Source organism: Nomascus leucogenys, chromosome 5 (assembly GCF_006542625.1).
Source record: "Nomascus leucogenys isolate Asia chromosome 5, Asia_NLE_v1, whole genome shotgun sequence".
Classification (NCBI taxonomy): domain Eukaryota; kingdom Metazoa; phylum Chordata; class Mammalia; order Primates; family Hylobatidae; genus Nomascus; species Nomascus leucogenys.
This window is the reverse complement of record NC_044385.1, coordinates 115,231,653-115,375,831: the sequence shown is the minus strand read 5'-3', so window position 1 is coordinate 115,375,831 and position 144,179 is coordinate 115,231,653.

Here is a 144,179-nt window from a genome sequence, read left to right as displayed (position 1 = left end):
TCCTTAGTAAATACATAGAAATGAATAAAATTGGAAAAACTAGAGAGAAGCAGAGCCCAGGATAACAAAGCTTTAATTTTTCTATAGTTTATTTAATTGATAAAATGTATACATAGTTTTATACATATTAATGTATGGCTGGTCAATAAAACATAGAAAATCAATACTTTCCAGAAAGATACATATTATGGTGGAGAATGAGAAATATGTCAATCAATACAAACATGCACACACACGCATACATGTGCAGATCCATACCAAAATATATACCACATATTCCACATATTTTATGCAAATATATATGGCAAATATGTGGTATATACTTTTGACAAATATATCTTATCAGCCAAAAGTATACACCACATATTCTAGGCAAATATATCTGATAAGATTGGCTAATTTTAGGCAAATCTACTCAATAAAACTGTAGCTTTGATAGAATTTCCAAAATAAAAATAGAACAATTTTTGTTGTTAATTTAAAATTTTGCTGAAAACAAAATAAGAATATGCCTTACACCTAACACAACACACAATAATTCTTTCAAAATGTCATTAGTTCTTCTTGGCATTTGGGCCCACAATTGAGCATGTTCAACAATGCAAATAAATAAAGCCAATTATCCTTCATTACACATGTTCTTGAAAGTTCTAATCGAGTGGAATAAAAGCCTTGTACTTAAAATACATATCTGCATGCCTTCATTCATAATTACAGGGGGATACATGTTATTTCTGGTTTGAGTTCAATGTTTCACTGCACAAATAGAAACATCAATGCATATGAAAGCTATCATAATAGAAACTCATTTACATATAAGATGGTTCCAGAAAGTTACAAATGTCATGAGGAGAAAGATGAGTAAAAGACCAAGCTTAAATTCCTTTTCACTGAATTTAAGTAAGCTCATATTATTCCTCTGATTGTAATTATATATTATTGTCTGTAATGTATCACAATTTCCAGTAGGATTACTTTTTTTTCCATGTTACATTTGTGTGAATTATACTGTTTCTGAACTTTGATTTTTACCTTCCTTAAATTATAATCAGAAAGAGTGGACTTACATCATGAAATATTCATATTTACATTGGGCAGCATCATTGGATGAACAGATGAGCTCATATTTACTGGTCTCCTTCAAACCCAGTTTTGTTTTGTAAACAAAATCTAAAAGTAACTGGAAAGTAGCATATCATTCTGGTTAAAGGTCTGTTAATTGGAGTCAAACAAACTTACTTTCCAAAGTTTGCTGTGATCCTTAACGGCTATGTAGAATTTTTCAATGTAATTGAATTTGCCAAGATTTATCACTTCATAAACTGTTCCTTATATGAAAATATTGGGATAATGATAACTATTTCCATTTAATAATCTTGAGAAAAAAGACAAAGATGGAAGCATATCACATCCTGATCTCAAAATATATTACAAAGCTACAGTAATGAAACAGTATGGCACTGACACACACACACACACACACACACACACACACACACACACGAAGACAGACATAAAGACCAATGGGACAAAATGGAGGTCCAGAAATACATTCATGCACGTAATGTCAATTGCTCTTAGACAAAGGTGCCAGGAACACACAATGGGGAAGGGAAATGACACTCTCTTCATTAAATGATGTTTGGCAAACTAGATATCCATATGCAAAAGAGTAAGTCCAGACCCTTATCTCACCCCATACACAAAATTCAACACCAAATGGAATAAAGACTTAAACTTAAGACCTGCAACTGTAAAACTCCCACAAAGAAATATGGAGGAAGAGCTTTATGACATTGGTCTTGGCAACTGTTTCCTGGATACGACACCAAAAGCTCAGGCAACAAAAAGAAAATAGCAAGTGAGACTACATCAAACTAAAAATATTCTATACAGTAAAGTAAACCATCAACAGAATGAAAAGGCACCCTATGGAATAGGAGAAAATATTTCAAGCCAAATATCTGATAAGGAAGTTAGTTTTCAAACTATATAACGAACCTCTACAACTAAGGAAAACAAAAAACAACCTGATTAAAGATGGGAAAATGACATGAATGGGCATTTCTTAAAAGAAGGCATACCAATGGCCAAAAGATATATGAAAAAAATGCTCAACATCATTAATTATTGGGCAAAAGTAGTTGGAAACTACAATACAATGAAATATCACCTCACATATGCTAGGAAGGTTATTATGAAATAGAAAATATAATAATTGGTGAGAATGTGAAGAAACTGGGATCCTTATATGCTGTTAGTGGGAATGTAAAATGGTTTGGCAGCTATGGAACATAGTATAGATGTTCCCAGAAAAGTTAAAAATGAAACTATCGTATGATCCTGCCATCTTTCTCCTGGCTAAATATGCAAGGGAATAGGAATCAGGATCTCAAAGGGATATCTTCATGCCTATGTTTACTGCAGCATTATTAACAATAGCCAAGACATGAAAACAGTCCAAGTGTCCATGGGCCAATGAATAAAAATGGATAAAGAAACTGTGGTATCTACACTTCATGGAACATAATTCACCCTTAAAGAAGAAGGAAATCTATCCTTCCATTTGTAGCAACATAGTGGGTCCTGGATGATATTATGCTAAGTGAATTCAGTCAGTCACAGAAGAAAAATGCTGAATGATTCCACTTATAGAAAATATATAAAATAGTTAAAATTATAGAAGCCAAAAATACAATGTTGGTTTTCAGGGGCTAGGTGGTGGAAGAAATGGTGAGATGTTATTCAACCGGTATAAAGTTACAATTGTACAACTGAGTACGATCCCAATACCTGTTGTAAAAAATAGTGCCTACAGTTAACCAAGGTGGTATTGTGTATTTCAAAATTTGCTAAGAGCATAGATTTCATGTCGTGTTCTTACCATAGAAACAAAATAAAAAGACAGAAGGAAACAAAAAGAAACAAGAATACTTTGGGAGGTGTCAGATATGTCTACTTCCTTGACTGTGGTGATGTCATCACAGCTGTTTGCATATGTCCAAACTCATCAATTTGTACACAAAAAATAAGTACAGTTTTGGTATATCAATTTTATCTCAATAGAGCTACTAATTTTTAAAAAAAATGTGTGTATGAAAGTAATCACCTTTTTCCATCCTTAGAGAAATGAATATTCAAGATTTAATGATCAGGGAGATGAAATGGCTCAGATTGAGGTAAGTGAGACAAAACCATATATTAAATAAATAGAAATAATAATATATTAAATAAATAGAAAAGGCAAGCTGTGGGATGGAGGCTGGGCAGGACAATGAGAGTAAGAAGAAACACAAATTGAGAAAAGGACACAGTTGAAAACGGAGACTCAAACAATAGAAAAAATCCAACTATTCGTGTATATCAGATGTAGCAGGATTTAACAGAAATATAGCTCAAACTTTTGAGTTAGACAGATATGAGCTCTATTCAATTGACAATTCAATTATTCGATTCAATTCTTATTTGTGTAAATGTGGTTACCACTCAGTCCACTCAATTGTAAAATTGAAGAAATAATATTCTCTATGATTCTTAACATATGATAATTATTGGTATAGATATTTTATAGAGATACAGGCAAGGGAGGATCTAGAGTTTGTGGTTTCAGAAGCATATGCAATTTGTGGAGTCTTCTAAGAAAAAGAATTCAAAATTAATGTTACTAGCTTACATAAGAATAAAAGTTTAGCATGAGAAAGTAAATCACCCCCAATTACAAATACCACAAAATTCACATAGTTCAGAAAAATAACAAAACATTTTTATTAATAAACAGCTCAACACAACTGTAGAATATGTTTTTTTCTAAAATATTGGTGGCATATTTCATGACTCGTTCAAAGGATAATGATTTCATAATATAATTTTCTATATAAATTACAGAAAACTAGTTTTCTTCTAGCATGCTTGTTAAAATTTGTTACATTTATCACTATTATTGTTATTAAAGGGAAGCAAGTTTAGAAAGTGTTCAATTCAGGTACACAGCTTAATACTGAAATCATTATCAAATATTCAGGCTTATTGTTAAATTTGGGGAAACTATTACCAGGTTTCTTCTACTTAGACTACAAAACTACAAGTCATTGCAAATTTTCATTTGGGGTGACTTTTTATATACTGGCTGAATTGATACTACTAATTAGCCAGTTTGTCACTGATGCTCTGATAGTGTTATTTGTATTATGAATTGTCTATTATCTTTGTCAATGTCAGTATTTTGTGTCAAACAAACAAGAAACAAATCTTTGGCCAATGAGCTGACACAACACAATAATAAGTTGTAATATATAAAACGTGTGATCTCACACGCAGACGTACTCAATATTTGTTTTAATGATACCAACTTGTGCCCTATAAATACGAGGTTTCTGATAAATTCTACTTTATATAATGCCCCCACAAAGAAAAATATCTATTTTTTTTCTTATCTGGCATATGATGCATCATAGTGTATGTGCCTGACAGAACATTTCTTCCTTTTTGATTAGACATCAGTAAGAACCAATCTTTTGCATATTGTTTTATATTCCTGATGATTAGTATAATTTTTCACAGACTATCTTCTGGCTCCAAACATGTGGAATCTTGTTTCTTCTATTTAATCGACTCCTCATAACTGACGCTAGGCAGTTTGTTGTATCATGTTGATGTTGTGATATTTCTTCTAGCCCTACTTCTCTTGCACAATAGCGACGGACTAGGGATTGTGGGCAATAGAATTACTTCTGAAAGCACTCCTAGATTAAACAGAGAGCAAAAATTTGATTTTCTGTGGAAGTGTCTGTAATACGGAAAAATATTTATTCCACAAAATCCAGATTCTTCTTCTGAACCAGATCCTAAAATTATCTGGAAGCACTGTAGCACCATTGACAGTAGGAAAGGTGGGACGGAGAACAAATAAGAGGGGTAACAAACTTGGTTTAAGCAAATGCAAATAAAATATTTTAAAATAAAGAAATTGTTACACAAACATAGGACCCTATATATTAGTCATCTCAGTATTCCATAACAAAGTATCACAGACTGGGTGACTTCACAGAAATTAATTTTCTCAAAGTTCTGGAAGCTGGAATTCCACTGATAGAGGTGCTAACAAATTCTGTCTCTGGTGAAGGTGTCTTTCCTGGTTTGCAGATGGCCGCAATCTCACTATGTCCTCGTGTTGCCCTTTCCTCAGCGCGGGTGCACGGGGAGAGAGAGCTCTCTGCTGTCTCTTCTTATAATGACATTATTAGATCAGTGTCCAACCTTATGACCTCATTTAACCTTAGTCACTTTCTCATAGGCTCTGTCTCCAAATACATTCACATTGATGGTTAGGGCTTCAGTGAATTTATGGGAGGTGAAGGTAGGGCACAATTCGTTTTATGAAACCGTACTTAATACCTCTCCTAGGGTCTTGTAGGGAGTTTGTGTAAATGAAAGTCTTTAAATCTTAAACTTCTTCAGCTTGATCTAATGCCAGTGGTCACCCATGGGTTCTACCATTTCATGAGCATGCTGCTCATGTGCCTATCTTAATTAATTGTTATTAATAGTGCCATTTTAATTTTATTAAATTTATTATTTTAAAAATGAAAACTCTAAAATGCATAATATTTAACATAGAAAATCTATTAGTCACTTTGCCTATATTAAAATCTATGTTTACATCTTTTTCAATACATACATATATATGCATTTCAAAAGTTATATTTACAAATAAACCAGTAAATTAGGTAATAAATTATTCAACTGTAAACTTTCTTAGCTTAAAGTAATGGCCTCAGTCATGGTTTCATATATAAAGATGTAGTATTTTCTATATGTGCATAGATTACTTCAAAAATAATCAGACTGTATAAAGAAAATATAATTTTGTAAAAGTCCATAATAAAATCTAATAAAAATATTTGCTACAGCTTAATATTATTTTCAACTATCTGTAATGCTTTAAAAAAGTTATTTTGATAGTTATAAATACAGAAAATTATTGTTATATATGTCTTATTTTAAATAAGTTATGCTTGGAAGAGTCTATAAACATGAATAAAAATAAGTATTCTGTAGCAAAAATTTTTTCTATAAATAGGTACAAAAATGAATATTTTTTTTCCAGATCTAATTTTCAAATTATAAGTTCATTTATTGTTGCTATTAGTAATAATATTAGGGAACAATTTAAGCAAAGTCACTAGAAAAATTATCCAGGTGTCATAATCGAACTGTGAATAAATAAGAAATTAAGTGACAAAATAAATAGAAGTGAGAAATTGAGGAAGCTGAAGATAACAAAGCAAAACTTAACAGAAGAACAAGTGCTTTAGACTTCTGTGCAGAAATCTTACTAAGTATATAATTAGAATGCCAAATCTATTTGGCATCTAACTGTCAATTAAAGTAAATAAAAGGGTAAGATTTAAAATTGAATGTCTCCAATAAGTGTTTAATTTAGATTTAATGTGATAGTAAAAGCTGAAAATGAAAAACAAAACTGCTTTCAATTAAAGAACTGACAGTTCGTATTTAATTCAGATATTGTGACTAAATAGTAAAACAGCTGTTCTCTTAAATCTATTTTCTACAGATATCTGGAGAGGTTTATAATTAGAATGCTCAAAATTCTTTTAAAAGTGTAATTCATTTATAAAATTTTTCTGCCATAATTATTTAATGAATATATTAAAATATATTACTAGATTTTGTTGGAGACACATGTGTGTAGATATGTGCATACATGTATACATATATTTATATGTATAGATACACAATTGCCCATTTTTTTATACATAGAATTTCAGGTTCTTCAACGAATGAGTTAATTTTTCTCTTTTCATCCTCTAGAGACACTTATTCAGAAGTATGTTTTGTGTAAAGTGTATTCAGAAGATCTTACACACTTTAAATAATTTAGTTCCTTCATTTAAAAGTCTATGCTCTGCCAGGCGTGGTGGCTCACGCCTGTAATCCCAGCACTTTGTGAGGCTGCGGCGGGCAGATAACCTGAGGTTGGGAGTTCGAGACCAGCCTGACCAACATGGAGAAACCCTGTCTCTAATAAAAATACAAAATTAGCTAGGCGTAGTGGTGCATGTCTGTAATCCCAGCTATTCAGGAAGCTGAGGCAGGGGATCACTTGAACCCTGCAGGGGGAGGTTGCAGTGAGTCAAGGTCATGCCATTGCACTATAGCCTGGGCAACAAGAGCAAAACTCTGTCTAAAAAAAAAAAAAAGAAAAAAGAAAAGAAAAATATGCCAAAAAAATTCTTCATGTTTTCAAATTGTAACTTGTTATACAGCATACTACTATCTAGTTGCCTACCCATGTGTGAATATTTATAGAAAATAGTTTATATTTCTCACTCTATGTGTTTGTATATATCCAAATACATAGCTCCCCCATGTTAAATAACTATAGGGCTATTATAAGTAGCATCTGCCTATTTTAAAAATTACTATTTAAATAACAGTAAGAGAATCTGCTATTGGTATTGAGGAGTGAGTGCTTCAACAAAAAAAAGCCCAAGGAGAAATGCCTTCTCTGTTTTAATCAAGACTTTAAAGGAAATTAACATCATTACTTCTCATATTACTCTATAAAGATGAGAAAATACTTTCCAAATTATTTTATGAGGCCAGTATTACCCTGTCATCAAAGCCAGACAAAGACATCAAAAGAAATAAAAACTACAGACCAGCATACCATATAAATATAGATACAACTATCTTCAACAAAATATTAGCAAACAAAATCCAGCAGCATATTAAAAGATTATACACTACGATCAAATAGAATTCACCACAATAATGCAACATAGGCACAAAATATGAAATCAATCAAGGTAATATCTGATATTAGTAAAATAAAGACAAATAATTATCTCAATTGATTTTTAAAAATAAGACAAAATATACACTTTAACATGATAAAAGATTCATCAAAGCAGAAATGGAAGAAAACTTTCTTTATCTTGTTAAAGTGATCTCCAAAATCCCACAGCTAGCATTATATATAATATTGAAAAAAGCTTTCCCCACTAGATCAGGAATAAGACAAGAGTGTCCACCCTTGCCAATTCTATTCCACATTATACTAGAAGTTCTAGCCAGATAAATTGGACAAGAAAAAGACCTAAAAGGTATTCCTACTGGAATCAAAGAAGTAAAATTATCTCAATTCCCATTTCATTTATGACTTTATTGATAGAAAACCTTAATAATACACATACACACGAATCTATAAGCCTTAATAAAGAAGTTCAGCAAAGTAGCAAATACAAGCTCAATATGAAAATCAGTTTCATTTCTGTACAATGATCATGAACAATCTATAAAAGAACAATTTCATTTATAATAACATAGGCAAGTGTGTAAGTATATAGTTAACCAAGCAAGTGTAAGATATAAAACATTGTGAGAAATTAAATAAGACCAACAAATGAAAAGTCATCTCTTATTCATTGATTGGAAGATATAATGTTGTTAAGATAGCAAGCCACTAAATTGACCTACAGATTCAATGCTGTCTCTAATCAAAATTGCAACAGTCTTTTTGGCCTACAAGCTGCTCTTGAAATGCATATAAAAATATAAGGGACCTGAATAGCCAAAACAGTTTTTAAAATAAAAACAAAATTGTAGGACTCAGATGTCTGATTTCCAAACTCAATACAAAGCTGCAGTAATTAAAGCAGTGTGGCACTGGCATAAGGATAAGCATATAAATCAATGGATTATAATTGAAAGTTCAGAAGTAAACACATAAGGGAAGAATAGTCTTTTCAACAAGTGGTGCTGGGACAACTGGACATCTGTGTGGAAAATAAAAAAGTGGACCACTACCACATACTATATACAAATGTTAGCTCAAATGGATGAAAGATTTAAATGTAATATATAAAAATCTTAGAAGAAAACGTAGGTGTAAAATTTTGTGATCTTGGATTAGGTAATGGCTTCTTAAATATGTCACCAAAAGAACAAAGATAAAAAGAATTAAATAAATTGGATGTCATCACAATTAGAAAACAAAACAAAAACTTGTGTTACTCAGAGGACCCTATCAAAAAAGTAAAAACGGCCAACTTATAGAATGAGAGGCAATATTTATAAATCATGTATCTAATAAGTTCTTAGTATCTAAAATATATTTTTACATCATGTCTACTAAAATAATAAAATCATTAAAAAGAAAAAAATTTAACAGGTATTTCTGCAAGGAAAACACACATATGACCAGTAGACACAGGAAAAGGTACTCAACATCATTGGTCATTACAAAAATGCAAACAAAACTGCAATAAAAATACCACTTTATGCCTACCAACACAACTATAACAAACCAAATCTAACCATCCGAGCAACCAACAAAAAATATAAAAAATCTACTGTAAGCAAAGATGTGGAGAAACTGCAACCTTTATACCACTGCTAGTGGAAATGTACAATGCAAATGCCGCAGCTGCTGTGAAAAACTTTCTGTCAGTCCTTCAAAAATGTAGGCAGAACTTACAATGTATCCATGCATTTCACTGCTAGTCTGATATCCTAGGGCACTGAAACCATGTTAACACTCAAAAAGTGGCGTACACACTTTTAAGAGAATTTCACCAAGTTCTAATATTTACATGATTTGAGTCATAAAGGAAGAAGAGAAAACTAAAATTGTGGCCAACGTTTTCCAACTCTGGCAAAAGACATAAAGTTATAGATACAAGAAAATCCCCAAATGAGAGGAATTCAAAGAGAATCATCCTAGGCACATCATATTTAAACTTCCAAAAACCAAAAATAATAAGAAAAAATCTTGAAAATAGCCAGTAATTTTAATTACCACAAATGTAGAAACTATGGTGACCACAGAGAGAGGGACAACAGCTTTAAGAGACAGAAGAAAACAATAAAAATAAAGACTTTCAACTGGTAATTCTGTATTCCTTTAAATCTCCTTCAAAAGTGAATTTAAAATAAAAACATTTTCAGAGAAAGAAAAAAATAAGAAAATTTGCTGTCACTAGACATGCGATACAAGAAATGCTAAGGGAAGCTTTTCAAACTGAAGGGAAATATACAGAAGGGAAAATCTGTCCACCAAAATAAGAAAATGAAGAGCATCAGAAATAGTAAATATAGTTTTATATATACAATAATATTTTTAATATTTATTTAAAATTTACATGACTGTTCAAACATTTTAACACTTTTTTTGTGGGAGTAAGGTATATGTGGTAGCAATACATATGACACCTATAGTATAAAGGTTGATATGGTGGATAAATGAATTTACATCATTGAAGGTTATCAGCAAACATACTACATAAAAAGGTATGCAATAAATATTAATCCCTAAGTAAATCCCTAAAAGATACAATGCAAAGAGGCTGAGCTGAAAGGTCAATAGAAAAGTTCAAAAGTTAAATTTTAGGGCTGGGCACGGTGCCTCACGCCTGTAATCCCAGCACTTTGGGAGACCGAGGCGGGTGTTATTATGAGGTCAGGAGACCCAGACCATTCTGGCTAACACGGTGAAACCCTATCTCTATTAAAGAAATCCAAAAAGTAGCCGAGCATGATGGCATGCTCTTATAGTCCCAGCTACTTTGGAGGCTGAGGCAGGAGAATCGCTTGAACCTGGGAGCAGATGGTTGCAGTGAGCTGAGATCGCGCCACTGCACTCCAATCTGGGTGAGAAAGCGAGGCTCCATCTCAAAAAATAAATAAGTAAAAATAATAATTTTAGAAGTGTCCAAATAATTTTAAAAAGCCAGAAGTGGGACAGAGAGGAACATAAAATAAAAAGAGCAGTCAGAAAAAAAAAGCAGACCTAAATTCAACCATATAAATATTTTCATTACATGTTAGCAAACTAAGCACTTCAAATGAAAGGCAGGTATTATAAGAACTAATTTAAACATTTCATAATTCGCATTCATTTAAGCATTTCTTAGTCTTTGCACCACTTGAATATCCACCAGCTTCTTCATTGTGTCTTCTCATATTTGGTGGTCAGAACTGAGCCCTGAATTAAGAGGCACTGTAACTGAGCCAAAAACATTGAGTAAAAATTAACAGAGGACGTCAGCACTCGGGCTGGGGAGGGAGCATGTTAATTTACACGTGTTGACTCTCTCTGAAGAAATATATTAAAAGGTGTGCTTTTATTTGTTTTCATACTTAGGTTTGTTTTTCTTCAAAATGTTTTCAACCAAAACAAACAAGAAAACTTTGTTAAATAATAAGATTATTCAGCTAAATTTCTTGACATAAATTGCTATGACTATAACTTGAATAACAAAAATTCTTTACTTTGTCTAAGTAAAGCCTATTATTTATAGTATGTAGAGATTTTTTTTTTTTTCTTGCTCTGTCACTCAGGCTGGAGTGCAGTGGTGCAACCTCGGCTCACTGCAAGCTCTGCCTCCCGGGTTCAAGCAATTCTCCTGCCTCAGCCTCCTGAGTAGCTAGGACTACAGGGGTGTGCCACAGGCCCAGCTAATTTTTGTATTTTTAGTAGAGACGGGGTTTCACCATGTTGGCCAGGATGGTCTTGATCTCTTGACCTTGTCATCCACCCACCTCGGCCTCCCAAAGTGCTGGGATTACAGGCATGAGCCACCGCACCCCGCCAAGAGTATGTAGAGATTTTAAAAAATATTTTTCATTGAGGATTAAATAAAGCATACACTAAAATCACATCATGTTGGTAAATAAAGTATTTCTGGGGAAAAAATATCCTATGCCTCAGACATTGATACATTGTCAAGTGGAAGTGAATCTAGGAAGTGATTTACTACATCAATGATAATTTCATCACATCAGGAGATTCTAAGTATGTATTTTGGTAAATAAGAGGATTTGGCTCTTAAACTTGGAAGCCAATATTGTGATGACAAATAACAGACCTTGTATATCCAAGTTCCCACAGAGAATTCAATTGGTTTCCATTCATTTCTGAATAGTAATTTTATATTGAAAATATTTTACTTAAATGAACAACCAAGTTGTGAATTCTATCACATGGTGATTTTGTACAGGGTTAAAGATGCACAATTTACGTTGTAATAATTTCAAAAACTAGTCTATAAATATTCATTTTAAGTTAGCCACTATTCAGAGAATTATGCTAGTCACTCTAAGAATGTGTTTGAAAAACTAGTGCTGAATTTATCACTGAGTGATTAGTTATGTTATTATAGGAGTGCTGAGTTTCAGTCATTGAAATTTAACACACTTCTGTAACCCATTGCTGAGAGTACTTCATTTCATTCCCATAGAAACTGATGCTTCTTTGACAAATAGGCTGTAAGTAGCTTTTGACAAATGAGTGTTAGAGTTTTAAGCCTTTGCTGTTGGTGGAAATTTTAAGCATAACAATATAGTTCAGATGATATTTTTCCTATCCTAAATTTTGTTTCATTGTAACTACTAAAAACTAAGTTTTATATGACAAATATTTCCAATAAAACAAGCTTTTAGAAATAAACACTTGGTATTTTATACTGCACATGAAATGGTGTAATACAATTGACAGGAAGATTGTAATAAAAGCAAGATGCCTTTTGTAAACTCTAGGGCAATAAATAAAAGATATAAAAAGTTTTCAAATAATAAGCCAATAATGTAGGTAAAATGGAATCATAAAAATTTAAATAATACAATACAACCAGAAAATGAGGAAAAAGTAAGAATAAACAATGGACCAACCAGTAAAATCACAAGAAAAACAACCAGTAAGGCTATAGATATACTTTATCAATAATGACATTAAATTAAAATGTTGGAAACATCCTGATTAGAAGACATTATTGGAAGACATCCTGATTACTACCAGATTGGGTAAAAAAATCAACACCTACTTATAAAGGGGGTCAATTTGGCAAGAGGATCTACAAATCCAAAATATTTACACACTTAATAACATAGCTTCAAATATATGAAACAAACTGATAAAATCATATGAAGAAATAAAAGAATCCACAATCACAGTCAGATATGTCAGTAGCCTCTCCCTGTAATATATCCATGGCCCATTATAAAAATCTTAATATATTTAAATAGATAAAAGTCTACCTAATACATTCTCCGATCACAGTGGGATTTAATTAGAAAAAAAAACAACAGAAAGGTATCAGGAAAATTCCCTAATATATAGAAATTGAAAAAAAATGCTTCTAAACAGAACATATGTTAAAGAAGAAATCAAAATTAAAAAGTACATATTCTGAACAAATAAAAATGAAATACAACATACCAAAATCTACAAGATATCTGTAAAGCAGTACTTAGTGAGATATTTATAATAGTAAACATTAGAAAACAAAATTATGTACACTTAATGAACTCAGCTTCTCCTTTAAGAATTTAGAAAAATACAAGAAGAAATAAGAAAATGGCAGAGATCAAACTAGTAATTAATGAAATAGAAAAACAGAAAATTAACAGAGAAAAATCCTCAAAATAAAAAGTTGTTTGAGAACATCAGTAAAGTTGATCAACCTCTAGTCAGACTAATACAGAAAAAAAGACAAATGGAAATTTATTATACCAACACTAAAGGGTAATTAAGGAATATAAGAAACATAATATGCCAAAAAAAGACAACTTAAGTAAAATAAAAAATTCATTGAGATAAAACCTACGAAAATTGATAAATTGGATTACTTCAAAATAACTTTTGTGTATTACGGACTCAATTAATAGAGTGAAAGACCACCCACAAAATGAGAGGGAATTCTTGCAAATTATATATCTAATAAGAGGTTACTATCCAGAATATTTAAAAAAAAACTTCTGCAACAACAACAAAAACACACACAGCCTCCCAAGTAGCTGGGACTACAGGCGCCCACCACCACGCCCGGATAATTTTTTTTTGTATTTTTAGTAGAGATGAGGTTTCACCGTGTTAGCCAGGATGGTCTCCATCTCCTGACCTCGTGATCCACCTGCCTCGGCCTCCCAAAGTGCTGGGATTACAGGCGTGAGCCACTGCGCCTGGCCAGTTTCTCCCTTCTATGGAATGAAAATCACATGGTCTCTTTAAGAATCTTTCATCACTTAGTTTTCTTACCCAAGAATAAAAAACAACTTTAAATTATATTTAATCACAATATTTAATGCTATTAAACAATTTAGTAATATTTTCTAAAGTCCTATAAAGAACACACATTAATAATATAATTTCCTGAAAAACTTCTACCATTCATGCTTTGAGCACTATTATCTATGAATTTACCTTTTAGAAGTGCTCACAAAAATTGCTCACTGATACATTGTAAGAGAAAAGGAAAAATGAAGAGCAAATTTAAACAATATAAAAGGCCATCAATCAAGGATTTCTGAGAAGAGCTTATAATCTTATTCCAATCCTACTTCCTAAAGCTAACTATTATTAATACTAAATATATCCTTCTAAGAATTATCATTTATATCTATGTAAATACCATTATGCCATAAACATGTTTTAACAAAAGGAAATTATCTTATGAATAGTATGGCCTTGAAAGATGGGCTGTCTCATCTCTGGAGCATTTGTGAGACTGGCAGTTGTTGGAAGGTCTTATATATCAGGCACTAGACAAAAGATATGCAAGAATATAATAATTTACTGCTTTACTTAACAATGCAATGTAAACTACGTGTTTTTCCTATTCCAAAGCATAGAGCTCAACTATTTTAAAATACATAAAATAATGTTTAATAAATTATTCTACAAACTTTCCAATGAGTAATTTCTTTTACTATGATGTATTTAACTGATGTTTTATAATGCCTTTCTACTTCAAACATATGAAATATTGAATACAAAAGCAATTTTAATGTATATGAGCTTAAAAATAAAAAAGAGGGATGCCCAGGTGCCAATTAACAAAAAAACCCTCAAAACCACAGTGGTAGACTGAAATCAAAGTTGCATTATCCCCAGGGTATATTTTGATTGGAAATGTGCTTAGAGGCTTGGATTTTTAAACTAGTATGAAGATCAGAGTCAAGGCCTTAAGACTGATGCATGGCTATAGCTAAAACTGATAAATTCCATAAATCAAGCAGCTGAGCAAAGCCTGTCTTACCTATGAATGGAGAACATAAAGCCCTGGTGAATGAGCTCACATGCTGTAATCACAAAGCATACATAGAAACTTATTTCCAACTCTCAATTTAAAAACAAATCCAGACTTAAGGAAGGAGAGATTTTATTTGAAAAGACTACTACAATAGAGAAAGCACTCTGACCTCAGTGTCTGTAACAAGCTTCTCAAAATCACACAGAAAAAGAGCTTTCTTATTTAGGGAGGTTTAAACAGGGTATACAGGAACTTTGTGGGGAAATTCCTGCAAATCCTGCTCATGTAGGGGTGAAGTGCAGGTATGGGAGTGAATATGCAGCATCAATGGAACAGTCCAATAGAAAATGTTCTCTGTTGTCAGCTGACTCTGAGAATGAGTTGTTAAGGGAGGATGTTCTGCACATTAGCATTTGCTTAACTCTGGATTTAGTCAAATTTCAGGGGCCAGAGTGGGGAGATAGGAAGCGTGACTACAGTTTGGACAAGCCAAGACACTGGGTAAGTTACAGTATGTTGTGAGCACTTGGTCAGCCCCTCCTGTTGTTAGACAAAAAATGTGCCCTTTAGGCACTGACAGGAATAGAACAGGAGTCACTGTGAGGCCGAGATTAGTCAAAGCAGTTTTCAGAGATAGACTGGCCTTTATGAGTTTGTTGTCCTTGCAGGATGGGCTGTCTTATCTCTGGAACATTTGTGAGAATGGCAGTTGTTGGAAGGCCTTATATATTAGGCACTAGACAAAAGATATGCCAAGAATATAATAAAAATAATTATTAAAGACTAAATAAGTGAATAAGTCCAATATGTAAGTTTTGAAGGGAAGTTTGTGGGAAGATGAGAATATTTCAGGACTGAAGAATCCTTAGGTTGTGGAGTAAGGAGGACTGGCAATTCATCAAATTTTCGAAGTTGTGGTCTGAATATTTTTGGTGATGGCATAGACATCAGAGAGATTGTGAAAAAAAATACATACAGTAATTGCTCTGACCACTGTGCAAATGTCCTGCTAGAAAGCACAAATTATCTCCACTGCCATATATTTTGAAACAGCACTCCATTTTATAGTTCTCTGGCGATGATGTTAGCGGTTTTGGTAAGATTGCCACATAGTCCTGGTTATTCTCTTAGCAAATCATAGCAAAGATTCAATGAATTTCTCGAGTTGCCCACGTGGCAGTGGCACAAGCACAAAAAGTTGTGCATGATATAACTGCAACAATGATGAGTCCTTCAAAGTACACATCAAATCATTGGACTTTAGCTTGCAGTACTTTTTAGATCCAATAAGGTGTTGGACAGTCAAGTTTTAGTTCTTGGTGATACCAAGTCAGGAGAGAGAGAAAAAAAATGGACAAATTGGTTTGGAAGATTTTAAGAGATGATGAAAGAAAATGGAAGAATTGAACATTTGGTAATGGTTGACAATTTGTGTTACGTGACAGGACACAGTCCAGTTCATAGTAAGGGACAAAGCTGTTTGAGAGAGGAAATGTAAACCAAAAGTATGTCTTATAATTTTCTGATAAACAAAATGTTTATTTTACAGTCACTCTCCTTTTGATTATAGATAATTTCAAGGATCCATTATTCTTGATAACAAAGTAAAACTAGCCTTGTTAGGTTTGGCCTGATTCTTTATATAGGTGCTACAACAATGATAATTTACCTTAAAGCCTTGCTTAACTTGCTTTGCTAGAAGTTTATATAAAATGTATCAGACTAGACTTTTAAAAGCCTCTCGAAGCTATGAAGCCGAGCTAAGAGCTTACCATACAATTTTATGTGTAGTACTTACAGATTTGAGTGAATTTCACTTTTCTCTTTGTATCCAAAATATGCTAAGACTCCTAGGTCTGACAGGAAGTGAACTTACCCACTCATTTGAAAGACTGGAAACCTTATAACCCAGTCAACAAGCCAATTTTCTCAAGAGGGCTTTGTAGGCATTGGTTCCATTAAGTTAATCTTACCTTCTTAAAAGTGTCTTGTCATATTTGATTAAATGAGCAATATTCTTAAATATGACATTTCAGTCAAATCCTCGGTTGCATGACCAATGTATTTCTTTAATAAGTAGGGCAGACTCTTATGGAATCTCTGCAATAATTATATTGTCATGAAAGTAATAATAACAGATTTCAAAGAGGAGCCAGGCAGAGAGAAAAGATAAATATTTTAATCCTGTTTACAAAAGTATAGTCGACTAAGTTTTATGGGTTGTAAATAGCTTAAAGGAAAAGAAATGTTTCTTAAGTCCAGAAAATAGAACATCAAGGCAACCATTTTGTTTCAAACAAAACCATAATTATCCTTTTTTATCTCAAAATTATACATAAGTTTATTCAGTCTTATGTATAATAGTCCAACCTTGTCCACAGGGCATACATTTCAAGGCCCCCAGGAGATACATGAAACCATGGATAGCACTTAACACTATATTATATTTTTCCTATACATACCATGATAAAGTTTAATTTGAGAATTAGGCAGAGTAAGAGATCAACAACAACAACTAAAAACAGAACAAGTATAACAACTATAGCAATATGTTAGCAATACTACTCTTATGCTTTGGGGCCATTATTAAGTAAAATATGGATTACTTGAACACAAGCACTGGTCTACCAGGGCAATTGATATGATAAGGGATATGATAATCCAGACCAAAGATGCTATTTAGTGACTCATGAGTGTTTAACATATACAACATGGAGATTGTGGACAAAAGGACAATTCATGTCCTGGGAAGGACAGAGTGGGACAGTACAATATCTTACCACACTACTCAGAATGGTGTGCAATTTAAAACTTATGAATTGTTGATTTCTGGAATTTTTCATTAAATATTTTCAGACCACAGTTGACCTCAGGTAACTGAAATGGAGGAAAAGGAAAACACCACAGTTGACCTCAGGTAACTAAAATGGAGGAAAAGGAAACCACAGATGAATTGGGGACTGTTGTGATTAATTTTCTGTTCTGCTCAGTCTTGGGATAGCATCTCATTATCCCATCTGCTTTTTGGTTTACGGGAATTCTTCATATCCTGACTCAGTCCACTGAGATGGTCTAAATGGTATTTAAATTATTCTATCAGAGACCTTGCTCAAAAATACCTGGCTGACAGTAATTTTTATGAGTCTGTAAGAAAATCTTTTTTTTGACAAATCTGACCTGTAGTTGACTCAAAAGTGCTTTCAGGCAGGCATGAGAGTTAAAAACTACATGTAGATGACAAAAGGCTTAAAATGGTTCTGGCAATCTTGCTAATAATTTTTGAAACTAAAATGTCACATAAAAGTTATTATAAAAATAATGTAAGTGGCAAGGTTGCTTCTGTGGAATGCAAAACAAAACAAAGTAAATCCCAAATGGTTTAGAGAAATTGTCTAATAAATTTAATTATTAATTTTGTTCTCAACAAAGATAAAATGTATCTAATTTATGAAAAGAGATGAACATAATATTTACAGAAAAAACTTCAGATATATGACAATTCCAAAACATAACATACTATAAAAATAACAAGCCAATAATTAAAATATATGAAGATACATTAAGACTATTAAGTAAACACATTCAGTAAGTCTGAAGTAGCATCTGTATATCAATGAAATGAAACAGGAGCTATTACAACCAATATGACAAAAATACAAAAGATCATTCAAGGCTACTATGCACACCTTTACCTGCATAAACTAGAAAATCTAGAGGAGATGGATAAATTCCTGGAAATATACGACCCTCCTAGATTAAATCAGGATGAAATAGAAACTCTAAACAGAGCAATAACAAGCAGCAAGATTGAAATGGTAATTTAAAAGCTGCCAACACAAAAAAAAAGTCCAAGACCAGAAGGATTCACAGCTGAATTCTATCAGACATTCAAAAAAGAATTGGTACTGATCCTCTTGACACTATTCTGCAGGATAGAGAAAGAAGGAATCCTTCCTAAATCATTCTATGAAGCCAGCCTCACCCTAATACCAAAATCAGGAGATAACCCAAACAGAAAACTACAGACCAATATCCCTGATAAACATATATGCAAAAATCCTCACAAAATACTTAGTAACTGGCCAAGTGCGGTGGCTCACGCTTGTAATTCCAGCACTTTGGAGGCCGAGGAGGGCGGATAACCCGAGGCCAGGAGTTAGAGACCAGCCTGGTCAACATGGCGAAACCCAGTCTCTACTAAAAATACAAAAAATCAGCTCGGCGTGGTGACAGGCACCTGTAATCCCAGCTACTCAGGAGGCTGAGGCAAGAGAATCACTTGAACCCAGGAGATAGAGGCTGCAGTGAGCCAAGATTGTGCCATTGCACTCTACCCTGGGCAACAAGAATGAAACTCTGTCTCAAAAAAACAAAGCAACAACAACAACAAAAAAAACAACAAAATACTCAGTAACTGAATCCAACAGCATATCAAAAAGACATTCCACCATAATCAAGTTGGTATCATACCAGGAATGCAGGGATGGTTTAACATACTCAAGTCAATGTGATACCCCACATAAACGGAATTAAAAACAAAAACCACATGATCATCTTAATAGATGCAGAAAAAGTATTTGGCAAAATCTAGCCTCCCTTTATGCTTAAAACCCTCAGCAAAATTGGTATAGAAGGGACATACTTTAAAGTAACAAAAGCCACCTACGACAAACCCACAGCCAACATTATACTGAACAAGACAAGAATGTCCACTTTCATTACTTCTATTCAACATAGTACTGAAAGTCCTAGCCTCAGCAGTTAGACAAGAGAAAGAAATCAAGGGCATTCAAATTAGTAAAGAGGAAGTCAAACTGTCGCTGTTTGCTGATGACATGATCATATGCCTAGAAACCCTAAATACTCATCCAAATAGCTCCTAGAACTTGTAAATGAATTCAGCAAAGTTGCAGGATATTAAATTAATGTACACAAAACAGTAGCTCTGCCATATACCAATAGCGACTAAGTTGAGAATAAAATCAAGAACTCAACCCCTTTTACAATAACTGCAAACAAAATAAAATACTTAGGAATATAATTAGCCAAGGAGGTGAAACACCTCTACATGGAAAACTACAAAACACTGCTGACAGAAATAATAGACAACACAAATGGAAACATATCCCATGCTCATGGATAGGTAGAATCAATATTGTAAAAATGACCATACTGCCAAATGAAATTACAAATCAAACAAGTCTCATCAAAATACCACCATCATTCTTCACAGAACTAGAAAAAACAATTCTAAAATTCATATGGAACGAAAAAAGAGTCCACACAGACAAAGCAGGAATAAGCAAAAGAATAAATCTGGAGGCATCACATTACTCGACTTTGAGCTGTACTATAAGGCCAGAGTCACCAAAAACAACGTGGTGCTTCTATAAAAATACGCACATAGACCAACGGAACAGAATAGAGAACCCAGAAATAAAGTCAAATACTTACAGTCAAGTGTTCTTTGAAAAAGCAAACAAAAACATAGGTGGGGAAAGGACATCCTATTCAACAAATGGCACTGGGATAATTGGCAAGCCACATGTAGAAGAATGAAACTGGATCTTCATCTCTCACCTTATACAAAAATCAACTCAAGGTGGATCAAGGACGTAAATCTAAGACCTGAAATCATAAAAAAATTCTAGAAGATAACATTGGAAAAACACATCTAGATACTGGCTTAGGCAAAGACTTCATTACCAAGAACCCAAAAGCAAATGCAACAAAAACAAAGATGAATAGGTGGCACCTAATTAAACTAAAAAGATTCTGCCCGGCAAAAGAAACAATCAGCAGAGTAAACAGAGTGGGAGAAAATCTTCACAATCTATACCTCTGGCAAAGGACTGATATCCAGAATCTACATGAACTCAAACAAATCAGCAAGAAAAAAAAAAACAAAAAAACAAGCAATCCCATCAAAAATTGGGCTAAGGACAGGAATAGACAATTCTCAAAAGAAGACATAAAAGTAGGCCAAGAAATATATGAAAAAACGCTCAGCATAAGTAAAAATCAGAGAAATGCAAATCAAAACCACAATGCAATACCACCTTACTCCTGAAAAGGTGGTCACAATAAAAAAATAAAATAAATGAAATAATAGATGTTGGCATGGCTATGGTGAAAAGGGAACACTTTTATATTTTCCACTGTGAAAAATGAACACTTTTCCACTGTTAGTGGGTATGTAAACTAGTCTGACCACTATGGAAAACAGTGTGGAGACTCCTTAAAAAACTAAAAGTAAAACTACCATTTGATTCAGCAATTCCACTACTGGGTATCTGCCCAGAGGAAAACAAATCATTATACAAAAAAGATACTTGCATACTCATGTTTATAGCAGCACAATTCTCAATTGCAAAAATATGGAACCAGCCCAAATGCACATCAATCAATGAGTGGACAAAGAAAATGTGAATATATACATATATATACATATATATATGTATATATATGTATATATTCACTCACCATGGATTACCACTCAGCCATAAAAATGAATGAAATAATGGGATTCACAGTAACCTGGATGGAACTGGAGACCAGTATTACGTGACATAACTCAGGAGTGGAAAACCAAACATTATACGGTCTTACTTGTAAGTGGGAGCTAAGCCATGAGGGCGCAAAGGCATAAAAATGATACAAAGGACTGGCTGGTCACAGTGGCTCACTCCTGTAATCCCAGCACTTTGGGAGGCCAAGGCGGGTGGATCACAAGGTCAGGAGATCAAGACCATCATGGCTAACATGGTGAAACCCCGTCTCTACTGAAAATACAAAAATAAAATTACCCGGGCGTGGTGGAGGGAGCCTGTAGTTCCAGCTACTCTGGAGGCTGAGGCAAGAGAATGGCCTGAACCCAGGAAGGGGAGCTTGCAGTGGACTGAGATCATGCCACTGCACTCCAGCCTGGGGGAGAGAGGGAGACTCCGTCTCAAAAAAAAAAAAAAAAAAAAGAATGATACAAATGATACAATGGACTTCGGGGAGTCGGAGGAAAGGGTGGGAGGGGGGTGAGAGAGAAAAGGCTACAGGTGATGGGTGCACCAAAATCTCAGAAATCACCACTAAATAATTTAGTCACGTACAAAAATAAGCACCTCAAGAAGAAGAAAAAAACTTAAATTAAAAAAAGAAACAAACTCTATAATAAGTAATGTTAATTCTTAATTGAAAACCACTGACCTAGACTATACTGGATTCAAATGAGAGACATTTAACCAAGTTAATATGTTAAAGGTTACTGAAATTATGACTGATAACACTATACTTTTTTGCTTAATAAACATCAAGCAAAACAGGACTGAATTTTGATGAATAGAAATATGTCAGAACAGTGACAGCATTGATAAATTACTAGGAGGCTTATACAGTCTCTAAAATATTTATATTAATAATTTATTTATACATATTTAACATAGGAAGGGCCAAGTATTTCATTTGACTTGACAACATACCCCATAAAATTTACAATATATCAAAACCCTAATCTTTTCTAGCACCTCTGTCATTACAAGGTCGAAGAGCAAATCCTTTGTGATTTTCCAGACTCTCTGGAAAATCTCAAAGACAGTTTTATGTGGAAAATAAATCTTTATTTTAGGACTTGCTTTGAGGAAGAGAAAAATATTAAAAGTTGTCAGAAAGTTTGAGCATTTGATTAAGTAGAATCATGGGTTGTGAGAAACAATACTTGGCTACCTATTTAATCAAAGTGACAAAAAAATGATATTAAAAGTAAACATAGCGAACTACTTCTCATTTGACAGCAGAAGAAGCTCCTCAGCATATATAGCGAAAATTGTTGTAATGTATTTTTTAAAGTATCTGAAAATAACCCTAAGGGAATAAAACAAATGAAGAAATATTTATTCAAGAAAATCTACGAAAACTCATTAAGAATTGTGAATCTGCAGAATCTGTGTATCTGACTGCCTGCCCTCCATCCTTCCCCCAGCTGTTTGAGATGAAAACTCCACTTTGGACTGGTACAGCCAAGAACACAGGGCTCCCTTTCTCCCTGCAGGTCCCAAGAAAAAGGCCATTTTCCAAAGACAGGCAAGACAGCATTTCTCGTGCTTCCCCCAGCTACCTACTGTGGAGGCTAAGTTCCTGGTGATTGTGGCCAAGAGGCAGAGAATACTCTTCCACTAAGCTCCACCCTGTGCCTCTGAGAATTCTGGGGTCCTGACTGCCTTTGCTGTGACTCATTGCTGTGAGAGGCAAGTCAAGAAGACCTAGTTCAGTTGCCTTCCCTATCCACTGACGCTCAGTTCCTAAAGTGGGAGTGTCTTCAGACAGAAGCACACCATCGTCCACGCCCACAGCAAAAACACTGTAGCTCAGGGACTTTGCCCTGGGGGAAGCAGTCCACAATACAAAACTCCCATCCCTCCCCTCAAAATTGACTTTACTTGCAACAGTGCACAGAGATGTTCAAGCCTATGAAAGCTCTTGAACCAGTGAAAGTTGTGATGAAGGGCAATTGGGAAGAATTGGTAGGTTTGTTTAAAATAGAGACTGAAATGTAAGCTGGTTAATTTGCCAAAGATTAACAGGGAGAGAGATGGCTGGAAAAGCCCTCCTGTGGTCAGAACAAATCTAAAATACTGACTTCAGGAATTCTCCCTTCTAAGTGCTGGTATTTGATTAGATTAGTCTGTGGGGCAGGTTATGTCCCAAAGCATTATTGAAAACATCAGAGCAATCAGCCTGCAATTAGTGGAACTTAACAACTATGAATGGTCAGGAAAAGTGACAGTCAAAATAACAAACAGACAAACAAGGCTGGCAGGAACTTTGTAGGTAAGTAGAACAAGCAGGTAGGGGTGAGCAGACACCATAATCAGGTTGTCTGTTCACCCTCACCTGCTGATTTAACAGGAAATGTTCTTCTCTGTGGCACCATATTGATTGCTAAAGCATGAAGTCAAGCCAAAATTTAAGGGCCCGTGGGAAGGAAAGAAAATCCACTAAAGTTCAGTCAAACCAAGTCATTGTAAGTTATTAGTAATACTGGGCACTCAGTAGCAACTGACAATTTGTACATCTAGGAGCTGTCAAATCCGCATGCCAGGAGCTAAACATAACAGAGCAATTGGAAATAGACTCAAACCATTTATGTTTAAATGCCCTCAGGGACATTAAAGGAAAAAAAAAGAAAAATATAAGGATACAGAATATCATGGCTAGAATCTAACAGACACTAAAATGTAAGAATTCAAAATATTATAAACAGAAGCTAGATTTGGTAAAGAGACAAAGATAATTTCTATAAAATAAAACTTACAGTTACTATAATAAAAGAATAACCTGAAATGAGTACGTTATACAATAGCTAAAGAAAAGTTAATCAATTGTTTTAAAAATAGTAACAATAACAAACCAAAAATTGGAACATGAACTGGCAAAAGATTATATTCTATAATACATAAAGTTTAATAAAAATATAGAAAATGATACAAAAAAGTGACGACTCAAGAAAATAAATGTACAATGTCAATAAATATGTGACTTTATAATATAAGAAACTAAAACAAATTTCTCAGTTACTATATTTCCATTTCTCAATTACTATATTAAAGAAGAATTAAAATCGTTGCTTATAAACACTAGTCTAGACTTGGGAAAATTAACCATGTCATGTATAACCTTTGATTGAAAGATGATTGTGGCCACTTTTGGGGAATAATTTGGCATTGTTAACAGAAAAACAAAACTGTAAAATATTTAAAGTGGTTTATTCTGAGCTAATATGAGTGACTATGGCTCAGGGAACAGTCTCAAGCAGTCCTGAGAAAGTGTATCCGAGGTATCCAGGGTATGGTTTGGCTTCAGACCTTTTAGGTAAAACCATTAAGTCAGTGCATTTTAGGTAAATCATAAGTCAATACGTGGAAGATGTAAGTTGGTTTAGCCTAAGGAGGCAGAATACCTTGAAGTAGGGTGATTCACAAGTCATAGGTGGATTCAAAGAGTTTCTGATTGATTGGCAGTTGGTTGAAAGAGTTAAGCTTTGCCCAAAGACTTGAAGTAAACGCTTGAGTTAAGATAAGGGGGGTCGTGGAGGCCAAGGTTCTCATGAGGCAGATGATGCCTCCAGGTAGCAGCCTTCAGAAAGAATCAATGATAAATGTCTCTTTTCAGACCTTAAAGGTTAGACTCTTTTAATCTGTCCTAGATCTGGGAAAGACATAGGCCTACAAAGGGAAGGCCTGCTGCATTAATGGAGATTCTCTACGGATGCAAATTTTCCCCACAAGAGATGGTTTTGCAGGGCCATTTCAAAATGTGTCAAATTTATTTTGAGGTAAAATATTTTCATTTCCTTCAAGGTCTGCTATCTGTCATGTGATGCTATACCAGATTCAAGTTGGAATTTGGTAACTTACTGTCACAGAGTCTATTTTGTCAGTCTTACATTCTCTATTTCAATGTTAACGCTGATCAGTTATGCCTAAACTCCAAAAGGGAGAGGATATAATGAGAACTGTCCAGCCCCCCCTTCCATCATGGCCAACAATCCAGCTTTTCAGGTTTCTCTGGGGTCCTCTTGGCCAAGAGGGGATTTCGTTCAGTTGGTTGGGGGGCTTAGGATTTTATTTTTGGTTTACAGCATTACATACTGTCATTTTATGTGTGTGTGTCTTTGCTCTGACATATCTGCTTCTGGGAATGTATTTAATAAAATTCTCTTAAAGTGTGTAAAAATATACAGAGTTTATTATGACAAAAACATTAAATGATGTAAATTTTCACCCATGGAACAATTTTATGTAAGTACTTTTTAGAATATAACTTCGCAATAAAGTTTACATAACTGGAGTTTTGCCATGTATTTTGACCTATAATTTAGCTGATTTTCTCTAAATGTATACTTATTAAGAAAGAAAATAAACAGGTTTTACTGTGATTCTTTTGAATTGGGGAGCCACAAAATGCATCTCAACTAGAAAACATTTAGTTATAGTAATAATAAAATCATCAGATTCATATTAAATTATCACATACCCTTTGATGACCTTAAATATTAATGTAGTAGTTTTATCTACTATGGCCAAAATATTAAAACATTCATTTTAAGATATCTAGGTCTAATCATAAAACCCAGAGAAGTCAACTCTAAATCTGGAGAAGCCTTTAGAGTCCTGAAAACTGGATTATTTTTTAGCAAAAATAAAATGCATATTTTAAGAATGCAGAAGTCAAATTGAAAGATTCGGTGTAACGTAAGGTCTAGTATGAAGATATTTTAAAATATTATGTGATTTTTCTGTTTCTTGATGGTTACTGCATTCAGATGGCTAGATTATAAAGACTGACCTTCCTCAGACAATAGACATTTAAGAAGTAAAAACTATGCCTTTTTTTTTTGTTTTTTTTTTTTGGAGGGATAGCAAGGCTGAGGGAAACACAAGACATATTTATCTGATAGACACAATGCAACCTAAACTTTACAAATCTGCTCATTCTTTTCTAGGTATATGGAGCTAGAAAATCATAAGGAGAAATATAAAGACTTCAATATTAGTAGATCCCTGGGTGGGTTGAAATTTAAGCAATTCACCCATTAATTTAGGAGTTTTGAGAGTGTAGAGGAGACTTGAGCCCACATTACAGGTGAAAAGAATTCCAGGGAGATAAAACGTGTAAAATGTTTAAATGGAAATACACAGTGGATAGTGTGTTACGTGCTTTAGACACTCAGTAAGTTTCCTGCAAGCCAATGAGATCTTGGAGCAGCCTATTAATCCTTGGTGCTCAAATACCACCTGAAGTATTCAGAAAAACTGACATATCGAAATAAGCTAAATAAGTTGAAAGAGATCTTGTTTTAAACAATGAGTTAGTAACCTGCCTATACCTATAATTGACAACGTGGTGAAAAAATGGCCATATCTGGTGTTGGCATCACATAGGCAGACAACAAACAAAACCACATCATTCAACCTTCTCTCCACACCACCAAGTGCCTCAAGGCTGAATAATATTTTAAGACAGTAATTGGACAGATGGTTCTCATTAAATTCTCTGAAAATTGTTTTTTAACTTAACTAAGAAAAAAATACAACCATTAGAAGATACTTCATAAGGACTAAAAGTGATAATATTTTATAATTTGTGATGATAATTGAGAGGTAAAGAAAATAACGTTTGTAAAAGTCAATTCTTTTTTCCAGAAAGCAGATGAGAGATTAATTGGTAGATTTATACATACATAGATAAATGATAGATACATAGATAGGAAGGATGGAGATAAATACATACATACATATATACATACATAGACACATAGATGATATAGATAGATAGATAGATAGATAGATAGATAGATAGATAGATAGATAGATAGATAGATAAGAGGGAGGGAGGGAGAGACGAAGAGAGAGAGAGCGAGAGGGACAGATAGCGAGAGAGAAAGAGGAAGAGACAGAGGCAAAGAGAAGGAAAACAAACCACCATCTTTTCTTTCTGAATTAAGGATATTTTCTTGTTATATCCTACTGCTGACAGTTCCACCACTTTTCCCACAAGAAATTTGCTTTGATTGCTTTGTAAGGTAAATGGACTAGTTTCTCACATGCAAGATTTGCTTATTCTTCTTAACTAATTCAGAGTTAATGATCCCCAAAAATTGTTCAAACTTGTTCAGGGACCATCTGCCAAACCCAAAGAGACATTTCTTCCTGGGAATGGAAAGATGTCTGTATTTATGTTCTTGTATTTATGCCTTTGGATAAATGTTGCATGGGAGGTTAGTAAGAATGAACTTTGGTCATATTTTACAATTCAAGGGATCCAGTTTTTTTCTATGATAGTAAATATTGTCACCATTTCAGAGTACATTTTATTAGGTCATGTGCTAACAATTCTATTAGAAAGTATTATCAGCTTATTTTAGAGAAGAACAAATTGCATTTAACAGAGATTACATCATTTTCCTAAGCCCACCCAGCTAATAGGTGGCATAGATAGACTCAAAGTTGAGAGGGTTCACAGTCACTATATAACACCATTTACATGTACTCTCAAACTCCTGGCCTCAAGTAATCCTCCTGCCTCAGCCTCCTCAGTTGCTGGGATTAAAAGTATGAGCCACTGTGCCTTCAATACGCTCAGACAAAATAATGTAGTTCTATATAGTATAACAGTATATACCACTTTGAAAATGTTAATTCATTTACATTTTCTTTATTATTTGAAAAAAGTAAGCTTTGGTCTTCTGTGTTGAAAATAATCTGTAAGGCAGTAACAGCAGAAGAAACACCAGTTGAGACTATGACAATAATTAGAATTCAAACAACTGTGAATAGACCAGTGTGGTGGTAGCGAAAAAGTAGTGAGACATAATCAGATTTTTGTGTATTTTAAAATAAAATATACTAATGAATTGGGAACGGGGTGTGAGAGAAATATAGCAATGAAGGGTAATTATAGTAGTCATAGCCAAATCACCTAGATAGATAAAGTTTCTATGGACTGAGCTGGGAATACTTTGGAAGAAGCAGGTCTGGGGTCAGAACACAGGACAGCAAAGGGCAGGAGTTAGTCTTGGGCATGGTAAAGTTGAGATGCTTATTGTGCTCTTTGGTTTTGCTTTGAGTTTGTTCAGGAAAATAAATTTGATAAAGAAATTAAAACTCCATTGGATATAGAAATTAGGATTCATACCAATGTGATGATTTGGGAATTCAGGTACATTTATCAGGGAAATCATTACTGAAGGTCAGGGAAATTGTAGCTAGAGGTGAGGCAGACACGGAAGCACTGAAGCCCATAGTTCTCAAGTGTTTTCTGGAAATTTTTAAATCTTAAGACTTACTGACAAAGTTCACATTGTCTCAGTATGTAGCAATGAATCAGCTGATTCTCAGGTTCTCATGTGTCTGGCTGTGACTCTCATGCCTACCCACACATCTGGCTGCTACTTCCATTAGAGAATAATGATCTTCCTATCCTTTTGCTATCCGGATATTGAAACCTTCCCACCGATAGTCCTAACAAGAACCATAGAGGGCAGCAGACACCGGGATATGCTCTTAGCTGTTCCTCACCATGCAGAAGGGACTTCAAAAGGGGGCACCGGGTATGCCGCATTGGGAAAAATATAATCCAATATAATTTGTGATCAAAATATCTAGTAAGCAGTTGGATAGAGAAGTTTGTTTCTGGGAATCAATGAGCAGCAGCATCGTAGATGGTTTCCTAGGGCTGCCATAACAAAGTACTAAACAAACAAACCAACAACACAACTGCCTCACAATTCTAGAAGCTAGAAGTCCACAATCATGGTCTCATCGTGGTCATGCTCCTTCTGAAAGTCTGAGCAGAATCCTTCCTTGTCTCTTTGTAGCTTCTTGTGATGGCCATCAATCCTTGCTTCTCCTTGTCCCACAGCTGCATCATTCCAATCTCTGCTTCTGTCATTGCATGGTACTCTTCCTGTGTATCTCCGTCTTTACATGACATTTTTTCTCTATTTATAAGGGCATTGGTTCTGTTGGATTAAGACCCACCTTAATGGCAGCATCTTAACTCGAACTTACTTGATTAATCAAATTAATCAAGTCTGTAAAGGGACTGTAAAGATCCTATTTCCAAATAAAATAACATTCGCTGGCACTGTGGGTTAAGATGTCAACACATTGGGAGAGAGCACATTTCAACCCATAACAGTGGTCTTCAAAGTTCTGAGACTGGACAAAAATAAATAAATAAATAAAAATGAGTGAATTTAGGTAAGAAAGAGGAGAGCTCCTAAAATTCCCATCTGACACATAGAAGAGGAGATCAGAAAGGTCAGCCAAGGAGATTAACAAAATGTGATCATTGAGATAGAAGGGTTTATAATTTTTTAAACAATTGCTGCAGTAACAAATCAACACAACTTAATGGCTGAAACAATACAAATAAAAATTTGGAAAAGTCAATGAATGATAATAGAAAAAATGAACAACCCTTTAAACAGAGAAAATGTTTGAATGTTGGTACTTTATTTGAATAGTACATAATTGCTTCTGAGATAGGAATAGCACTGGGTAGTCACAGGAGGATGGAAAAATCCAAACAACAACTAAAACAGGAACTATACAAAAATAAATCCACAGGGTAACAGAAAACCCAAAATAAGAGAGAGTAAATGGCCAAAATCTCAGTCAAGGTGACATGTCCATAAATATTCTAGGCAAGCCCAAATAAGGGAAAAAGAGGATAGCAAAGAGGGGCATCCCTGAAATCCCCCGTTGTTCCAGAATATTGAGTTATTTCACCCTCTAATTAAACAAACACCCATAAAATGAGAAACCCAAACTCTGTGGTGTGTGACTCGTTCTCATGAGCATGCCTGCACTTCTCTCTTCAGTGTATACTTTTGTTTTGCAATAAGATTTCTTGCCTTTTGCTTCATTCTGACTTATCCGTGAATTCTTTCTTGCAATTATGTCAAGGGTCTGGGAACCAGCTGGGGCTGAGGTCTCACCAGCATCCCGAGACCCTGCTGAGTGTCTGACAATACTTCTACCAGTACATATGGGTTGATGAACATTTAGTTTTAAAAATGTATTTATTTTTCTATAGTTGACTGTTCATCTTGGCTTTAATAAATAAATAAAAAGTTCTTGTCTTTTTGGAAAAAATAGAATTTTTAAAATGTACCTCTACCTCTATTAATCAGTGTTCTCCAGAGAATCAGAACCACCAGGGTGTGTGTCTGTGTGTGTGTGTGTGTGTGTGTGTGTGTGTGTGTGTGTGTGTCTGTGTGTGGAGGGTAAGAGAGAGAGAGATTTATTATAAGGAATTGGCTCAAATGATTTTGGAGGTTGAGAAGTCCCAAACTACAGTCAGCAGGCTAGAGACCCAGGAGAGCCAATGGTGTGGTTCAAAATCTGACACACTCACGACTCACAAAGAGCTCATGTATCAGCTTGAATCAAAAGGTAAGAAAAAGGTGAATGTTCCAGCTCAATCAGTCAGTCAGGAGGAATTTCCTCTTATTTACAGGAGAGCCAGCTTTTTTGTTCTATTCAAGGTTTCAACTGGTTGGATGAAGGCCACCACATTAGTGACAGCAATCTGCTCTACTCAGTCTGGCAATTCAAATGTTAATCTCATCCAAAATATCCTCCCACACAAACCCAGAACAAGGTTTAACCCAGTACCTGGGCACCCTGTGACACAACCTCGTTAATACATAAAATTAACCATCACAGTCTATATCAAAAATATTCTTTGTGAACTCAGTAAGTGCCATGCACTATTCTAGAACTTGGAACTATATTACAGCAGAGAAAACAACCGAACAAAAAATTCTGCTTTGTTGTAGTTTACATTCTATGGAGGAAGATCAATTTTGTGTACAAATTAAGCATGTATGTATTTATACAATAGCGTCTATTTAATATGTGTATTTTTAAGTAGATTTTAAAATATCGAAGCTAAGTCTGATATTTTTAAGAAGCTATTACAAAACCATATTTATTCCACTTTTAATAAACTTCTATGTTTGAACATCATGATTAAGCAAACTGAAAATTTGACCCAAAAAAATTGAAACACATTTATAACTCTTCAAATGTACTTTTAAACTAAAACGTAAGGGCATATTTTGTTTTGATATATATCTTATTGAAATTATTCTGTAATTGTGATCACAAAACATAAAATCGGAGTTCTTCAACATTTATAAATACATAATTAAGTTGCTGGTTTTGAAGTGAAAATTAACATACATGGCTTTCATATACAAAAATAAAATACAAATTATATTGTTTAGGATTATATCAGTATGTTTTTGTTTGTTTTTCACAAATGTAATTATGTTTTTTTTTGGTTTTTTTTTGAGACAGAGTCTTGCTCTGTCGCCCAGGCTGGAGTGCAGTGGCGCGATCTCGGCTCACTGCAAGCTCCGCCTCCCGGGTTCACGCCATTCTCCTGCCTCAGCCTCTCCGAGTAGCTGGGACTACAGGCGCCCGCCACCACGCCCGGCTAATTTTTTGTATTTTTAGTAGAGACGGGGTTTCACCGTGGTCTCGATCTCCTGACCTCGAGATCCGCCTGCCTCGGCCTCCCAAAGTGCTGGGATTACAAGCGTGAGCCACCGCGCCCAGCCAAATGTAATTATGTTTTGAAGGTATCAAATGGTTTTCCATAAACATGTACAAAGAATTTTTAAAGTATTATCTGAAAATCTATTATTTATTCATCACCTCTACTTTGGATTTTTTTGAATATCAAATGAATTTTTACTTGTTTTTATTCCCTAACACTTTAAAGTACTGTAAAATCAAACTATTATGAGCTTCTAAACTCTATCAATGTATACTTCAGGAATTTCTATGCATGTAGTTGTAAGATTAGTTAGAGCTTTTCATAGAATGTATAATTAATGTTAAAAATTGCTTTCTGTCTCTGAACATTCTATTAGGATGCAAAACAAAAATGGTTACAAAATTTCTCTAAGGATTATTCTGCAATATTTTAGCACCATCTGAGTGATTGAATGCATTAGCAGTCTAGGAATTCAGCTAGAATCTGCATTAATCCTTAGCAAGCCTGAGTTACACTTATAGTAGAATCCCTGAAGAACTCTGTGCTTTTAATTACTGCTCCCTTCTTTCTAGATATAGAACTCCCCTGGGGATGAGCAACTGAATAAAAATCCATCATTAAGGCACTCGAAGTTTATCATTGTTACCAGTGACCTTTCCACGAACCTAAGTTTAAAGACAGGTTAAAGGAAAGCCTGTGTGAGTATAACATTTAAGAAACTAACTTTATTAGAGTAAATATTAAAATAGTTAACTTTCTTGGTGCCGTAACAATTTTTATTAGGAATCTGGTCAGTATAGCAAAATAATTTGTTTTTATTGTTCTTAAACTGAATATCCTCAACAAGTACTTTTAATAAATCAGAGCTAATTTTATTTTAAAGACATTTTTAAAATACAGTAATGAAAGACCTAAAATTTATTTATTTAGAAATTAACATTTTTAAAGGTTTCTTAAAATTTTAATATAAACACTTCATATTTTCAAATTCTCTGAGAAATATTTATAAATTTCGACATTCTTGGGTTTGGTTGCATGTCCTCACCTCAGTTCTTCTTGATTCATTTTATTTCCAGAATATCTTTGAAATATAACAATCCAGGAATCTCCAAGAATCCCCAAATTATGAGAGTGCAATAGATTTGATACTGCTTAGTCCAGACTTACAGATGTCTAACTTTTTAATGCATCGTTTAAGTCAAATATTTTTCATTGACTTCCATTCTTCTGTACCATCAACACTCTTGTACTGTTGCCCATATTGTGCACAATGATATTTCAATCTTTTTAAAAATGCCTCTAGTACAGGAAGCCTCAACTGCTATGAAAAATCAATCTAACAATTAGTCGATATTCACCAGTTTATTTCAAAGTTTGTCAAGGTTTCTGGTGCCTAAAACACATTAAAATTTTGTCAACATGTATGTAATTCCAACTGAGCTCATAACATTGAGGACAGAAAATAAGAAAAAAAAATGGCTTCCAGTTTCTTCTCAATAAAAGTAGAAAGTCTACTTCTAATATTTCTCTTTTTGGGTCCCAAAACATCACTGAGACACTTTCAGAATGCCATGATTTCATTTCGCTTTCCCATTTTGTTTTCACGGCTTTCTCCTTTGGTGTTCTAAACTTTCTATGTTGAATCTTGTTAAACTTCCATGACATTTTTTTGTGATCTTCTTTCCTAATAATCAAGATACTTCTCTAACAGCACCCCTTACGCAAGTAACTCCATATTAGAAAAAGGCTCCATCTTACATTTCAATAGGTACCATGCCAACACAGACAATATGTTTGCCTAATCAATAAAGACTGCATCCAACCAGATAAGGATATAACCAAGTACACTTTTCCACTATCAATCCTCACCAGGGGATTCTGTGGCCATAAAAAGAGCAGGACTTCATCAGCTATAAACATACATTTTTATAGACAATGTCTTGCTGTCACTTGTGATAAGCACCTGGCAACCCCAGCCTAAGGCTCTGCCAACATCAAAGACATTTCCTTGCAAGATGCTGATGCTGATGGGCTGTACAGGGCCAAGGCAGGACATTGTGTTTTTGTCCATGTTGCTCTCCATGAACTGATTCATTAACCCTTTTTCCTAACCATTTTCTCTTGATATTAAATGTTATTATACTTTGTTTGCTGTGGATTGTTTAATTTATAACATTTTTATATTAACTATGTATACTATTGTGTATGGATTGCAATATTGACTGACTTGTGGAATTGTTTGAGCCTGCGTGCTCACAGCTCTGACTACTGTGAACAGGAAGAACTAAGCAGAATTGCATCCTTGGGAACCCCATGAGGCTTGCTTTTAGGATTGAAACTGCATCAATAAAAGTCTGACATTGTGGAAAGACACAAGCCTGCCTGGACCTCGTTATCTCTGACTTTGTGCTGCTCATGATAAGAAAGTTAAATCAAACACACTTTAAGAAAACAAAGGGAAGGGGGAAACTGAATGGTTTAGGTCATTGAGCCACTGAACCACCACAGTAGGGTTGACTACAGTGACAACTGCAGTGAGGGACTTGAACATTGTAACACTACCTTTGCACCTTGTTTTCAAACCTCTCAGATGTCAGAATCATTTTCTTAGTAGAATTTCTCCACAAGTTAAGAGATATGACTGGGTGATATACTGTAGGTTTCTATGTTTAAATAGAACTTCAGAGGACTTACCAAAAAGTATAGATTAAAGAGTGGGCTAATCTTAGTCTTTGTCTCCCACATACTTGCTATAAATACTGAAACATACAATTTAAGTTTATATTGATAAAGAGATTATCGTAGTAACAAGTAATTGTAGTAACTAAGTTTTGGCTTTATCTTGTCTTATAAAATCACCCTCATGAGAGTAAAATATTTAATTTGCTTGCTTAAGACCTTTATTACCTTACAGCAAAATAAAACAAAAGTTTGACGTGTAGGCCTGCCTAAATTATTTGCAAAAAAAATTCTAGCTTAATTTTTTTTTAACACAAAGCAAACCAACATATTATGATCACATTCTTTTTTTCTTCAACATAGCCACCAGTGTCACTTTACTTCAGATCCTTGAAGCTATCTTGTATGAGTGTGGTAAGAAGTAGGGCCAAGTGTGACTATTGACTGTAACTGTGGAATTTGATCCTCTTAGCAGATATGTCTTTATTTTTTTAATCACGGGACCTAGAAAAGAATATATGCTCTGACTAGATAAATTTTGTAAATGGATATCTGATTTATATGAATGTGTAAAATTATTTTTACCCCTTACATGCCATAATTATCAGTGAAAATATAATTATATTTATGACAAATAATTTCTATATTTTTAAAAGTAATATATTTTGAATATTGTATTTTTTTAGACAAGCTACAAAGGCAGAGATAACATTTCAAAAAATATTACATTGGCCGAGTTCAGCGGCTCACGCCTGTAATCTCAGCACTTTAGGAGGCCGAGGCGGGCAGATCACGAGGTCAGGAGATTGAGACCATCCTGGCTAACAAGATGAAACCCCGTCTCTACTAAAAATACAAAAAAATTAGCCAGGCGTAGTGGCGGGCGCCTGTAGTCCCAGCTACTCAGGAGGCTGAGACAGGAGAATGGCGTGAACCCGGGAGGCGGAGCTTGCAGTGAGCCAAGACTGTGCCACTGCACTCCAGCCTGGGCAACAGAGTGAGACTCCGCCTCAAAAAAAAAAAAAATTACATAAATCTATGTAGTTCACACTTTTCTTCTTTAAATGGATATATAATAGTTGTACATATTTTTAAAGTATTTGCAATATTTTGATATTTGTATAATATAAAATGTGTAATAATCAGGCTAATTGGGATATGAAAACTAGATGAAATAAGTTACAAAATGAAAACAGTTATAAGCCCCATACATAACTTATCTTGTGTAAAAAAACATTGGTATAAAAAATGATTTACAGTGCTAACATTCCTCAAGAAAAGGGATTATCGGTGATATCTATTATCCTATCAAGTCCCTCAATACTTTCCAATCTTTTTGTCAACGTAGTCTTTATTGCTAATGTAACTGGGACATATTTTGTATTCTGTAGTATTTTCTGAATCAATTATAATTCCCCTGAGTGAAGGCCATATTTTATAAGTCTCTAATATCTACAATAGTACCTAGCATAGAATATCACAACTACATACTGAATTTGAATCTATTATTACTTTTTCTTACTATATTTTTATAGAGGGCAGAAGAATGTCTTAAAATATACTTCAAATTAGCATAATTAGATAAAAGGTAATAATGATCATTTTCACACCAATGTAATACACATCTCAGTGAGAAGTATAAAAGGTGAAATAACATGAAATACTGTATTTTTTTAAGTCCTTAGTGATCTTTAGACTGAAATAGTAACTAGAAGAATCTACAAAGAACGGTTTTGATGTTGCATGGTTTAAGGCTGAGACTCTAGGACAGGTAATGAGTCGGATATTTTACGAAATGCTAAGCAGCACCAAAAAAACACGTGTCTACTATAGAATGTGCAGAACATCCTTATTTGTCATAGATTTAAAACTCTGCATTTCTGCCTTGTGATTTATTTATGAAGCTGTTTCTTCCAATGTGAATAATGTAGCACTTGAAGGATGCATATTTCTTCAAGTTACCAGAGTGCTTCTCTTGATAGCTGAAGTGTTTGTTGAAACATTTAGTAGTATTTTACAAGTTTTGAATATCTTTCAGAAAAATCACCTTCCCCAACTATTTTTTAAATTCACTTTATCAATATGTTTCCATTTAACTTTAGCATTCATTTAGCTTCCATGATGATTTTCTGGACATAATATACAAAATTTTCTCAGATCCAGAGGCAAGACTTACACCAAATAAGTTCCCTATCAACAAAGGAGCAACAGAGGCAATTACAGAATGGTTTAGTTTAATTTTACTCATCTTAATCCTTTCATTCATCCAGCATACATATATTAGCTACTCTTTATGAATGAGGACTTAGATAGACCTTGGTGATATAGAGAAACATTAAAGTATGGTTCTGAATTGTAAGATGCATATGCTTTACTGAAATTAATAGTTATGCCAATAGTGATTATAAAACAATGCTAGATGTGCAATGGGGTTGTTGCTGATCACAGAAAGGGGAGAATATTCTGGTCAAAAGAACAATGCAAACATATTTGAAGATTAGTTTCAGTGGCATATATAAAGTAAAGGTCTGAAGCATTACTGGCCAAGGAATGATTTTAAAAGCCTGGGCCACAATGAGTCTAATATACCATGTAATCAGAAAAGAATATTGACAGGACATAAGCTGTTAATGAGTAAGATCTGACCGAAATGGCTGCCTTCAGAAAACCACTGTGAAATTTGATATGATACAAGACAGCACTGGTTCACAAAAGAATTTGTCATATTTTGGTGCAGGTACATGCTCAGAGAAGGGGATTTTTATGAAGTACGATTCAATTTTTTTGTGGATTTTATCTGGAGATTCTGCATATTGTATTACATAAGGTGGCAATGGAAATCCCGTCATTGTTGCCTGGAAAATTAGAGAACTGAAAATGGGGATCAGTGGTTGCTCAAAAAGAGGAAAAACTTGTGAAAATTGGAGAAAAGAAAAAAAAAGAGAGATGGCAAATTATCTCTACCATAGCTCTCTCTGACCCTTGAACTATGCATGTGTGGAACAGATTTAAGAAAAAAACTCAGCAACAATTATATATCTAAAATGAGACAGTGGATGGGGCCAATAAACAGGTTTGATTTGTGATTTGTGTCCAGTGAAGATAGTTGAATGCTAAACAGAAACAACTCTCAACAGAGAAAAATGACTTAATCTTCTGTCTTTCCAAGTTTCTATTCATAATTTTGAAGACTCCATCTAAAAGTACTTTATATAAGAAAAACTGGGAAAATGGGAAACACTCTCAAAAGGAAAAAAATGAAACCAATAATGAGATAACCTCGATATTGTAAATAGCAGACATAAATGTTAAAATAGCAAATATAACTACCATAAATAAAGATCACCATAATATGCTCATAATTAAGGAAAGACAGGAATTCTTAATATATCTACATATTATAAGGAGGAAGCAAATGTAAAATGTAACTTAGATGTGAAAAGTACATCTAAATAGTAAATTCACTAGATGAACATAAACCTTAATGGAGATAACAAGGGAAAGAGAAAGTGACCTTGAAGGAAGAGCAAATAAGTGAAAAACAACCACCACCACACGCACACACACACACACAGACACACACACAGACACACACATACAAAAATATAAATGAAAATGAACAGAGCCATAGAATCAGTTAGATAATATTAAAGAGCCTGAAATCTGTGTAACTGGAATTCAGAACAAACGAAGAGAACTGGAGGGAATAAAAAATATATAAGAATATACACATGCATATATACATACACACACACGTACACCGTATCATTTGAAGATGCAACCCTTGAAGCTTTCCCACACTCTTTTAGATACATTTTCAGACTCACATCATAAAATTTGCTCAATTTTTGGGTTTGCTTTCCATTTTTGGTTTAAAAAAACTCGGTTTCTCCCACTCTCATTATTTGTGTGTATACACATATACAATATATATACACATATATATTCATACACACAGAAGGTTTACTACTGTTAATCAATTAAAAAAATACACCTTACAAGAGAAGCAAGAACATAAAATGTGGATCAATTTTATGATTACATGCTCCACTTGCCATTGTCTTACTTTAAACAGCCCTCTTCTTGCCATTGATGCATAACTATTGAGCCTAAAGCATCACTCCCACCATCACCTTGTGTTATGGTCTTAAAAGCCCACTCAGAAGCTGATGCTCTGATTAGGAAATGTCATGTGGAATCATCATTTTCAACATGATGGTATCCATTATTTATCTTTGTTTTTTAAAAACAATAGTATAATTTAATCAAACTTAAAAAAACTGTTAAAATAGTTCCATATTAATTGATCAATCTTAATTATCATTTACTACTATTGGTGATAGTGTTTGACAACTTGAATGAGATACTAACTGCCATAACTAGCTCATTGCAAAAGTTCATTTTTTTTCTTTTAAATATATCATTAATCAGTAAATTTACACCCAAAAGTTTTGCATCCGTCTACTATCCTGACGTTAGCCAGCTTTTACATTAGGTTTGCAAAGTTGGGTCTGTCTTGTTCTAGTTCTATCTTTGCTTCTAAATATATTTGCTGTTTGTTTCTACAAATAAGCAGTTTTTATAAAGGTAAATTTTAAGCTTATAATAAATCTTGGAGTACTGCTAGAAAGCAGAGTAATATGGAAGAGATCGAGTAAGAGAGAAAGAGAGTTTGTAAACAAACTGAAAAGTCTCTCCCAGAAGTAGCCCTGATGAATTAAAATCGACAGAACTTTTTAAAGCTGCAGTGGCAGAATCAACACTAAGAGTTGTCAGAAAACCATTCAGTATAGATATGTCTAGATTTGAAGGCATCAGCACAGACTACTTTATGCCTTATTAAGGGAATTTAAAATGAATTAAATGATTCTAGTTTTGGAAGGATAAATAGCTCTTTCTGTAATCCATGTGCCTGGCAAATTTATAGACTTAGGATGCTAAAGGAAGGAATATAAGATGAAACACTCACTACAGATATTAGACAGAAAAGAAAACACAAAAAGAATTGAGTTGTATTTTAGACTGATAGATTCTCTCTCTATGGGAATCATACTAGTGAGTGAGAGGAAGTTTTTGTAAAAGATTCTTAAAACTGTTGACAATTTGGGAAACCTAGAATATAAATTACATTATTAAAATAAAGGAACCTACAAGAGAGTACCCAAATGAGTATATTATAACAATAAATGAAATTATATAAGTTAAAATATAAATCAGGATTCCAACTTTTGCCTAAGAAGTAGTATGATTATTAATATTCAATGTCAACTTGACTGAATTGAGGAATGCAAAGTATTGTTCCTGGGTACGTCTGTGAGGGTGTTGCCAAAGGAGATTAAGATTTGAATCAGTGGACTTGGAAAGGCAAACCCACTATCAATCTTGGTGGGCACCATCTAATCAGCTGCCAGCATGGCTAGAATAAAACAAGCAGAAAGAAATTGGAAGGACTTGACTTGCTGAGTCTTCTGGCTTTCATCATTCTCCCATGTTATCTGCTTCCTGCCCTCAAACATTAGACTCCCAGTTTTTCAGCTTTTGGATTCTTGGACTTACACCAGTGGTTTGCCAGAGGCTCTTGGGCCTTTGGCCAGAGACTGAAGGCTGCACTGTCAGCTTCCCTACTTTTGAGGTTTTGGGACTCAAAGTGATCCACCACTGGTTTCTTTGCTCCTCGACTTGTAGATGGACTATCGTGGGAGGTTATCTTGTTATCATGTATGTCAATCATCCTTAATAAACTCCCTTTCATATATACATATATCCTATTAGTTCTGTCCCTCTAGAGAGCCCTGCAAGTATAAAGCTGGAAGGGGTATTATTTCTACAGAAATAACAACGTCAAAGGCATGATAATCTAAAAAAAAAAAAAAAAAAAAAAAGGACTTCTTAAACTTATCAAAGGTTTGACGTTACAGAGGAATGTAGTAGCATAAAATTAAAAATAAATAAATAAACAGTAATAGATGCATGTAATGAGAAATAGAATCCAAGGACCAGCTCACTAATGGCAGAGGGAAAGGAAAAGAATGCTGCCATTAAAGTGTTATCTAAATGCCAGGGTTTCAGTCTAGGTCCTGCTGCTCTCAGTGCAGAAAGCCAATCACTGAAATGATGAGTATTAACAAAGAAGAAGGCTAATCAGGTACTGCACCCAAGGAAATGGGAGATTAGTCTTAAGTCCATTTCACTGATGAACTAAAATTATGGGTTTACTTAGCAAGGAAGAAATATAACTATGCATGATAAAAACAGGAACTCAGGTGGGGTAAGGAAGCAATCATGGATGACGGGCCCAGCATTTTATTGCCTGGATGCAAGTGTCAGTTCTTTGATACTTTTTAATAGTCCTGAGGGTCCATTTCTGAGGAAAGAACCCAGATAAAACTGGCATCAGTTTCAAGATTTAAGACCAGAAGAGTCAATTTCTATGTTTATCAAAATAAAAACAAAAAGAGTCTATGGGACATTTGGGTTGGTTTCAGCCCCTTTTTTCTATTTATCCATTCTTCAATCATGGTGAATCTGTTGTCAATTTTTCTGGCTTCTTCATGCTGAGGAGGGCATTGTGGGAAGCTCCATAGCATGAGTGACTAGTTTTCTTCTGAAACACAATCTTTCTCTCTCCAGCCCGCCACTTCCACCAAAGACAAATCACAGCAGGATCAACCTACCTGCAAAGTAAGCTGCAGTCCCATATACTTGGCCTAATTACCCACACAAAATGCAGTAAGACTAATTGTCCACATAGGCTCTCCTATATTGGCCTTGCTAGACATCTCACAAGATCATTTCAGTCAAAGCCCTGGGCAAATAACCAGTACCTTCACTTGTATCCTGTTAGATTCTTAATGAACTTATTCAAAGAAGTTGTATTAATGAAAAATATTCATAAATACAAAAAATTTACAAATTCTGGAGAAATTAGGCAAGTGGAGGAAAATGCCTCAAATTATGTTTATAATAGTATACTCAATTGTTAAAGGCTATAAATAGCTCAAAAGGAAAAAAGTTATCCAGACTCTGAAGAATCAATGTTTCAAACAAAAAATTATTTCAATCCTCCATCAGTTCAATCCATTTAATCAACTCCTGCTCTGATTCATATGGTTAGCAATCTTCATTAACACATAAGCCTTTTAATTAGTGCCCTGGAAATTTTCTCTCTTGTCCAATTGAGAGGTGACAGCATGCTGGCAGTCCTCACAGCCCTCGCTTGCTCTCGGCGCCTCCTCTGCCTGGGCTCCCACTTTGGCGACACTTGAGGAGCCCTTCAGCCCACTGCCGCACTGTGGGAGCCCCTTTCTGGGCTGGTCAAGGTGGGAGCCAGCTCCCTCAGCTTGCAGGGAGGTGTGGAGGGAGAGGCGCGAGCGGGAACCAGGGCTGCCAGCAGCGCTTGTGGGCCAGCTGGAGTTCTGTGTGGGCGTGGGCTTGGCGGGCCCGCACTCGGAGCAGCCGGCCGGCCCTGCTGGCCCGGGCAATGAGGGACTTAGCACCTGGGCCAGCGGCTGCAGAGGGTGTACTGGGTCCCCCAGCAGTGCCAGACCACCGGCGCTGTGCTCGATTTCTCCCCAGGCCTTAGCTGCCTTCCCACGGGACAGGGCTCAGGACCTGCAGCCCGCCATGCCTGAGCCTCCCACCCCCTCCATGGGCTCCTGTGCAGCCCAAGCCTCCCGGACGAGCACCACCCCCTGCTCCATGGCGCCTAGTCCCATTGACCACCCAAGGGCTGAGGAGTGCCGGCACAACTGGCAGGCGGCTCCACCTGCAGCCCCGGTGCAGGATCTACTGGGTGAAGCCAGCTGGGCTCCTGAGTCTGGTGGAGATGTGGAGAACCTTTACATCTAGCTCAGGGATTGTAAATACACCAATCAGCACAGTGTCTAGCTCAGGTTCTGTGAATGCACCAATCAACACTCTGTATCTAGCTGCTCTGGTGGGGCCTTGGAGAACCTTTATGTCTAGCTCAAGGATTGTAAATGCACCAATCAGCACCCTGTCAAAACAGACCACTCGGCTCTACCAATCAGCAGGACGTGGGTCGGCCAGATAGAATAAAAGCAGGCTGCCCGAGCCAGCAGTGGCAACCCACTCTGGTCCCTTCCACACTGTGGAAGTTTTGTTCTTTCGCTCGTTGCGATAAATCTTGCTACTGCTCACTCTTTGGGTCCACACTGCTTTTACGCGCTGTAACACTCACTGCGAAGGTCTGCAGCTTCACTCCTGAAGCCAGCGAGACCACGAGCCCACCAGGAGGAACGAACAACTCCAGACGTGCCACCTTAAGAGCTGTAACACTCACTGCGAAGGTCTGCAGCTTCACTCCTGAGCCAGCGAGACCATGAACCCACCAGAAGGAAGAAACTCCGAACACATCCAAACATCAGAAGGAACAAACTCCGGACACGCTGCCTTTAGAACAGTAACACTCACTGCGAGGATCTGCGGCTTCATTCTTGAAGTCAGTGAGACCAAGAACCCACCAATTCCAGACACACAATGACACAAACTCCAAAATTATCAGAAATCTGCATTCAGGAGTCATTTTCATGAACTTCCTCAAAGAAGCAAGCCCTGGACTGCAGCTGATTATAAATGTCTTCCTGAAAAGGATCAAAGCAAAACAACAATTGTGGATGACAAAAGTCTTTAGTCAGCCATAGTTAAAAAGACACAGTTGACAATAAAGTTAGATTTCTGTGGCATACAACAATTTAACATGATCATCATAATTATTACTGACAACATATATTAAGACATGTCAGAATTTTATGAATATCCTACAATCTTGGAATACATATTAACAAAACATCTATATAAATATAACCTAAAGGAAACTAAATGCCATCTCAGATTTGATAATGCTTGATGAATAATTCTAACATAACTAATAAGACCAATATATCTCCCTTGGACTTCAGGAAATCTAATATCCAAAATAGTTATTTTGAGGTAAAAAAGACTGAATTTAGAACTTGAAATTTTGCTCTTGGGAAGTTTGACAAATATCAAAGTATTAAGACATTTGAAATCACAAAATAGGATCACAAATCACTATAAAATAGTCATTCATTTAGCCAAAATGATAAAACTGAAATGTTTACCTTTTAATAGAGAGGAGATTCAGGTTCCCAAACAATAAGATCTAATAAAGACAGTATGAGGCCAAATAAATCTGTCTGTCCCCACTCCACTTTTTCCCTGCAGTTCACATAAAAGGTAAACAAAAATATTTTATCTCTTAGTAATATTACACAAACATTATGTTCAAAAGTGAAAATAAAAATGTTACCTTTGTATGAGATATTATTAATGTGAAAGTTAATTTTAACAAAATTTTATAAACACGTCTATTTAATTAAAATCAGTTTGATCATAAGGTAAGATATCCATAAACTTTTTATAACCTTTTACAATTCTTTATTAAAGAGTAGATCAATAGTTCAAGAAAACCCTATTATTATGACACATGAGCCCAGACTCGGGCCTTGAATCAGCGTGCTTTTGATATTAATGTTTAATTCATTGAAAAATTCTGAACTAATCTTATCCCTCAAAATTGGTTCTCACCATCTCACATGCCCACCTTTTCTACAATAGTCCTTGGGCCTCAATTGAATGGTTTTAATTTCTGGCCCTGTGTCTCAAGAAAACAGTTCATTTTGATTGTCATGTTCTCCTGGGTCTGAAGACAAGAACTCAACTAGAGTGTTTGCCCACTCTATCCATACATAATGTATTTTTATGAATTGAATGTTCTTTCCAAAACCTACAGCCCCCCCCCATCCTGTGGCCCCATCCTGTACGAAGACCCAGACATTTGTAGAGGGAAGATGCAGACTCAGGAATGGCTGACTTCAGGAAGAGATGCTGAACATGAAGAAAACTGATAGGAAAAGACACCAAAACAAATAGCTCAAGATTTAGCAGTGACTTTTTCAGACCCAGGAGTCAAAGACCTGTAACTTAATAGCACAAAGATTAGTTAATAGGATATTTATACTACAGAAAATCCTATCATTCTGTCTAATATATTACAAAATAAAACACTATGATTTGGTGTCCTGTAGTGACTGCCTGCAGTACTTCATCATATTAAAGTGGTTAGATTACTCCTTGCATATGCCTAACTGCTAGCATTCTATGACAGAACTATGACCAAAAGCATCAAAAATTAACAGGTTTTTTGCCAATCTTATAAAAGTAATGATAGAGGTAAGAGGCAGAGAAATTCTAGGCAGACAAGGTTGGGTCCCCGGTGAAACCCCACCTTCAATCCATGTCTGAAACCCACACTCCAAAGTGAGAAATTCTATTCTTGTTTGCCCACTCTATCCATACATAATGTATTTTTATGAATTGAATGTTGCCTTTTCCAAAACTACCTACAGCCCTCCCGCCCCCATCCTGTGGGGCCCCCATCCTGTACGAAGACCCCAGACTCATTTGGTAGAGGGGAAGATGGCCAGACTTCAGTGAGATGGCTGGACTTCAGGGAAGAGATGGCTGAACTATGGAAGAGACAACCTGACTATGGGGGAAAATGACCAGCCCACACAGTCTCCTCTGCAGCTTGCCTCTACATGGAGAGCCATTTTCGTTGCTTAATAAAATTATCTGCCCTTCAATTGTCTGTGCAACCTCATTCTTCTTGGACATCACACAAGAGCTCAGGACCCCTGTGTATGGCTATCCAGAAAGGCCAACACACCAGCCCTTTGTCCTCGATGGCGGAGGATGGCCACCCCATGCAATGAGGCAAGGGGCCTACTGAGTTTCTAACACACTGCTGTCCATGGATGGTGTAACTAAGAGAGCACTGTAACACCCTCTCTGGGGCCTTGGGGTCATGGGAATCCTCACTAGGGTGCCGCTGCAAGGAGCAAACTGAGCTGCTAACACACTGCAGTCTGCAGACAGCAGAATTAAAAGAGCACTGTAACACCCCCTCTGGGGCTTCAGGGTTGCAGGCACCCACACCTAGGCACTGCCAAGGGTCCCGTATGGAGCTCGCTCCTGCTAGCACCCAGAGCAACTGGCTAGATTCCACACTTACATATTCACGTCTGGTCTGGCCATGGGACATGCACAGAGTTTGTGCCCGTGTCGTTGCCCAGACTGGCTTGCCAGGTCCCACACTCACTTGCTCACATGCTCCCTCCTGCAAGAGGTTGAGTGTAGTGGGCCAAGTAGAGTGGGGCGCCCCTGTTGTGAGTCTGTCATAGGGTCTGAGAAAAATCCTGCATCAGTAAGACAACTAACTTTTCTCCCCATCATTAAAAAACAGTAAATGCAAATATCAGTTAGAAATTAAATATGAGGAGAAATAACGTCCTTCCACTTAAATATTATACTATAAAACAGAAACAAAGTAAGAACAACCACACAGTAACTTATTTTTGGCTATTTAAAAGAGCATGATCACACATTTCCAAAATTGATTTATAGATACAGTACTGGCAACTGATTAGGTAACTCTTGCCACTAATATCTTCAAACTAGTGCAACAATTGTACACATTTTGTTTTCAAGTATACATATAAAGGCCCATCACTGACAAATGGCTTGGGATCAAAAATCACTAGAAAGTCTCACATATGCTTATTACTACTTAATCCAAGTGAATGTCACTTAATTTAAGAATGGTCACCACAACTAAATTAGTTTGAGATTAATCCCATTCAATATAATTTCCTTAAGGACGAGACCAACCATTAAAAGTTTGTACACATGTCACAGTGTTTCTTCATTATCTGAAGGAAAATATCAGAAAATCAACTCCAATTATTGATTAGACTGAATAACCTGGAAATAAACACCATTTAAGCATTTTAATTATCATCCGCCTTATCAAATAACAAAATAAATAATGTGCTATCTCTGTTCAGAACTTGTAGAAAAAAGTCCTTTTTTTTTTTTTTTTTTTTTTGCTAGAAACATTAAAGCTCTTGTGGCTCTCTAGATAATCAGAGTTAAGCAAAACCAACCAAATTTTAAATAGCTGGTGTCCTTTATCAATTTTTGGAGGCTTGACAAAAGTAACTTATGAACTTTAGATAAATAGAGCAAATTGGTCGGGCATGGTGGCTCACACCTGTAATCCCATCACTTTGGGAGGTGGAGGTGTGGGAATCACGAGGTCAGGAGATCGAGACCATCCTGGCCAACATGGTGAAACCCCATCTCTACTTAAAATACAAAAATTAGCTGGGCTTGGTGGCATGTGCCTGTAATCCCAGCTACTTGGGAAGCTGAGGCAGAAGAATCGCTTGAAGCAGGGAGTTGAAGGTTGCAGTGAGCCGAGATCGCACCACTGCATTCCAGCCTGGTGACAGTGTGAGACCCCATCTCAAAACAAAACAAAAATAGAGCAAATTGTGAACTGTTGGAAATGCATAGGAAACAAAATGACTATTCGTAGAACCCAATAAAAGCCTTTATTGGAAACTAAAATAAATAAATGGTTTTATATATGTATATATAAGTAAAACTCAAGGGAGAACAATCAGCACATAAAACTAGAAGCAAAAACAAATAAACAGGAAATGAACCCCCAATTTTTCCCCCTACTCAGTTTACCTGAGAAGCTGAAGTGTCACCCAGGGCCTAATAAAACACAAGGTGGATATTTTGTTCCTGATACACAATTTAATGACTTGTAAGTCCATCAATAACACTATTTATTTTGTGCAATTAAGTAATTCATTTTAGATACATGATCAGTAAGTACCTTAGTGCTAGCACTATCTATGCAGAATAGCAAATATAGTGTGAAGCAATGCAAGTATTTATGAGAAACTTGGCTCCACGCTAAATCTAGCTGCATGTTTAATTATATTAAAAAAGAATGCCAAACTGCCAATGTATTTATTTATTATATTTCTTATTTTACCTTCATCAAGACAAACAGCCTTAACTATAAGCAATATTAATCAACCAAATTTCTCCAATTTTCTATCAGGCTTTAGATAATATCTTATTACCTAAACTTTTTCCACTTTCTATTTTCTTTGTTAAGTGCATGAATATAGACACATGGAGAAACAGGACAAAAACTGCATATGACTTACACAGACCATCTATGATACGCTTCAACTTTGTGTTTTGTCCTAAATTTTCTTTCTTTTCTTTTCTTTTTTTTTTAATAAACAACCAGTCATCCAGTCATTTTACTTGAGAATTCACCACACATGATCTTTTCCCATGCAAAACTATACGTTTTTCTTTATAACTTTCCTTACCAAAAACACATCTTCATATCCATAACTGTGTTTATATCTCTCTTCAATATTTACTGGTTCCTTACTACCCTGTTTTATAAATAGCCTTTTCTAATACATAATTTGAATTAACCTTTTGATAACTTATAAATTAGTAAAATGATTCTTTTTCTCTATAAAAACACATGCTTGGCATATTTTATATACAGAATTATACATTCTGGTCAATATATATTATATTATATTAACCAGAATATATAATTCTTATCCTTAGTAACCACAAATTTTAGTGAAAACCTAGGAAGTAAGAAAACCTGAACTGACTATTAGATATTAGCATTTTATTGATGGGAACCATTCCACAATTTTTAGAAACATATTTCTCCATCTCATAAACTTTTCTTAATTGTAAATGCCCCAGATATCCAATGAGCATCTATTATAAAATCCAAAACAAGTTTAAGATTTTAAATTACACAAAAAGTTTAGCTACAACATTTATCTCACTTACATGCACTCATGTTTTTTCATTTTTAAGTTCTAGTTACTTTTGAAAACTGTGATATTAGACACAACTTGTCTTCATTTAAAGTTAGCTATTTCCTTGTTAATAATTTTTTTATAGCCAATGAACACCAAATGCTCACCTAAGTAAGAACTTTAACATTGAATACAGAAGTATGTTTGGCAGTAACGCAGAAGATTCAGCTAACAGCATTAAATTAGTCTCATTTGTCAAATAAGAGACATAAACCAAGATTAGTTCTTTTTGGCTGGGTTTATCATTTTATAACCTTCTATGCCAAACCCTGATACCTCAAAATATCTAGCAGAGACAAATATAAACCAGACAAAGATGTATGCTGACAATTCTGAAGATACTTCTATTTATATTTTATCAATAATTTTAAAGCCAGATTGTTTATTAAAGGTTTACTTATGTCACGGGGACTTGAAAAATACTTTAGGCTTACTTAATTTATGAGTGATCTTTCATTTATAAGCGAATTTGGTAGATACAACATTTAACATAATAAATGTATATACATAAATACATATAGAATGTATACACACATAAAAACAAAGATCTGATGGCTTTTATCTCAAAACTGTAGCCATGAGATAGCCATACAAACTCACCAGTTTACATGGCTACATATTTTTTTCACCCCAGTAGGCTATCCAATGAAGGCTGTGAACTAAACTTTTTGGTAAAGCTGTTTCCATGACAGTTTAATTTTTGATGACCAAACTTTCCCAGACTCCAGAGAACACTGGAGCCAAACAGCACCACAGAAGAATATCACTTGGACCCTAATAAAGAGGCCCAACCTTGCTTAGAACAGCAACATAAACGCCTGAAGACATAGAAATCCATCTCACTTTTTAATTCAACAACAAACTCCAAATTCCAAAGAATACTGGGGCCAGACAGCATTACAAAAAAATATCAGTTTAGTGAATTCTAACTTCCCATAACCTATATTCACACACACACACACACACACACACACACACACACACAATCACCAAAACGCAATTCAACTTCTGCAGCAACAGACAATCTCCAAGAGTGTCCAAACTGAAACAGTCAGGGTGCATTCCTCTCGATATGTTGGGCTTTTTCAACCTGTAAATGGAAATTCCTTCAGAATTTTCCAAATTCAGAGTAGCAGATTGCACTGTCTGGTAGCCACAAAACACACTCACTTGCCTGGACACACACATGACACACAATTACAAACAAGCCCCCAAGTGTCCATACTGAAACACTCAGAGTGCTTCCCTCTGTCCGTCAGCTGGGCTTGTTAGTCTGCAAGAGGAAATTCCTTTAAAATTTCCCAAATTGAGAGCAGCAGATCTTGTTGTCTGGACCCACAACATTGCTCAGGAGGGCTTCTGAAACTCCCAGCCCATGACAGCTGAGCCACAAGCAACAGGTTTCTGTCAGGGAACCAAAATCTGTTACTGAAACTCAGGGGTTGAGTCTTGGTCCTGATGCTTGCTGTACAGAAAGCCAATCACTAAGACAGCAATTATTGCCAAGGAAGAAGGTTTTAATTGGGGGCTGCAGCAGAGGAAATGGGAGATCAGTCTCAAATCCATCTCCCTGACTGACTAAACATAGAGGTTTATATAGCAGGGAAGAAATGTAACTATGTATGGGAAAACAGGCACTCGGGAGGGGTAGGAAGCAAATGCAGGGCCTGGCATCTCACTGTCTGGATGTGATAAGCTGGTGAGTTTTAGTTCTTTGATACCTTTTGCAAGTCCTGAGGGTCTTTTCCAGAGGAAAGAACTCAGATAAAACAAATGTACTTTTCAAGTTTTAACACTAGAAATGTCGATTTCTATGTTGATTTTAAAATTTTTTTTGATGGGATTAATATGTCTGTTTCAAAAGTAAGAAAATTTCCGTTACAATTTTCAGTTTATTGCTAAAGACTGAATTGTAGCTTAACCTGAGAGCTGCAGACATGTTGGAGATTTTGCAGGCACTCTTGTGCTATTCATCATGAAACTCCATAAGGCACAGAGAAGTTAGTCTGAGCGATGAGTAAAAGGTAGGATAAACCCAACTACCTGGTACAGGCCTGGAAGAAGGTTATCAGCAGCCACAAGGGAAGCGGCAAAAAGCCTTGACAAAACTCTGCTTCTGAAGACAAAAGCCTAAATTTGAAAGTGAAAGGGCAACAAATATGGAGGACAACAAGGTATAGTGTTATTGTTTTTGTTTTTTAAAGTATGAAAGAGGGCTGGGTGCAGTGGCTTATGCTTGTAATCTCAGCACTTTGGGATGCCAAGGCGGGCAGATCACCTGAGGTCAGGAGTTTGAGACCAGCATGAGCAACATGAAGAAACCCGTCTCTACTAAAAATACAAAAAATTAGCTGGGTGTGGTGGTGCATGCCTGTAATCCCAGCTACTCGGGAGGCTGAGGCAGGAGAATCACTTGAACCTGGGACGTGGTGGTTGCGGTGGGCCAAGATCATTCCATTGCACTCCCAGCAAAACTCTATCTCAAAAAAAAAAAAAAAAAAAGGTATGAAAGAGGACAAAAAATATTTTTATCCTGAGGGTGTGGCCATTTGCAGGCATACATATAATTTACTTCAGCCTGGCAGTGGGTGATGAGGATATTCTTAGTTGTCCTGAGCATATTTAGCTTATAGTATACCTTGTTTTTCTTGGTCTCAGAAATGGGCCTTTCTTGTTGATCTTACATTTTCTCCAGCAGGCAAGCACTCACTGAAAAAAGCAGCTACTATCTACAACTAGGGGAGGAACAATAGCATAAACAAAGACACTCTCTGAGGAAAAACACAGAAAAGTCCTAAAGGTGAGGGTGCAATAAGAATATTGAGTGACAATGTCAACAAAGCAGCCACACTTTAATCATAAGAACACTAGAGGCCAGGCGCAGTGGCTCACACCTGTAATTCCAGAACTTTGGGAGGCTGAGGCGGGTGAATCACCTGAGGTCGGGAGTTTTGAGACCAGCCTGACCAACATGGAGAAACCCCACCTGTACTAAAAATACAAAATTAGCCGGGTATGGTGCTGCATGCCTGTAATCCCAGCTACTTGGGAGGCTGAGGCAGGAGAATCACTTGAACTCAGGAGGCAGAGGTTGCGATAAGTGAAGATCATGCCATTGCACTCTAGCCTGGGCAACAAGAGCTAAACTCTGTCTCAAAAAAAAAAAAAAAAAAAAAATGCTAGAGGACACTGAGACCATGTTTCACTCATAATAACCATAACAGAATGAAGCAGAAAACATAGGTTTAGAAATGATTAGAATATTTCAACTCCTGGCCAGGCATTGTGGCTCACACTTGTAAACCCAGCACTTTGGGAGGCCGAAGCAGGTTGATCACGAGGTTGGGAGTTTGAGATCAGCCTGTCCAAATGGTGAAACCCCATCTCTACTAAACAATACAAAAGTTAGCCGAGCATGGTGGCACGTGCCTGTAGTCCCAACTACTTGGGAGGGTGAGGCAGAAGAATTGCTTGAACCTGGGAGGTGGAGGTTGCAGTGAGCTAAGATCATGCCACTGCACTCCAGCCTGGGTGACAGAGTAAGACTCCACCAACTCAAAAAAAAAGAAAACAGAAAAAGAAGAATAATAATATTTCAACTCCCTACATCAGTGACATAGCAGCAAGAGAGGTGTGAATATTTGAAATTATAAATATAATTTATCTCAACTTCAAGTGTTCCCTACAATATCTAGCATTCAGAAAGGGTTTATGATACAAAAAACACAAGATAAAAACCCATTGTAAAGGTAAAAAAGGATAATAAAATAAAGCAATCAGAGATTGAGTAGATGTTGGAATAATCAGCTAGAACATTTTAAATAGCAAGAATTAATATGTTAGAAGTGGAAAATTTCAATGGCATATATAAACAGATAGAGAATTTTAGCAGAGAGAAGGAAACTATAAGCAAAAGAACAAATAAAAATGCTAGAACTAAAAAATTATACTAATAGAAATGAAGAATAATTTTGGCAGGCTAATAAATGCTTATTTAGCCAATTAAAGAATCAACTTACTTGAATATAGGCAAATAGAATTTACAAAAATAAAATTAAAGAAGAAAAATAGTGATAGAAAAAATATAAAGCAAAACATCTAAGAGCTATGGCAAATGCCAAATAATATAGCATACTTTTTGGCATAGAAAAAGATAGAGAAAAATACTTCATTCACTATCTGAAGAGATAATGGTGGAAAAATTTCCTAAATTAGTGAGCTATCAAATCACACATCCCAAATACACAGATAAACTTAAGCAAAATAAATAGCAAAAGAAGAAAAAGAAAGACTCTTAAAAATACCACAGTATAATTGGTGAGAAAGTCATAAAGGAGAAGAGGAGGGATTAATTGCACACAAAATAACAAATATATGAAATACAGCAGACTTCTTGTTAGAAAGTATGCAAAAGAGAAGGTATTGGAATGCTGTCTACCCAAAGACATCAAAATAAATGAAATAATAAAGAAATAAATGAAAATCAAGTGAATTGAAAATAGATAAGAAAATCAATAAAACAAAAAACCCTCAAACCCCACATTATTTAAATTATTAATAACTTGAAAAATGTCTAGGCAGACAAATCAGGTAAAAAATAAAGACGCAGATTCCCAAACAATCAGAGAATGGATACCACTGTAGACCATAGAGAAAATTTAAAAACAATGAGCCATTATTTCTTTAATGTTCATAAACCTACAACTTAGATAAAATTGGGCAATTTTTTAGAGCTATGAATCCCAATGTTCATGCAAGGAAAATAATTTGACATGAATAGTCTTTATTATATATAAGACAATGCATTTTTAGTTAAAGTATTTCCAAGAATCAAATCTCCAGGCCCAGTTGATTTCAGTGAGTATATTTGTCTAGAAAATAGAATAAGAGCAAACTCTCCCCTAATTATTGAATAATATCAGCACTACTCTAATACCCCAATCAGAAAACATCATTTTTTAATTGGAAAAATAAATACATCAATATTGGATCATAAATTATGAGAAATGTATGATAGCATTTCTCATAATTTTGTACCCTACTGTGTAGGGTACAAAAGAGCAGTCTGTCCTATATTTGCAATTTTTCTGAGAATCTGAAACTATTATAAAATAAAAGTTTATTAAAATTTTATAGCTACAATTATGCTTAATGGTCAATGACCTAATTATTTTTCCCCAAGTTTGTGAGCAAAATCACCTACATCCACTATGCTCAATTATTTTTTAACATACTAAAGTTTCTAGTCAGTGCAATGAGCAGATAAACAACATAAAATTGTACAGTTTGTTAAGGAAGAAATAAAACTATATTCACAGAGAATATGAATCAACTTAGAAAATATTTCAAAGAATTTATCAATGAGCTACTAAAACTAATATGTGATTTTAACAATATTTCACCATATAAGATAAATGCAAAAATCCACTGTATTTTTATAAAACAAAAATGAAAATTTGGTTGTTGAGATATCATAAATGATACAATTAAAACAATGTAATAAAAATGGACTATATAGGTACAAATCTAACAGAATGTGTTCAAGAGCTTTATACTAAAATCTATAATAGGATAATAAAACAAATTAAAGAAGATTCAAATAAAAGGAGCTATACACCATTGTCATTATTAGAAGTAACATTGTCAATTTTTCCCCAAATGATGTAAAGATTTAACACAATTTCCCTAAAATTCTATTAGTATTTTGGCAAAAATCAGTAGGTTGGTTCAAAATGTACGTGGAAATGAAAATAAACTTGAATAGCCAAAATAATTCTGAAAATAAAAAATGATGTGTTCTTGCCCCAGGCTGGTAAGGCCAATACCTGTATCTTTCAAAGTCTTTAGCCACAGCTGCCCAGAAAGTTATCCAGCCCTGGGAAGACCCCATGTCAGGCAAAGCAAAGGGAAGACTTTGCACATGGATTTGAGGAGCCACCAGGCAGACTGAGGCCTCAACTACAATTCTTTCAGAATAAGGTCTGTTACCTGGATTAAGAAATTGTAGCACATATACACCATGGATGGAATACTGCCTGGAATACTATGCAGCCATAAGAAAGGATGAGTTCATATCCTTTGCAGGGACATAGATGAAGCTGGAAACCATCATTCTCAGCAAACTATCACAAGGACAGAACACCAAACACCACATGTTCTTACTCATTGGTGGATGAGAACAATGAGAACACTTGGACACAGGACAGGGAACATCACACACCGGGGACTGTCGGGGGGTGGGAGGCTGGAGGAGGGATAGAATTAGGAGAAATACCTAATGTAAATGACGAGTTGATGGGTGCCGCAAACCAACATGGCACATGTATACCTATGTAACAAACCTGCACGTTGTGCACATGTACCCTAGGACTTAAAGTATAATTATAAAAAAATAAAATAAAAGAACAGGGTCTGTTTCCTCTGGCACTGGCTGAGGAAATAGAATTCCAGCTGCCATCCTCACTGCTGCTGTCAATCTTGTGTATGGAGTTTGGTAGTCAGGCTATTTAAACCAGGACAGTGCACTCAGCACAAAGCAACAGCTGTTTTCAAGCCATCCCCTGTTTGGAGTAAGGTTTCAAATAGATTCCAGTGTTCTGGAAAGTCACTTCTATTGATTTTTGCCAGCTCATTAGTTGCGTTTGAGGACGGACTGAGCTCTGGACTTTCCCATTTTGCCAATTTTGGTAATGTTACCTCCATAATTAGCTTTCTTAACCACCTTATTCTTCTCTTTTTATACCAGCAATGGTAAATATGTGTTGGTTTGTTTATGTTTTACCCCTCCATAAGTATAACACAAGTCTTGTGACTCTGTTTATTTTTCTCTTCTGTCTTCAACTGTGCCTGGCAATGATAATGTCAACTACTGAATATTTAAAATATGATCAGAAAGGAAAATAGGCAACAGAGGATGATCATAAAGCATTGTAGCACTAAACTTGCTTAGTAGTTCACGGAAGATGTACTCTTTAAGGTATGGCTTTCCTCCATTCGGTCAGATCTCACTGAGCCAATTTCCAAGTGATTCTGCAATTCTACTGGGCCTTGTTTTTACATGAATCCAGGGAGAGGAAAATGAGAGCTGTAAGAGACACACTACTTCATAAAAGCCTTTTCCCTATAGTAACACACATCCCTTCCATTTCGGTTTCACTTAGTTACATGTCTAGCAAATAGTTCAGAAGAATAAATGGATTTTGATAAACAGCTAGCAATTTCTGCCATGGGATGGTTTGAGTCAGCTTTTTTTTCAGGTCATTCCTGAAAAATGGTGAGTAGTTTTCCCAGAAGAGAGTAGGATGAAGTGAAAAAACAGAGAGAGGAAGTGCATGTGCAAAGGCCGGGAGGCAGGAAACAGCTCAGAATCCTTCATATCTGAATGAATAGTCATATGCCCAAAGGGAGAATAGTGGAAATTGATGTTGAAAATGTATGCAAGGGTCAGATCAAGCAGATTATTTGTACAACGTTTTATAAAAGTTATAGATTATATTTGTGCTGCAAAGAAAATCTGTTTATAGAGGCTAACCAGGGAGAAAATTTATCAGCTTTGCATATTTTACGGATTACTATCCTTATTGAACAGATAATTAGTGAACCTTATGTATACGCAAGAATAACTAGAAAGCTTTCACTAAGACTGTGGCAGTGAAGATAAATAAACATGTGAATTAGTGCTGTTTAAGAGGTAAAATCAACAGAAAATGGTTGACACACACTTTCAACTTTAACATGAAAAAAATAGGCAAATGTCCTCAAATATTTGAAAAGATGACACATAGTAATGTTCTCTGTCAGTATTTGATGTTGTTCTTTGAACAGCACCTAGCACAGAGTTCATCTTTGATAAATACGTTTGAAATGAATGAGTGCATTAAAGTACAACACCAGGGATAGAAAAAGGAAGAATAGCTACTGTGCGTGAGCTAAATTCAGCACAATATAAGAATCATCTGAAAATTTAAAAATGTCCTTACTATTAAACCATTATTATTAAACCTTCATAATATCACCAAAGGCTGGATTATCAGAGGTTAGAAACTGAAGCACAGAGTAAAAACAACCTACTCAGAGGAAGCAGTGGGAAGCTCTGCTCACAATTAATGAACAAGGAAGCTTTGTTCTAAAGTGAGGATTTGAGAGCAATGAAGGCTAAATCAACATAACTCAGAGAGCAAGTGCTTATAGGTTTCCTCCTCTCAATGTTTACCTGGCTTCATGTTCAGTGCACAGTGGCAATGACGTGGTAGTGGCATATAATGTAACACATGCAAGAATCTGATATCCCTACAACAAAAATAAAACACATCTAATTTAGCAACCTAGATAGGTATTCAAAATTCTCCTTAAAACTATAATATTTGAGTATACTTTAATCTAAATGCATATCTATATATACTTTTATATATAGATTATATAGTATAATCTAAAACTATAATATTTGAATATACTTTAAAAGAGGCAGTGTGTTAATGCCTCTACTATGACTCATTTGATGAGCACAAATAACTTTTTACTTTAAAATCATACACTTTTGTAGCTAAATCAACCTGAAAATTGATACTTGATATAAAAACACATTTATAGTTTAATAATTTTTTGAAAGAGTTATTAGAGTCTTGATTGAAACTATCACCCACTGTGAAAATGAGAAAGATTTTTAATTAGCTTTATTGAAACTGCTTAGATTTTGACACATGATGAAAATTCTTTTTTACTTTTGCTTGTTTTTCATATTAGAATTTGTTTAGTGGAACTCATTATATAACTAGTTCACCTCAATTGTTGAATTTTCAAAGTACATTTAACTGAAATACCTTCCGTTAGAAAAATCCTACTTTTCAAAATGAAAAATCCCCTGAAATCCAAATGGCAATTAAATAAAATAGGTCAGGCTGATCTCTGCCTTGAGGGAGAAGAATGGGTCTGAGTCAAAATATAATGGGAAAGGAAGAGATGTGACATAAAGTCAAGCAGAAGAATGTGACATGTGCTCATAAGGGTTTTATCAGAAACTTAAAAGTACATTTCTTTAAGTTAGTACTCAGATACATAGATGATTAGTATTTGCTTGAACAGTAGATACTATATCAGAGTAGTTGCCTAAATTGGCAAATGGCAACCAAGCATTTTCTATGTTTTTCATCTGTTTCTTTCTGTTGCAATTACAGAATTAAATTGAGCTCTTCCAGACATTCTTTGTTTGGATCGGTGGGGGGTGTGACAACTGTCATAACATACTGCCCAGGGGTACAAAGTTTGACTAAAGAGGAGGACTGGCCCCAAAATGAAACAGGCAATCTTAAAATTGGTATTTTCGTATCTGCTGATAACGGATTTCAAGGAAAACTGCTTTAATCTCAGCATCTGTCTCCTGTCAACCACCACCATCACCTCTCTCCTGATACATATTCCCTTAGGTATAAGAAATCATAGACTTTCAAGGATTCTTCTCTTCCTAGAATATTTAGAGAAAAAGAGTTATGATTTGTGCCTGTTTCTGAGTCAGCTCATTGAGGTGCCTAATTCTCCTGTCTTTTCTGATTCTGAATAAGCTGCTTGGATTACTTTTGATTTTGCTGCTCTGCAAAGTCTGTATGTTGCAATGACTTTTCTCCATAGCTCAGATGCTTCCATCCTTTCAATGGCCATATTGGAGAGTTGGTGTTGAAAAACTCCCCACTTAATTAACAAATTCTAGCTCATTAGAACTGTACCACCTTTAGTCTGTTCTAAGTAGTAGGCTTTCAAAGAAAGGTAGAACACAATAGTTGAGAATTTCAGCATTATTCAGAATATGGCATACTTCCTCTTTTTTGCTAGTTGCTGGAGCACATCTAGCTCTGCCATCCCTAGACTATCAGTCTACCACTGCATTTCTCCACATTACTTGGGTGACCTGTTGAATCATTCAGGCCTTCTGCTTCTGCACTCCACCCTGAGTAATACAATACAGACATTGTGAATTACACATTTTCTGAAATCTCAGTGCCAATCTCTTTGGTATATCTACTTCAGCTCAAAGCCAGAGAAATTCTCAATTAAAAATGCATATTAATATATATCTTAGTTAGGCTTCCCATGGAAACTAACAACAGGTATTAATTTGGATTTCAAATAATTTAAAAAGGAAACATTTTCATTTTATTCTGAACTCCTTAGTATTGTCTCATACAGAAGTCTGGACTCTCTTTTGACTACCCAAGTAGTCTGCTGCAGAAGAAGGTGACATATGTTGTTATGCTTTTGTTCTAAACCAACAATTTTCAACTGGGAGTATCAAGTAGGTAAAGGCTAAGGATGTTACCGAACATCCAACAAAGCACAGGACAACTCTTTACAACAAAGAATTATCTGGCCCAAAATATTACTAGTGCTGAGGTTGAGAAATCTTGCTGTAATTAACATATGCATCCTCTATTATAACCCTTCGTGTAATATGCCTAGATGCAGACATATGTAATACAGTTGCAACTTTATATTTTTTTGTATTATTTATTAGTATAAATTGATAATGGATATTTTGGTCAATTAATGATTATGTAATTAGAAATATTTTGCATATGTATACAACTTTATAGATTAAATGCTATCTTTCAAATCATTATCTTATAAGTTCATTAAAAGAAGACTTAAGTAAGGTACTTTTTTCTCCATATTGAGAAAAAGAATGTTAGATGTCACTAAGCCCTAGCTAACATTCAGTCAGTTCCCCTCATTTCTAGATACAAGAGCTAAAAAGAAGTAAAGCAGTTTTCTGAGTTACATTGCTAGATAATATAAGCAGAAAAAAAAAATAGAATTACATGTTTAAAATATGTAACTTTTAAGGATCTTTTTTAAAGGATAAGTGCATCCAACTCCCAGAAACTGTAAGAAATGAGTATCATATCCAGCTCCTCCTCCTCTTCCAAACCTATCCTATCTTCACTAAAGAATTAGCCACAACTAATGAAAGCCACCTTAGTCTGGGAAATTTTGTTTACCCAACCCCCACGCCTGGGATGAGTGATAGCTAATGGCTCACTAATATGGACATACAAGAGCCTAGATTTCCTTGCTCAGGTAGAGGCAACTCTAGCAAGGCTTTGCCTGAAACTGAATCCTTGCCAAGCTCTTTTCCCTTCTCTACCTTTTTTCATTTCCTCGGTTGCAGGTTTTCCTGAAACACACTTTATTATAAAGTGACAGGCACTTTTAATACTTTTCTCAATCTCTGTTTCTTGGAAACCCAAACTAAGACATTTGGTACTCTTCCCTTCCCTCTACCACACCAGGATTTAGGGTTATATAACTATAGGAAGCAACTGAGCAAGATTAAGGAAATAGATTACATGGCAAAGGAGCTGCAAAAACTGGTCAACTTGTAAAGGCAGGAACTGGGAGGGTAGGACAGGAGTGCATTCGAAGAGTGCTGGATAATGGAAGGAAAAACAAAATTGGTCCTCCAAAGTAAGCTCTATGGATGAGATTCTAGAGTTGGGTTACTTACTGGCTGACGAACCTCAATTCTACTCATTGCTCATTATGGAATGTAGCTGCCAAGCCTTTACCTGTGTTAATCTGGAATGTAACACAGGTAGAAAAGAATGCCCTGTCTCAAACCATATTTCTAACATTTAAAGAGAGAAAATGACAAGATTAGGGTATTAACAAAATCATAAATACTAAATCAAGTTTAGATACATTTGCATAATATCAATGGATAGAACAATTCACTTAACTGTTTCCCTTCCTCAGTTCAAAGGTAGAAACGTGCCTTGCTTAAGAACTATACAAATGTCCAGTAAGAAGGTATCTTGTAAGATAATGCTTCCTTCCTTGGAATCTGCCTTCATCTCTTCTTTCTTAGACCAATAACTAGGGTTAAATCTCTACACGATTTTACTAGGCAAGTTCTGGGTTTGCTAAAGAAAGAGAAGGATCATATACTGAAGAAGCTGTAAGACCTGGCTATCATGTACCTGAGAGAGTAGAACTAGGTATGCCTCCTAAGGAAGTAAAATGTAAAGGTGAATAAGAGAATGTTTGTTAATATAGAGTCACTCTGCCATGACATAGGGTTTAACATCCTGGCAAGAATCCCAAGTTGTGTTCTATTACAGGAGGAGTGGCTCTGAGAAGTTTGAGAAAAGCAATCGCTCACATTAAAGAAGTAGAGGTATGAGAACTGTCATGAAAGACTATGGAGGAGCACAAAAGGCTCCCATCATTTTGATGCTATCATGGGGCTACTCTGTAAGGAAAAGCCTCCAACTTTGCTGAGATTATTTTACTTTTTTGAGTTGGAGTCTCACTCTGTCACCCAGGCTGGAGTGCAGTGGTACAATCTCAGCTCATTGCCACCTCCACCTGCCAGGTTCAAGCAATTCTGCTGCCTCAGCCTCCTGAGTAGCTGTGACTACAGGCCTGCACCACCACGCCCAGCTAATTTTTTTGGTATTTTTTAACAGAGACATGGATTTGCCATGTTGGCCAGGCTGGTCTCGAACTCCTGACCTCAGGTGATCTACCCGCCTTGGTCTCCCAAGTGCTGGGATTACAGGCGTGAGTCACCATGCTTGGCCGAGATTAAAATCTTTTATGATAGCAAATTGTATTTATGAACAGTTAAAGGGATATCAGGAAAGCCTTAGTTGTTCTTCACCTAAGGTAAAAACAAACACAGTGGTGAGAGAAGCATAAGCTTCCTTGAGTGGGCTTGTCATGCCTATTACTTGGTAGACCAGAATTAATGGTAGGAGAGGCTATTACAGAGTTAGTCATCCTGGTAGCAAATGGTATGATCATATGTAGCAATTCAAAGGCCAGGTGGCAGCATTTACAAACAGAAATAAGGTGGGTATAATTACCATAACGAGCAACAGGTTCAGAATGATAGCTGGGACTTTTGACTTGCTAGAATCTGCAGAGATGGATAGCATAATTTGGTGTTCCAGTAAGCAATATAAACAAGTAAGCAATAACAGTATTGTTTATGTGTAATCACAAGTGGTTAATATTGAATGACAGTAAGACTGCACTCAATTGCTACCATGATAGTCTTAATCCTTTCTCCAGTTTTCAGACCTATTAACTGAGAGAACTAGTCCAAGAAAAGATTGGGTTCTCATGAAGAAACATCCTTTAAACACTCTAGTAAGTGCATGTAGTATTGATTATTCCAATAACTCTCCAAATGTAGTAAAGATGCAAGAACTCTACTGAAAATGGACCCAAAAACTATATTATTAGGTAACTATACACGAGGAAAAGGAACTTTCCAGATCTTTTGAGAACCCTTGATTACAAAGGGTAGAGTTGATACAAATACCTGGGAATCCAAAGTGCTAGCATAGTTCCCCTATTGGACTAAGGATATATGGGAGTCAGGTATTAAAGGAGTCTTTATGCAGGTCCATCTCACAGTGAGTCCACTAGAAGCATGGACCTACCTGGTAGTAATTTGCTGAATATATAATTAGATTGCATTTACCTAGAAATTGGAAAATGACTCAGTTTTCTTTCCTTGCCTGAAGAGTTAGATCTATTGTAACAGAAAAAGCTAAATAAAGTACCTTAAAACTGACTTACTGTCTTCACTATGAGTAAAATAAAAATAATTGCATTCTAGGGAATAACATAAATTAGGTTCACCCAAAAAGTCCTAAAAGATGCATGAATCTTGTCTTCTCATATTTCTCATTTTGCTCACCAGTTTGGCACTTGCAAAATGGACAATGACAGATGAAAGTGGGATACCACAAACATAATCAAATAGTAGTCCCAGTTGCAGCTGCTGTGCTGGATAAGGAATTTTTACTAGAGCCAACCAACACAATCTTGGCCACTAGAATAAACTTTCTCTGGACAAATATAATTTCCATACCCATCAGTGTGGAAAATTATATGCGATAGCATTCACATTGTACAGACAACTATATGGTCCTGCCCCAATGCTAAGTTCATTATTTTTCACACTGTTACAACATAGTATGACAGAATCTAGACCCAGCTGGCATTCCTATGAACATGTCATAGAACCATTCTATCAATGCCATCACGATAATTAAATCTGATGAGAACAAAATGGCATCTAATCTGGATGTCCTGGGAAGATACATCTTCTCTAGATGATGGATATAACCCTCCCAAAGATTCAAAGACCTGCCACTTGGGTTAAGATTTTAGGAGTTGAATTGTCGAGGACATTCCAGGATATCCCCTTTAAAGTAAAAAAATCAGTTTGTAGTACCTTGCAATCCTTGTCTGTCTCTGAGAAAGAAGCTGAGCGGTTGGTAGATCTTCTTACCATTAGGATTTAGAATATGATACTTTTGAGAATACTGTTCTTACCTACTTAATAGGTGTGCAGAAGACGGGTAATTTTGAATTGAGTTCAGAGTAAGAAATGGCTCTGCAGCAGGTCTAGCTGATTATGCAGGCAGCTTAGCAGTTTAGACTATGTGATCTGGCAGACCCAAACTATGATAGATATCTACGGTAGAAAAGCATCATCTGAAATTTCTGTCAAGTGCAAAAGAAAAGCCACATTACCAACCTCTAGATTTCTAGGGTAAAAAATATAATAGCTCTTGACATGCTACTAGTCCCTTGGAGGTTACAGAATATCTGACTATGACACATCACATGACCATGCAGCCAGACCTGCCCGTCATACGCTGGCTGCTGTCAAACCCACCAACTCACAAGCTCAGAAAACAATCCTTCATAACATGGAAGTTAGTTTTCCTGCATTGGACAGACAGCATACATAAGCTGTGTAAAGTGACCTAGCCCTCTATCCTGTGCGACCTATCTCTGCTATACTGACACCTCTTCTTCAGCTCTTATCTGTGGCCTCACAGAGGATCCTAATGACCAAGTTAGTTAAAGCGAAGGAATCAGAGCGAGTTCAGAGATGAGACAGCTTAATACGCTGTGCATGCCACAAATGGACAGCTGTATCCTTATCCCCTCACCCAAAGATGACTCTAAATTTATTTTAGGTAGTGCACTCAGTAGTCTACCTTGTGGGAAGAGAGAAGTGGTCCCCAGTAAGAATAGATATGGAATTACAAATGGTAGGAAATTGCTTAGCTGATTGGATGGTTAGTGATATGTAGTCTAGAGGCACATGTATTGACCAGGGTGTGAAAAGTTTATAGTATTCACCAGCACACACAAGAGAACCCTAAGAAAAAGACATGAGATACCCAATGGTGACTTGATCAGTTGATGTCAGCATGCCTTTTCCCTTGGTCATTTTGTGTGGTAGGCCTATGTACAAAGTAAATTGAGTAGCAGAAATGGAAGCTCTGCATAGGACTAAGGTATGAGATCCTGCTTTCCAACGTTGCTCTAGTGATGACTGCTGAATAATGTACTACCTACAAGCAATAAAGGCTGTTGGTGAGCCCACAAAATAGCCTCACCCTTCAGGATGCTTGGTAGCCATAGAGTGGTAGGTTGATTGTATCAGATCTCTTCCATTCTGGAATGGGGAGGTATTCATTCTGTGAATATCTATGAGATTCGCACATATCCTGGCTATATGTTTTCTCCCCCCTCAGGACTTCCCATAGCACACTATCTAAGCACTAAAGGAGTGTGCAGTTAATTGAAAAACAATCATGCCAAGATAATAATTTTGCAGAAGAGGACTTGAGACAGTAGTCACATCACCATCAGGTGCATTGGCCACCACTGACATCCAGATAGTGAAATTTTTTTTTTTTTTACCATATTAACAATTTTTATTTGTTAATTTCAGTGGGATCAAGTATATTCACATTGTTGTGCAACCACTATTACCATCCAGCTCTAGAACTTTAGTATCTTTCCAAGCTGGAACTGTATTCCCATTAAACAGTAATTCCCCATTGCCCCTTCTCCCTGTCATAGCAACAACCATTCTATTTTCTGTCATCACAAATTAGACTATACTAGGTATCTCATATAAGTGGAATTATACCATATTTGTCTGTTTGTGATTGGCTTATTTCAGTTGGAATAATGTTTTCAGTGTTGTGCCATATTGTACCATGTGTCAGAATTTCCTTCCTTTTTAAAGTTGAATAATATTCCATTGTATGTACAGGTCACATTTTGTTTATCCACTCAACTGTCAATGGGCATTTGGGTTGCTTCCAACATTTAGCTATTTTAAATAAAGTTGCTATGAAAATGGTTATACTAACACTATCTTTTTGAGTTTCTATTTTCTTTTAGGTGTATATTTCCAGAAATGAAAATCTAAATCATGTTACGTCTGTGTTTAATTTTTTGAACTGCCATGTTTTTCATAAACATTGTACCATTGTATACTAACTTCAGCATTCACCAGTGTTTCTATATCCTCAGCTATACTTGGTATTTTCTCTGCTTTAAAATTATTATTGTTTTTAATTGGCGCATAACATTATACTTGTACATATTTACGGGGTACAGAGTGATATTTCAATTCACTTATACAGTATGTAATGATCAAATCAGGACAAATAGCTTACTCATCACCTCAAACATTTATAATTTCTTTGTGTTGAGAACATTCAAAATTTTATCTCATAGCTATTTGAAATATACCATAAATTATTAAAGTCACCCTACAGTGTTTTAAAACACTACAAGTTATTCTTCCTATCTAGCCGTAATTTTGTATCCATTAGAAAATCTTTCCCTATCCCCAACTCCCTAATCCCCCAAAACTCTCCACTTCTATGGCATCAACTTTTTTAGCTTCCCCAATATCATGTGGTATTTTTTTTTCTGTGCCTGGTTTATTTCACCTAACATAATGTCCTCCAGGCTCATGCATGTTGCTGCAAATGATATAATTTCATTCTTTTTTTTATAGGTGAAAAGCATTCCATTATGTACAAAATTTCTTTATACATTTGTCTGTTGACGGACACTTAGTGTGATCCCATACCTTGGTTTTACTGTGAATAATGCTACAATGAACATGAGTGTGAGGCATCTCTTCAACATACTGATTTCTTTCCCTTCAAATATATATGCCTAATGACACAGATCATGTGACAGCTTGAAGGTGATACCCTTTAAGAATGACATTTTACATCGTCAAACCCGTTCTCTACTAAAAATACAAAAATTAGCTAGGCATGTTGGCACACATCTGTAGTCCCAGCTACTAGGGAGGCTAAGGCAGAAGAATCGCTTGAACCCAGGAGGCAGAAGTTGCAGTGAGCCGAGATCGTGCCACTGCACTCCAGCCTGGTGACATTGCAAGACTCCGTCTCAAAAAAAAAAAAAAAATGAATGATGTATTATGCCATTCTTGCATTTCCATAAGAAAATATCTGAGCCTGAGCCTAGGTAACTTATAAAGTAAAGAGGTTTAATTGGCTCACAGTTCTGCAGGCTATACAAGTACTATGCTGGCATGTGCTCAGCTTCCAGGGAGGCCTCAGGGAGTTTTCAATCATGATGGACAAAAAAAGTGGAAGCAGACATGTCACATGGCAGAAGCAAGAGGAAGACAGAGTAGGGGGGAGGTATCACTACACTTTTAAACAATCAGATTTTATGTGAAATCACTCACTATCCTGAAGACAGCTCGCTCCAAGCCATGAGAGACCCGCCTCAATGATCCAAACACCTTACACCAGGCCCCACCTCCAACACTGGGGGTTACATTTCAACATGAGATTTGGGAGGATAAATATCCAAACCATATCAGATGGTGAGTGACCCTTCAGAATACTTTTATATTTTAAACTAAAGCCCACTCATTATCTGGTACTGTGTGTGCAATACGTAGAATGGATCTGGGAACTGAGGAATATAAACAGGAATGACACTATCTATCAGAACGCCTTGTGACTCATATGGTAACTTTGTACAATCCATCCCCAAACATTTTGGCTCTGTGAGATTAGAAATCCTGTTTTTCTGAGCAGAAACACCACCATAAAAACACAGTAATTGCACCTCCAAACTTAAAACCCCAGCTTTCACTTGGTCTTTTGATGCTTTTTATGTCAGTAGATCAACAGGCATGAAGAAATATCAAGCTAGCAGAATCATTGGAAATAAATTTATGAGAAGTTAGTACTGTTGCAATGGCATAGGAAGGGAATATGCCTGGAACTTAGTTTAATGTGCTAAGGTGTATCTTTTTGTACTTCCAGGTTCAGTTTTAATTATAAATGAACAAATATAGCAACCACAGCTGGGTTTGTGCAAGTTAAACCAGGGATACAGACAATTCAGAAATGAAAGTCTGCTTTATCCCAACTGATAGGGTACCTAGATCAGCAGAAGTGCTATATATAACGGGAGGGAAGCATTTTGAATGGGTGTTCCAGGATGGAGATGATGAGTAATAGTCCTGAAACTAGAAATAGCTTTAGCAACAGGGAGTGCAATTCATTCTGTTATGGCTCTTCTTTTAAGTTTCTCCAGAAGAAAAAAAAAAAATGAATTAAATGGTACAAAGGATGGAGACAGTAGATTCAAGTTGTCTCCTCCAGATCCCTTTTGCCAGGTCAGTTTATTTCTCTTCTAGCTGCTATTGAGTGTTGGCAGTTAATAACTCACAGTTGCTTCGGTTCTCCAGCGAACTGACCTAACTGGCACTGCCTTGCAAAGAGTAGCATGCTTTCCTTCTTAAGAGTTGACCCACAGCCAATTATGAATTATAAGAGGTACAAACAACTATATCAATTGATTCAACTGAAGTACATTTTTATGTTGCAGAATCTACCCTTAGAGTGGACTAAGCTTAGAGTTTAATGGAGAGCACAATCCTGCTAGTCTCTTTCATTTTCTTTATTCTACTTTATTTCCCTCATTACAAATTTTTCCTAAACAGGAATTAAAGCTGCATGAACACTTCTTTTCCTTCACATACATACCCATAAAGCCTTAAAGTTTTATGTGCACTTCAATTTCCGACTCAGCCTCTACATCTAAGGCATCCATCACAACACTACCTCACTTTAAATCTTTATATTAAGCCCTATTTCACTAGTACCCTGAGTCCAAAATGATCTAACTTATGTCTTGACTATAAGTTAAAATTTTATATTAATTTACCTCCCATTATTAAATTAACATATATGATATAAATATTTAAATAGGAGATACATATCAGAATATTTTAAAAACTCTAAATTATTTTCTTCTTTTGATCAAATTGCGAACAATGAATGATCTTGTATGTAAACATGTAGATAGAAGATTGACTGGTAAATGATAGAAATAGACATGTATATTAATATACCAAATGGAAATCATAATTATAATTGCATATTAACACTATTTGAGGAAAACTTTCTGCCTTATGTTTAAAATTAAGTGTGTATGGACAATCCAGCTGATTCAAGTAAAACAGAATTTCCTTGTTAAGTTACCTTAATTTGGTGCTTCTTCTTGGAGTAATCCTTAGACAATGCTTAAAATATATTTAGCATTTAATGTTCTATTGAGGTTTTCTACTTCTTGGTTTTACTATAACTCCTAAATTTTACCAATATGTATGCCACTACAAAATTGTCAATTTCATCTTGTTACTGTGAAACTTATTTTAGTATTATTATATTTACTTCTATTTCTTCATGGTGGATGTGTATTTGTGGGGTGTGTGTATATGTGAGTATATCTGTAACTTTTTGTATTTGAAAGCATTAACAGTTTTCTTGAATAAATTGGTCATTTCAAAGTCTCGATTTTTAGTTCTTTGTAAATTTTGACTTCATAGATTTTCACTTTCATTATCAATGTTTTCTTCTATCCCTTAAGCTAACTTTTAATTATTTTTCAACTTTTCATAGTCGTGGTTGGTATATACAATTCTATTTATTAATGACAAAAAATTAAAGTAATTTTTATCTAATGATGAATTTATTATGCTGTACATATTTGCTTTTACATTTTATCTGTGATTAGGACTTATTTAGAAGACTGAATGAAATAATAAAAACAGATTTTTTTAAATTGCATATTTATATTCATTATAATATAGTTTCACTGCATTCTAATTATAGGTTACAGCCTGTATGATTTCTGACTTTGGAATATGTATATATTTATAGGTATTTTTCTATTTTGTAAGCCAATTCTTAATTTTGCTACAATGTTTCATTTATTTTATTTTTTTACTTGAAGGGTGCAATGTATTTTAATTGCATACATAAAAATTTACGTAATATTAACTTTTAAATTAAATCAACCTTGTTTTTAATTTTATTTAAAACTGTGCACTTCTATTTTTAGGCAACTAATAGGTCAAGCTCTGAGAATAATGGCTGTGGATTTTTCTGCTACTAGTATCACTATGCTTGGCCTTGTTAACATTAACTGATTAAAATATATATTTTTTCTTCCTTTCAATCTTTAGATACAATTTTATTTTTAGTTAAAATTTCTTGTAAATAGCAAAAAGATAAATTTAACTTTGCTAAATTTGATTCCTTAACAAGGAAAAAGAACACATTCATGTTTAAGGTGGTGACTAAGATTTCAGTTTTTATTTTTGCTATTTCATAAAATGGTTTATACTTGTTAGACATTTTACATTTTTGCCAATTGTATTTTTTGTAGTATGTACATCATATTATATTTGCATTCTATTTTTAGCTACCCTACATTTTTATATGGACATATGTGGAAACTATGCAATTTTATCAATATCAAGACTTAGTTTTACTATGTAATTCCATTCCCAGCAAATTTTATTATAGCAAGTTGATATGGTTTGGCTCTGTGTCCCTACCCGAATCTCACCTTGAATTGTAATCCCCATAACCCCCATATGTCAAGGGCGGGACCAGGTGGAGGTAGTTAAATAATGGGGATGGTTTCTCCCATGCTGTTCTTGTGATAATAAGCTAGTCTCATGAGATCTGATGGTTTTATAAGTGTCTGGCATTTACCCTTCTTGCAATTCTCCTCCCTGCCATCATGTGTAGACGGATGTGTTTGCTTCCCTTTCTGCCACTGAGAGGTGACAACGTGCTAGCAGCCCTTGCTCTCTCTAGGCACCTCCTCAGCCTCAGCGTCTGCTCTGGCCACACTGGAGGAGCCCTTCAGCCCGCTGCTGCGCTGTAGCGGCCCCTCTCTGGGGCTGGCAGAGGCCAGAGCTGGCTCCCCCTGCTTCCAGGGAGGTGTGGAGGGAGAGGCGCAGGCGGGAGGTGGCACTCACAGGCCAACGCGTGTTTCCCGGTGGGCGCGGGCTCCGCGGGCCCGTACTCTGTGCAACCAGTGGGTGCCTGCTGGGCTTGATGGGAAGCTGAGTCCCGTGCATGGACCGCTGTTCCCTCTTTGTGGGGTGGTTGGCCATGATGGTAGGTCTCCGTCTCTTTCTCTTTTCCCCTCTTTTCCTCTTGGTTGTCTGGGATGAGCTCCCTCTGGGTTGCCGGAGTGCCTGGGCTAGGTGTCCCAAAATCCCGCCACAAGTGCCAGTGAGAGGTGAAGCCAGCTGGGCTTCTGGGATGGGTGCGGATTTGGAGAAATTTTCTGTCTGGCTAAAGGATTGTAAATGCACCAATCAGTGCTCTGTGTCTAGCTAATCGGGTGGGGACTTGGAGAACTTTTCTGTCTAGCTAAAGGATTGTAAACACACCAATCAGCTCTCTGTAAAATGGACCAATCAGCTCTCTGTAAAATGGATCAATCAGCAGGATGTGGCTGGGGCCAGATAAGGGGAAAAAAGCAGACCACTGGAGCCAGCAGCGGCAACCCGCTCAGGTCCCCTTCCAGGCTGTGGAAGCTTTGTTCTTTCGCTCTTCGCAATAAATCTTGCTGCTGCTCACTCTTTGGGTCCGCATGGCCTTTAAGAGCTGTAACACTCACTGCAAAGGTCTGTAGCTTCACTCCTGGAGCCAGCAAGACTACGAACCCACCAGCAGGAACGAACAACTCCAGACGGGAGGAATGAACAACTCCGGACGTGCCACCTTTATGAAATGTAATACTCACCGCAAAAGTCTGCAGCTTCACTCCCGAAGTCAGCAAGACCATGAACCCACCGGGAGGAATGAACAACTCTGGACGTGCCACCTTTAAGAGCTGTAACACTCACTGCGAAGATCTGCAGCTTCACTCCTGAAGTCAGTGAGACCACGAACCCACCAGAAGAAACTCCAGACACATCTGAACATCTGAAGGAACAAACTCCGGACACACCATCTTTAAGAACTGTAACACTCAACGCAAGGGTCTGTGGCTTCATTCTTGAAGTCAGCGAGACCAAGAACCCACCAATTCCGGACTCAACACGATTGTAAGTTTCCTGAGGTCTCCCCAGCCATGCAGAACTGTGAGTCAATTAAACTTTTCTTTTATATATATATATACTTTTTTAATTATATTTTAAGTTCTAGGGTACATGTGCACAACATGCACCTTTGTTACATATGTATACGTGTGCCATGTTGGTGTGCTGCACCCATTAACTCATCATTTACATTAGGTATATCTCCTAATGCTATCCCTCCCCCCTCCGCCCACCCCAGGACAGGCCCCGATGTGTGATGTTCCCCTTCCTGTGTCCAAGTGTTCTCATTGTTCAATTCCCACCTATGAGTGAGAACATGTGGTGTCTGTTTTTTTGTCCTTGTGATAGTTTGCTGAGAATGATGGTTTCCAGCTTCATCCATGTCCCTGCAAAGGACATGAACTCATCCTTTTTTATGGCTGCATAGTATTCCATGGTGTATATGTGCCACATTTTCTTAAACTTCTTTTCTTTACACATTACCCAGTTTCTGGCAGTTCTTTTTAGCAGCATGAGAACAAGTAATACACAAGTTCATGCGTTAATGATCTTTGTTAGACTGTGAACTCTGGGAACTTGAATTGTGCATTATTTCTCTTTCATTTCCCAATGTCAGAACAGTTTACCACACAGGCTCAACTCAAGGTGATAATAGTTGTGATGGTTAATACTGAGTGTCAACTTGATTGGATTGAAGGATACAAAGTATTGATACTGGGTGTATCTTTGAGGGTGTTGCCAAAAGAGATTAACATTTGAGTCAGTGGGCTGGGGAAGGCAGATCCACCATTAATCTGGTGGGCACAATCTAATCAGTTTCCAGCCAATATAAAGCAGGAAGAAAAATGTGAAAAGGAGAGAGTGGCCTAGTCTCCCAGCCCACATCTTTCTCCCATTCTGGATGCTTCCTGCCCTCGAACATGGGACTCCAAGTTCTTCAGTTTTTGGACTTGGACCGGCTCTCCTTGCTCCTCAGCTTGTAGACAGCCTATTGTGGGACCTTGTGATCATGTAAGTTAAAACTTAATCAACACCCCTTTACATATATATATATATATATATATATATATAAATATACATAAACATATATATACATATTAATATATATATCCTATTAGTTCTGTCCCTCTTGAGAACCTTTAGTAATAAAATAGTAAATAGATGATTTCCTAGATTCTATTGCATTGATCTTCAACTCTCTTTCAGAGATATGTCTGCTTTAGTGCCCATTTTTACTCACTAATGTAAGGCTTCTCATTAATTGATCTTGCTAGGGAATACATTACCATGATTATTCATTCATTCCCCATATTGTTCTCATTCTTCCTATAACATTTATCTAGTCCAACTATTATTTGAATGGCAGACTGTCACCTAGTTTGTAGTTAGTCTATCCATTGCAAAGGATTGGATATTTATGTTGCCCCCAAATTCATGTATTGGAATTTTAACCCTCAAAGTTTAGGAGGTGGAACCTTTGGGAAGTGATTAAGCCATGACAGCACAGGGCTTATGAATGGGATTTTAGTGCCTTTACAAAAGAGACACCAGAGGGATCCCTTGCCCCTTTCATCATGTATGCGGTTACATTAATAGACTGCTATCTATAGGAAATATGTCCTGCCCAGGACTTCTCAGCCTCTAAAATTTCACTTAATTAATCTTGCACTTCTCAGCCCTTAAAATGGTGAGAAATAAATTTCTATTGTGTGCAGTCCTAATTCGCAAAACGGAGTCAGGCTGGTGACACCAAGGAAAAGAAAAAAAGAATGCAGATAAGCTAAAAGTCTACCTTTCTTCATGGTCCAGAACTCATAGCCCTCCTGCACAAATAACTCACAATCCTTCAGACCAGCTACTGTCAGACCCTCAGGTGATAATAAAAACTGCAAGTTAACTCACTACAACCTTGGCATTATCAATATTGCACAAAGCCCTCCTCAGCACACAGTACAGACACCATCCTATAAAATCCGCAGAAAGTCTTTGTCTCTTTGCAGTCAGATCCTCACTTGCTGGCCTGCCTGTTGCTTCCTTGCAATGTATTTTTATACTTTCTCTAATAAATCTTCCTGCGATAGTTGCTGATTACCCATGACATGTTGTTTAAATGCCACTCCATCTATATTTTTTTCTTGCAGCCCTAACAGACTAAGATACCCATTGTATACTTTTTTACTACTCAAAAAAATTATCTCAATCTATTCAGAGTTTAGTGAATGGTTAACTTTCAATTTTATTAAATATACATATATAAACATGGACATTTTGAAACTACATTAAGTAACTTACCAAAGTTATGGAATAGAAGAATGCAGATAATTGGAGCAATGGTTTTATTTCTGAAGAATATTCCAAATTTAGAATTGCCTGCATTAAAACTAACAGTGTGCTTGGGGTGTTATAAATATGTGTCTTTACTTTAAGCAATTTTAATTAAAGATTATATCCAGTCAAAGAATATGAGATCCCAATCGACTCAGGATTAAATTCTCACAGCTGCAGCTGTATGTTTGTTCCTGGACACGAAATTGATAAATAAATTTCTGTATATTCAGAAGCATGTGTTAAGATCATTAATTATGAGTTTATAAAAATAATTAAAGAAGCTGGCAATGTTTATTCTAAAAAATAGAAATACTATAGGGCCTATAATAATTATACTCAAATGTTTGAACAAATTTCCTTGGAAAATTAGATCATACTACCTCAAAGAGATGGACTAGTGATAACAATTAAAGTCACCAAGAGATAAAGCTTAGTTCACTACATGGAAGTACTGCTAGTTGTTCATAATTGAAAGTGGGCAGCTTGGAAGTTTTTGGATCCCCTGTCAGTGGAAGCATTCAGAAGCTGAATGACCATTTATTGAAATAATTCAGGAATAAGAGGTGGTGTTTTCTTTCAGGTCTTTCCAATACTAAAATTAAAAAAAAATGAGTCTATAAAATATCTTTATTCTTCTTTATTATTTTTAGCATTTTCATATATTATTTTAAAAATTATCACATATTTATAATAGAATTATGGAGTTCTATTGAGATTACATGCTCATAAAACAGGTGAGTATACTTAAGACAGTAATACAAGGTGACTTGCAAAAAGACCCATAGGGAGTTTTTGACATTAAATAACTTGTCCCGCTGATGTTTTTGTGTTTTAATAATGGAAAATGTGGTAGGTTAGAACTTGGGTAACTGATGCAATGCAAGATAGATAATGCAAGTCAGATTATGTAACTTAACATTTTATCATGATTAGTTTTAACATGATTTTAACCTAATAATGTTAAAATGTCAGTTACAGAATCAAAAATATACTGTGATACACACACATATAAACAGAGAGCTCAATATAATAAGAGGCAGGTATTAAGGTCCTGTTATAAATCATCTTCTTACAGAGATATGCAAAGATATTAAAGATCACATATTGTACCACTCTGTCATTATACATTAGTAAATTTTAGGTAACTTAAGCAAGGTTGAAAAACAGAAAGTAGCAGGGCCAGAAGTAGTGCCTACTCTTCGAAGAAGCAAACTGCTTTTCATTTATATAAAGAGTTTATGCATTTCTCTAGGCTACATGAGGGGTAATTTGCTATGCATGAACAGGTAAACTATTACTTGCAAGAGGTGGTAAAGAGATATTAAACATACATTTCTCAAAACAGGAAAAATAACCTGAAATATTAAAGTTACTTCTCTAAAAGTTTTGCCTATTTCTCAGTGTTCTACTTATCTTTTGCTAGCTACAAAAATTTAGGCAGGTGATATTCAGAAACAATCAGTAGTATATCTCCATTAAATCCTCTTTCCAAAGTCATATGATTTGACCCTCTTGGAGTTAATCTTTTCAATTCCACTAAGCTAAAAACGAAAAGTGATTTTGAATCTCTAAGGGCATACAACAACCAAGAACAAATTAAAGGGAGCCCTCCCACTGCAGCAGTGCCTTGTTTTTTTCAGAGTGTCTAAAACGAGCACTAAAGGATAGTCCCCCAGAGTAGCTTCTAAAAGAATATCCATAGATGTAGAAAAAAATACAACTTGGACAAACGTTAAATATCCAATCTATAATAATTAAATTCATAAGAGGTTCAAAAACCTCAATACATATATGATATAATAAAGTTATTTGCTTCATTGAATAGGTAAATGTTTCAACTTATAGAAATGAAAGCAATTCCTGCAGGAGAAAACATCTAATGTTTTAGCACCTAATGAACAAGGCACTGTGCCTTGATACCTTGTGAAACTATCTTCCCAGATTGGTTGTTATTGTTCAAAAAAAGGTAGAATTAAGGTGGGGATCAAATTAGTTTCCTAAATTGATAAATATGTATTGATATTTATTAATGGATAGGTAAACATTTATTAATATCCTATTCTAAGTAAGTCATTGATAAAATGACACGTTGTTGGCTGGGCGCAGTGGCTCAAGCCTGTAATCCCAGCACTTTGGGAGGCCGACGCGGGTGGATCACAAGGTCAGGAGATCCAGACCATCCTGGCTAACACGGTGAAACCCTGTCTCTACTAAAAATGCAAAAAATTTAGCCGGGCGTAGTGGCGGGTGCCTGTAGTCCCAGCTACTCAGGAGGCTGAGGCAGGAGAATGGTGTGAACCCGGGAGGCGGAGGTTGCAGTGAGCCAAGATCAAGCCACTGCACTCCAGCCTGGGTGACAGAGGGAGACTCTGTCTCAAAAGAAAGACACATTGTTTATTTTAGCAATGCACTTAGGAAGAAATTATGATCCTTATAAAATGGTCAACAATTATGCATCAGAAATATTCCATGAGCGTTTTTATAAGGAAGGTAATGCAAGAAAATATCACACTTACAATATATGTACATGGAGGGAAACAAGAGAATAGAACAATTTGCCTCTGGCTCATTTACTTTAGACAATAGGGAAGAACTCAGTCTTAGTATGTGGGCAGTCATGATATTGGAAGATAAGTGAAAGGGTGAAGGAGGAGAGATGTGTTACTCAAAAAATAGCACACTGATAGGAGAGTGGGAAAGAATGATAAATGCCTCTGTAATTGTGAGATTTGGAAAGAGGAAAGAGTGTCTACAGAAGAAATCTCAGAAGTTTTCTGAGAAGTGTGTTAAATAAAAGTTCATGAATATCCTTTAAGGAAATCTTCATTAAATATATATATGAAGTCTTCATTAAATTACATATATATGTATACACACACATACATATATATAAATCATTTAATTTTTTTGAGTCAGATTTGTACTTATGTTAAAGTATATTAAATGAATATAAATTAATATAAATGTATCATTATGCAGAGACAGAACCAAAAAGGAATCCAACATTTTATGTGATTTTCTTCAAATATAATTCTACTTTCAAAGTGCAAGTTATTTTCACAGATTTTATTTAATAACTTATTTTCATCTAGATTTTCCCACACAAAATGATCCCAAATATTGTCTTTAGAAAATAATTGGGATTTTTGTATCTTTGAGGCAGTATAAACACAGGTTGGATTCTAGAAAGCAAAATAAATGCAAAACAATTAACTATACTCAATCACCAGGTAAAGTGATTTAAAAATCTATTATAATAAGTTAGCACTAAAAAATAACTAACTTAGGAAATATGATCTATTTTTTTAAACTTAAAAAAAACATAACTTGAAGCAACTGCAGGAAATCAACCTCTACTTGATAATTGTTCCCTTCCTCACGCAAAGAAATGTGCACAGGTGAAAACTGCATCATTGTTTTTTCCGTAGCTTACTGACTCCCTGCTGTATACCTTCACCTAAAGTAGCATTTTAGAACAATTAGTGACTGTAGAGATGATTATAATGTCACAAATGTGAGATTATGACTTTAGCTAAAGAATAAACAGCAGGAGGAGAAAGGCTATTTAGGAATAAATATACTATTTCCCAGGAAGAATGGTTTGCAATTAGAAAGAAATGGGAATAAGAGAGAATAGACTCAGTTATAACCATTTATGATTTTTTAAAAATTGTTGCTAGTTTTAGCAAGAAAATAGTTTCATGAAGTAAGCCATCTGTTGAATTTAAAAAAATTCAAAGAGCACTATAAAGAAATTCCCCTTTGTCATGGAAGAAAATCAAATATTTTTAGAATGGAAAATAGAACAAAGATCAAAGCAAAACATTACTAAGTATGACAGATATTATGTATGAATGTAAGTGTTAACTTTGAATGGTTATAGTTACTTGAATGAAATGCTCTGCCAAGATACATGAAAACTAGATGTCAGAAATCTGAATACTTCCACCTCACCCATCTCATAATGTAAACTAGATTAAACAAGAATGAGTAGAATCCATGGCCAGGCTGTGCCAACATTTCTTTTCTCAATTAGATCACTGTTATTTTTAAAAATAATATGTGCACAATAGAGATAGATACATAGATACACATATACACATAAGGAGATAAAAAGGCAATTGAGGTAAAATAGATAATATTTTTTAAGAACTTTGCTTCAAAAATGTGATTTATTCCCCAAATGTTTTGTATTTTTGCCCCAAGTAAAATATATATATCACCAGCAATCTAAAAGAAAATGTTGAGATAAAATATGAATGACAACTGAGGTTACTAATAAAGCAGAAAGAAAATCTGAAATTTCTAATTCCATATCACGAGAAGCAAATTCCACATGCAGTAAGGTTTTTGGCTGACAGTTTTTAGGAAAGAAAATGGAATCCTGAAACAGGTGAAGAAATGTAGTAAGATAATGGCCAAATTAGGACACTGAGCACCAGAAAAAAACAAACAACCACCCTTGATTCAAAAATGTTAAACCCAAGAAAATTGTGCCTAGAGTAGTCTCAGTAGGAAAGACACTCATGGGAAATGAGGCTGGTGAGATAGCACAGAGACGGACCACTGTGTCAGTCAAGGTTCTCCAGAGAACAGAACCAATAGAACATGTGCATGTAAGTGAATGTGCATGTGAGTGAATGAAAAGTATGTTCATGTATGTGTGTGTATATGTACATATGTGTGCATATAGAGATTTATCTCAGATATTAGCCCCATTTATTAAATGATTTCACTGCAATATCTATATTAGTGTTCAAATAAATAACTAAGTACTATACTAGCTAAATTGACACATAAAACAAATTATCACAATGATACACAGTCTTCTGAGCTATGACAAGGGATTTGGAGTTGACTAAAATGAGAAGCCTTTGATGGGTAGTAGGCAGATGGAAGGAGCTATAACGATGTAAACACAGGGCCTAATAGCAAGACATTTATTGTTATCTATTTATAATGGTGGTTTTGAGCAGAAATGGCAATATTTAAAGAACTATGAGCAAGTAAGTAGAACGTAAAACTCACTTACCTAAAGAAAACTTTCTAAGTATCCTAATGAGAGGTGACAGCATGCTGGCTGCCGTCGCTCGCTCTTGGCACCGCCTGGGCCTCAGCGCCCATTCTGGCCGCGCTTGAGGAGCCCTTCAAACCGCCGCTGCACTGGGGGAGTCCCTTTCTGGGCCGGCCAAGGCCGGAGCCGGCTCCCTCAGCTTGCGGGGAGGTGTGGAGGGAGAGGCGCGGGCGGGAACCGGGGCTGCGCCCTGCGCTTGCGGGCCAGCGCGAATTCCGGGTGGGCGTGGGCTCGCGGGCCCGCACTCGGAGAGGCCGGCCTACTCCGCCGCCCCAGGCAGTCGGGGGCTTAGCACCTGGGCCAGCAGCTGCTGTGCTTGATTTCTCGCCGGGCCTTAGCTGCCTCCCCGCGGGCAGGGCTCAGGACCTGCAGCCCGCCATGCCGGAGCCTCCCCCGACCCACCCCGCCTTGGGCTCCTGCGCAGCACCAGCCTCTCCGACGAGCGCCGCCCCCTGCTCCACGGCGGCCAGTCCCATCGACCGCCCAAGGGCTGAGGAGTGTGGGTAAACGGTGCGAGCCTGGCAGGCAGCTCCACCTGCGGCCCTGGTGCGGAATCCACTAAGTGAAGCCAGCTGGGATCCTGAGTCTGGTGGGGACTTGGATAATCTTTATGTCTAGCTAAGGGATTGTAAATACACCAATCAGCACTCTGTATCTAGCTCGTTTGTAAATGCACCAATCAGCACCCAGTGTCTAGCTCAGGGTTTGTGAATGCACCAATTGACACTCTGTATCTAATCTGGTGGGGACTTGGAGAACCTTTATGTCTAGCTAAGGGATTGAGAATGCACCAGTTGGCACTCTGTGTCTAGCTCAGGGTTTGTAAAATCCACACTCTGTATCTAGCTAATCTAGTGGGGATGTGGAGAACTTTTCTGTCTAGCTCAGGGATTGTAAATGCACCAATCAACACCCTGTCAAAACAGACCAATCAGCAGGATGTTGGTGGGGCCAGATAAGAGAATAAAAGCAGGCTGCCAGAGCCAGCAGTGGCAACCTACTGGGTCCCCTTCCACACTATGGAAGCTTTGTTCTTTCACTCTGCAATAAATCTTGCTGCGGCTCACTCTTTGGGTGCACACTGCCTTTATGAGCTGCGAAGGTCTGAAGCTTCACTCCTGAAGCCAGCGAGACCGTGAACCCACCAGGAGGAACGCACAACTCCAGACGCACCGCCTTAAGAGCTGTAACACCACAAAGGTCTGCAGCTTCGCTCCTGAGCCAGCGAGACCACGAACCCACCAGAAGGAACAAACTCCAGACAGGCTGCCTTTAAGAACTGTAACACTCACCGCGAGGGTCCGTGGCTTCATTCTTGAAGTGAGTGAGACCAAGAACCCACCAATTCCAGACACACTAAGAAAACTGTCAGTCATAATTGCAAGGCTCCCAGGAAGGATAAAGAGTTTATTTATAAAAGTGTTTACAGAAACAGTTTACCAAAATACTCAAAGAATAATACAGATATTTCCTTAGTCTGTATTTTTGCTTTGTCTGCTTTTCAAATGTTCAAATGATTATAAAAAAAAATTTCAGAGACAACTAATATATTACAATTAAAAAAATAAATTTGCATTGACTTTTTCAGTAAAATAAGATTTATTATCATATTTAATCAGCACAGAAATGCTGAATATATATTTTTAATGGCTAAAACATAAATTGAAGTATACCGATAAGAGAAGAACATCAATAATATTCCAAGTCAATTTATATGATAGATCATCTGCGCTGGGAAACTAGACAACAATTATGGAACACAGGAATAGAATAACAATGTAGGTGCATTAAAATATGCTTTTATGAAATGTCTATTTTATATAGTTTTTCTTAAGCTAAAAGTATTATCTTTCTTCTCTAAAAAGCATAATAAATATTTTCTCCTTTCTAGCTATACTGAAATTATGTACTACCATCACCACTATAATTTTAAAGCTCATAAAATATTTTTTAATTCATATAAATTATTTCCTTAGTATGAGTTATCTGGCTTATAACAGTCATAACTCTTAGCATTCATCTTGAACTTCTTCTCTAAGAACTCAGATAATTTAAGTCATTAGCTAATTAAACTGCCAACTAATTACATCCTTGTAATTTATAAGGCATTTAATGTTTTCCTTATTCCCCTTCTTGGATGCTAATCTTTATTTGGATTGGAAACATTCTATTTTGATAGCATCTCTCTCTATTATTTGGAATGTCTTAGGTTAAAGTACTTCCATTGATTCTTTGCATTTAGTTTTTAAATAGCATGTTTTCTGATAAAGAAAACGTCGGGTCTGTTTCCAGGTTCAGGCAGGCTGTTCAATATAAGAATTTTATTTTTTCTAATTCAAAATCATGATTCTATAGCAGGCAATTGCATACACCGCAAAGACTTGGGGAAATGGACAATCCAGAATGTATAAGATGCAGAGTATGATTACTTATAAAGATTGTAAGTGCATCTAACCAGTGTACTTTCATTAGAAATAGATTAGATACTACATAAATGGGGTCAGTCATTGGAGGAACTCATAATGACTTCTTTATTGGGAGTATACATCACGGCCAGAGTCACAGGGGAGCTTGGTTTGTGTGATGGTCGTTTGACATTAACACTGTACTCCAACCTGACCCAGAGAGAGTATCTATCTTCAAAAGATGGCTCCCAGGGTATCATTCAACTCATTCTGTGTGGTTGTTCCCTACAGAGTCCATCTATAGCTTTTATCTTTGCTTTTGGAGACCTTTGACTTCAGAAGGTACTCTGAAGAAAAATCACAAAGGTTCTAAGAGTTACAGATGCTTTATAACCTCTACTTAAAAAAACAGTACTTGTTATAGTATTGCTAATGTAGAACTCATCAGTTATGTAAAATGGAGAAATCTATACACAGAATAAGTCATAATAAATATTTCAAATAAATAAGGTTCTGTTATTTTAAGGATATTTTCAAAGCATAAGTCAAGTTGTAAATATGTATAACTTGCAAATTATTTCTGTACTAAGTATAATATTTAAGAATTATTTAGAAGCTGCCAATTATTCTAATTATTTAGAAGCTACCAACAAAATTCAAAGAAAATATTTATATCTTTTCATTTCCTTCTATTTGGACAATGAAATTATCTCAATTTTATAGAAACAATGTCTTTCTAATTAATCCAGAGAGTTGCAGTAAGAAGTTATGGAAACTTTTCAAATAGTTTAAATTGTATTCATAAAACACCAGAGGCAGACTTACCTGTTTCCTCATGCATTTCACAAATTTGAGATTTCCCACTGAAACTCACCCAATTGCCCAATAGACTGTCTTTTTTGATAAACGTAGAAATTGACCTTTCTGGTCTTAAAAGCTTGATACTTATATTTGTTTTATCTGAATTTCTTTTTTATTTTTATTTATTTATTTTTTTTTGAGACGGAGTCTCGCTCTTTCACCCAGGCTGGAGTGCAGTGGCGCGATCTCGGCTCACTGCAGGCTGCCCCCCCACCCGGGGTTCACGCCATTCTCCTGCCTCAGCCTCCCGCGTAGCTGGGACTACAGGCACCCGCCACCTCGCCCGGCTAACTGAATTTCTTCCTCAGGAAATGACCTTCAGGCCTCTCACAAAAGTATCAAAGAACTGAAACCATATTGGACCCCTCATTCAACAAGGTTGCTTCCTTGCCCCTCCCAAGTTTCTGTTTTCTTACACATTGTTACATTTCTTGCCTGCTTTATAAACCTCTGGTTTTAGTCAGTCAGAGAGTTGGATTTGAGACTGAGCTGTCATCGCCTCCACTGCAGCACCCAATTAAAGCCTTTTTCATTGGCAATACTCAGTGTCTCAGTGATGGGCTTCTTGTTTGTTTGTTTTGATGGAGTCTCTTTCTGTCGCTAGGCTGGAGTGCAATGGTGCCATCTCAGCTCACTTCTGCCTCACGGGTTCAAGTGATTCTCCTGTCTCAGCTTCCCGAGTGGCTGATACAGGAACCACAAGCGCGCGCCACCACGCCCAGCTAACTTTTGTATTCTTAGTAGAGATGGGGATTCACCACGTTCGCCAGAATGGTCTCCATCTCTTGACCTCGTGGTCTGCCTGCCTCAGCCTCCCAAGTGCTGGGATCACAGGCGTGAGCCACTGTGCCTGGCCAGTGATGGGCTTTTTGTGTGGCAAACAGCAGGACTGACACCGAAACCCTGGTGTGTCGGTAACACTACTCCGTACTGGGAACACAGCAAGACATTGAGAATAAAATAGTGAGCAAAAAGATATATAGTCCCTGCTTGCTTTCATTCTTTTGATATAATGGGTACACTAGCATTGGACAAAAAAGAAACAACAATCAATGTAGAAATACAGATTGAGATGTGTTGTAAAGGCAAATGGGTTCTGTGAGAAATAAGTTAGAAAAATACCCTGTATTTGAATGGAGGATTAGGAATAGTATCTTAGGGGAATTTATAGCTGTCCTAAATTCTTTTCTTAAATCTTTTAATGTATTTATTTTTATTGATAAATAAAATTTGCATCTCTTTATGAGGTACCTGTAGTATTTTGTTATATGCATATAATGTGTAATGATCAAGTCAGAATATGTCCTAAATTCTGACGTTTGAGTAAAGATAGAAAGCATAATACTGATTATGGAAGTTCTGATTATAAGAGAATGAAATATAAGGGAAATAATGTGCAAAATATCAATGGCAGGAGAAAACGTGGAACATTGGTGAAACTGAAACAAGGTCAGGAAGGTTCGGGCACAGAAACCAGAAGCAGATTAGTTCTAACCAGGTTAGAAAGGGAGGCAGCGATTACATTAGTGGATCTTTAAACCTCTTGAAGAACTGTACTTTTTTTCCAAATAGCAATAAAAGGTTAAGAGAAATACTAACCAAGTGAATAAAATCAATTTAAAAAACATTTTGTGCTACAAAATGAATAAACCTAGAGGATATTATTATAACTGAAAGGAGTCAGACACAGACATACTGCAGGGTCTCAGTATTTTTATTATTATAATTATTTGTCAAAGTCAAATTAGCTATAGAGACAAATCTCTGAAGTTAAAATAGTTTATTTGGGAGAAAATAAGTGCAATTCAGGGCATACATGCAAACCGAGTTGTCTTCAATACGTCCGAAGAACAAAAGGAAGGTTAGAGGTCTTATAAAAAGGATAAATATTACATATTGCTCTTTGAGAAATTTTACTGGTGCTAGTAAGGTTCTGAGGAGGAGGCAATTTGTGACTGGTAAGTGATGGTGGTGGGCAAAACTAGTCTTAGAGCTATAGCAGATCTTTTAGGAGCCATTTGACAAAACCGGTTTAGGGTTATGGCAGGCAGTTTTAGGGGAAGGGCTTCCAGTGAATTACATTTTTTGGAGCAACATTCTGCACCCTAAGTGTTTTTCCCCCCGGCTTCTCAACTCTGTTTTAGTTAGAATGACAAGAATGGCCCAATTTATATAATCATCTTTCACAGATTCAATATGCAGAATCTTTGAAAGAAAGGGAATAGATAGAAACAGAAAGTAGAGTGGGCTAGCAGATGCTAGGGTGGGTTGGGTGGAGCTGTAGGTGAAGAATTGGGAAGGTATAGGTTAAAGGGTACAAAGTTGCAGTTATATTGGCTAGATAAGTCTAGAGAGCTAACGTATAAAAAAAATAAGCCTCTAGTTAATAATATTGTGCTGTATACTGTACAATATTATTATTGGTAATTTGCCAAGTGAGTAGATTTTAGGTACTCTTACTAGTTATTTAAACTTGGAAATGGTTAAATAGTTTCAAACATATGCACAATAAAAAAAAGGAAAATAAAAAAGAAAACCATATGAGATAATAAGTATGTTAACTAGCTTAACTGTAGTAATCACCTTACTATGTATATCTAAACATCACGTTGTACACCATGTATATATAAAGATATAAGATATAATACATATGTGTGTGTGTGTGCGTGTGTGTATGCTGATCTCTATGAATCTACTCTGGTCCTCTCCAATCCATTTTACACATTAAGGCAAAATATATTTACATGTAATATATGTATTTTTTGTAAACATTGTATTTTATATACACATTCACAGATTAAGGCAAATATATATACATACATGTATATTTGGCCTTAATGTGTAAAATGGATTGGAAAGAACCAGAGTAGATTCATAGAGCCCACCATATGTGTGTATATATATATACACACACACACAAATGTGTACATATATGTATACATGTGCATATATGTGTATATATGTACATATATGTATATACTATAGATACACATGTATATGTGTATATATGGTGTACAATGTGATGTTTATGTTTTTATACATATATATTTATTTCATATATACATATATGTATGTATTTCATAGCTACGCATATGTGTATGTGTGTATATGTTTGGTATTAATGTGTAAAATGGTTTGGAGAGTACCAGAGTAGATTCATAGAGACCAGCATCAGGAGCATGAAGAGTTCAGTAACAGAAATAGAGAAAAATCTAAGACATAGGTTGTGGCTAGTGAAAAAAAAGGAATAAATCAAGAATGACTTCTAGTTTTCTGGCTTGGGCTTCAAAATGAATAGCACCTATTCTAGAATTTTTATTTTGGGGGGTCAGGGGCTAGTTTCACAGGAAAGATCAGAATTTAGTTTAAAAACTATGAAGTATTGTTGAGACATTCAGATGGATAACTCTGGTAGCTAGTGAGGTATATGAGCTAGTATTCTAGGAAGTTCTATTGGCAAATATATAAATGTGAATGTCATCTGCCCAGTAAGGGTTACTGAAGCCCTGAGAGTGAATGATTTTCCCAAAAGAAATGCAAAAATGTAAAATATAATATAATAAGAGAGCCTTGGGAGATACTGTTGAACATCAATATTTAAATGCTGCAAATGCAGCTTTAGGGAGAAAAGGTATTCAGATTTGGGAACACAGTTTTCAGGGAGAAAGCAGTTTTCAGAGTATTTGCTGCAAATGCAGGATATTATATGTAGATTCTCTTTGGAAAAGATAGGCCTATTAATTCTAGCTGTAGAACAAAAATATTGATAAAAAATATGTATTTCTCAATGTATTCATCCTCAACCCTCCTCCCCCCGGCAACAACACACACTCCTTTTCAGTATTTTTTTTACTCCTACCACCTTTTGCTTTTTTTTTTTCTTTTTATGAGACAGAGTCTCGCTCTGTTGCCCAGGCTGGAGTGCAGTGGCGTGATCTAGGCTCACTGCAACCTCCACCTCCCAGGTTCAAGTGATTCTCCTGCCTCAGCCTCCCAAGTAGCTGGGACTACAGGCTCACGCCACCACACCTGGCTAATTTTCGTATTTTTAGTAGAGACGGGGTTTCACCATGTTGGCCAGGATGGTCTCCGTCTCTTGACCTCGTGATCTGCCCACCTCGGATTCTCAAAGTGCTGGGATTACAGGCATGAGCCACCGAGCCCGGCCCTTTCACCCTTTAATATACAGTGTAATCTACTTATTTATCATATTTATCTTTTGCTTTCTCCCACAGGAATGTAGACTTCAAAATGGCAACTTTTTTTCTTTCACTGTATCACAGGAATTTTGACAATGCCTTCCACATAGGAGATGCTCAATAAATATTCATGGAATAAATAAATGAATTAGAGCTAATAAATTGGAGGAGATCTATGGTATGTTCAAAGCAATTACAGTGCCAGGTTACATTGTTGAAGAGGCTGGAAATAGCATGACAATGATCACATTGTCATAGGACCTTGTAGAATTTGTTTCTGTTTCAAAACCATTATCCAGGTCACTGGAGACCACTAAAATTTGCAAAAAAATAAAAATGATAACATAAGAACAATATTCAAGAATGAAATTTCTGGTAATAGTATGAAAGCTTTATCAGATAATAGCAAAATAGTGATAAATGTTATTCAGGAATATGTGTCTTATTCCATAAGAGTTTTGACAAGATAATAGCAGCTTGAGAAAGAGATGGATGTAAGTCAAATCATTGTAGTATTGCTGAAGCAAATAGTGGACAAAAAAAAAAACCTAGAGTTAGAAAGCAACTTGGTACTCTGACAAAGTAAGGTTTTGTGTGTTTGTGTGTGGCGTATGTTTTAAGGTACCACAAAGACTAAACTTTAGGAATTCAACACTGTTGTTCATGTAGTTTTTTTGTGGATTCCAAATGCAGAATCCTGGGTTGTCCTTACCTGGCCTGGTTCTTCTCTGTATCCCAGAACTCAGCTTGGGAGCTCACAACATCTTTGTTTTTTTTTGCCCTTATGTCATATTAGCAATGATTCATCAACTTATTTCATCTATTTAGTCTTTGAATGTTTCTATTCTGCAACCAGACTCAGCATCTAACTATTTGTGTTTTGTCAAGTCCTCTCTCCAACTTCTTTTTTATACTGGAAAGACAGGACAGTGAAGAAAAAAAAAAATGTGCTTTTTCTTCAATCAACAGAGGGGATTTTGACATTTATCAGTTTTCATGGAAGAATATAAGCTTATTCACTAGGGAATAGAGATGGTGTTCCATTTTAATTTTATTCCTGTGTTCCGATTTAAAATGCGTCCCCCTCACACTGGCTCAAAGGACATGGTATCGCTCAGCCTGATTCATCAGTGTATTGCACTCAGAGTGCATAATGAGAAAAGGAAAAGAGCACTATCAACATCCAGCCGTGCTTAGCTGAGGGCTTGGTTATAAAATAATGGTGATAAAACCAGACTCTTAAAACTGGAAATAGCCATTATATGAATAATATACTCTCTCATGCCCATTGACAAATAAAACTTTCAAGCTACTGCAGGCAAAATTAAGTGATGATGCTTCCATACAACCCCCATCCCACCCCAACTTCTGGAATCCAAGTTAGCAAGTAGCAAATAAAAGTAAATTTGTTGCAGTTTGGCATCTTTTATGTTCATGTATCTCACCATATATTTATTTATTTGGCAGTTTCTAGTAACAGTGAACCAATATCAATAATCTTTCTTACAGGGTTTTTTTTTGGTAGGTTGACAATACCAGTTTCCTCTCTCACTGTCGCTATGCACATTTCCCCAACTGTTGAGTTTTCCTCATGTAGCCTTCTGACCAATCCTATGAAAATGTTGTGTGACCTAGATGTGAACATGGGTATGTTATGTAGGTTAAAAGTATGACCTTTGGAATGACAGCGAATACATGTGGACCTCATCTCAGTCACTTATATTCTATACACCTCAGTTTTCCCACTTTGAGAATGCAGATATCATGTGCTAAGTAGTGTGCTTTTGAGGAGTCAATGAGATAATCCAGGTAGAGCACTTAATATGATGTGTGATTTGTAATAAGCCCTCAAAATGGTTTGCTCTTATTACTGTTGGCCTGCCCAGTGTTTATTTTCAAGAACACTACACTGGAAATGCATCACTAACTGTAAGTGAATATATAGTCACCAACTGTGACTCAGTCAAGGGAGGTTCAGATAACACTTTTATTTGCTATTTCTTTATTCACTATTTCTAGAAAATCTGTTACTTTGCATATATAGTGTACATTTAAGTGTATTTATGTCTTCCCATAAAAAATATTCTGCATTTGGTTTGCTATATTACCTGAAATTTCTTCCACTTTTTGGGTACATACATTTTCTCCAGGAACATCTGAGATACAGTTGCAATATGGTCTATGTAATAGATACAAGATCTCAAAAATCATTTCTTTCACTGGTTTCTCAGCAAAATGCAAGAGGCTGAGGAGCAGATGTAATAAACTTTGCAGGGAACAAGGGAGAAATATAGAGAAGGTGACACTGAGCAGTGACCTATTGAAAAATATCTTATGGGAACCCCAGTCATGGAGCACAAAGATTCTGAAAAAAAAAAAAAAAAAAAAAAAAAAAAAGTTCGGAGAAATGAGCTCAGAGGTTCAGAGGTTAGCCCCAGACCACAGTATGCACATATCCTGTGGCATATTCAACAAAAGTAAACAAAAGTAAGTAAGCAAGTCATGTCTAGAGTAGAAATACATACCTTGTGGTTATTGATATTTTCGTCACTCAGTTGTATTCCTTCAAATAGTGAAAATTATTGAACAACCTTTAAAAGGACTCCCTGATGAAACATATTGGAGAATTATGATGCACACTACAAAGTTCTATTTTGATAATTATATTATTAGGTGTAGAATTACCGACAAATAATCTATTTGAATTTTTTTTAAATAAGTGCTTATAAGTGATATGTAGCTCCATCTTCAAGAATGGTAACATTTGTGGCCAGATGTGGCTCACACCCCCAATCCCAGCACTTTGATAGGTCGAGATGGGCGGGTCACTTGAGGTCAGGAGTTCGAGACCAAACTGGCCAACATGGTGAAACCCTGTCTCTACTAAAAATACAAAAATTAGCTGGGCATGGTGGTGAACGCCTGTAATCCCAGCTACTCGGGAGACTGAGGCTGAAGAATTGCTTGAATCTGGGAGGTGGGGGTTGCAATGAGCCAAGATCATGCCACTGCACTCCAGCCTGGCAACAAAGTGAGACTTGGTCTCAAAAAAAAAAAAAGAATAGCAACATTCAGTGAAGAATAACTTCACTGTATACTCAAAAAATGTAAAAATTATAATATTTATATCTTTTCACCTAGACGGGGGAACATGTAGACTCTATAATATGTATATTATTAAATCATTTTAGTCAAAAATAGATTATTACAAAGAAAACATTTTGGAGGGCAGAGAATTTGATTTAAGATCACTAAATACAAACAGGTGTAAACAAAGAAAGGGACAAACATGTGTCATATTTACATTTACTTATTTATATTTATATTTCTGTCATCACTTTTTTATAGCTTTTAGATCTATTGCTTCTTACCATATTGTTTTCTATTTTCTTCTATTATTCTTGAAAAATGTTCAGCCCTTCTGCCATGATTTATTTCCTCATCCATAGATTAAAAGTGAACAATAAAATTAATTTTAAAGCACAGAGCATAAATATATCATTCATCCATGTGACTTTAACATCATATCCTCAGAAAAATCCTCATGTAAAGTGACATCTTAATATCCTTATCTGATTTTTTCTTAAAATACTTATCATATACTGACATTTATATATATGTATATATGTGTATGTATATATGCAAATGTGCTGAAATACACACATATCCACGTTATTTCATTAATTTACAAATTCTCACTAATACTAAGTAAATAAATTATTTTAGTCCCTTTTTGACCACAAGATAGTTATATTTTCTTTACCATCAGAAAAAGCAGTCTGCTGAAAGAAACAGGGGCCATAAGTAATAGGGGCTTAAACTATGCAGAAATTTATTAACCCATTTATCAAGAAGGCTAGAGGGTGGTGGATGCTGGCATCTATTTGTGCATAACAAAAATCATACAGGATTTCTTTTTTGCTGTCTGTTGTCCTTCATTCATCACCTTATGATTACCATAGGGCTATCACGATCCTTAACATCAAATCTAAATATTAGGTAGAATAAAATGGTAAAGGTAAGAAGGTAAAACTCTCTGCCTTGCACATTTGTGAGAAAGTAGAAATTTCACCAAAAACATCCCAGGAGACTTGACCTTAAGTTTTACTGGCTGAGCAAAGTTGAACTGGAACAAAGTCAATGGGAAAAGAGGGGTTTATAAACCCATATTGGCCAGGCAATGTACTGTGCCTGCCATGGTGTGTTACACTCTTTCTTGCGTATTTTAGTATTTCTAGCTCCTAGACTCTGTGAGGATTCTGGCACATTAATTTACTTTTTATGTTACTTTACCTAATACTGTTAAATAGTTTGAAAATAGAATTAAATTAAATCATCTTTTCTGTGCTTTTTCATAAAAATTGCCCTACTCTTCTGGCCATAGGCACTAATAACGATTGATTTAAAACAAAGGAACAAGAAGACCATGCCATTAGTCTTTCTTAGTAGTGGTTCTGGATCATTTGTTGAGTTAAACTATATCTAACAATCTGCTATTTATTTACCATGCTTCCTTTCAAATTTAGAAAGTTATAGTAAAATTCTTTATCTTTTTATCACTAAATTCACAGAGATTTTTCATACTATCAAAGACCCTAAATGAAGCACCAAATTTATCAGATATTTAAAAAGTGTTAAAAGTGATAAAGCACATGAAACCAACTATTTCGCAAATATAATAATTATAGTACATCTGGCATACGTTCTGCTGGTCCTCCCTGTTTTTTCTCAGTGGAGATTGGGGCTCCAGATGTTGCTGATGCAGTTGGATGGTCACCCACGGTCTATCACCCCAAGGCACAAGAGCTGGAGCCAAAACTGGCTCAAAGTTCCTGACGGCAAAAATTTTCAGAACAGCAGAAATTCTTTGAAAACAAATGATCACGTCCTACATTATCAAAACTTAGCTTTACAGAAATTGTTTTATTTATAGAAATATGAAAAGAAGTTTTAAATTGCTTGATTTGTTTCTTTAAAAGATCTATAGAATTTTATTATGAAATTCTGTACTCATTAATAAACTACAATATCATAAATATAGTTTCTTATTTTATCCTGTAGATATCAAACAGAAAATTATTTTAAAATGGTGTCTATACTCCTGACACATACACATCCTTTCCTTTCCTTTTTGTTTTTGAGACAGTGTCTTTCTTGCCTTGTCACCAGGACGAGGATGGAGTGCAGTGGTGAGATGACAGCTTGCGACACCCTCAAACTCCTAGACAACAGCCTCAAACTCCTAGGCGACAGCCTCAACCTCGAAGCTCAAGCGATGCTCCCACCTCAGTCTCCTAAGTAACTTGGACTACAGGTACCCCATTATGTCTGGCCATTAAAAAAAAGTGTAGAGAGAAAGGTTTCACTATGTTGCCCAGGCCAGCCTTCAACTCCTGGCCTCAAGTGATCCTCCTGCCTTGGCCTCGCAAAATCCTGGTATTATAGGCATGAGTCACCATGCCCAGCTCCTGGAGTCTTTATAAAGGCACTAATTCCATACACGAGGGTTCTGACCTTATGATCTTATTACCTCTCAAAGACCTCACCTATAAATACCACCACTTTCTGGAGAATTAGGTTTTAAAATAAGATTTTGAGGGGACATAAGTATTATCTATAGCCATTAATTCAATTACTTACTTGTTATAATCAGATAGTATCATTTAAAAGTGAAGTTATTTTCTAACAAATTTATCTATTATAATTTATTTCATATTTAATCCACCCATATTTTCTGTATTAATCTTCCATTGCTACTATGACAAATTAACACAAATGTAGTGATTTAAAATAATACAAATTAATATTTTTCATGTCTTGGAGTTCAAAAGTCCTAAAAAAAATTGGTCAACAGGGCTATGTTCTTTCTGGAGACCCCAGGAGAGAATCCAACTCTGCCTTTTCTAGCTTCTAGAGATCACTTGTATTCCTTGGCTCATGGGCCCTTCCTCCCCATTGAAAGTCAAATTTAGCACTTTCAAGTCTCTCTCTCTCTTCTCGATCTCTATCATTATACTTATTTTTTTACCTTGAAAAAACACTAAATATTACATCAAATATTACATTAAAAAATCTCAATAAATATTTTGATTCTGACCATCCTGCCTCCCTTTTTGAAGAACTTTTGTGATTATATTTGGATCCATCTAGACATTCAAATAATCCCTCCATGTCAAGTTCCTTAAATTAATCACATCTGTAAAAATTTTTTTGCTATGGCAAGAAACATATTTAGATTTCCACGATTGGGGCAAGAACATCATTAAACTCTTATTAAACCTACAATAATTCCCTTTCAATTATTACACAAAAAGGCCTACCTCACGTAACTGACTGCCACCAACTAAATGTCAATGATCTAGAAACGAACTAAATAAATGTAAGTACAGAAAAGTACATAAATAATGTGGATTTAGTCAATTTTACATTCTTTATTCATGGAGGTACATATTGATCCTTACTTCATTAATAATTCTTCATGGTTTGATTTTCCTTAACCGCAGAGCTTTAAATGCACAGGATCATAAGAAGAAAGTGCCCATACAAAGCAGATTTGATTGGCAATTGTAAGAACTAGAAACTTAGAACCTGATATTCTTCCTGGAGCCGAGGGTTGAATTCCAAGAGGTCAATGAACTTCTCACCTCATGCAAAATTTGAGTACACATGGGAATATTAAAACTTAGTTTCTTTTTACCATACTAATGAAGCATCTAGATTTCTAAACCAGAGTCAGAACTAATGTGAAACAAAGAAACATAAAGTTATCATAAAGCTTCGAATTTTTTTTTACCCTATTTAAAAAACTCAGCAGGATGACTTACACTTGGGAAATATTTCTATGCAAGATTTTTAAAGTAAATTAATTATTTTGCTTGAAGCAGTAAACACTATCTGAAATATTTACTGACATAAAATATGGCACTAAAGATAACAAATAATTGCAACTTTTCTTTGATACAAAACCAGCAACTTTATCAACCCCTTATGTGGACTCTTTGTAGTACACTTATTTGACTAAGACAGTACAGAAATTTTCTCTTTCTTTTTCTTTTTTTTTTTTTTTTTTTGAGACGGAGTCTCACTCTGTCGCCCAGGCTGGAGTGCAGTGGCGCAATCTCGGCTCACTGCAAGCTCCGCCTCCCGGGAGGAGGGGAGCCATTCTCCTGCCTCAGCCTCTCCGAGTAGCTGGGACTACAGGCGCCCGCCACCACGTCCAGCTAATTTTTTGTATTTTTAGTAGAGATGGAGTTTCACCATGGTCTCGATCTCCTGACCTCGTGATTCGCCCGCCTCGGCCTCCCAAAGTGCTGGGATTACAAGCGTGAGCCACCGTGCCCGGCCCAGAAATTTTCTTATACTAATCATTAGTATCATTCTTGTCTCAAAGTATCAGTGACCATACTTTAAGACTGCAATTGTCTTTTAATTTGTATGTTGAAATGAATGAAGAATATGGATAATAAGAATAAGAATATGGATAACAAGAATGAATAATAAGACGGTAAATTTTCATCAGCTTTAGAATTTATGGAATTTCTTTCTCCTGATACATATAGTAAATTGTCTACATTATTTTAATTATTTGCTTTATCTTATGCTTTACTTCAGATAAACTTTTGCTATTTGTTGTTTCATGCATCTTTAGTTATGTTTCTCTGTTTACTTTTGTTAGGAGCTATGTTATGAAAAAATCTAATTTGACAATATATTTTTCTTTTTTAGAAATTTGGGATATAAGTAATCAATCTTTACTTATACATAATGCTGTCATGAATGAAATTAGTTGTCAAATGAGAATACTATCAGCTCAAGTGGCTGATTGTGCAATATGCACATTGTAATAGAAGAATTATCTTAGTTGCTGCTCATCTATCATTTTCAAGCAGTCTTTTAAAGACATAAGCAGACATTGGACATTTGGAAGCTTCAGGTGACAGATCATTTTAACAGAAATAATTTAAACTTTGAAGGTAGAATAGAAGTGTCTGGTTACCCTGTATCATGAGATTCCTAAAAAGAGAAATAAGGATGTACCTTTTCAATGTTTTTATGCTTTGTGTATAAAGTCCTATATTTGATAGGCTTTATAGGTACAGCAAGGAGAAAGTGAATGAATGAGAGAGGTAAAAGTAATAACTGTTTAAACCATGTATGTTATCCTTAATTATACTAAATTTCCTGAGTCTAGATGAGTGGACCAGACCCATTGGTTTTGGAAGAATTGCACTTATGAAAGTAGAATATATCTGTCTATTGTAAATGATATGGAAGGATAATATTAAGCATGGTTGGAATAGCAGACTAGAACGATAGGAAAAAGTCATGGGAGCTAACATTAGTTAACTGGCCTAAATGGTTTATCTTGCATAGTCCTGCTTAGAACTCTATGATACTTGGGTCCAGTTTTATTTGAATTTCAGAAAAAAGATTACTAACCCTAGACCTGTTAAGTAACATGTCAACAGTTACATGGGTAATAAGTGCCAGAGATTTGGGATATGAGTACATTTATTAATTCACCAAATATGTTAAGCCAGGCCACTGAGGATATGAAGTTCTACCATCACTGATCATAATTCTACAGGTGGTATCATAAAATAAATGGGAAAACAGTTAATATAGAAAGTGGTAATAAAGAGTAATGAGTAAAAAGTAAAGAGGGGATAAGGAATTAAAAGAACAAGGCTTGTTGATACTCGAGTGTCTTATTCTGTTTTTGCTGCTATACAAGATATCTGAGACTGGTACATTTATTTATGTATGCATTTGTTTTGTTTTGTTTTATTTATTTATTTATTTTTCAGACAGAATTTTGCTCTTGTCGCCCAGGCTGGAGTGCAATGGCGCGATCTCAGCTCACTGCAGCCTCTGCCTCCCTGGTTCAAGCAATTCTCCTGCCTCAGCCTCCTGAGTAGCTGGAATTACAGGCGACTGCCACCACGTCTGGCTAATTTGTATATTTTTAGTAGAGATGGGGTTTTACCATGTTCGCCAGGCTGGTCTCAAACTCCTGATCTCAGGTGATCCACCCGCCTCAGCCTCCCAAATGGCACATTTATTAAAATATATATATATATATTTCTTGTAGATTGGGAGAATGGGAAATCCAAGGTTAAGTCACTGGCAAGTTCAGTGTCTTGAGAAACCCTGGTCTCTGTGTCCATGGTAGCACATTGATTACTGTGTCCTTCCATGGTCATAGGGGAAAGGGCCCCCAAATTTTGGAAGCCTTCTTTGTAAGAGCCTTAATACCATTCAAAAGAGGTCTCCTGACGTAAGCACCCGTTAAGGGCCCCACATTTTAACATTATCTCTTTGGCAATTATGTTGTAACACGCATTTTGGAGGGAATACAAACATTCAAACCATAGCACTGGGGGAATCACATTTCAGGCAGATAAATAGCAAGTATAAGACTGGGGTGTTCAAGCAAAAGCTAGGAGGCCAAGAGACCTGCATTAAGCCTCTGATGATGATAGGCTCAGGAATAGATGAGATGTGACACCAGCTAATGTATGGTCTGGTTTTATAGACTGTGTAGAAATTTTAAGTCTGGTCTGGCATATAAAGACATTAAATAATTTTGAGCGGAGAAGGATCATGCCATAACTTAAACTCTAAAAGGATCACCCTGCTAGCCATTGATAGAAGTGATTGATTGGTATGAAGGCAGGGTTGAGAGTAGAAGAAAGGAATCCAGATAAGATGCAAATTAATTGTCTGGAAGACAAATTATGTTTGTGTTGACAAAAATAATAGTGGTGGTAGTGTTGAAAACTTTGCAAGTATGTCTCTATAAGTCTTTGTATTGTTTTGTACATACCTGACAGGCAAATAGAGATGTCAAAAAGTTTGATACCAAAATCTGGAGGACTCATATAAAAATACTGGTGGTTAAGATAGACATTACTGATAATATTGTCAGGAAAATGGTGCAGATATAAGATGGAGTCAAGGAGAAAACACTGGAGAGTGCTGATAGGATCAAGCAGAAAAGTAGAGAGCTAGAAAACAAAATTAAAGTGGGGTGGGCAGTGAATCACATGAAAACAAGTAGGAAGTGCTCTTAAAATCAAAGAAAGCAATTGGCTAAATAAGATGAGAGAACTTAGTTTATTTCCATTTAGTATCTTTTTTTTTTTTTCTTTTGAGACAGAGTCTTGCCCTGTTGCCCAGGCTGGAGTGCAGTGGCACGATCTCAGCTCACTGCAAGCCCCGCCTCCCAGGTTCATGCCATTCTCCTGCCTCAGCCTCCCAATTAGCTGGGACTACAGGCACTGGCCACCACACCCAGATAATTTTTTAATATTTTTAGTAGAGATGGGGTTTCACCATGTTAGCCAGGATGGTCTCGATCTCCTGACTTCGTGATCTGCCCACCTTGGCCTCCCAAAGTGCTGGGATTACAGGCATGAGCCATGGGGCCCAGCCACTCCATTTAGTATCATTAAACAAATGGGGGGTTTTCTTCATTGTAACATGAATAATATCAGTAGAGAAGTTGGGCACATATTTCAATTTGAGGAAAGTTGAATGAATGGGAAGTAATGAAGCACAATAGCATGAACACACAATGCTCGAAAAGAGAGTAGATGATAGGGGCAGTATCTCTTGTGGGATGTGTTGTCAAGAGAGTTTTGTTTTGTTTTCTCTTTTGTCAAGAGTGGATTATTTTTATATTAAATTTGGTAACTGATGAACTAATTCTGTGTTAAATAGTGATGGCTGTTGCAAGGAAAATAAGAGTAAATTAAGGAGCAATGTCCTTCTGGAATTTGGAGGAAATGAGATCCAAAGTAGAGAGTAGAAGTGGAGTGACTTTTCTGATAGGTAAAGGGACGATTTTTCCCCTATTATAATAGAAGGGAAGAAAGAGAGTTGGTAAACATGCAGGTTGTCTTGTAGATATGGTAGGCTGAATAATGCCTTCCCCACCCCTCAGTGGTGCTCATGTTCTAATTCCTCAAACCTGTGAATGCATTACCTTGTATGGCAAAAGGAACTTTGTAGATGTGAGCAAGTTAAGGATTCTGAGATGGAAGAATGGTCCGTGGAGGGAGACAGGGAGCCACGGATCGCAATGGTCCGTGGAGGGAGCCAGGAAAATCCAAATAAGAGAAAAACACATGAAGATGGAAGCAGAGGTAAGAGTGATCCCCTTGCTGAAAGGGGCCCTTAAACCAAGAGATGCAGTAGCCTCTAGAAACTGAAAAATACAAGAAAACAGATTCTTCTCTAGAGTCTCAGAAAGAACAAAGTCCTGCTGACATTTTAATTTTATTCCATTTAGACCCACTGTTGAAATTCTGATGTCCAAACCTGTAAAACAATAAACTCATGATTTTTTAAGCCATTATGTATTTGGTAATTTGCGGCAGCAGGAAGAGGAAACTAATCCAGTAGGCTTGCGCATTGGAAGACAAACAAGGGCACAACTAGGCTCATCTTTTTTCTTAGAGAAGATGATACCTCCTGAGATGCATGCAAAGGATAAAGAATGGGAAGCAAGGGGATAGAAAAGCTTGTATAATAATTTCACATCATGAATTAGAAAATGGCCAACAAAGTAAAAGAATTTCTCCTGAAATAAAAGAGGAAACAGTCTCGTCACTTGTGTTAGCTTTCCTAACCAATATAAATTCAAATACAGAATAGAGAGGCATTTGTTGTGACTATTTCATGTTTTTTTTCAATGTGAGGAAAGGGAATGAAAGATGCACAGGTGATTTGAGGGCATTGGCTGATGAGTGAGTCGTGTGATAGGCAATGAATCAAGTCTGGACAAGGAGAGTGCTGAACACAGGAAGGCTGATGAATAGTGATCAAAAAAAGTGAAGTCAAATAGTTTAGAAGAAATGAGTTAAGTTAGTGGTTTGTAGAAGAAGGAAAAACTGAATGACATAATTATAGAATATAGTAATCAGAGAGTAATCATAACAACGGTGAGCTGAAAAAGCAGAGTCTAGGATATTGGATGATTTATCATGTATGTTTAACAGTGTAAAATCACTAGAAATGGTACAGAATTGGAAAAGATAGAGCATTTGACTCAGGAATAAAAGTCTTCATTTAAGAAGAGTAAGTTACAAAGAAGTTGACACATGTCAGAAATATGTGGAGAGCATAGTGTAAAGGGTCTTTTTCAAATGGAGCTAATGGTTTTCAAATGGAGCAGATTTTTCAGAAAGAGTCAATGACTTGGAAAGTCATAATGGGAAGCAAGGATGATACTATTGCTACCTATGTGCATGAGAATATATACGTAGGTTTAAAAGATATGTACAAAACCATTGTTATAAGTAATCATTAGTGAGATAACAAATGATTTAAAAACCTCTTCATAAACAGGACATACCTTAGCAATAGAGCAATGGCAATCTAACATTACTCAGATTTCCTTATGTACCAATCATTTATTTTAGACATTTCTGAAAAGAGATATAGTGAAGAAATTATTCTTCAAAATCTGACAAAGATCTGATTTAACCTGTTAAATACATACAATTTCCTAAAGCTGTTATTACAAATAGATGTTATAATGTGGTTGATCATTTATTTTTACTTACATACTAACACATAAGGGACCTCTGAATACTTCTAGTTTCAATACAGAAATTGATGATAGAGTAAAAAAGAAAACACTCTGAGGAAAGAAACTAAGCCCACAGTGGAGTCTTTTCTTACATATTTGGTAGACTAGCATCCTAAAGTACTAAAGGAATCCTCAGGTGGCAGGGCCTCCAGCGAAAAACTTATTTCTATTAAATTTTGGCAGCTCATGATTTGAAACATGGGGGATTTCTAGTAGACCATAAAATTTCCAATTAATTCCATTAATTAAGGCACTTTAATTAAAGTGATAATCCTTCATTGAACATAAATCAATATCCCATTTCTAAATTCAGATGGTTTACAATAAGAGAAGATTAAGTTTATAGTATGAATTGAGACAAATTTTAGCCTTAGCTTCTATTTTGCTCACAACTAAAATGAAGCTACCTTAAATATGATGCAACGGTTGTGAGTGTAACTGTGTCTGTGGGCATTGCTTTATGATTGATATAACTAAGGATTTATTTTCCTACTCTAGTGTTGCTGCGGTTCCCAATGGAAATTTGTTTTGTTATAATCATTCTGTTTAAATTGCATATATTTTTTTTCTTTTGAGATGGAGTCTCGCTCTGTCGCCCAGGCTGGAGTGCAGGGGCGTGATCTCGGCTCACTGCAAACTCCGCCTCCCGGGTTCACGCCATTCTCCTGCCTCAGCCTCCTGAGTTGCTGGGACTACAGGTGCCCGGCACTGCGCCCAGCTAATTTTTTGTATTTTTAGTAGAGACAGGGTTTCACCGTGGTCTCGATCTTTTGACCCCGTGATCTGCCCGCCTCGGCCTCCCAAAGTAAATTGCACATTTATTTATGAGGAAACGTGTGGATTTCCTTGATGCCATGTCAAGAAAGACAATTACAAAGCTATTTTTAGAATTCCATATCAGAAGTAATTTATTTCAATTTCAGAGGCATTTGTTAAATTGGTTAAAATTTTATTCAGTGCTTTTAGGAAAAAATGGCTCAGGGACAATGTACTTTTGAGAGGCTTATTTAGCAGAGATATACTGCCTTTATTTGGAGTTTATTTGGTTAAATAAAGGTTAAATCAAATTCTAATTAAATTTGATAATTATAATAAAATAAAAGCAAAATAGGTCAGAAAATAGATTTTTAAAATTATTTGAAGGGCACAAAATGGCAGCAAGATTCAAGTGGATCCATATTTTGTTCACTTCCCTGAACATAACGATCTTGCACCAGTTTCCCTGGAGCATTACAACACCTCTTTACATAAGAATTTATTTCATATCTGTATAAAGGATAGAAAAAGGAGTAATGAGTAGGTCGTGGCTGACTCATCACCCTACCTCTCTGAAATTTAGATATAAAATTACAGAATTAATAAAAAAGTTTTACCTTAGTTTAGGTATCGATATTAAAGACATTTTATTTTAGTTTGGGTAACCTATATTACACAAATATACTGAGCATTTTTGTTACCGAAGAATGAGTGTTTTTCATTTTTACATTGGCTGCTTCCTAAGGCCAAAGTGATGATGACATGTCCTGGCAAGCAGTGGAATGAGAGGAAAAGATGGAGTTATTGCATGACATCTCTATGGGCTTTTGGGGAAAAGATTCTATTAATTGCTATTTTACCTGAGTTACAAGTTTAATTTTTTTTTTACTTTTTGACTAAGAGAATGTAATTTTTAGATAGTGTAATAGGCTAGAAGCATGCATATATATATATATGTGTGTGTGTATGTACATATATATAAAACTAAAAATAAAATCCTAAGCCTCAGCCCCGTGAACTGAATGGACACCCTCTTGGCCAAGGGGACACCAGACAAACCCTTAAACCTGAGTTCCAGCCATGATGAGATGAGAGGTCAGATCTGCCTAGTTATACCCCCTGCCTTTTATAGTTTATGCACAACTGACCAGCATTAATGTTAAAATAGAGATCCTAAGACTGACAGAACAAACTCTGTGGCAATAAGATACCAAATAATAATCAGGCCCTAAGCCTGTGCCAAGCAAGGATTAAGTAACATACCCCTACACTTAACGAACAAAGTATATTCTAACAGTCACAGGAAGTTTTCTTTTTTTCTAGCAGTTAAACAAGCACTGGCCACAAGATAAGCAATATTAAAACAATTACAACTCATCCACCTCATAGACACTAACTGACATCCTGTTCCACCAGCCGGATACTACAGCTTTGATTGGACAAGACACTGATTTCAGTAATTTTCTTCTGATAAGAAAATCACTAACCAAGGACTGGTTCTGGCTGGTTTACAGAGGCTGCAAACTTGCATATCTTCTTGTCCTGAAAAGGTCTTTGGAGATATAGGGCCTAATTGTAATATATTTAAATGTTAGGTCTCTACCCCAAAATGAACATGAGGTATATGTTACATGTGCGTTTGCTCAATACACATGTGTCAGGACCACCTTCATGTACATTCATAGCTCCTCCTACCATCTATTAAATATGTATGCTTAGCCAACTCATTCAGCATAAACTCTTAAACTCAAACACTCCTCCATCGAAGTGCCTGTCTTTGGTCTTTGCAGAAGGTTGTGCTTCCCAGTTTATGGAATGGCCATGTTGCAGCCTGTAATACTTTATTTTAAAAAAAAAGTTTCGTTTCATTTTCTAAGTTAATTAATCACATTTTTTTTTTTTTTCGAGACGGAGTTTCCCTCCTGTTGCCCAGGCTGGAGTGCAGTGGCGCAATCTCGGCTCACCACAACCTCCGTCTCTCGGGTTCAAGCGATTCTCCTGCCTCAGCCACCTGAGTAGCTGGGATGACAGGCATGCGCCACTACGCCCGGCTAATTTTATATTTTTTAGTAGAGATGGGGTTTCTTCATGTTGGTCAGGCTGGCCTCGAAATAAATCACATTTTTTTTAAATTAACAAAATATTACCTTTCATCTGCACTGCGGCTCCAACCCATATGTGGTATTAACTACAGGAATTAGGCATCTTTCTCCTCAGGGGGAACTATAATGGTAGGTCTACAGCAATCTATCTGTTTCCATCCCGGTTGATCAACGTTCCCGTTATGTCTCACACTAGTCTGTGTCACAGCGACTTCATCTATATCTTATCTCCCTGTTTTCTGCATGTCCTATGATTTGGCGTAATGCTCTATTCCTCCTTCTACTTTGTTCTCTTCTACTTCCTGATGACTTTACATCTTTATCTTAATTTAAAACTAGTTGTCCCTGGAAGGCATGGTTTTTTTTTTTCCTGTAGTCTATTCAAAAATAAATTGTACCCTTAAACCAACTGAACATGTGGACTTTTTGAGTTCCAGTCTCCTCTCTTGCCAAACGTATCAGTTTCTTGGACACTGATACTGCTGGCTCTGCAGTTTTCTCATTGTCACTACATTCACCTATTGAGCTCCTGATTCCTCACACCCACTTTCATGGACTGAAGATTTCAGCTACATTTCTTAAATCCTTCAGTTGCTTCCTGTCATTTCCAAACAATGTCTAAACCCTAAAGCTGGTGGTATACAGGCCTCTATCTTTGCAACCCTTTCCTGCTGTGCTTCCTCTTGCTCAGTGAGCTTTGGACATACTAGCTGTCTTTTAGAACCTGGAATATGTCCATTTTATCTCACTTCTGAGTCTTAATGCTTACTTTTTTCTCTTCACAAGTCAGCTACTTCTCTTTTTTTTTTAAGCTCTCTAATAAAATATCCTTCTTTCATGCTTGAGGTGTTAGGGAGTCCATTTGTTCACTACAATAGGACTTTCCTTAATACTAAAGTAATTTCATTAACACTAGAAGTTAGAAGCCTCTCAGAAAAGCTGAGCTTCTGTTATAAAGTTTGATACAAATTGTTCCAGTATTCAATTATTCACGGTGATTACGCTTTAACACTCTGCTTTAAAAAATGTGTTATTTGTCAAAAAATATGTCTAACCTAACATACATCCAGGTGCCTTTCCTCCTAAGTGTGTGTTCATGGTCAAAAAATTGGCTTATGTCTTTTTATAGTAGAGAACATTCATTTGATTTTTATCAGCAAACTTCCATGACTGCGAGGCATTGGCAGCCCTGAGACAACATTTAAGTACTAATGGCAGTCTCAGAAACTCTTTATCAATCTCTTTCTTCTGTTTTGCCTCCAGGTGTGAAACTCCTCTACTATTGCATGTTGAGCCACAATTTAAAACTCTTTTCCCCATTCCTTATCACTGCACTTTCCAAGAATATTGCTCGTTTCTGATATATTACAGCCTCTAAAGAAGAAGCAGCGTTTGTATGTTCACCAATCACACCGTGGGAGGCTGGTCTTCGGTGGATTTTGTCTTGGCACCTGAAGCAGGTGGGGTATCTAGATCAGCCTAAGCATATCTGATTTGAATTTCATCTTTATTTCCAGTGCATTGTTGAAAATATATATTTAGACACAGATTTGAATCCCATTTTTTTGCAATTCCTCCTATATTTACCATTCTTGGTTTTTGTTTAAACAAAACACTGTGTAACAATGCACGGTCCATACACACTGACACCCATATGATATACATAACATGCATGCATACAAGAACATCTACCCCAGGGCAATTATACTGATCTAAAAGAATAATCTAAAAACTTCCTCAGACTCAGTGTGTTTAAAGGATGGCCCAAATCAATTTAGCATCAGAATTCTTCTACTCCCACAGAGTTCAAGGGTTTTGATTGAATTTTATATGCAGCTGGTAAATGTACCTAATGATAATTCAACTGACATATCATGAGCCTCAGAAATATGTAGCCTACATATAAATTTGATCCAGAAATACAAGATAGAATTCGCTTGAACCTCATGTTATTCCACAGTGTTTCAGAGTCAAGAGATTTGGAGAATTCCTGAGGAGGATCTGTGTAATGATTTTCTATGACTCTTAAGTAATCTTTCCATTGTGCTGTGTGAATTGAATTCCCACACACACTTCCTTCAGAGCATTGTAGACTGTGTCTCTTTTTTATACTTACATTTTTCTTATACTTTCTCATATTTTCTTTTAGTTCTATACACAGCAAATCTTTTGAGGTATCCTCTTTTCTCCCAAGTGATTAAATCACCATTTTCCCCAAATAATATTATTTTACTCCCAAAAGGGCAATTTAGCAATCCCCTTAGTCTAATAAAATGTCTCAAGTTATTTAATATAATTAGGTACATTAAATATTGTTGACTTTTCAATTATTGTAGCATGACTAGATTTTTGCCATAAATTATATTATCAGATTTTATTACTGATCTGTTGCTGTGTTTAGTAGTATTTTATTTATGAAATTAAAATATCTATTTGTGAAATAGGCTTATAATTCTCTATGAGATTGTTTATATGTGTTTTCCATTTCTCCTTTTTATAAATAAATATCACAGGCTGCACTTGGAAGCTCACATCTGTAATCCCAGCAATTTGGGAGGCTGAGGCAGAAGGATTGCTTGAGCCCAGGAGCTTGAGGCTGCAGTGACCCATGATTGTGACACTACACTGTAGCCTGAGTGACCGAGCAAGACCCAGTCTCAAAAAGAAACAAAAATACATATGATAGACTTAAATAATAAAATATGGAGCTTTTCTCAGTTTTATATGTCCATTCAATTTGAATATTATAGGAATTATTCTCACCTCCAAATACTTTAGCTCACATTGCATTATGTTCATTCTAGATATATAGAATATATAATAGTTCTACAGCAGACATGTTGGTTATAGAAACATATCACAGCAGGATTCATCAAGCCAAATGAAAATTGTGTTAACAAGCATCTACAATCTCACACTGCTATGCTGAGTGAGGGGTTCAAATATTTGCTGATGCGGCTGTAGCCCATAATATGCTCAAGTCTGTAACCCCACTGCAGCTACTGAACTCAACACCAAGGCACCTGGAGATTGCTGTCAACTACAAATACCCGCCACAGCTCCTGCCAGGGCAGGAAACAGGAAAGAAAACATGTAATTTCTCTTTTTCTTTCTCTTTTGAATGCCTCTCATAGGCAGCACTTAACTAAAAACTAACTGTAGAAAAAAGAAAGATGAATGTGCACCTAATACCCACAAAGCAAAGGAGAAAATATGGGTAGTTAATATTGCTCTTCTTTCCGTATCTTGTCACTGGACTGTATATAAAATTAGCAACAACTTTCTTTCATTACTTTTTTCCATATTCATTTTTCTTATTTGCATGTTCCTTTATCTTCAGATGTTCTGAGTTAAATACCAAAATGCGTCTTAGGTAGTCAGTGTTTGATATGTTGTAGCATGACTCAAATATTTATTTAGGGATAATCAGTCATTCTGCTTACATTGGGTTGCTATAGTCTTGCATTAACTTTATGGCTAAAGTAGCAATATTATGAGGTACAATGGAATACTTCACAAGTTCTTGGCATAATTGTGCTTACATTCACAAGGTAACAAATTTGGGTAAGAAAAATAACATCACAGTCTCCACTGCATTTCTCTCTTTTTCCCTACTGGTCCCATGATATGATGAATATATAATGGCTGAAGGTCAATGTAGGCTTCTGGAACAGTGGAAGCATTGTAAAATTTTTTGTCAAAGCAAAAATCGTAGAGGACTATGTTAAACAGGCAAAAAAAAGAGACATTATTCAAAATTATTCCAATAGGGGAGAGAGGCCAGAATTTAGTCTGAGCTCTACGTCACTGAAAAAACAAGATGGAAGTTTTTAAAAGCTGGGGTGAGTGGCTTACTGGCCATCTGTGTTTACTTATTGGCTTGACTTAAAGGAAAAGTGAATTTTCTGGTATCTTCATGACAGGAAGCAGTTTCACAACTTGAAGCAAAGGAACCCATTCTTAAGCTCCCACAGAAAACAGAAATAGAGATCCTATCTTCTCAATGATTACAGTTCAAAATGATGACTCCTAGGTCCTTGAGAAAGACTAGTAAAGGCTCCTAAAAAGATTTACATTTCAAAGCTGTGGAGAAAAGATTACAATTTATATATTTTCCAAACTAAATGCTTTAAGGAAATGGAGTTCAGGTCCTAGAGTCAGGAAGATGACTTTCTAAAGTTTAGTCTAACTGAGGAAACGTCGAGGCTGTCTTGGTCACTCCTGCTGAAATCGTTTTTGCATTAAATACTAAGACCCATAAACAACACCCACAATTTGTGTGCCTCTCTTACAACTCCTCTTTGGTTACCTGACCTCTCCATTATGGACATGGGAGGAAGAGAATGATTTGTTGGTGACTAATTTAGAACAAGTGCTGCATCCTGACAGCTTCATGCCACAGTAATCTCCACTCTGCCTTGCTGTCCTCTATAGTCATAACTGTGAGAACTGGCCAATGATTAGTAAAACTAGGTTCATTCTATCATTCCCGTTGAAAACTCAATAGCTACAACTCCCCACCTATACTAAGGGATTCCATAATATATCATTTGAGCTTTTTTCCAAGGATATTACCTCTTTCTTCACTAATGAACTGTTCAAGTAGTGGTGAAGGAAGTGGCTTCCAAGCCTGGTAGGGAGACTAGTTAACACATGGGTAAACCAAAAATGCGTAAGTCCACTTGAATACCCCAATCTCTTAAAGTCTTCAGATCCTTTCTTCTAAAAATACTGTATGGAATACAAACATAGTGTTAAATGCGTATGTGTTTTTCAAATTTTTTAGTCTTACTAAAAAAATGCAAAAGATTTTAATAATACATTTTATTTAATATATGTAAAATATCACTTTAACATGTAATTAATATAAAATTTACTAATGATATTTTAATTTTATTTTGTATTAAGGCTTCAAAATATGGTGTATATTTTACACTTAAAACACATCCTGATTTGGACTAATCACATTTCCATTGCTTGGCAGTCACATTTAGCTAATGAATACTGTAATGAACAGAACAGTTCTTGACTACACCCAGACATTTCCAGTGTTTTAATCGCATGCTAAGTATAGAACTATTGAGTCTGCTTCAGAGACGTGACAGAGAGAGAAAGTGAGAAAGAGACAAAGAGAAAATTCCTAGCTGCTAGATAAAATACTTTGAACTCAGCACATTTTTCCTCCCTTCTTAGTTTAGCAAACTCACAAATTACCCATGGTTTTGAAGGTACAGATTTAAAAATCTTGCAATACTTTTGACATCCCAGGTTTAACTTCTTAACTGGCACCCTGGGATAGCCTGGGATGTTAACAGGATTACAGATCAAGATGTATTCAGGAATGGTAAGGATGAAGCAAATTGACAGGCCCTTAAAAGATAGCTACTTAAATTGAGGTCTTAATGGATTTCCAATTAATGCAAGTCAGATTTCATCAGACAGTGAAAGAGTAACCACCTCTGCTGACTAGAAAGACTTGATGAATTTCGAACTTTTGCCTCTCAAGATTATCTAAATACTTCTGAATGTCGTTATTCCAGCTATCAGGCCCCATTATTCCTAATGAATAACTTTGACAGAAGAAATCTGGAAGTCTGTCAGTTCAATCGACATCATAATTCATATCCACCAGTAACAAAGTCTTTGTATGGCTTTTGATGATAAAAATTTACGGACTCTAGATATTTCTTGAACAGGGAACTGAAATTGTTGTTTTCTTTCTTCAATCTTTCAGTATTGTGAGAAGCATTTATCCCACTCACTCTATAACCTCTATCTTTTGTGTGCCCAGAACAAATGCTATGTTGGTCAATATTTGTTCCTCCGTAGTTATGCTGCCACTAGGCATTTTATTCCAGGTCACTACAGGTGATTATTTAAATGACAGTTTTTCCACTGTGCACCTTAGACTACTTTGGTTTCATTCTCTAATGTTAGAAATGTTAAACTTCATTCTTTTACCTTTAAAACCCAGAGGAGATTAGACAGCCAACCTCAAAATCCCATGGTTCCAGGGTTGGCTATTTGCAATCACGCCTGTTATTGATTACTTTATAACTTAGGTTTCATCTGCACTTCATGTTTCTTTAAGCAAAAGGGAATTTAATACAATGAAATATAAAAGTAGAACCTGAACTATGAACTATTTGAGCGACTCAGAGAGAATTAGAAACTAGTTGTACACAGCATAGTACAATTTTGAAGTAAGTAGATTTCCATTGATAATTCTATTTAGTGGTTTTATTTCCTATTTTATTATGAATGATACATTATTATTTTTAAATTAATGCAATTATATTTATTGATCATTTTCAATGTGCCATGCATCTTGAGATGAGATGTGCTTTATTTTCATAATTATATTAGTTGCATGAGAACCATATAAGATTAGTAGTACGAAAATGAGCTCTTTCCCAGTAAAGACATGAGAAACAGGGTGGTGAAGCCAAATAACTGTTAAGAGTCAGTGCCAAGGCTTGAGTACAGTCCCCATCCCCGTTGGAAAACCTCATGTTTTCAAATATTATGTTACACAGTCTCACAAAATATAAACTAACAAATGCGATTACAGTAATGACTAATTTTTACTGGAATAACCAACACCTGTCAAGATAATATTTAAAAACTACTAAATTTTTGTCTCTTCTCGTGCCATGTATTGGTTAATCTAAGAAGAAAAATAAAGTTCAGAAGGCTGCACTAGTGTTTTGACTTATAGCCTAGTTATTACTTCACAGGTAAATCTCAATGAATACTCTAGGTAATATTTAAAAGACATTTCTAATGCCCATTTCTTTGCTTGTAGGATATGCAATATCTATGGCATATTATATTATTGAGGATAATTGGTTGTATTTTTTTCAAGGAGAAAAATTTAAAAAGTAATTATGGTTTCTATTAGGATACTTCGAACATCTTCCTTCCCTCCCTTCCTTCCTTCCTTCCTTCCTTCCTTCCTTCCTTCCTTCCTTCCTTTCGAGATGGAGTCTGGCTCTGTCGCCCCAGGCTGGACTGCAGTGGCTGATCTCTGCTCACTACAAGCACCGCCTCCAGGTTCACGCCATTCTCCTGCCTCAGCCTCCCGAGTAGCTGGGACTACAGGCGCCCGCCACCATGCCCAGCTAATGTTTTGTATTTTTAGTAGAGACGGGGTTTCACCGTGGTAGCCAGGATGGTCTCGATCTCCTGACCTCGTGATCTGCCCGCCTTGGCCTCCCAAAGTACTGGGATTATAGGCGTGGACCACTGCACCCAGCCCTACTTTGACCGTATTTCTTCTTCTTTTTTTTAAATTTTATTATTATTATACTTTAAGTTTTAGGGTACATGTGCACAATGTGCAGGTTTGTTACATATGTATACATGTGCCATGTTGGTGTGCTGCACCCATTAACTCGTCATTTAGCATTAGGTATATCTCCTAATGCTATCCCTCCCCGCCCCCCCAACCCCACAATAGTCCCCAGTGTGTGATGATTCCCTTCCTGTGTCCATGTGTTATATTTTCAAATATTAAAACCTATGTACACAAAAGTGCAAATATCATAAGCATGCATTTCAATGCATTAATGTAAAATGAACCTATGTAAACTTCATCCAGGTCATGAATTATAATATTACATTCACCTTAGAAGCCTCCCTTTTAACTTTTCAGTGATCACCCTTACATATTCTCCAAGACAACCTTGTGATAACTTCCAGTTCCATATATATATTTTGCCTGCTTTTGAAATTCATATAAATTAATTGTAGAATGCATATTCTTTTGAATTTGGCTTTATTGGCTAAGCATTATGTTGACTAAAATCATTTATGTTGTTTACGTCTCTAGTTAGTTGGTTTTCTTTGATGTGTAGTATTCTATGCCATTATGCATCCATTTTACTGTTGATGAACATTTGCTTTTTTAAATTATGAATAATGTTGGAATAAAACTATTATAACTTTTGATGAATATTTACACACATTTCCATGAGTTATTTATTCATGTTTTACATTACTAGAAAATTCTTAAGAATTTTAGCTAGTGGTAGATTTTGACTCCCATTGATATTATATGAAAGACTGTAGACCTTCACAAACACACACTTGGGATTGCCAGTCTTTTCCTTATAAGAATAATAGTTCAATTGAGTCAGTAGCAATGTCTTGTTTATTATGAGAGTGCATTTATATGACTGTTAATGTAGTTGATTATTTTTTCATATTTTTGGCTCAGTATCTCTTCAAGTATCTTATCCAGTTTTAAATTAGTTTATCAGTCCTTGATTTATAAAAAATCTTTATATATCGATACACACACATATATATGCATACATATACACATATGTACACATACACATATACGAACACATATGCACATACATATACATACACACACATACATATTAAACACCAGTCTATCAGTTTTGTGTTTTATAAGTCTTACATCACACCTAGTGACTTGTATTTCCATTTTTTAATTGTGTCTTTTGAAGAAAGAAATTCTGATAAAGAACATACTCTTGTGAGAAAGTAAACATGGTATCTAAAGAGCAGTTTGCATGAATTACTCGTCTAATAAGTATTCTGACTTTGACATTTCCTTTTAATGTAAGAAAATAACCCACTAGCTTCCAGAAGTGGCTGAGTTTCTTGACTATAATTGAGAGGTCACAAGGCTTTAAGTAGCAACCCCTATAAAACACAAATTGAAAAGAAGTACTTCAAATGAATACCTATATTTAATAATCTTCTTTTACTGTGAAGACTACAGTTGTTCATGCATTTGTACTTCTAGTGGAATTTTTGTTAAAACTCTCTCACACTCAAGAGGAGTTTGTTCACATAGCAACAGCATAATAAATTTTGTTTATTCTCCTAGCCTGATAGCACTTTAGACTTTAGCTTCTGACTAGCATTGATCTATTTTATTCTCTGTAAGCTGGGGAATATGCATTGCTCAATTTCACAGGAGACTAGACCCTATCAATTTCTGCTATTTTCAACATTTCTAACATTTCCATGTGATATTTAAAAAGTATGTCCATTTCTGAATTGCTTCAGAGCAGTTCAGTCTTTGTTTTGTTATAGATTTAAAGACTTTGTTTTTTGTAGTATTATGAAATATATTTCACTTTATTTTTCCTTTGCAAAACACAAACAATAAAAACTTTGTCTCTTAATCTACTTGAATGCAGGTCTTCATATTACGTGTCTTATCCTTTTTTCTGGACATTTTATCCTAGCTTTCAAATTTCAATGTGATGAGGAGATATATGTTGTATGAGTTTGTATGGGTATCTATGTGTGTGTATATGTGTTTTCACTCTAGAAGTTAACTCTAAGGCTGGTCTCTGAAACAAGAAGTGAAAAGATGTTTCAATTTCTCAGGGTGTGCTATGGTTTGAATATTCGTCCTTTCCATAACTTATGTTGAAATTGAATGCACAACATGGCACTGTTGAGAGAGGAGGCCTTTATGAGGGCTCCACCCTTGTGAGTGGATTAATCTAATAATAGATAAATGGGTTATCATAGGAGTGTGAGTGGTGGCTTTATTAGAATGAGAAGAGTGACCAGAGCTAGCATGCTCTGCCCCTTCACTATGTGATGCCCTGGGGCACCTAGGTACTCTGTATAGAGTCCCCACCAGCAAGAAGAGCCTCCCATTAAAATATAGCTCCTCAACCTTAGAATTCCCAGCCTCTGTACTGTAATAAATAAATCCATTTTCCTTATAAAGTAGGAGTCAGATATTCCGACATAAGCAACAGAAAACAAACTAAGACAGTGTGTCTTTCTTAGGGTGTCCTCCGATATTCTGACAAGGTTGCAAAGTTGCTTTCTAGGAAAAATATTCCCCTAGTTCAGTCACAGAAAATAGCCCATTATAATATTAACTAATTAGAATCGTGAATCAGGATATAAGAAACAGAAATGTATAAAGAAATATCAACCATAGCTTGATTATTTCATTCCCTAATGAAATATAATTTCTTCAATAATATCAAAAAAGATGCTTGAAATTGGTTATAAATGAGGAAGAAGATCATTTAAATATATTGCATATTTTGACATTCTACTATTAACCCTCAATTTAATGAATAAACCTCACTAAGAAGAGTTAATTTTGCAACGATACACAACAAAAAGAAGAATTAGGCCAGTTGTGGTGGCTCACGCCTGTAATCCCAGCACTTTGGGATGCCGAAGCATGCAGATCACAAGGTCAGGAGTTTGAGACTAGCCTGACCAACATGGTGAAACCTTGTCTCTACTAAAAATACAAAAATTAGCCAGATGTGGTGGCGCGCATCTGTAATCCCAGCTACTCAGGAGGCTGAGGCAGGATAATCACTTGAACCTGGGAGGCAGAGGTTGCAGTAAGCTGAGATCGCCCCACTGCACTCCAGCCTGGGAGACAGAGCAAGACTCCAAAAATATAAGTAAATAAATAAATAAATAAAAATAAAAATAAAAGAAAAAGAATTAGAATTAAACAGTATCGTAAAACAACAGATTTCACCCATGCTATTCTATAGGCCCGGGAAGGTGATCCTGAATGTAATAGAATTTGACCAGTTTGTAAGAAATGTAGAAATTCTTTAATGGATGTAGTCTGGCCTCAATATGACTAATATCTGCCATTTCTACAATATATTGCTAGGACACACACAAGATGAGAAGTGATTTTTTTTGTTTTTGTTTTGTTTTGTTTTTAATATATATAGTAGTTTTCTGTTTGGGGTAGTAAATAATATATCAAAATTACACCAGTTTATAAATAAGCTTTATCTTAGGACAAGAACAAGGCCTGTCATGATTTTCTCTTTTAAATATTTGCCATAGCCTAGGTTCTAACTAAAAGGGCTAGTTTTTGTAAATAGTTTTGTGGCAGAGCAAGGTAGTCGAGGTAGAAAGGTGGTAGTATTTGTTACTTGGTAGGGCAAAGTAGTGGAGAAACGGAATCCTGGTGAGTGTGAACCAATTAATGATAAATTTAATTTTGCAGTAATCTGTTCAGATAGATAGCTGTCATGAAGTTGAACTGTCCTTAAAATTAAGTTCCATATAGTGAAAACCTTGATTTTTCTCAAGGCCTGGTCATAGCTCAAATCACTGAATTCTAAATTGTTAGATGTGTTAGGAAGCATGTTAAGACAGTCCCAATGAACTTCACATTGTGGTATTACTCTTGTGTTTTTGTTACATAATATGGAAGAAAGTAGATGTTCTCACTGAGTCTAATTATGTGACTCCTTAAAAAGCAGAATTTTCTCTTGCTAATGATGGAAGAAGTCACAAAGTTTGGAAGTGTGAGAACAATTCCACAGACCACTTCTGGTTTGAAGATAGAGGTCTCATGAGAGGAAATGCAGGTAGCCTGTATATGTGGAAAGCAGACCCCAGTTGACAGCCAGCAAAGAAAAAGTTACCTCAGACTTGCAAAAACAAGAAAATAGATTATTTCTGCAACCTTAATGAGCTTGGAAAAGAATTATTGCCCAGAGCCTTCAGATAAGAGCCCAGCCCAACCAACAATTTGAATTTAACTTTCTGTGGTTCTTATGAGAACCCAGACAAGTCCAAGAAACTTATGATCTACAGAACTGTGAGACAGTGGATTAGTGGCTGCAAGCTGCTAAATGTGTGGTCATTTGTTGCACAACAGTAAGAAAACACAGATCTTGGTACCTGGAAGTGGGTTGCTACCTTAACAGAAACTTAAAATGTGAGAGTGTCTTTGGAAGTGGTCAGTGAGTGGAGACTAGAAGAACTTTAAGGAGCATAAGAAAAAGTGTACATGTCCTTGTGCAAACTGATGCAAGAAATATGAGTGTTGAAGATGTTGCTTTTGAGGGTTCAACAGAAAGTGAGCACTTGTTATTGGAAATTAGATGGTTAGAGATCCTTGTTATATAGTAGCAGAAAGTGTAGAATTTACAACACAAATTTGTAAAACTTTCTTAAAATATTATGTTTTTTTGTGATATGTTTTTAGCTCATCCGCTGTAATCAGTGTTAGTGTATTTTATGTGTGGCCCAAGACAATTATTCTTCATTCAGTTTAGCCCATGGAAGCCAAAGGAGTGAACACCCCTGTTAAATGATGAATGTTGATATTTAACTGAGATGATTTCCAAGCAAAGTGTTGAAGATGTCACCTGGTTTCTTCTTGCTGCTTACAGTAAAATGCATGAGGGGACAGATAAATTGAGAAAATAATCATTAAGTAAAATAAAATGAGGACTTGATTTAGAAAATGCCTGGTGTAACCAGATTAAAATTAAGAGACAATTTACAAAAGAGTGGTGCAGGAAAAATGTGTATTCCTATACAAACTTAAGCTGCTCAATGATCAAAAGGCCAGAGAGTCCATTCACAGGAGATTATGTGTGTGCCTCAGATCTTCTCACTAATACTAGTAAAACTAGAGGGTCTCTAGGAAGCTTTGGGGAACTGTCCCTTGTACCTCCAGCAGAAATAACCCAAAATAGAGAAAGTATGACTGTAGAAATATCTGTAGGCAAGATTTTTCTCCAAATAGAGTAAATACACATAAAATCTATGCAAACTCACAAGATTCTTCTGAAAACTATATTTTTATGGGCAATTCCAGCTTGGTCGGTCATAAAATTTGACTGTGTCCCCACCCAAATCTGATCTCCGATTATAATAATCATATGTCAAGGGAGGGTCCTGGTGGGAGGTGATTGAATCATGGGAGTGGATATCCCCCTGCTGTTCTCATGATAGTGAGTGAGTTCTCAAAAGATCTGGTTGTTTGAAAGTGTGTTGCACTTCCCCATTCATGCTTTCTTCTCTCTCCTGTCACCATGTAAGAGGTGCCTTGCTTCCCCTTTCATTTCCGCCATGATTGTGTTTCCTGAGGCCTCCCCAGCCATGTGGCTGTGGAACTGTAGTCAATTAAACCTCTTTTCTTTAGAAATTACCCAGTCTCAGGTAGCTCTTTATAGCAGTGTGAACATAGACTAACACAGTCTGAAAGGTCAAAGTGCATGTTAAATAAAATAAAGCTTTATTCAGAAAGTTATTAAAATAACCTTAACACTTTAAAATCATAATTTTTCATTTAATCATACTGGTTTTATTATGAATCACAGTTAATTTCTGAAAAAAGTCTAATAACATAATTTCCAAACACTAAATTTAGTACAGTGAAATTAAATAGATACAATTAATGTATTTAAGTGATTTGAAGAAATTAGCAATTTGTCAATGAACTCAAGAAAAATCAAGTTAAATGAGGATGTCCTACACAACTGACCCTTTTTAAAAATAAATTATATTTCAACCTGTATCATAAATATTGGACCAATGATTCTATTTCCTATTGTTTGTAAAAGTAAATCGTTGGTTAAACCACATTAGCCTGTTCATGTGCTGTGGTGTATAAAAAATGACCTTATAATCAAACTGTGCTTTGAGCCTATTGACAGTGGTGCAATTTATTTGACCAATTTGGTTATGTTTCTCAGTGGAACACATGAATAACTACACTTATTTAAAGGCAATATATTTTTAATATAGCACATTTAAATAATCTGGGAGTATATTTGATTCATAGCACCATTGCATAAAAAATTTATTAATTTTTCCTTCTTCAAAACTAAAAAGAAATCATAATATTCATTTTTATTGTGGACACCTCAGTTAGCTATTTCATCTTTGGATAAAACAGACAAGTATATTTTCACACCAGGACTTGCTTTCTCTCTTACTGTCTCTTTCTCTCTCTCTCTCTCTCGCTCACTCTCTCTCTTTTACCTTCATTCATTCTGGGTCTCATTGTTTCTATCTTTCTTGTGTTATTTTTAAAGAAAAGAGACAAAAGATTAATTTTATTCATAAATCAATTTCAGTATGCTGGTACTAATTATAAAAACAACTTATGTAAATATAAGTTCATATGACACATAATACCAATAAATTATCTTTTTTTACATATTAATCAAGTACAAAAATAATTTTTTGGAATAAGAGTATTTTCTATAGACAAAATTTTATTGTACTCAATAACTAAATAACATCATGTTGAAATAATTAAAACTAATTTTATACACACACACGTACATAAGAAGAAGTCTTTAAAAAGTTCACGAAAAATATATATTATGAAAAAGACTATGCATGGATTTCAAAATTTGTTTGCACCAAAATAAACTTACACTAACTTGTTGTAACATATCTCAACAGGATCCAGTTTGAGGTACTAAATTAATAAAGCATCAGTTTGCAAAGAGCCCCCATCAGAGCAACATGAATTCTCCTAAAGTGGAAGCAAGAAAAATCATCAAATTTATGGTGATGCTTGGGTGAAAAAATGATGAAATCATTGATGTTTATGGAAAGTTTATGGGGTTAATGCCCTATATAAATCAGCAGTTTGCAAATGGACTCACTTTAAGAAGGGGCGAGATGATGTTGAAGATAAAGCCCACCATTACAGACCATCTAGAACAATTTGTAAGAAAAAAATTAATTTTCTTCTTGCCCATATGAAGAGGACTAATGATTAACGACAGAAATGATAGCCAACACTACAGACATCTTAACTGGTTCAGCTTACAGAATTCTGACCTAAAAATTAAAATTGAGCAAAATTTCCACTTGATAGGTGCCAAAACTCTTGTGCCCAGATCAGGTGAAGACAAGAGCAAAGCATTCAATGGAATTGCAAACAAGTGTGATCGAAACCCTGAAGCATTTCTTCAAAGCGTTCTACCAACAGATGGCTTTAACGGTATGATTCTGAAAACAACGCACAATAAAAACAACAGCTACCAAGAGGTGGTACAGTCATAACAAAAACAGATTATTAGTCAAGTACAAAGGTGATGGCAACAGTTTTGTGAGATGCTCAAGGTATTTTGCTTGTCTTTCTGGAGGACCAAAGGATGATAACATTTGCTTGTTGGGAGAGTGCTCTGGGAAATTTAGCCAAAGTTTTAGCAGAAAAACACCCTGGAAGGCTTCAGTGGAGAGTGCTTCTCCACCGAAACAATGCTCCTGCTCATTCCTCTCATCAAAGGTAATTTTGTAAGAGTTCTGATGGAAAGTCATTAGGCATTCACTTTACTGTCTTGACGTAGTGCCTTTTGACTGAGTTTTGTTTCCTAATCTTACAAAATCTATAAAGGGCATCCATTTTTCTTCAAATAAAAACGTCACTGATATGATTAATTTCCCAGGACTCTCTGGTCTTTAGGGATGGACTAACTGGTTGGTATCATCACTTACAAAACTGTCTTGAACGTGATAGAGACCATGTTGAAAACTAAAATTTATATTATTTTTGTGTTTTAATTCAATTTTTCCCTAAACTTTAAATCTCCTTATATACATACATATGTACATATTTTAGCAATTTGTCAATGAATTTAAAAAAGTTATTAAAATATTCTTATTAGCACTTTAAAATCACAATTTTTGTGATTTTATATTTTTGTTTAGAATATAACACCCCACACTGCTAAAATATATGTCGTTGATTTTTAAAGAAATATTAATAAAAATATTATAGTAGATTAAATAATGTTAAAAAGGTAACATTTTAAGTTTCATTTAACCCGAGCATTTGGCATAAACATATATTATATAAATATATATGTTACATATGTGCAATCTCATATTAATTACACATTATGATATATAATTATCTATTATAATTAATGTAAGAGATTAGATACATATAATATATATTTATTATATATCATACATATAATCAATATATAGTAAATATATAAATATATTTATTATATAGTCTTATATTTATAGTATATTAATTATATATCATAATCTATATATTATATATTATATATATAATTATACCAAAACTTTTAAGTGTTAAATAAAAATAAATGAATCCCGTATGAAAACATAGGTAGTTAATATTCTGTATATCAATAATAAAATATATTATTCATTATCAAAAGGTATTTTATGTATTTTCTAATGTAAAATTATTAGCTTTCAATAAGTAATTCAATACAAATTTTTAGGAAAAGAGTTTTTATTGTTTCCGCTAAAAATATAGTGTGATTTTCACTATTACTTCTCATCTAGATTTGAAGGAGAAACAGAGTATGCTAAACTTGAGTCAGAATATGTTAACCTGAAGCACTGTGGTTTGGAGGAGAATAAAGAATAACTTGCATATACATAACTATTGTAAAAGGATATTGAAATTGATACATTAGGCTGTTAAGTGTATGTTTAAAAAGTAGAAATGATTGGCCAGGCACGGTGACTCAGGCCTGTAACCCCAGCACTCTGGGAGGCTGAGGTGGGCAGATAACCTGAGGTCGGAAGTTCAAGACCAGCCTGACTAACATGGAGAAACCCTGTCTCTACTGAAAATACAAAAATTAGATGGGCATGGTGCCACATCCCTGTAACCCCAGCTACTTGGGAGGCTGAAGCAGGAGAATCACTTTAACCCGGGAGGCGGCTGTTGCGGTGAGCCGAGATCATGCCATTGCACTCCAGCTTGGGCAACAAGAGAGAAACTCTGTCTTAAAAAAAAAAGAAAAAGAAAAAAGAAAAAATGATTTACATGTTTATTATAATTCAAGACTTTTTCTGATAGGTTATGCATCATAGAAATAATCTTCATTTTTACTTAGGTCTTCTATGATGCGGTGAGGAGAAGAAGCATTATAGCATATAAAATGTAAGCACAGCCTGCAGTTGAAAATTATCAGAGTTCAGATCTCAGCTTTTCTACTTAGTAGCTTTGGGATCATGAACAAATTCTTAACATATCTTCGGAAATGTCTCATGATTTACTGCTCTGCTGTTGCCACCTTGATATTCTTAATAATACTTGAAAGACGACCGAATAGGAACAGCTCCGGTCTACAGCTCCCAGCATGAGCGACACAGAAGATGGGTGATTTCTGCATTTCCGTTTCAGGTACTGGGTTCATCTCACTAGGGAGTGCCAAACAGTGGGTGCAGCAGAGTTGGTGCAGCACACTGTCCATGAGCCGAAGCAGGGCGAGGCATTCCCTCACTCGGGAAGCACGAGGGGTCAGGGAGTTCCCTTTCCTAGTCAAAGAAAGGGGTAACAGACGGCACCTGGAAAATCGGGTCAGTCCCACCCTAATACTGCGCTTTTCCAACAGGCCTGGAAAACAGCACACCAGGAGATTGTGTCCCGCACCTGGCTAGGAGGGTCCTATGCCCACAGAGTCTCGCTGATTGCTAGCACAGCAGTCTGAGATCAAACTGCAAGGTGGCAGCGAGGCTAGGGGAGGGGCACCCGCCATTGCCCAGGCTTGCTTAGGTAAACAAAGCAGCCAGGAAGCTAGAACTGGGTGGAGCCCACCACAGCTCAAGGAGGCCTGCCTGCCTCTGTAGGCTCCACCTCTGGGGGCAGGGCACAGACAAACAAAAATTCAGCAGGAACCTCTGCAGACTTAAATGTCCCTGTCTGACTGACAGCTTTGAAGAGAGTAGTGGTTCTCCCAGCACGCAGCTGGAGATCTGAGAATGGACAGACTGCCTCCTAAAGTGGATCCCTAGCCCCCGAGCAGCCTAACTTAACTGGGAGGCACCCCCCAGTAGGGACAGACCGACACCTCACACAGCCGGGTACTCCTCTGAGACAAAACTTCCAGAGGAACTATCAGACAGCTGAATTTGTGGTCTCATGAAAATCCTCTGTTCTGCAGCCACCGCTGCTGACACACAGCCAAACAGGGTCTGGAGTGGACCTCTAGCAAAGTCCAACAGACCTGCAGCTGAGGGTCCTGTCTGGGAGAAGGAAAACTAACAAACGGAAAGGACATCCACACCAAAAACCCATCTGTACATCACCATCATCAAAGACCAAAAGTAGATAAAACCACAAAGATGGGGAAAAAACAGAGCAGAAAAACTGGAAACTCTAAAAAGCAGAGCACCTCTCCTCCTCCAAAGGAACGCAGTTCCTCACCAGCAACGGAATAAAGCTGGACGGAGAATGACTTTGACGAGTTCAGAGAAGAAGGCTTCAGACGATCAAACTACTCCGAGCTACGGGAGGAAATTCAAAACAACAGCAAAGAAGTTAAAAACTTTGAAAAAAATTAGATGAATGGATAACTAGAATAACCAATGGAGAGAAGGGCTTAAAGGAGCTGATGGAGCTGAAAGCCAAGTATCGAGAACTACGCGAAGATTGCAGAAGCCTCGGTAGCCGATGCGATCAACTGGAAGAAAGGGTATCAGTGATGGAAGATGAAATGAATGAAATCAAGTGAGAAGGGAAGTTTAGAGAAGAAAGCATAAAAAGAAACGAACAAAGCCTCCAAGAAATTTGGGACTATGTGAAAAGACCAAGCCTACGTCTGATTGGTGTACCTGAAAATGACGGGGAGAATGGAACCAAGTTGGAAAACACTCTGCAAGATATTATCCAGGAGAACTTCCCCAATCTAGCAAGGTAGGCCAACATTCAGATTCAGGAAATACAGAGAATGCCACAAAGATACTCCTTGAGAAGAGCAACTCCAAGACACATAATTGTCAGATTCACCAAAGTTGAAATGAAGGAAAAAATGTTAAGGGTGGCCAGAGAGAAAGGTTGGGTTACCCACAAAGGGAAGCCCATCAGACTAACATCTGATCTTTCAGCAGAAACTCTACAAGCCAGAAGAGAGTGGGGGCCAATATTCAACATTCTTAAAGAAAAGAATTTTGAACCCAGAATTTCATATCCAGCCAAACTAAGCTTCATAAGTGAAGGAGAAATAAAACACTTTACAGACAAGCAAATGCTGAGTGATTTTGTCACCAGGCCTGCCCTAAAAGAGCTCCTGAAGGGAGCACTAAACATAGAAAGGAACAACCAGTACCAGCCCCTGCAAAAACATGCCAAATTGTAAAGACCATCGGGGCTAGGAAGAATCTGCATCAACTAATGAGCAAAATAACCAACTAACATCATAATGACAGGATCAAATTCACACATAACAATATTAACTTTCAATGTAAATGGGCTAAATGCTCCAATTAAAAGACACAGACGGCAAACTGGATAAGGAGTCAAGACCCATCAGTGTGCTGTATTTAGGAAACCCATCTCACGTGCAGAGACACACAAAGACTCAAAATAAAGGGATGGAGGAAGATCTATCAAGCAAATGGAAAACAAAAAAAGGCAGGGGTTGCAATCCAATCCTAGTCTCTGATAAAATAGACTTTAAACCAACAAAGATCAAAAGAGACAAAGAAGGCCATTACATAATGGTAAAGGGATCAATTCAACAAGAAGAGCTAACTATCCTAAATATATATGCGCCCAACACAGGAGCACCCAGATTCATAAAGCAAGTCCCGAGTGACCTACAAAGGGACTTAAACTCCCACACAATAATAATGGGAGATTTTAACACCCCACTGTCAACATTAGACAGATCAATGAGACAGAAAGTTAACAAGGATATCCAGGAATTGAACTCAGCTCTGAACAAAGTGGACCTAATAGACATCTACAGAACTCTCCACCCCAAATCAACAGAATATATATTTTTTTCAGCACCACACCACACCTATTCAAAAATTGACCACATAGTTGGAAATAAAGCTCTCCTCAGCAAATGTAAAAGAACAGAAATTATAACAAACTGTCTCTCAGACCACAGTGCAATCAAACTAGAACTCAGTATTAAGAAACACTCAAAACCGCTCAACTACATGGAAACTGAACAACCTGCTCCTGAATGACTATTGGGTACGTAATGAAATGAAGGCAGAAATAAAGATGTTCTTTAAAACCAACGAGAACAAAGACACAACATACCAGAATCTCTGGGACACATTCAAAGCAGTGTGTAGAGGGAAATTTATAGCACTAAGTGCCCACAAGAGAAAGCAGGAAAGATCCAAAATTGACACCCTAACATCACAATTAAAAGAACTAGAAAAGCAAGAGCAAACACATTCAAAAGCTAGCCGAAGGCTAGAAATAACTAAAATCAGAGCAGAACTGAAGGAAATAGAGACACAGAAAACCCTTCAAAAAATTAATGAATCCAGGAGCTGGTTTTTTGAAAAGATCAACAAAATTGATAGACCGCTAGCAAGACTAATAAAGAAGAAAAGAGAGAAGAATCAAATAGATGCAATAAAAAATGATAAAGGGGATATCACCACCGATCCCACAGAAATACAATCTACCATCAGAGAATACTACAAACAGCTCTATGCAAATAAACTAGAAAATCTAGAAGAAATGGATAAATTCCTCGACAAATACACCCTCCCAAGACTAAACCAGGAAGAAGTTGAATCTCTGAATAGCACAATAACAGGCTCTGAAATTGTGGCAATAATCAATAGCTTACCAACCAAAAAGAGTCTAGGACCTGATGGATTCACAGCCGAATTCTACCAGAGGTACAAGGAGGAACTGGTACCATTCCTTCTGAAACTATTCCAATTGATAGAAAAAGAGGGAATCCTCCCTAACACATTTTATGAGGCCAGCATCCTCCTGATACCAAAGCCTGGCAGAGACATAACCAAAAAAGAGAACTTCAGACCAATATCCTTGATGAACATTGATGCAAAAATCCTCAATAAAATACTGGCAAACCGAATCCAGCAGCACATCAAAAAGCTTATCCACCATGATCAAGTGGGCTTCATCCCTGGGATGCAAGGCTGGTTCAACATATGCAAATCAATAAATGTAATCCAGCATATAAACAGAACCAAAGACAAAAACCACATGATTATCTCAATAGATGCAGAAAAGGCCTTTGACAAAATTCAACAACCCTTCATGCTAAAAACTCTCAATAAATTAGGTATTGATGGGACGTATCTCAAAATAATAAGAGCTATCTATGACAAACCCACAGCCAATATCATACTGAATGGGCAAAAACTGGATGCATTCCCTTTGAAAACTGGCACAAGACAGGGATGCCCTCTCTCACCACTCCTATTCAACATAGTGCTGGAAGTTCTGCCAGGGCAATCAGGCAGGAGAAGGAAATAAAGGGTATTCAATTAGGAAAAGAGGAAGTCAAATTGTCCCTGTTTGCAGATGACATGATTGTATATCTAGAAAACCCCATTGTCCCAGCCCAAAATCTCCTTAAGCTGATTAGCAACTTCAGCAAAGTCTCAGGATACAAAATCAGTGTACAAAAATCACAAGCATTCTTGTACACCAATCACAGACAAACAGAGAGCCAAATCATAAGTGAACTCCCATTCACAATTGCTTCAAAGAGAATAAAATACCTAGGAATCCAACTTACAAGGGATGTGAAGGACCTCTTCCAGGACAACTACAAACCACTGCTCAATGAAATAAAAGAGGATATAAACAAATGGAAGAACATTCCATGCTCACGGGTTGGAAGAATCAATATTGTGAAAATGGCCATACTGCCCAAGGTAATTTATAGATTCAATGCCATCCCCATCAAGCTACCAATGACTTTCTTCACAGAATTGGAAAAAACTACTTTAAAGTTCATATGGAACCAAAAAAGAGCCCGCATCGCCAAGTCAATCCTAAGCCAAAAGAACAAAGCTGGAGGCATCACGCTACCTGACTTCAAACTATACTACAAGGCTACAGTAACCAAAACAACTATCTGATCTCTGACAAACCTGACAAAAACAAGAAATGGGGAAAGGATTCCCTATTTAATAAATGGTGCCGTGAAAACTGGCTAGCCATATGTAGAAAGCTGAAACTGGATCCCTTCCTTACACCTTATACAAAAATTAATTCAAGATGGATTAAAGACTTACATGTCAGACCTAAAACCATAAAAACCCTAGAAGAAAACCTAGGCAATACCATTCAGGACATAGGCGTGGGCAAGGACTTCATGTCTAAAACACCAAAAGCAATGGCAACAAAAGCCAAAATTGACAAATGGGATCTAATTAAACTAAAGAGCTTCTGCACAGCAAAAGAAACTACCATCAGAGTGAACAGGCAACCTACAGAATGGGAGAAAATTTTTGCAACCTACTCATCTGACAAAGGGCTAATATCCAGAATCTATAATGAACTCAAACAAATTTACAAGAAAAAAACAAACAACCCCATTAAAAAGGGGGCAAAGGACATGAACAGACACTTCTCAAAAGAAGACATTTATGCAGCCAAAAAATATGAAAAAATGCTCATCATCACTGGTCATCAGAGAAATGCAAATCAAAACCACAGTGAGATACCATCTCACACCAGTTAGAATGGCCATCATTAAAAAGGCAGGAAACAACAGGTGCTGGAGAGGATGTGGAGAAATAGAAACACTTTTACACTGTTGGTGGGACTCTAAACTAGTTCAACCATTGTGGAAATCAGTGTGGCGATTCCTCAGGGATCTACAACTAGAAATACCATTTGACCCAGCCATCCCATTACTGGGTATATACCCAAAGGACTATAAATCATGCTGCTATAAAGACACATGCACACGTATGTTTATTGTGGCACTATTCACAACAGCAAAGACTTGGAACCAACCCAAATGTCCAACAATGATAGACTGGATTAAGAATATGTGGCACATATACACCATGGATTACTATGCAGCCATAAAAAAGGATGAGTTCATGTCCTTTGTAGGGACATGGATGAAACTGGAAAACATCATTCTCAGTAAACTATTGCAAAGACAAAAAACCAAACACCGCATGTTCTCACTCATAGGTGGGAATTGAACAATGAGAACTCATGGACACAGGAAGGGGAACATCACACTCCGGGGACTGTTGTGGGGTGGGGGGAGGGGGGAGGGACAGCATTAGGAGATATACCTAATGCTAAATGACGAGTTAATGGGTGCAGGAAATCAACATGGCACATGGATACAAATGTAACAAACCTGCACATTGTGCACACGTACCCTAAAACCTGAAGTATAATAAAAAAATAATAAAAATAAATAAATAAAAAGAAAAAAGAACAATAATAATACTTGAACATAGTCTTGCATTTTCATTTTGTGGTTGGTCTCAGAAATTATGGTGCTGGTTCTATTCATACGTTAATGTGTGTGGAAAAGAGCTTTCTAGTATGTCTGGTATAAATAAAGCCAGCAATTAAGGAATACTAATACTGTTTACTGAGGTGGGAATTAATTCATCCTCCGATATCTGAAGTTCAAAATGTTTACCAGGAAATCAGTAACACATGTTTTTATGAGGCACTTCAAATTGTCATGTACAATTACATACATACAATGCATCTGATATTTCCTCTTTTCTTAACAAATTGTTGTTCATTGAGGTTCTCTGTCAGCATGCTATTGTGTTCATACAGGTAATCAACCTTTTAACCTGAGGAACTTTAGATTGCAAAAAACAAGTGTTTAATTTAATTTCCTATTTTGAAACAGTGTACCCCACTTCAAATATTTTTATATTTTTTTTAAATATAAACGCAAAACAAATCCAGGAGAGTAATTTAAGATGACAACATGCAAAGTCTTCCGCAGTGAATGATGACAATGTTTGCATATACCATTAATAGGATTCTCATCTAAATTCAATGTTTTCATCATCCTTAATATCTCAAACTAATATTTCTAGAAAAAAATTTGTCGTGACAGTGGAAAAAAATGAATTTAGTTTTTCTCATTCCCATGTGTGAATAATTAATTTTTCTCATTAAAATTAGAATCTATAAGAACAAGAAGTATGTTAATCTTGCTATTCCTAAAATCTTTATATTTATTTATTTGCAAATAGTAATGAATCGATAATTATTTTTGAATAAGTAAATAAATGTGTTGAAAATAAAATGTGGTTTAACTATCTATTAGGCAGACGAAGTCTGTTGGATGGCAATCCTTCAAACACATATACCCACCTTAAATTTGGCTCATAGCAAGCCTTTCAAGCTGCACTTATTGACCGTTAGCTCAGAAATATTTTCCTCTACTATATCAGTACTCACAGCATTGAATGTATTCTTTCTAAATTTACATAAGCAATTCCATTATTTGTGTTCTTTATTTGTATTTATTGCAGGTCGATGCTTGTGTGAATGTTGGAAGAACTGGCAAAGCAAAAATAGAAAGGGGATGTGGGAAGTATAAAATTAGGAGGAACTTCATCTATAGCTTGGCCCAATTACATGACTTGTATTTGTCTCTGATATTCTGGATACTCTGCCACATTTATTGCCCCTGGTGAAATGGTACTGATGCTGCTGAGTAGGAAACCAATAGACTTTACACTACCCTGATGCTGCTGAAAATGATTGCAATCTCTACCTGCCTGTCTCCAAAGCCAGTGTTGTTGTAATACCTACCGAAAGCAGAAATTGATGTAAAATGAAATGAAATGGTGACATTTATTTGATTCAACAAACAGCACTTCTCTGCCCTTACACTTAATCTGTCATCTTACTGCTCTTTGGTTTTATATTTTTTCTTCTCAGCATTCTAAGAATGCTTCTCATGTTTTCTTAACAGCATATGTAAGGATCAGATTCCTTGGATTTGGGAATACAAATTTAATTAATAATGTCATTCTCTGTTATCTTGGAAAGATCTGATATATACTACTTGGATAAATCATAAAAATAAAATATAAAAATAGAGAAGAAAAATATCTCATGACAACTTAGCTGTTTCAGATGGGGCAAAGAGGAAGGGCTCGCTTAAGGAAGTAATTTTATGTATACTGTCTACATGACAGGAAGGAACCAGCTATCTGAAGATGGGGCAGAAGAAATATTCTTAAAACAAGAGAAGAGTTGATGGAAATATCCTAAATCAAGGAAAAACAGGCATTGTCAGGTGCTATGGTTTGAATGATTTTGCCCCTTCCAGAGTTCATATTAGAAACTCAATCCCCAAGGCAAGAGTTTTAGAAGGTATGGCCTCCAAGGGGTGATTGAGACCTGAGGGTTCCATCCTTATAAATGGAATTAGGTATCTTTGTAAAAGAGAGCTAGACAGAAGGAGTTTGCTCCTTCTTGTCCTTCTGCCTTGCCCCATATGAAGACAAAGAGTTCTTTCTGTCTGGAGAATGCTGCCCTCAAGATACCATATTCAAAGCAGAGGATGGGCTTTCACCAGATACCAAACCTGCTAGTGCTTTGAAATGAACTCCAAGCCTCCAGACTAAAAAAATAAAATTCTGTACTTTATAAATTACCCAATCTCAGGTATTCTGTTATAGCAACACAAATGGATAAAGACATCACACAATCTCCTGCCTGGGTGACAGAGTGAAACTCCATCTCAAAAAAAAAAAAAAAAGAAAAAGAAAAAGAAAAAAGAAAAAGACATCACACAATCAGAACAAGGTGAAGTCAATGTGCCAGTTATAGAGGTATGGTACTTTTGGAAATAAGCCAGTCTAAAAAGTTGTCAATTTAATCAAGGTGCAATGAAAAGTCATTAGATTATTTTAAACACAGGGATGACTTAACAAACTTAAGTTTCTACTGATTGAGAATACAGCAGAAATAATGAGATATCGCTTCCAATATTAAGTAATAAAAAGATTGCTGTTGTGTCTTGGGAGCTCTTTGTCTTTTGCTTTTAGGTAAGCTGACTGCCATGTTATAAGTTTCCCTGTGGAGAGTCCTTATGGCATGGTATAGAGAGAGCCTCTGACCTATAGGCAATGAGAAATTCAGACACTCAGTCCAGAGACCTGAACAGAATTTTGACAATAACAATACAAATAACTTGTAATGGAATCCACTCCATTTAAGCCTTCAGATGGGACTGCATCTCTGGCTGATAGCTTGACTATAATGTCATGAAACACCTGGAGCCAGAGGCATCCAAGGAAGCAACCTTGGAAACCTTGTAAGCTTTCTTGGAAACTAGGATATAATACATGCTATTTTTAGACCATACAGTTTTGATGTAATTAACATGTTACATAACAGCGGTGTGAATGGTCAAATCTTTTAGATGTAGTTCATTATCATATTAGAATAATACAATGCATGTAAATGTAGAGTATCTAAATTTCATAACTTGTGTGCAAAAATATGAAATATACAATTCTACTAGCTATAACTAAGAAGTTAAACAAGTTTGCCACATTACTCATGAAATTGCAATGCATGGAGTGGCAAACCAGTTTTGATTTCTCCCTGCTTAGATGACATTGCTGTATCAACCAGATGTTTCCTTTCTTTGAAACATACTTTTTTTTAAAAAAATTAAATATTTAAAAATTGGCAATAAGGTTAGGTGTTGATAGAGGTGATGATTTTGCTTATGCAATAAAACAATAATAAGTGATAAAAATGCTATAAGAATATAGAAACTAGAAGGGAAAGGAAAACGTTGAAGATGTAGGAGACAGTTTATAGCAGCATGACAAAGAGAAGTAGATAGATGGCGATGAGCTGAGTCATATTAATAGTGGAACATTAGGGGAAAGATTTATTAACTGCTGCAGTTACTTATTGGTCTAGAACTGCCTTAAATCTTCCAGGGTCCATGATTTGTATGAATACTCTATGAACTTTGAAAATGTTATCCCCATAATGGCAGCTTTAAACTAGAAATATAATGTAAGACCCATATGCAATTTTATTGTTTTAGTAGCTATATTAAAGAAAGCAAATGGAAACAGGTAACATTTAATAACATTTTATTTAATTTTTTTCCTCACAGATCATAGTATCAATGTGTAATAATCATAACATTTACTAATAGAGAAAATTTAACGTTATTTTTTTTCTTCAAAACGAAATGTGTACTACTTACATTACAATTTGGACTGGCCATATTTCAAGCCCACAATATCTACGTGTGGCTACTGGCTACCACAGCTCAGCCCCTATATAATTCCACGCATATTCTTTTCCTATAATCACATAAACATTGTCTATTATGGGAGAGTTTGGTTATTTTCAAAGAAAATAACTTAAAGAAAATATAAATTCAGCATAGCTAATTGAATTTGTAGGAATTATTTAAAAACAACTAATTTAATGTGAAGGAGGGAGGCAATGTCCCTGGATCATATTATAGGATATGTGGAGTTTTATTTTAATTTGTCTTAATTACTTGGTTAAAGGTGAAAGATATTGATGAACTGAGAATAAAATTCCCCAGGAAGATGAAGATGTGAGGACATCTCAGGAACAATTCTTTAGGGCCCAACAAAGCCGCATCCACCAACTCCACATTTGTTAGAAATTACGATATACCTCCAAATTGAAAGCAGATCTTTAAACTGAGCCCCACAATATATGACAGGAAGGCATAGCTTAAGAGCATCAATTACACCAAACTTAGAGGGGTTAGTTGTAAAAGCCTAATAGTAGTGCAGTTTTATATTTACATTTCCCTTCAGGACAGTAAGGGTACCTGGAGAGAGGTGGTGATGGTTCCTCAGGCTGCCCTACACAAGACCATACCTAAGAGTGGCTCTCAGTTTTTACTGAGACACATGAAGAGAGATTTTAAAGTCTGAAAGTAGAGTTGCTAGTGTAAACCAGGGACTCAAAGCACATTTTAGGGGGACGTTTTAAGATGTTCAATCTGAAGAACTGTAGGTGGTGTGTGTGTGTTCGTGTGTGTGTGTGGGTGTGTGTGTTTACACTGGTTGTGGGGAATGGGAGTGACAGTTTATGAATACACTGCAAAAACATTGAGAATTTTTGCTTTCTCCAAATACTTGAGTTACTTATATTTGAAAGAAAAATGAAGAATACTCCAAATCAGAAGAAATAATTGGGATGAGTGGTATACAAATCTGAAAGGCTTTGTCTGTATTTATCTTAGAGCTCTCCTTATAAGAAGCTTGGCCCCTCAAAAGCAGCAGTTATCTGATTGCTGTGATTATTATAGCAAAACATAGATGATTTGTGATCTAGATTTACACGTGATCCCTTTTATTTCTGAAAACCTGTTATTCTTTGAACCATGTGCATGTCTTGGTATTCTAATAATGAACAATAAAAGAAAAAATTTAAATAAAACACTGTACATTTTTACAAAGTATGTACTGACTACCCTGAAATAGAATTTGACATGATGTTGTTGCCAAAGCATTCATTTCTAGTGTTCTTTTTAATGCATTTATATACATATGTAAATGTGCATGTGTTTTTGTGCAATCTTTTATTCCTAAAGATAACCATACTATGCACATTTTTGTATGTTACTCTTTTTAATTTAACAAAATATTACTTCTCTCCAGACCAGTACCTGGAAGCCTAACTCATTTTTAATAGTGAAATACTATTCCAAAATACTAAAATGTCATAATATATTTAATCACTTCACTATCAACAGACATTTATACATATTCAGTTCTAACTATAAGTAAACATACTTTCATACCTGTAAAAAATTCGAAGAGGAGGAATTGCCCTGTCAAATAATAAACATTTCAATATTGATGTAGTATAAAACTAAATACATATATTGAACATAACTCTAAAAAGCAACATCCAAACAGTAAATACATCTCAAAATAATACATTTCTAAGTACCTAAATTATCTGATACTCTTGCCTTCTAAGCAGCTTTGAAATTCCCCTTATAAAAGTAAATAAATAGTTCCTTAGTCTTTGCTTGAATGTATCAATAAAATTCAATTCAACATATCAACAAAGTACTGACGTTACATTAATTAATTATGTGCTGTTGTTTTCTGGATATTACATATTTCAGTATTTTCTGAATATTGTTTATTCTCAAATTAGAAGCTTATGATTTTCCAAAGACCAGACACATACACACACACACACACCCATACACAGGGAGGCACATACACACTACACATGTTAACTTTTACACATTAATTTCAAATAAAAAATGTACATAAACATTATGGACCTTTCCTCAAAATAAAGAATATGCACCATGCTTAAACGAATTAATTTATGGCCATGCGCAGTGGCTCACACTTCTAATCTCAGCACTTTGGGAGGCTGAGGCGGGCGGATCACGAGGTCAAGAGATAGAGACCATCCTGGCCAACATGGTGAAACCCTATCTCTACTAAAAATACAAAAATTAGCTGTGCATGGTGGCACATGCCTGTAGTCCTAGCTACTTGGGAGGCTGAGGCAGGAGAATCGCTTGAACCCAGGAGGCGGAGGTTGCAGTGAGCCGAGATCGCACCACTGCACTCCAGCCTGCCAACAGAGCAAGATCCCATCTCAAAAAACAAACAAACAAGACAAGTTAATTTATGTTATTACATGTCTTTGCTCTGAAAAGTTTAAATGCATAAAACTAGTTTCAGAAGCAAGTTTATTTTGTTTTAAAAGTATACCTTAAAATGTATTTTCTAAACTTTTAAATATAGTATCACTTTACATTGAGTATGAATACTTAGGATGTAACAATTTAAAATAAAACCTAAAATTGAATAACTATTTTTCTTATATACCTGATATACAAATTATTTAATGGAAACATTCTGAATTATTTTTAAATGTATGCCCTTTTAGAGTATCTTACAAGCATGCTATGCTTATTTTTTCTTTTTATTACAGTATTAGTTTCATATCTATATGCAAGTGCTGCTCGCCTACATTTGATTCCATAGAGATCTTAATCCTAGTCAATTTCAATCAGGATCACTCCACAATCCCTTAGCTGCCATATACTGTTGAATTATCCTTGTAAGTAGTCTCTGTTGCCTCATTCAGAGGCATTTCAAATTAGGTAAGACCCATTTCAATTACTCAGAACTGAAAAGTACTGTCTGAACCCAATTATATGATATTATTAAAATCCAATGCATTTCTATTTTAACAGTTTAAATTCTATATTTGTTTATTAAAACACTAAGCTTACATGTTGATAAAAACAACTGCTAATATATAAAATTGCTAATGCTTTAAATGTGCAACCTAATTTGTCATGTCCAAAGATACATATATCTAGATAGTTTGTAGTGATTGCTGCTGAACTTGTCTAGGCATAATTTATGTATACACTTTTGCATGAATCTTCCTTTTATCTTCAAAATATTAGAAATATATATCTTAAATAATTTTACTATTGTAACATTCTCCATTTAAGAAACTCATTTTCATTTTTACATTATGTAAAAAAACATGTTACAAATATTTGAAGTTAAAGCTTAAAAAGATGTTCACATTATAGACATTATTGTAAATATCTGGTCTATTTAAATTGTTATTGTTTGGTTTTGGTTGAATAATTTATTTTACCTTTTGTTTTTAAAGAAGCATAAAATAGATACAATATGCTGACATATTTGGGGCTAATTTATTTACAATATTTTAAATATTTTTCTTTATGATATCTTTCTCATAACATAATTAAATATGAAATACTGAGCTATTTCTTGTCACTTCAAAGTATGAAAACTGCATGACACAGCTGAATAGGAATAAATAGTATACATATGAAATTGACTCATATACATGCTATTATTGCTCCCATTCATTTATTAATAAAAATTAATCCCAGATCTTAGTATTAGGGATATAATTAAAAATCAGGACTAGTTCCTGTTCTATAGATTATAGGATAGCAGTAAAAACATAAGTAAATTATAGAAAAATGGTATTCTCTTTCACAGAACAAACTCAAAATGGATCATAAACCTAAATGAAAAACACAAAACTATAAAACTTCAGCAAGCTAATACAGGAGAAAAACTAGGTGACCTTGGGTTTTGCGATAACTTTTTATATACAACAGCAAAAGCACAATCCATAAAAGACAAAATTGATAAGCTGGATATCACTAAAATTAAAAACATCTGCTCTGGGGAAAACATTGCTAAATGAGTTAAAAGATAAGCCACAAACTTGAAAAATATATTTTCAAACCACATATCCGATAAAGGACTTGTATTCCAAATATACAAAAATTCGTAAAACTTAACAGTAAGAAAACACAATCCAACTAAAGAGTGGACAAAAGATGTTGCTATATTCCTGATTAAAGAAGACATACCAGTTGCGAAAAAGCATGTGAAGAGATGCTCACTGGTATATATCACTGAGGAATTACAAATTAAACAATGAGAAGCCAACGTGCATCTATTAGAATGACTAAAATCCAGAAACACTGAGAACATCAAATGCTGGCAAGGACGTAACACAACAGTAATGTTCCTTTATTGCTGGTTAGAACCCAAAGTTGGATAGATACTTTGGAAGACATTCTGGTAGTTTCTTACAAAGCCGAACATAGTCTTACCACATGATCATACTCTTAGTTACTAAGCAAATCATACTCTTAGATATTAACCAAAATTAGTTAAAAACCTATGCCCACACAAAATCTACTTGCAAATGTTTATATCACATTTAATCAGAAGTGAAAAACACTGGAAGTAACTAATAGATAAGTAGATAAAGAAACTGTGTTACATCCATATAATCCACTGTTATTTGGCAGTGAAAACAAATGAACTAACAAGCTGCAAAAAAAAAAAGGAAGAACATAACATGCATTATTACTAAGTGAAATAAGCCAGTTTTAAAGGCTACATGTTGTATGATTCCAGCCACACAAAATTCTTGATAAGGCAAAACTATGGAGACAATAAAAAAAAAAGTCAGTGGTTGCAGGATTGTGAAAGAGAGGACCCAAGACATGAATAAATGGAGTACAGGGCACATTCAAGGCAATGAAAATATTCTATACAATACTTTACATTATTTATCACTGTATGTAATACCTGACATTGTGCATTTGTCAAAACCCATAGAACTGTACAACACAGGGTGTAAACCCTAAGGTAAACTATGAAATTTAGTTAATGACAATGTATCAGTGTTTTTCATCAATTTTAACAAACATACTGCACTGATGAAAAATGTTAAGAGGCCGGGTGCAGTGGCTCAAGCCTGTAATCCGAGCTTCCTTTTTCATGGCTAAATATTATTTCCTTGTCTTATTTGAGGTAAAATAGAGTCATGATTCTCCCTCAACTATTGAAATGTTAAAGAAGGAACTAGCGAGGTGCTGTGGGAAAAGAAGAGGTATAGGCTTTAACTGATGGATTTCCAAGCATTACAAAGACCATAGACAAATTACTCAGAAATAAAATATATTTAACATGCACGTGTACATTTAAGAAGCAAAAATTATTATGTGGACATGTCCTAATATCTTATACATTAGTGGCTGTTATCTAAAATGCATAAAAATAAGAATTTGGTAGGAAGAATCAATATAGTGAAAATGGCCATACTGCCCAAGGTAATTTATAGATTCAATGCCATCCCCATCAAGCTACAAATGACTTCCTTCACAGAATTGGAAAAAACTACTTTAAAGTTCATATGGAACCAAAAAAGAGCCCTCATTGCCAAGTCAATCCTAAGCCAAAAGAACAAAGCTGGAGGCATCACGCTACCTGACTTCAAACTATACTACAAGGCTACAGTAACCAAAACAGCATGGTACTGGTACCAAAACAGAGACATAGATCAATGGAACAGAACAGAGCCCTCAGAAATAATGCCACATATCTACAACTACCTGATCTTTGACAAACCTGACAGAAACAAGAAATGGGGAAAGGATTCCCTATTTAATAAATGGTGCTGGGAAAACTGGCTAGCCATATGTAGAAAACTGAAACTGGATCCCTTCCTTACACCTTATACAAAAATTAATTCAAGATGGATTAAAGACTTACATGTTAGACCTAAAACCAAAAAACCCTAGAAGAAAACCTAGGCAATATCATTCAGGACATAGGCTTGGGCAAGGACTTCATGTCTAAAACACCAAAAGCAATGGCAAGAAAAGCCAAAATTGACAAATGGGATCTAATTAAACTAAAGAGCTTCTAACTACCATCAGAGTGAACAGGCAACCTACAAAATGAGAGAAAATTTTCACAATCTACTCATCTGACAAAGGGCTAATATCCAGAATCTACAATGAACTCAAACAAATCTACAAGGAAAAAACAAACAACCCCATCAAAAAGTGGGCGAAGGACATGAACAGACACTTCTCAAAAGAAGACATTTATGCAGCCAAAAAACATGAAAAAATGCTCATCATCACTGGCCATCAGAGAAATGCAAATCAAAACCACAATGAGATACCATCTCACACCAGTTACAATGGCAATCATTAAAAAGTCAGGAAACAACCCATGCTAGAGAGGATGTGGAGAAATAGGAACACTTTTACACTCTTGTTGGGACTGTAAACTAGTTCAACCATTGTGGAAGTCAGTGTGGCAATTCCTCAGGGATCTAGAACTAGAAATACCATTTGACCCAGCCATCCCATTACTAGGTATATACCCAAAGGATTATAAATCATGCTGCTATAAAGACACATGCACATGTATGTTTATTGCGGCACTATTCACAACAGCAAAGACTTAGAACCAACCCAAATGTCCAACAATGATAGACTGGATTAAGAAAATGTGGCACATATACAGCATGGAATACTATGCAGCCATAAAAAATGATGAGTTCATGTCCTTTGTAGGGACATGGATGAAACTGGAAATCATCATTCTCAGTACACTATCACAAGGACAAAAAACCAAACACCGTGTGTTCTCACTCATAGGTGAGAATTGAACAATGAGAACACATGGACACAGGAAGGGGAACATCACACTCCAGGGACTGTTGTGGGGTGGGGGGAGGGACAGCATTAGGAGATATACCTAATGCTAAATGACAAGTTAATGGGTGCAGCACACCAACATGGCACATGGATACATATGTAACAAACCTGCACATTGTGCACATGTACCCTAAAACTTAAAGTATAATAATAATAATAATAACAAAAAGAATTTAGGCATTCATTTTCACTATGATGCTGAATAAATTTGGAAAAAATACATGAGTATTAATTTTACTATGCAAACTACAATATAAAAAAGTATCTGCTATAGAAAGTGAATGGACTACATTTTAAGTGGAAAAATATGCTAAGCACCCTCATCCCAGTTTTCTGTCTAAGTTATGGGTCATTTTGATACTTAAAAAATTTTTTCTATATTTAGGGAAATAAATCAGTTTGCTGGAAATATAAAAAAAGTAGATGTATTGAGTTGCCTTACAGAATGGCAGAATATGAACTAATTATTACTCAATTGTCCTTTTGTGTCAATAAATTAATATAGTTTTATGATAAATGATAATTTTTATGATTTAATGATAATTTTTTTTTTTTTTTTTGAGATGGAGTCTGGCTCTGTCGCCCAGGCTGGAGTGCAGTGGCGCAATCTTGGCTCACTGCAAGCTCGGCCTCCCGGGTTCACGCCATTCTCCTGCCTCAGCCTCCTGAGTAGCTGGGACTACAGGCTCCCACCACTGCGCCCGGCTAATTTTTTGTATTTTTAGTAGAGACGGGGTTTCACCATGTTAGCCAGGATGGTCTCCATCTCCTGACCTTGTGATCCGCCCGCCTCAGCCTCCCAGAGTGCTGGGATTACAGGCGTGAGCCACCGCGCCCAGCCTGAGATTTAATGATAATTTTTAAATTTCCCAACTCTGGTGTCATAATAGAATAGTCATCATCTAGGTTAAAGTGTTGGTTAGGATTTATGTTTTTCACATAATATTATGGACTTCATGGATTATTTGAGAAATACAGGGCCAATTTATTCTTTATAGCCCAGAATTGACTTCAATTATGCCAGAACATATGAGAGAGATTTTGCTTTGACCAAATTATTTTTATGTGCCAAATAATTGCTTTAATTAAGGGCCGATTTAGCTCATGATTTTCAATTTCCTGGATATAACATACAACAAGAAATAACTTTATGAAAACTATTATTCTTTTTGCTTTAGAGATACATTGACAGTATAAATTCTGATATTCCATGAATCCAGTATGAAGGCCTATGTAAAAATGTTTTTCATGGCTAAATATCTGTATAACCATATATTTCCTGTAAGGCAATATTATGGTTTATTCTCCCAAATGATGTATATTGTCAACTCTTGACAGTTGACAGTTTTTTAGTTGTAAACATAGTATCAGGAGCTAACAAGATATGAATAAAATTAGGTAGAAATATAAAGAATAAATTATTTTACAGTATTATCCAACAGAGAATGTTTTGTGTATCTTCTCTTTGTGAAAGAAGTATCCTGAAATCTGACATTTCTTTTTTGCCTGCTCTCTTAAAATACTTGAGAAAATAATTCCCCCAAATCTAAAAAAATAAAGTTGTTTGTGTAACATAACTTTTTTGGGGGACGATCCAAATATTCCAGTGTTCTCTCCTCCTGTCCCCTGGTAACAGTGGAAGAGGCTAGTCTCACATATGGAGGCCTTTTGGCAGCCTAGGGCTAGAGGAAATTAGTTTTCTTACTTCTAAAGATAAATGCAGTTTGCAAGAAGAGCTATACTGGAATGTTGAGGTCAAAAAGGTAAGGTACACAGTAGAGTATTCAAAACTGAAGGAGATGAGAATCCTGTAGCAAAGTGAGTATAAAGAACTAGGAATGTCAAGGATAATCAAATAGTGCAATTGGAGAGCAAGAGAAATTATGAATGAGAATTCTTTTCTTTTGATCAACCAGTAATCAATAAGGCACCCTGACACAGTCTTATTTTGCTTAGCCAGTAGTATGATTTGATTTGATTAATGCAAAGACTTCTTGTTTTATATTTTTAGAGATTGTGTTTGGCTTCTTTTTTTTTTCTATCAGGGCTTTGAAGAAGGGCACATACTCCCCTTCAAAAGAACAATTATCCTATTTCAAAACATGCAGCATATTTTTGCATATATCTTTTTTGAGATGGAGTCTCACTCTGTGGCCCAGGCTGGCGTGCAGTGATGCAACCTTGGCTCACTGCAACCTCTGCCTCCTGGGTTCAAGCGATTCTCCTGCCTCAGCCTCCCAAGTAGCTGGGATTGCAGGTGCCCACCACCAGGCATGGCTAATTTTTTTTTTTTTTTGTATTTTTAGTAGAGACAGGGTTTCACCATGTTGGCCAGGCTGTTCTCGAACTCCTGAAAACCTAGACAATACAATTCAGCACATAGGCTTGGACAAAGACTTCATGACTAAAATACCAAAAGCAATGGCAACAAAAGCCAAAATTGACAAATGGGATCTAATTAAAACTAATGAGCTTCTGCACAGCAATAAAACTATCATCAGAGTGAACAGGCAACCTACAGAATGGGAGAAAATTTTTGCAATCTATCCATCTGACAAAGGACCAATGTCCAGAATGTACAAGAAACTTCAACAAATTTACAACATAAAACAAACCACCCCATCAAAAAGTTGGCAACAGACACTTCTCAAAAGAAGACATCTATGCAGCCAACAAACATATGATAAAAAGCTCATTATCACTTGTCATTAGAGAAGTGCAAATCAAAACCACAATGAGATACCATCTCGTGCCATTTAGAATGGATCATTAAAATGTCAGGATGCTGGAGAGGATGTGGAGAAATAGGAACGCTTTTCCACTGTTTGTGGGAATGTAAATTAGTTTAACCATTGTGGAAAACATTGTGGCGATTCCTCAACAATCTAAAACCAGAAATACCATTTGACCCAGCAATCCCATTACTGGGTATATACCCAAAGGATTATAAATCATTCTACTATAAAGACACAAGCACACGTATGTTTGTTGCAACACTGTTCACAATAGCAAAGACTTGGAACCAACCCAAATGTCCATCAGTGATAGACTGGATAAAGAAAATGTGGCACATATACACCATGGAATACTATGCAGCCATAAAAAAGGATGAGTTCATGTTCTTTGCAGGGACATGGATGAAGCTGGAAACCATCACTCTCAGCAAACCAATACAAGAACAGAAAAGCAAACACTACATGTTCTCACTCACAAGTGGGAGTTGAACAGTTTGAATCTTTTAACACTAGTACTATTTTAAAGATGCTAAATCATAGTGATGCTTAGTACCTCTTCAGTCTTTAAACTCTAAGGTCACCTAGATAACGTAGTTAACTGTTAAGTTTGCAAGCTGTAGGAGTCTATGGTCTGCTCTACATGGCACAGCCAGGGCTATGTTCCCTTATATAGCTAGAGAGTGTTCTCAACCAGAGAAGAGCCATGTTTGCCACCTATATTCTTTGAATGAATAATATTAAAAGTATGTTTATTTTATAAAATGATATATAATAGATACTATTTATTAAATGTGATAATAAAGATATGTTAAGTTCATAATTCAGGGGTATGAGAGTACCATCTTGGCAATAGTCCATTTGGAAAGGAAGGACAGTCATTTTTAAAGTCAACATTGTTGTCCTCCAGTCTGTATTTGTTTGAAAACTGCCATTCCCTATATGCATTTAGTCAATCAGTTGTTGGTGACTGAATAATATTTATGGGACATCTTATGTAAAACATCTGTTAGTTTCTGATACATTGCTGAATAAAATATAATTTCTGCCTTCAAAAATCTTTCATACTATAATAGCCTGTTAAGACAGATATAATTACATGTATACATGTAACATTAGTATACATGTAATACTAGAATTATAGGCAAATTATAGAACGTGTATATTAAGGTAAAAAATTGTAGCAACAAATTTTCATAGAGAGGATAATTTCTGAGCTGAGTTGACAGAATACATGGAAGGTCCTTAAGCTGAAAAAATAAAGGATCTTGTTTAAATCGCAAAAATAAATGTACATTTAGAGAGGTGTGAAGCTTCATGATTTATTTGGGAAAGGCATAATACTGGAGAAGTATTAACAACTCTATAATCCCAGAATGCAAGTTCATGTGTAAGAAAAGGTGGAAGTTGATGAAAAATAGCAAAATAAGAAAGTGGATTAATAAATAGAGGCTACATCACGATTATTCCATCTCATATTGTTTGAAACCAGGCATAGAAATTCTAGACAATAAAGACAGTGAACTCTGCTTGCTCAACCATTACTTCTTTGCTCATGTCAATAATAATAGCATGACCTGGCCGGGCACAATGGTTCATTCCTGTAATCTCAGTACTTTGGGAGGCCGAGTCAGGCAGATCACCTGAGTTCAGGAGTTCGAGACCAGCCTGACCAACATGGGAAAACCCGATCTCTACTAAAAATACAAAATTATCCAGGTGTGGATAATCAAAATTATTTGATGCTCGTTGTTACTAAGACAGACATTTTAAAGGTCAATTTTTACAGGCAGGCACCTGTAATCCCAGCTACTTGGGAGGCTGAGGCAGGAGAATCACTTGAACCCAGGATGTGGAGGTTGCAGTGAGCCGAGATGGCACCATTGCCCTCCAGCCTCGGCAACAAGAGTAAAACTCCATCTCAAAAACACAAAAACAAGGCAGGGCATGCCTATAATCCCAGCGACTCAGGAGGCTGAAGCAGGAGAATGATGAATGGCGTGAACCTGGGAGGCGGAGGTTGCAGTGAGCCGAGATTGTGCCACTGACTCCTGGGCGACAGAGCTAGACTCCGTCTAAAAAACAAACAAACAAACAAACAAACAAAAAAAAAAACAGGACTCCTAGCCAATACCTGGCCACAAATTACACACTTAATCAGAATGATAAAACAAAGTAAAGGATAAAAGAAAGATGGTAAATCCCTAGCCCATAACCCTAAAAATACCAAATATTTTATATTTTTTCTAGGGTACCAGCAAATGTTAAATCCTTTGCAAGAATTATCTAAAAACATGATTTGAAAGTTTCTCCTGCCCTTTTACTGGGTTAGAATTACTCTTTCCAGAAGCCTAACCAGGAGGTAGGGTTGGGAAGAGAACCAAGGTGAGGCTTGCTTGGGCATTGAGGAAGATTGAGGACCCTGGCACTGTCTGCATAGTTAGTAAAGGAAGCAAATGAAGAGGAGCTGCAATCGACACTAAGACATGCATGTGATTTTGTGTAAGGTGACTGTGATTAGGTGACTATAAAAGGAATTAGCATGCTAAAGATATTAGAAAGGAGTGAGAAAATACAGGAGAAGATAGGAAAATATGATAGGCTTCGGTCTTCAGGCTATGAAAAACACCAGCATACCCTTATTTGATGCTCGTTGTTACATAAGACAGACATTTTAAAGGTCAATTTTTACCAGAGAAGATTTAAGAGGCATTGGAGAAATATCTATTTATTAAATTATGTAATCCACAAACAGGAAATATGCTTTTAAAAATCATTTTAAATTGTTTTTGTCTCATAAAATCTAGCATAATTATTTGTATGTATTATGCTAATATGTAGTAACTAATTACCTTAGGAATAAAGCAATGTATTTTAAGACTGGATATATAACTACAGGGTTTTCTATCAAACACAAATAATTATTTGTACAAAACTTTAAGCTTCTAATAGAATAAAATAGAAAAATATATATATATCCTAGCATACAGGAGCAATTATTCTCACAATAGAACTGTTATCACATAGAATAACTTATTTGAAGTGCTGCATTACATGGGTTATTCTAGAGGAAGTCTTTTTATATTTAACCAAAGATATGTACACCTGCCAAATATAATATGTCATAAATATTTGTTTAAATTTAAGGGTATTGGCCATGAACAAAAATGAATGGTCATTGAGGAATCTCTTATAATTGGGCATACATGCTACAAGATTTGCCTGAGAACATTTTAGAGCTCTGGAAAAATATAAACTATTTTTATTTTCCAGCATTGTGACTGACAACATCTCATGGTTGACAGTTCAATCCTAATAAAACCATATATCTGACAATCTAGATGGCAGGCAGAGGATGGAGATCAATCTTTGCTTAGAAAAGTTGATGGAATATGTCATAAACTGAGGACACAATAATATTGTGACCTTGTATATAATAATGAAAAACCTTCAAGTTTAGTGACTTGATAAGTACCAAAATATTACATACATTCTTCTGTATTTTTGATTAAATTATATTAAAATATCTAAATGTACCAGAATCAAGAACCCAGAAAATATAAACTTGCTGTAGAAATGACAAGAAAAGTAGAAATAGATTATTTACAGTATATCTATTATATACAATATACAAAATTCTAAATAATGTTTAGGTAATTTTTATATCACTTTAAAATTTCTTAATCAAGAAGTGAAGTGATTTTTTTTCTTTTCTTTTTTTTTTTTTTTTTTTTTTTTTTTTTTTTTTTTGAGACAGAGTCTCGCTCTGTCACCCAGACTGGAGTGCAGTGGTGTGATCTCAGCTCACTGCAACCTCCGCCTCTCCAGGTTTAAGCAATTCTCTGCCTCAGCCTCCAGAGTAGCTGGGATTACAGGTGCATGCCACCACGCCTGGCTAATTTTTTTTTTGTATTTTTAGTGGAAAGGGGGTTTCACCATTTGGCCAGGCTGGTCTTGAACTCCTGACCTCGTAATCCACCTGCCTCGGCCTCCCAAAGTGCTGGGATTACAGGCATGAGCTACCGCGCCCGGCTTCTTGTTTTATTTTCTAGGAAGCAACATAACTTATTCAAGTGGGTAGCTTAATTAATTATTCAATGATAATCATAGAAATTATGATCATAGAAAATATTCAATACTTTTTCAGGTGAACATTCTTCTTTTGCACATGCTCCTGCTAGATGTCATTAAAATATTGATGATAATAATCAAGTTTTCATATCTCACCGTCTGCAATGCATTTCAGATTTAGTCAGATTTTGAAGTAGCATTTTTCTCTTGAAAAAATTAAATAGGCTTACATAAAAATTATCTAGGAAATCACAAATTAAATGAATTTTATTTTAATTGTTTATACATATGGAATACTTTCTATGAAAGTAATTAGAAAAACACTAGCAAAAACATTTTTTAAATATTATATTTGCAAAATTGTTTCCCAAACTACCTTTTTTTCTAAGAAATAACTGTATGAGTAAAGAAGCTAAAACTGAAATACTTTATTCTGATATAAAATTTTCCATTATTTGTTTTTTAGATGAATTTATAATATAAAAACTAAATGAATGTTAAGTATTAAGAGAGGCTTTTGGTTCTAATAATGGCAGAGTAACTTATATTGAACTGACACTGCTTCAGATAACATTTATATATCTTCAGAGAAAGTACGGAATTAAAAGAAAAATAATTTGAAAGCTTGAATGTAACCAAAACCAGGCAATAGTTGGAAGAGATGAAAAGGTAACTCACTCTTTTCTTGCCTATTAGAGGAACAACCGTGACATGTATACGAGTGTAAATAATAAACATCTATTCACCTATACTAAAATAACCAGTCAGATCTTTTTAAAACTTTATTTTTAATCGCAAAATAGTACATAAAATATTGTCTTGATAGTGCAATATTCAATAAGTGCTCAAGAAGTGTTAATTCCTGTTCATTCTCCAGAAACATTTTGAAATTTTTCATGGTGACCAAAAATAAAATAAAATAAAAGTTGCATGTTATGTAGGCATTTTGCTGACTTCTGACTTAGAAAAAGAGTTTATTATTTGGATAGACTGTAAAATTTGCAGGAAAGTACTTGTTGGGAGGCATTAACAGCAAAAGGAGATCGCTGTAGGAAGTGTCATTTAGTAACATGTGAGAATCTGATTTATATAATTTTACACTGTTTTAGAAATTAGAGATATGAAGTTGAAATTACTATATTGGTTAGATTATGCCCCAAAAGGATGAACTGTTTGGTCAAAGAGAAGGAAATTAAATAGTTGTAGGTACTGATTTTGACATCTTGGATTTCAAAAAAAGCCCAAGGGAGAAAGATATGATCTTTGGAAGAAGAAATTTAAAATACATATAATTAGCAAAGTTCATTTCAAATACTTCAGGTAAAGCATAATTGTATCATCCATAACCAAACGCATTAAAAAGATTATGTATTTAAAAGTGTTTAAAATTTTGAAAGCTGAATTTCTCATACTATAATTGAGAAAGGCCTAATAGAGAAAAATGAGTTCATAGTAATAGTGATTGTTTCAGGAGTGAATGTACCTGTGTATCTAAATAAATGTGGTAACTGACTAGATTAGAATAGCTATGTGAAGAAATAATTGTTTCTGGAAGCCTTAAGCTAACTACAATGTAAGGTTAATGAGTTATAAAGGTTAATTACAATGTAAGGTCATTTTTAAAATTTTAATATTAATAACTAGAGATAGAATAATAGATCTCTTACAGGTAATAATGAAACTAGATAATGAAAAGAAGGCAGAACATATATTCATACTTTTAGAAGACCACCTTTGAAATATAGTACTTGAAATTCATTTCCATCACTAACCATCTGACTGGATACCAAGAAGCAGTTTAAAATTATTTGCTAAATAAATATTTTCCCATTAAATGACTATTTTCTTTTTTTTTATTATACTTTAAGTTCTAGGGTACATGTGCACAACGTGCAGGTTTGTTACATATGTATACATGTGCCGTGTTGGTGTGCTGCACCCATTAGCTCGTCATTTACATTAGGTATATCTCACAATGTTATCCCTCCCCCCTCCCCAAATCCCACAGCAGGCCCCAGTGTGTGATATTCCCCTTCCTGTGTCCAAGTGTTCTCATTTGTTCAATTCCCCCCTATGAGTGAGAACATGCAGTGTTTGTTTTTTTGTCCTTGCAATAGTTTGCTGAGAATGGTGGTTTCCAGCTTCATCCATGTCCCTACAAAGGACATGAACTCATCCTTTTTTATGGCTGCATAGTATTCCATGGTGTATTTTCAAGAAATTTAAAAATCAAGTAAATGTCGCCTCCAGAATTACTTCTTTGAATACAGTGTTGAATACTGTGCTCTTCTTTTTTACAACTTCTGCCTTGGTTTAACTCAATCCTCTTGCCTCAACCTGGTGGCTCTGAGAAGCTTGAGAAAAATGCAAAAATGTCAATTGGTCTCATTTTACATTTATAAAGCAAAATCCGAGTGGAAATCTGGCACTCCATACAATGCTAATCTTCCCATATTTCTTAGTATATGTGCTTTGTTTTCTCCATGTATTAAAATAAATATTTCACCTTTGTTCTTCTTTTCAACCGTCCTATTTTTATGCATTTTTCTTACTCTGAGTTTACGGTATTTATTCATACATCCATGAGTAAATAGAAACTTTCAGAAGATAATTTCCTCTGCTTCTCACCATCAAATTTCCATATTGGCCTGTATCTCTACCCATAAACTCTCTCCTCTCATTAGTTACAAAAGATGGCCTGTACTTGTTTCTATTGCAGACCAGCTTTTTGACTTGTGT